The 132,378-nt window shown below is 62.4% G+C and overlaps 9 protein-coding genes and 1 long non-coding RNA gene across 23 annotated transcripts; 6 read left to right on the forward strand and 4 right to left on the reverse strand.

Moving 5' to 3' along the window:
- The first annotated feature begins 2,369 nt into the window (after nucleotides 1-2,369).
- On the forward strand, nucleotides 2,370-25,889 carry CDK16 (cyclin dependent kinase 16). 7 transcript variants are annotated; one of them, XM_075017462.1, is made up of 18 exons: nucleotides 2,370-2,590; nucleotides 10,817-10,956; nucleotides 12,278-12,403; nucleotides 13,376-13,542; nucleotides 13,664-13,789; nucleotides 14,200-14,256; nucleotides 14,599-14,713; nucleotides 15,860-15,954; nucleotides 16,098-16,160; nucleotides 16,231-16,354; nucleotides 16,733-16,853; nucleotides 17,198-17,295; nucleotides 17,521-17,626; nucleotides 17,935-17,977; nucleotides 18,317-18,407; nucleotides 18,588-18,665; nucleotides 21,985-22,034; nucleotides 22,303-25,889. In XM_075017462.1, the coding sequence occupies exons 2-17, from the start codon at nucleotides 10,839-10,841 to the stop codon at nucleotides 22,020-22,022; spliced, it is 1,566 nt and encodes a 521-aa protein (XP_074873563.1). In that variant the 5' UTR covers nucleotides 2,370-2,590; nucleotides 10,817-10,838; the 3' UTR covers nucleotides 22,023-22,034; nucleotides 22,303-25,889. The 7 variants fall into 7 exon arrangements, with proteins under 7 accessions (XP_074873563.1, XP_074873564.1, XP_074873565.1 ...); XM_075017464.1 differs by having other exon boundaries at nucleotides 2,371-2,590; nucleotides 13,409-13,542; nucleotides 22,303-25,888; XM_075017463.1 differs by lacking the exon at nucleotides 21,985-22,034.
- Nucleotides 25,890-28,951: 3,062 nt separating this feature from the next.
- On the forward strand, nucleotides 28,952-38,564 carry USP11 (ubiquitin specific peptidase 11). The gene is made up of 18 exons (XM_075017429.1): nucleotides 28,952-29,061; nucleotides 29,426-29,571; nucleotides 31,212-31,273; nucleotides 31,425-31,524; nucleotides 31,853-32,026; nucleotides 32,111-32,269; nucleotides 32,840-33,064; nucleotides 33,430-33,513; nucleotides 34,025-34,119; nucleotides 34,308-34,508; nucleotides 34,831-34,919; nucleotides 35,120-35,362; nucleotides 35,909-35,979; nucleotides 36,397-36,509; nucleotides 36,601-36,750; nucleotides 37,003-37,118; nucleotides 37,413-37,501; nucleotides 37,757-38,564. Exons 2-18 carry the CDS (start codon nucleotides 29,536-29,538, stop codon nucleotides 37,880-37,882), a joined length of 2,133 nt encoding a protein of 710 aa, XP_074873530.1. The 5' UTR covers nucleotides 28,952-29,061; nucleotides 29,426-29,535; the 3' UTR covers nucleotides 37,883-38,564.
- Nucleotides 38,565-38,926: 362 nt separating this feature from the next.
- Nucleotides 38,927-41,331, forward strand: UXT (ubiquitously expressed prefoldin like chaperone). Of its 2 annotated transcripts, none has more exons than XM_075017577.1 (6): nucleotides 38,927-39,123; nucleotides 39,325-39,406; nucleotides 39,503-39,570; nucleotides 40,169-40,276; nucleotides 40,648-40,728; nucleotides 40,997-41,331. In XM_075017577.1, exons 1-6 carry the CDS (start codon nucleotides 39,056-39,058, stop codon nucleotides 41,205-41,207), a joined length of 618 nt encoding a protein of 205 aa, XP_074873678.1. In that variant the 5' UTR covers nucleotides 38,927-39,055; the 3' UTR covers nucleotides 41,208-41,331. The 2 variants fall into 2 exon arrangements, with proteins under 2 accessions (XP_074873678.1, XP_074873681.1); XM_075017580.1 differs by having other exon boundaries at nucleotides 38,929-39,123; nucleotides 40,665-40,728; nucleotides 40,997-41,213.
- Nucleotides 41,332-41,798: 467 nt separating this feature from the next.
- ELK1 (ETS transcription factor ELK1) lies at nucleotides 41,799-45,588 on the forward strand. The gene is made up of 6 exons (XM_075017510.1): nucleotides 41,799-42,580; nucleotides 43,561-43,769; nucleotides 43,947-44,348; nucleotides 44,645-45,061; nucleotides 45,229-45,330; nucleotides 45,457-45,588. The coding sequence occupies exons 1-6, from the start codon at nucleotides 42,535-42,537 to the stop codon at nucleotides 45,553-45,555; spliced, it is 1,275 nt and encodes a 424-aa protein (XP_074873611.1). The 5' UTR covers nucleotides 41,799-42,534; the 3' UTR covers nucleotides 45,556-45,588.
- A 949-nt stretch (nucleotides 45,589-46,537) lies between these two features.
- On the reverse strand, nucleotides 46,538-52,637 carry LOC142025102 (uncharacterized). The gene is made up of 3 exons (XR_012648594.1): nucleotides 52,565-52,637; nucleotides 50,700-50,865; nucleotides 46,538-46,665 (listed from the first exon to the last, which is right to left on the reverse strand). It is a non-coding gene; the product is annotated as an uncharacterized LOC142025102 (long non-coding RNA).
- Nucleotides 52,638-53,201: 564 nt separating this feature from the next.
- CFP (complement factor properdin) lies at nucleotides 53,202-66,898 on the forward strand. Its single transcript, XM_075017885.1, has 12 exons — nucleotides 53,202-53,349; nucleotides 54,291-54,361; nucleotides 54,696-54,825; nucleotides 59,175-59,319; nucleotides 60,334-60,497; nucleotides 61,282-61,452; nucleotides 63,988-64,185; nucleotides 64,347-64,520; nucleotides 65,221-65,415; nucleotides 65,664-65,775; nucleotides 66,009-66,166; nucleotides 66,655-66,898. Exons 1-12 carry the CDS (start codon nucleotides 53,202-53,204, stop codon nucleotides 66,657-66,659), a joined length of 1,671 nt encoding a protein of 556 aa, XP_074873986.1. The 3' UTR covers nucleotides 66,660-66,898.
- A 2,293-nt stretch (nucleotides 66,899-69,191) lies between these two features.
- Nucleotides 69,192-84,480, forward strand: SYN1 (synapsin I). Its single transcript, XM_075017436.1, has 13 exons — nucleotides 69,192-69,532; nucleotides 71,624-71,681; nucleotides 71,911-72,002; nucleotides 72,424-72,580; nucleotides 72,872-72,961; nucleotides 79,423-79,485; nucleotides 80,168-80,310; nucleotides 81,514-81,588; nucleotides 81,981-82,083; nucleotides 82,283-82,423; nucleotides 82,689-82,752; nucleotides 83,137-83,701; nucleotides 84,351-84,480. Exons 1-13 carry the CDS (start codon nucleotides 69,192-69,194, stop codon nucleotides 84,478-84,480), a joined length of 2,022 nt encoding a protein of 673 aa, XP_074873537.1.
- Nucleotides 73,356-76,803, reverse strand: TIMP1 (TIMP metallopeptidase inhibitor 1). Of its 2 annotated transcripts, none has more exons than XM_075017565.1 (6): nucleotides 76,667-76,803; nucleotides 76,085-76,233; nucleotides 75,470-75,567; nucleotides 74,770-74,887; nucleotides 74,106-74,227; nucleotides 73,356-73,817 (listed from the first exon to the last, which is right to left on the reverse strand). In XM_075017565.1, exons 2-6 carry the CDS (start codon nucleotides 76,209-76,211, stop codon nucleotides 73,587-73,589), a joined length of 696 nt encoding a protein of 231 aa, XP_074873666.1. In that variant the 5' UTR covers nucleotides 76,212-76,233; nucleotides 76,667-76,803; the 3' UTR covers nucleotides 73,356-73,586. The 2 variants fall into 2 exon arrangements, with proteins under 2 accessions (XP_074873666.1, XP_074873667.1); XM_075017566.1 differs by having other exon boundaries at nucleotides 76,625-76,758.
- A 1,866-nt stretch (nucleotides 84,481-86,346) lies between the features above and the next one.
- On the reverse strand, nucleotides 86,347-97,346 carry ARAF (A-Raf proto-oncogene, serine/threonine kinase). 6 transcript variants are annotated; one of them, XM_075016463.1, is made up of 16 exons: nucleotides 97,311-97,346; nucleotides 95,985-96,205; nucleotides 95,212-95,315; nucleotides 94,828-94,930; nucleotides 93,028-93,182; nucleotides 92,628-92,720; nucleotides 92,004-92,151; nucleotides 91,757-91,784; nucleotides 91,237-91,382; nucleotides 90,528-90,730; nucleotides 89,954-90,130; nucleotides 89,810-89,856; nucleotides 89,231-89,349; nucleotides 88,430-88,561; nucleotides 87,912-88,046; nucleotides 86,347-87,589 (listed from the first exon to the last, which is right to left on the reverse strand). In XM_075016463.1, exons 2-16 carry the CDS (start codon nucleotides 96,180-96,182, stop codon nucleotides 87,452-87,454), a joined length of 1,926 nt encoding a protein of 641 aa, XP_074872564.1. In that variant the 5' UTR covers nucleotides 96,183-96,205; nucleotides 97,311-97,346; the 3' UTR covers nucleotides 86,347-87,451. The 6 variants fall into 6 exon arrangements, with proteins under 6 accessions (XP_074872564.1, XP_074872562.1, XP_074872560.1 ...); XM_075016461.1 differs by lacking the exon at nucleotides 97,311-97,346 and adding an exon at nucleotides 97,126-97,240 and having other exon boundaries at nucleotides 92,043-92,151; XM_075016459.1 differs by lacking the exon at nucleotides 97,311-97,346 and adding an exon at nucleotides 97,126-97,240.
- A 25,740-nt stretch (nucleotides 97,347-123,086) lies between these two features.
- On the reverse strand, nucleotides 123,087-131,215 carry LOC142024563 (RNA-binding protein 3-like). Its single transcript, XM_075016669.1, has 7 exons — nucleotides 131,068-131,215; nucleotides 129,131-129,245; nucleotides 126,343-126,449; nucleotides 124,873-124,963; nucleotides 124,705-124,789; nucleotides 124,242-124,306; nucleotides 123,087-123,768 (listed from the first exon to the last, which is right to left on the reverse strand). The coding sequence occupies exons 2-6, from the start codon at nucleotides 129,231-129,233 to the stop codon at nucleotides 124,243-124,245; spliced, it is 450 nt and encodes a 149-aa protein (XP_074872770.1). The 5' UTR covers nucleotides 129,234-129,245; nucleotides 131,068-131,215; the 3' UTR covers nucleotides 123,087-123,768; nucleotide 124,242.
- Nucleotides 131,216-132,378: the final 1,163 nt, after the last annotated feature.

Below are 132,378 nucleotides of genomic sequence, written 5' to 3' on the forward strand. Positions count from 1 at the left end.
CTGGAGGCGGATGAGATGAGACAGGAAGGTGTGGGAGTAATGGGGGGCTGGTGCTGGGAGACAGCTCTGAATTCCTGGGTTCATTCGCAGCTTTGTCACGGACTCCATAGGGCAGGCCATTGGATTGCATTAGTACCTACCAGCCACATCTGAGATCAGGGCTCCCAACGGTGCGGGCTGCTGTGCACACCCCAACCAAGATCAGAGACTGATAGCACCCAGAGTGACGGATGTGTGTGGGGCTGGCTGGAAGAGGGGAGGGTGTGTAGGGGAATGGAGGGAGGAGGGAGGGAGGATGTCAGGGGATGGAAAAGTCCATGAGGGGCTGGCTGGGTGACGGAGGGAGGTCTGGGGGAGGAGGGTTGTGGAGGATGGGGAGAAGAGGATGGAGAGGTGCACGACGGAGGGACGGCTGGAGAGGTGTGTGGGGTTGTCCGGAGGAGCATGAGGAGCTGGGTGTAGGACGGGTGAACAAAGGGCTGGATGGGGCTGGAGGCGGGAATAGCTCTTTGGTGAGGGGTGTATGATGGACAGGGCAACACATCGCCTTGTCCCAAATATGGGGGGTGGAGGGGCAGCTCCTCCCGGCTGCACCAAGCCCCAGGGAGCCGGCACCCCCCTGCCCTGGGGAAGCCCCATCCATGGGCACTCCTGGCCCAAGCCCCGGGGAAGTGGCGGCCACAGGTGCTCCCACCCCCACCTCGGAGGGCCTGAGTACGGGCCAGTCGGTCACCTTAATGGTGGGCGCATGGGGGTGGGTGCAGGGATGGGGGGCCATGGGGGCTGCTGAGATGGAGGTGGGGGGACTGGGGGAGGGAGGGGGGAGCAGAGGAGCGCCCTGTAGGGTGGGGAGGGCTGTTGGGGGCAGGCTGGGCGAAGGGTTTCCTGTGTAATGGGAGTGGGGGAGGTGTCTCCTGCAAGATGGGGGAGGGTGGAGCCTAGACAGGAACAGTCCATGTCTCTAATCCCCCTCGTCCTCGGTTTGCGGGAACCCCGCTATTGTGGTTAGTGGAGGGCTCCATCGGTCGCCCGTGGACTACACCATTATTAACCTCTATGGATCCGCCTCCCGCCATGTTCGTGGTGTTAAGTGGATTCCTCAAAATTTCCATAAATTCCATTTGACCACTTTTCACCCTATTTATTTGGGCAGAAACCTATTTTTTAAAAAAATCTGCTTCCCCCATTTTTGTTTATGGTAGTGGCCAACAATCGAACAGAGACGTCTGCGGATTAAACCATTATCAACCCTCAACGGGTGACTTTGTTTTACAATTCCCCACGCAAAACCTATTGTTTAAGTGGTAGTAGGGCTTAGAAAATGGTATCGATTGGCTACTATCGTTTATAAATGTTGGAGTCCAGAGATTATACATACCCCCCTCCCGGTTTGCTCTGTGGTAGCGCCCAACGGTTTTTGGCCCTCTCCGTCAAACCATTACCTTCTCTGTGTGAGCGAGGAGAATGGACAGTCTCCGCTTCTCATCAGTCCTTTTAATTTTCCACGTCTCCAACTTGTAATCACATCGTGTAGTTAATTGCGCTATACATCCTGATTCATATTTTATTTGTTTCTATGCTCGGTTCCATTCAATACGTGCACACCCCTATTTTGATAGTATCGCCCACCCTCTCGGCTAGGAGAGAGAATAGGTTGGGCGAACTCATTATGGATTAGAGGGTGGAAGGGAGTCTGAAAGTACCTGACTTAGTCTTATTTTCCGTGCTCCTCTTTGTATTTCCATAGTCTAGAGATACATGTAGAGAGCGAACAATTGCTCTTTTTGGCTTTCGGATAGATTAAATGGGAAAAGCTTGCCATTGCCTCCCCTGCGGCTGCTAATAATGGTACAGCCCGCATAAAGGCAGGAGGGGTGAGAGAAGGAGAAGGCGGATGGGGACCTTTTCATTGAGGAGAAAAAAAAGACAGTTAGGAAGATACTATTGTGAAAACGGGGGGGTTGTTCCATTTGGCTTCTTGGCTACCTTCAGCAGACTGATTCCTTACTTAATTAATGCGTCATAATATCTCTAATATATTATTAGTGTCTTTCCACTGTCTTTAAAAAGCAGAGGAATTGGAGCTGCTCTTTGAGGGTGATTGTCCTCTCAGTAATGGTAGCGGCCGACTTGTTCCAGCTCGGAATGCACCAAATCAAAAGAGGGGGGGTTTACCTCATTTCCTCACACTTTTGCTCCCTAATTTAATACCTGCCCTTAGTGGATATGGGGGTTCCAAGTCTCTAATGCTCGAATCCTCGGGGATGGGCTCTTCTTGCTTATGACTGCTCGCTATGGGTTACACAGCCCCAGTGCGCGAAGTGGTACGTGCCGGGGGGATGCTGGGTCGGGGTCGGGCGGTAGCCAGTCGCAGGGTGGGAGGTGGCCTAGCTGGAGGGGGAGGTGCTGCACGCTGGGAGGAGACTTGTGCGCACCCCCCCGCCCCTCTCTCGCCGGGCTCTGGGGGACCATGGGCGGCTGAGGGGAGCCGAGCCCCGGGCGGCCGAGCCGGCGGCCATGGCTGAGGATTACTGGGACCCGCAGCAGCAGCAGCAGCAGCAGCGCTGAGCTCCCTGCAGCGCCAGCCAGGGTAAGAGACACCCCGTTGGGCGGGGCCTGCGACCCGCGGGGACCCCGGGGTTCCACCCCCCGGCCCCATAGATCTGCTGTGTCACGTGAGACTTGTCCCCCTCCGGCCCCATAGATCTGCTGTGTCACGTGGGACCTGCGCTCCCCAGATCTCTCAGTTCTGCTGTGTCACCTGGGACCTGCACCTCCCCCCGGATCCCATAGATCTGCTGCCCTATTGCGTTGGGATCTGTGTCATATGGGATCCACCCCACTGGGCTGAGATCCACCCCTGTGGCCCTATGGAATTTGTACCCCCTGGATCTCATACATTTTCTGACCCATTGGGCTGGGATCCACTCTGCCCATGGGTTCCACCCACTTGATCCCCTGGGATATGCTGCACCCATTGGATCCTCCGTCCACCACGATCTGCTGTGACACATGTCCCTGGGGTATTAACTTGCTGCAGCCGTCTGGGGGTCTGTATCTATTGACTCCCATGGATCTCCTGTCCTGTTGTGCTGGGATCTGCTACGTCCCTGGCCAATGGGATCTACTACATGATCAACTCATAGTAGATCTCTGCTTCCTTACTGGAGTGGGGTCCATGGTGACCCCTGGGATCCCCTCATCCTGCCCTATGGGGTCTGCACCCCCTGGGTGCCCTAGTCTTTCCATCTTCAGTGGCTGGGATCTACTGTGATCTCTGATGGCCCATATCCTCCTGGGGTCAGCTCACACCAGATTGCTCTTCTCCTGCAGTGGGTGGGGGAATCCACTGTGATCCATGGGCTTTACCCCTCCAGGCTACACGAGATCATCTCTGCATCCACTGGAGCCTCTCTGCTCCCTCCCCATTCACTCTGACCCAATGGCATCCACTTGCACTGGATCCCTGCTGACTGGACATTCCACTCTCTACCGTCTGGCTGTTGTTGGAATCCATGAGCACTGGATTTCCCTGTCCCTTCTTCTGGGGATCTGCTGCAACCCCCAGGGATCTGCAACTCTTACAGGCCCTGACCTCCGGGAGCACCACACAGTTAAATCCCCCGTCACCTCACTGTGATCCACCCCCTTCTCCATGGCTCCTAGCACAGCCAGACCCAGTGTGTTGGGAAATACGAGCTCTTCTCCTCCTGTTGAGTCAGTTGCTGGAGTGTCTTCTCTGGATTGTCTCTCTGAGTATAACAAGAAGTCCTGTGGCATCTTATAGACTAATAGATATTTTGGGGCATAAGCTTCCGTGGGCAAAGCCCCGCTTTGTCAGATGCATGAGTTGGGGGGGGTGGCTTCAGAGGGGTGTTTAAAGAGAGGGGTCCCAGTAGAAGGGAGGGCCAGAGCTGACAAGGTCTATTCAGTCAGGGTGGAAAAGGCCCATTATCAGTAGTATGTATGAAGAGAGTCAAAACATGGGTCAGATAAGACGGGGGATATGGCCCATTGTCAGTCTCGTGGAGATGTTAACACTGAGGGCAGAGAAGCTCCTTTTGTAAGCTCCTGGGAGTCTTTGTCCTGAGCAGCTCTGTTCCTTCATTGGCTGTCCCAGCAGGGGTCCACCGAGGCTGTTTGCCTTTGGGCTCCAGGCCTGGTTTCTGCAGAGGGGGAGTAGTGTGGGGTGAGCCGCACTATATTCTCTGGCTGGTCTGGAGGCCCCCAGCTCTCCTGACACATTTAGTCACATCTGTGGATCCCAATGCACTTGCTTCTTGCTAATAGGGAGGATCCATCCTTCCTCTACCTGGGTTTGGGAGGGTCCAGGTGCTGTCTGGAATGGATCCAAGACAGTGGAATTGGCTTGGTGTGTCTTCCCCAACTGCGGTGGTGCGGGGAGACGGCTTGTTGACTCCATTCCGGGAAATGTCACTCCACTCACCAGGTAGCCTGAGTGCATGGGGAAAAGCTGGGGGAGGGGATTGCTCCCACTCCTGCCTGCGTTAGGGCAGGGAGGGGGTCACCCCCTGTGTGAGGGGCAGGGCAAGGGTGTGCAGGGTGGCTCTCTGCAGTGAGGGGGTGATATTCCCATCTCTGCGTGCGGGTGGATCTTGGCAGTGGAGAGGCGGATTTCTGGCCCTTTTCTTCAGGGGATGAGTGCAGGAAAGTGCCTGTGGAGAGACAGACACGTTGGGCCAGGATGTGGGGTCAGAGACACGTAGATGAGAAAAAGCCCCAAACATTGGGCCTCTCCCTATACACTCAGGACATCTGCACATCTTGCAAGTGGGGGGTCTTTTTCCTCTACCCTCCTGCTGTGGGGCTGACGGGGGGAGACGGACCTGGCCACACTGTGTGCGCCTGGCCCCAGGAATGCAGAGGGCCTGGCAGATGGGGGGGCCCTGGGTGGGATGAATTCCCTGCGAAGACCTCCTGGGTTCACTGTAAGGTGTGGGGGCTGAGCGGGGCTGAGAGTGGGGCTGTCTGTGGCTGATGGCAGGGGCGTAACCCAGGCTGGCTTGTGGTCTGTGCTGGCTGATGCTGCCTGGAGAGGGGAGGTTGGAGGAGCACAGCTGGAAGTTGCAATGGAATGGACTTTTCTCATGGTCAGTGCACCCCCTCAGTGTCAGGCCCTGCCCCTAGGGTCTGCAGCGTGTGATTACCTGGGGCCCCCCCTTTGCCTTGTCTGCAGGCAGATCCAGGGCCCCTCTTTGGCTGTGTCGGGCGGGGGGGGCCGCGCAGCAGTAGACCAGTGCCTTGAAGCAGGTGGGTCAGTCTGGGAATTGAGGGGGGCTCCTGTCTTACCCCACCCTGCCCTTTGCAGGGCTGGCTCTGGCCTGGCTGGCTCTGGGGATGCCGGGGGCCTGCTCAGCCTGCTGCCCACAGCTCCCCTCCAGGCTGGACCCTGTTGCCTGGGGCTGGTACCATCTCCCCCGTGTCTTGGCCACTGCCCATGGTCCCCGCTTGAGCCTTGGGCTGGCCCCTGCCCAGCAGAGAGCTGGTGGGGAGTGGGACCCAGTGCCAGCTGTTGTAATGGAGCCCCAGAGTCCTGGCACCCAGCCCCCCACACCAACCACTAGACCCGCTGCTGCCCAGAGCCAGGGAGAGAACCCAGGTGTCCTGGCTCTCACCCTCCCCCACCCACCACTAGACCCACTGCCATCCAGAGGCTCGCTGAGGGCGTGGGATGTGAGTGCGGAGTGCTGGGGGAGGGCTCCGGTGGAACTGCAGGGAAGGGGCAGGACAGGGCTCTTTGAAAAGCCAACTCACTCAAACTCTCCTTTCCCCTCCGGAGCTGCCCTCCCCTTTGGGTCTGGGCTAGGTGCTGGAGACATCCTGGTGTTGGTGCGAGCAGCTGGAGCCCCAAGCGGAAGGCTGGGGCCTGGCTCCCAGGACAGCCAGGGGTGCTGCTTGGTGGCCGAGGCACGGCTGGCGGGAGAGGGGAGCTTAGCTCTGGCTTTTCTCCTGCTCCTGTCTGGGGCTGAGCCCACGCAGCAACCCCCTGCCCCATTCCCGGCCCCCCGAGCCAGCCAGTCCTTGTCCCATGGTCGGATGGAGCTCGTGCCCCTAGAGGGGACAGGCCCCTGCCGTGTTCCTGGCCCCCCGAGCCAGCCAGTCCTTGTCCCAGGGCCAGACGGAGATCGTGCCCCTAGAGAGGACAGGCCCCTGCTGTGTTCCCGGCCCCCCGAGCCAGCCAGTCCTTGTCCCAGGGTCGGATGGAGCTGGCGCCCCTCTGTCCCCCACCCCCAAGCCCGCCAAATCCCGCCCCCACCTCTTGGTACTTGTTCAGATCCAGCTGAAAGAGCTGGGCTGGAGTCTGATCCTGGCTTCTTCAAGGCAAACGTGCAGGGAGAGTGGCACAGCTGCTGGGGGTCCCAGCCTGCAGAGCTGCCTCCAGCCTGGCCCCCATGCTCCAAAGGAGCTGGGCTTTGGCCCCCTGGAGCCAGGCTCTGAATGCACAGCAGGGGGAAGGGGAGTCTTGTGGGGGACAGGGACCGGGCAGGTTGGGAGGCGGAGGGGCTGGCAGTGTCCTGGTGGAGCACAGGGTCCCCAGGGGACAGGGTGGGGCAGCCATGAGAGGAGGGGGCTGCTGCTGGTTCAGCCCTACCCCCAGGGAGGGATGGGTAGATGACATGAAACTGCCAGATCCCACTGCTCTCCCAGAACCAGCGAAGGAACCCAGGAGTCCTGGCTCCCAGCCGCCTCCTCCCCCCACCAAGAGAACCTCCTCTCTTCCCAGAGCTGGGCAGAGAATGCCTGAGTCCCGGCTCCCAGCCACCTGACCTAACCACTAGACTCCACTGTCCTGCCAGCACAGGTGAGCTGCCTGGTGTTTCAGCAGCTGTGGGCTAGAACTGCCATGGCACAAGCCTGTGTGTGCCAGACCCCTGCTGCCTCCCAGTGCCCAGCCTGGGGAGTGTCCCCAGTCTCCCCCAGTGCCCACAGCCTGGGGAGAGCGCCCCTTGCCACTAGCTCAGTGCCCAAGTTATAGAGAGCACCCACTGCCCACAACCCAGGAAGAGTGTCCCAGTGTGGTGCCCCCCACTGCCCAGCCTGGTGAGAATGCTCCCAGTGTGCACCCCAGGGAGAGGCCCCCTGCTGAGTCCCCCCCTTCAGCCAGCGCCATTTGCCAGGCCCCAAGCTCAGCTCCTGCCATTCTGTGCTGCTCAGTGCTGCTCCCCTTTCCCCTAGCCCTGTCCTATGCCCCCCCCACCATCTGAATGGTGATTGGGGGGGATTCCTCCAAGCCTCAACTGATTGGAGAGGTGTGAACTGCCCCCAGTGTCAAATCTGACTATTACCCCTGGAGCCTACTGGTGGCAGCAAGTATGTTTGCTAAGTCCCCATCACCTTCAGCTGCTGGCATTGTCCTGGGGCCCCTCCCGCTAGTCTCCTGTAACTCCTCTGGAGCTGGCCCCCTGCCATCCTCCCAGTGAGGGCTCCTCTCACAACCTGCCCCCTCACAGGGGCTCCATCCACTCAATAGGCTTCACCCCCAGCCTGTCCCTTAGTCTCTGCCAACATGTCCGTCCCACTCTAAAGGCTCCTCCCACTCACCCAAGGCCTTGCCATTGGACAGAAACACTAAGCCACTCCCTCTTGCATAACCTCAGGCCACAAGCCCATCCCACTCATTCAGGCTCCTCCCACAAGGTTCCTGCCCCAGCACCTCCCTTAGGGTGTGTTCTACTGGGGCAGACTCCTTCCAGACTCCTAAGCTCCTCCCACTAGCCTTGGCTCCTCCCGCATGCTCCAAACCTCTTCCACAGTCAGTTCAGGTATCACTCTGGCCAGATCCTGTGGCCTGGGAGCCATCATTAGTCTTCAGAATGAACACCTTGTTGGCCTGAAGGCAGTGGTTCAGTCCCCCACATCAGCTCCTTTGTCCCCTTCCTGTTGTGGGCCCCACCCCGAGTCTCTCTGCAGCTGATCCTTTGGGGAGACATACGGGTCCCATCCCACCCTCAGGTGCTCCCTGTGGTTGGTAGCTCTGATGGGGAGGGCATCAGCCTGGCTGCCCTGTGGGTCTGATCTGGGGCATACCAGACTGGGCCTCTGATCTTGGGGACAGCCGCTGGCCCCCCTGTGGATCTGATCATGGGGACACCGGCTGGTCTGCTGATCTGGGGAACCTCGGCTGGCTGCCCTGTGGGTTTGATCTAAGGGACACCAACTGGACTCCCCCCCCCCCCAGATCTGATCTGGGGGACTCTGGCTGGCTGCCTTTGGGTTTGATCTGGGGGACACCAGCTGGCTCCCCTATAGATCTGATCTGGGGGGCACTGGGTGGCTCCGCTGTGGGTCTGATCTTGGGGGCACCTGGCTCGTCCTCTGATCTGGGAGGCAAGGTGGATTAATTTAAATCACCAAAACTTACCAGAAAAGTTAAGGCTGTGCCTAGAGCATACTTCTGTTTGGAATAAGCCCCATTGAACTCCTGGGCGCGCCTGTTTGTTGTTTTTTTTTAATAAATAAGTACAATACAGGGTTCCCGTGGAAAAGCTGAGTTCTGCTGAAGTAAAATAAGGACTAAACTTATGGCATCCCTGGTATGGTCTGTGGCCAGGATGTTCCCAGAAAAGGGATCTGTATTATCTCATTTGAAATAAGAAAATGACATCTCGATTTCTGAGTGGAGCTGTCTGTAGCATGTATTGAGTGATCAGTTCTAAACCTGGCTAACGAACTAAACAAGCCCTGAGGATGAGCCGAGCAAAACTTCATTTTTCTCTCAACATCCAGCCCAGCAAACAGCGTGGGAATTGGCTTGTCAAAGGGCAGTTCTGCTAAGAGGCAGCTAGAGAGGCTTGAATGACGCATTGCAAAGGGAATGAGTCCAGTTACCAACCAGTTGATCCACTCAGCCCTATCCACACCATTCTCTCCCAAGAAGGCTTTTTCTCTACGATGCTTCGTCCCTGCAGCCAGGCCCTGCATCATCTCCTCGCACTGCTCACACTTGACACATTTTCCTTTTTTACCCAAGGAACGAATTTCTTCAAAACAGCCCAGTCAGGGTCTCACCTACCCCCAGAGGCTGGGACAGGTTTTTCTGTGGTAAGACTGTGAAGAAGAACTCTGTGTGCTCTGAACAGGCTGCCTGCGAATTGTTTTTCATCTCTGAGTGGAATAAATTTTGTTCTGTGCATGACTGTGCACCACCAGCAGAAACACAGGTGGCTGGCTGTGCCTAGCTGGGCGCTCTCTGCTGATCAGCTGAGCAGCGCCTGACTCTCTCCTGGGCAGCCGTCTGAGTGCTCAGCTTACAGGGAGCACTGGGTCTGAATAATGCCTTTCCTTGTTCTTCCCAGTCCACTCCGCTGCTCCTTTCTATGCTGCTTCAACCCTTTCCTAGACATTGCATCTCTGTCTTTAAGACAGCGTGTTAACCAGGCCTCTGCTGCGCTTGGCCAAGGGCCACCACCACTGAAGCACAGAACAAAACCAACCCTCCTCAGCCTGTGTCTTTCTGTGCACGTGCTCCTTTTTGGTCGGCTGAGAAACAGCAAGTGAAAGCCCAGAACTTCCGAGAAGCAAGAGCCAGTAGTTTGGCTGGGCAGACTAGAGACAATAATTCGTTCTGGGGAGACTGGAGGTGTAGGTGCAGCATGAGGGCAATGGGCTTTACTTGTAATTGTTAGTTTTAAATGAGAAATTTAGTACTGATGATTTTTTAAAAAATCTGATTTAAATTAAAAAATCTTTTTTTTTTTTTTAATTTTTTTTTTTAAATCATTGATTTTTTTTTATCCACCTTGCCTGAGGGCAGCAGCTGGCTGGCTGGGTGGGGGTCTGATCTGGGGAACACCAGCTGGCTGGCTGGGGGAGAGGGGGTCTGATCTGGGGGACACCAGCTGGCTGGCCGGGGGAGGGGGGGCCTGATCTGGGGGACACCAGCTGGCTGGCCAGGTTATCTGATCTGGGGTTGTGGGGAAGCGGGCTGGCTGGGTTGTCTGGTCTGGGCACTGGATGGCTGTGCTACAGGGTGACTAATCCATTCAGGTTACCCGTTCCTGGGGGCATAACATGCAGACACATGCTGGGCCTAGCTCTGGTTGGCACAGCTCTTAGCCAGAGAACCGAGTTCTGCCTGGGGCGGGGGATGTGCTGCAGGGGACTCTTTGTTAGCACATTTCTTTGCATTCCTTCCTGTAGAGTTTTTCCCCAGCTGCCCCATGTCACAAAGTGTGTGGGAGTCACTGAGCCCTGCACCCCCACTCCTGCAACCAGAGGTGACTCCCAACCAGCAGGGGGGACAGAAGGGTAGGGACATGGTGCAGAACTGACTTGTTGGCCCAGGAACAGTCACTACCATTCATCTTGAGAACAGAGGAGACGAGAGCTAGGGCTGTGTTCTTTTCCTGCACCAGCCCAGACTGCCCCACTCCCAGCATCTCGGTCCCAGACCCCAGCCAAGTCCCACTTCTGGCCTTTGTCCTGCTTCCTGGGCAAACAGTGTCACCTGGTCACACTCTGGCATCTGGCCATTGTGTGTGTGGGGAAGCTTGTCACACACAAAAGTCCTCAGCTAGGTATTGCTTGCATGGCCAGGGAAACTGAGGCGCACACCTGGGTTCACTATAGGGCATTAGAACTCACATGCAGCATAGCTAGGTGAATAAAATCCTCACTTCATCACACCTCACCCCAGAGGTGGCTGCATCTCGGCACAGGGGGAGCGGGGATCCATCCCCTTGTGATGTTATGTGCAGTTGTTCCCCAGTTGCCCCACCCCAGAGCTGGCTGCGTCTCAGTACAGGGGAGCCACCCCAGTGTGTCTGAGCTATGGCATCCTCTCCCCTCCATGTAGTGGCCCCAGCCCTGGACCCACCATGGATCGGATGAAGAAGATCAAGAGGCAGCTCTCGATGACCCTGCGGGGGAGCCGGACGGCCGAGAAGAACCTCAATGAGCAGATCAACATTGAGGAGAACAACAGCAGCGACACTGGTGAGCCACTCTGCCAGCGTGGCCTGCCACAGACCTGGTGTCTGAAGGAGCTCAGCCCACCCGTGAGCGTCCCCCGTGCTGGGCATGGACGGGACCCAGACTGGGCCCTGTCCTGGGCGCTGGCTCTGGCAGGGTGTATGCCTTTCCAGCATTTGGGGGCGCCTGGCCAGCGGTCCTCTAAGGTGCTACGTGGGTGTAACCTCCCCTTTAAGGTGTTCTGCTGACAAGACAGTGCCAAAAAGGGATCTGTGCCCTAGGCCCCTGCCATGGCTGCCTTTTTAAGATGCTGTGTGGGTGTTGTGGGCCCTTTAAGATGTGTGCCTGTGTGGGTCTGTGGGTGTGACTGTCCCTTTAAAGGTGACCACCCATTTCTTCCTCACCCCACCCTCTCCATGCTGGTGGCCAATTGGGAACTAGTCTACGCACTAAGCTGGCCAGCAGTTGCCATGGCTCCCTAGGGGTGGCCAATGGCCAGGTGGAACATACTACCCCCTTTCAGCTGTGGGGGTGTGACAGCTGGGTTTCTCACCTCTGGACTGAACCAAAGCCATTATCCCCAAAAGAGGGTGTTTTGAGCTGGGTTGGTGTCTAGGGCTCCTGGGTTCTTTCCCCAGCTCTGCAAGGGGAGGAGAGTCTAGTGGTTAGAACAAAGGGTTATAGGGCTGGAGGCCTGGGTTCTATTCCTGGCTCCTGGAGGGGGACACAGTCTAGTGGTTGTGGGGGTCCATTGGGGGGCGGGACGGGTCTGAGAGTCAGGATGCTCGGGGCGTTACTGACGTGGTCAAGGGTTTGTTGGGGCTGGGGTGGGCGGGTGACGACAGGGGTGGGGAAGGCTGGACCCCAGTTCTCTGGCCTGTTGTGAGCCCTGTGGCCCTCTCCAGGCTGGTCCCCTGGCTGCTCTGCGCCCCCTACGCAGGGGTCCCGGGTTTATTTTCTGTTCTGTTCTAGTTTTGTTTCTTCATTTTCTTTTTCTTTTCTTTTTTGTCTGTGTTTAATTTCTGCTCCCCTCCCTGCTCTCTCCCCCATGGCTGTGTGACCTCTCACGCCCTCCATTCCCATTGGCTGTGTGATTGCCCTACACATACCCCCATCTGCCCCCCTTCCTCTGGGCTGCATGATCCCATCCCCTCTGGCTGTGTGATCCCCCTGGGTTGTGTGACCCCCACCGCCTACTCCCCTACCTGTGTGGTCCCCTGCAACCCTGTCCTCTTCCCTGGGTGTGTGACTGCCACCCAATCTCTCTCTCCTTCTGGGCTTCCCCCCACGTGTCTCTGCTCACCTCTGCTGGGCTCCCCTGCGCCTCGTGTCTCGTGCCCCCCAGGCCTGGCGGGGAAGAGCGGGCGTCCCTGGGGTGCCTCGCGCAGCGTCTATTCCTTCCTGCAGCGCCGGCCGCGCCCGGGCGTGACTCGCAGCCTGAGTGCCCACCTCGCCCGTGCCAGCCGACTAGGTGACTATGGGGGCAGCACAGGCCCCAGGGCCCCTGAGCCAACCCCCTGCTTTCACAGAGCCAATCACAGCTTGGAATGGGGAGTGGTCAGAGTGGCGGGGAGGGGCCAGCGTCAGGACTCCTGGGTTCTTTGCCTGCTCAGGGAGTGGAAGGGGCTCAGGGCTGTAGCAGGGATAAATAGCCCTCCCCTCTCGGCAGCTGTGGTTTGTGCTTTACTGTGTGGGCGGCTCAGCCGGGCTGGTTGGACGTCGGGGTTCCTGGGGGTCTCTCTGAATTCAGCTCCGGGCACTGGCCCATGGCCTCCTTGCCAGCCGCACTTGGGGTGTGCTGGTCACTGTGTGCGGAGCTGGGTTGGGTCGGCTGCCTGGCAGTGCTGGACAGGGGAGGGGGAGGCGACTCCAGCAGGGGGCGCTGTGGGGGAGGGAGTGCCGTGTGTGGCCATGCTGGCTGGGGCACTGGCTGTGGGGTGTCTCCAGCAGGGGGCGCTGTGTCTGTCCCTGGGGGGCTGCAGTGGGGTGGTCTTGGGGTGTGTGTGTGTATGTGTGTGTTGGTTTTGGTTGGGGGTCTCACTGTGGGGGCTGGCGGGTGTCTGGAAGGGAGAGTCGTCGGGGGGCTGGGTGAGGGTCTTTGGTGGGGGGCACTGGGGGTGGGGCTGGCTGAGGGTCTCCAGCACCATATCCTGGCTAGGTGGGGTTTCTGGCAGGGGGCACTGGGGGTGCTGGGTGAGGATCTCTGGTGGTGGTATTTGGGGGGTGGGGCTGGGTGAGGGTCTCTGGCAGGGGACACTGTGTGGGGGCTGGAGTAGGGGGCATATGGGGGCCGGGTGAGGGTTTCCAGCAGGGGGCACCATGTGGGAACCAGGTGAGGGGCTCCAGCAGGGGGTACTGTGTGGGGGCTGGGGTAGGGGGTATGGGGGGGTGCTGGGTGAGGGGCTCCAGCAGGGGTCACCATCTCTCCGTGCCCTGGTAACAGCGCTCTGCCCTGCCCTGCCCTGCCCCCCCCCAGAGATGGTGCAGGAGGACGGGAAGATGGGCTCGGATGGGGAGAGTGACCAGGCGTCCGGCACCTCATCCGACGAGGTCCAGTCCCCCGTGCGTGTCCGAATGCGCCACAGCTCGGCCCGCAAGATCTCCTCCGAGGTGTGCCGGGGCGGGGGCAGGGCGCTGGGGGGGAGGGGGCGGGGCACCCGAGGGGGCTGGGAGAGGGGAGGGCTCCAGGGGGTGAGCAGAACCACCAGCGTAACCCCTCTCCGCGCCCCAGGACATCAACAAGCGGCTCTCGCTGCCGGCTGACATCCGCCTGCCCGAGGGCTGCCTGGAGAAGCTGGCGCTCAACAGCCCCTTGTTCGACCAGCCCCTGAGCCGCCGCCTGCGCCGTGTGTCCCTGGTGAGTGCTGCGCCCCACGGCTGCCTGTGAACTGGCCCCCACCCTGAAGTGCCCCCTGGCTGCCCCCCTCCTGGTTCACGTGCTCCAGCCTGTCCTCTACTCCCCAGCGACTTGTTCCTGCTCTGCCCCATAACCTGCACCAGGGTGCCCCACAGGCTGCCTGCCCCCCTCCCTGCAGTGCCTTACATATGCTCCAGCCTGCTCATGGTCTGCCCCGTGGTGCCCCATGTATGCCCTGCCTGCCCCTCAGTGCACACTGGCTAACCCCTGGCTGTCCCATCTCCTGACACCCCCGGCCAATTCCATGGTACACCCCCGCCCCCCATCGCTTCCCACCTCCCCATGATGCCAGGCCAGCACCCCACAGATCCCCCCCCATTGGTGTCTCATGGCCGGCCTCTCGCCCACAGTCTGAGATCGGCTTCGGGAAGCTGGAGACCTACGTGAAGCTGGACAAGTTGGGCGAGGTGGGAGCTGGGCCCTGGGTGCCTGGGGGGCGTCTTCCTCTCCGATTGGAGCTGGGGGATGGGACTGGGGAGTGTGGTGGGAGTGGGAGAAAGCGCCGTGAGGAGGGAGGGGCCGGGGGATGGGGCACAGGTCTGTGGGGCAGGGCAAGGGAAGGGCCTAGAGGCCATGCAGGGAGGAGATGGGGCATGTGACCATGGAGCAGAGCTCTGGGGCTGGGCCAAGGTGTCCTGGGCTGGGGTCCTGGGAAAGGGAAGGCGGTTGAGGGGCTGGCTGAGGGATGGGAGCTGTGGGGCAGGACAGGCCCCCAGCTATGACCTCTGGCCTCCCCTCACTGCCCCCAGGGGACATACGCCACCGTTTACAAAGGGAAGAGCAAACTCACTGACAACCTGGTGGCGCTGAAGGAAATTCGCCTGGAGCACGAGGAGGGGGCGCCCTGCACGGCCATCCGCGAAGGTACCCAACGGGGGGGCAAAGGGGGGCCCTGCACGGCCATCCGCGAAGGTACCCAATGGGGGGGCAAAGGGGGGCCCTGCACGGCCATCCGCGAAGGTACCTAACGGGGGGGCAAAGGGGGCCCTGCACGGCCATCCGCGAAGGTACCTAACGGGGGGGCAAAGGGGGGGCCCTGCACGGCCATCCGCGAAGGTACCCAATGGGGGGGCAAAGGGGGCCCTGCACGGCCATCCGCGAAGGTACCTAACGGGGGGGCAAAGGGGGGGCCCTGCACGGCCATCCGCGAAGGTACCCAATGGGGGGGCAAAGGGGGCCCTGCACGGCCATCCGCGAAGGTACCTAACGGGGGGGCAAAGGGGGCCCTGCACGGCCATCCACGAAGGTACCCAAGGCAGGGAGAAAGGGGGGCCCTGCATGGCCATCTGCCCTCGGCAAGGAATGCAGGAGTGGGTTGGGGTGAGAGGGAGCGTATGTGTGATGGAGTGGGGGGGGTGCATGTGTGAGTCAGGCTGGATGTGTGAGACAAGCAGAGCAGCTCCCAGGGGCTAAGGATGACCCCTGGGGCTGTGGCCTAGGCTGGCAGGTAGCACCTCTGCCCTGAACAAAGAGCAGGGAGGAGCCGAGCGGGTTTGAATCGGAGGCTGCGGTTAGAAGCGGGGGGAGAGGGAGCTGGAAGGCAGCCAGCCGGGGGAGGGGGAAGCTACACCCCAGAGGGGCCCCCCTCGGGCTCCTCTCCCCAGGACTGGCTGGAATGACCGTCTCTGACTGCTGCACTGACTCATCTGTGAGAAACTGGGCCTCTGTCGCCTGATAAACTTCCTGTTCTACCTGCTGAGTGAGAGTCACTCCTGCCTGCGGACGGGGTGCAGAGCTTGGGGACCCCTGAACCCCATCACAGTATGTCCCCAGGCAGCACTTCCCTGCTGCCCGGCAGAGCCCGCCAGCCGGATGGGCCCTGGTTTGCCAGGTGGGTCTGTGAGCTTGGGGCACGTTCCCTTCGTGCAGCCAGGGCTGAGCCCTGAGCCTTGCCGGAGCAGGGTACACCATGGGGGCCCCGCCCCGGCTGGCTGGGTGGTGGGGGCACAGGCTGAGAGTTGCTGGGGTGCCAGGGGACAGGGCCTTGGATTCACTCACTGTGCCCCCCAGTGTCCCTGCTGAAGGACCTGAAACACGCCAACATCGTCACCCTGCACGACATCATCCATACTGAGAAGTCGCTGACCCTGGTCTTCGAGTACCTGGTGAGGGGGCAGGGTGGTAGGTCGGGGGGCCAGAGAAGGGGCCGTGGGGCAGGCTGGGGATGGTAGAGTGGGGCTCAGGGCCAGGTCAGGGGACCCGAAGGGGGGCTGGGGGCAGGCGGGCGCTCACGTCACTCTGCCTGCAGGACAAAGACCTGAAGCAGTACCTGGATGACTGCGGCAACGTCATCAACATGCACAACGTCAAGGTGAGCGCAGTGGGTGGGGAGCCCCCCAGGCTTCCTGGGCCAGGCTGACGGCATCTCCCTCCCCTGCCAGCTCTTCCTGTTCCAGCTGCTGCGAGGGCTGGCGTACTGCCACCGCCAGAAGGTGCTGCACCGCGACCTCAAGCCCCAGAACCTGCTCATCAACGAGCGGGGCGAGCTCAAGCTGGCCGACTTCGGTGAGCCCCCCCGGGTCTCTCGGCCCCCTGATCCCGCCCCCCTGCCCCAGCCCTTGATCATTAAGGAAAGTGGCGAGCTCAAGCTGGCTGACTTCGGTGAGCCACAGCCCCCAGAGCCCTGCTGGTCCATCCTGAGACAGCCCAGACCCTCCTGGTCCCCCAGGACCCCTGGAGTCCTCCCAGTCCTCGAATCCTCCTGGAACCTCCCTCAGCCCCCCCATTCCCCCAGAGCTCCCCTCCCAGCTCCCTGCACCTGGTCCCCAGCCCCTCCTCATCAATGAGCTGGGGAGGGGCACTCAAGCTGGCTGATTTCAGTGAGCCCCTCCCCCAGCTCCGACTGTCAACCCCCCCCGCCCGCAACCCCCATCTCTGTCCCAGGTCTGGCACGCGCCAAGTCCATCCCCACCAAGACGTACTCCAATGAGGTGGTGACGCTCTGGTACCGGCCTCCCGACATCCTGCTGGGCTCCACCGAGTACTCCACCCAGATCGACATGTGGTGAGCCGGGGGGCTGCTGCTGGGCTCTGGTCTGGGCCCCACCCTCTCACCAGGGCCCTGCCCCTTGATGGACCTGGGCCCTGCCCCTTCCTCCCACCCCTCCCCTCCCTCACCAGGGCTCTGCCCCACCCTCCCCTTGCTGGGCTTGGGTTCTCTCCCCTGCCAGGCCTGAGCTCCTCCCCCCCAGTGATCTGTCCCTCCCCCTTTCCCCACCCGGCCTGGAATCTGCCCCCTCCGGACCTTGGTTCCTTGCTCCCTCCCACTCCCACCAGGCCTGGGACCCCCCCACCTGCCCCCCCCAGCCCCCTGGACTGTGCCTGAGCCCACACGGCACCTCTCCCCAGGGGCGTGGGCTGCATTTTCTACGAGATGTCCACGGGCCGCCCGCTCTTCCCTGGCTCCACCGTGGAGGAGCAGCTGCACTTCATCTTCCGCATCCTGGGTGAGGGGCACTGCGGGGGGCGGGGGCTGCCCTGCAGTGGGGGGCCCAGAGCTCAGCAGGGTGGGGGCCTGGACCATGTGGCTGGAGTAGGGGGGAGGGGCTCAGCGGGGGGTGGGGCGCTATGCTGTGGGGGTTGGGGCTGAGCAGTGGGCACTGTGCTGCGGGGGTTGGGGACTCGGCAGTGTCTTATCACATCCTCACCCCCCCCCCCACTGCCACCCCCAGGGACCCCCAACGAGGAGACGTGGCCGGGGATCCTGTCCAACGAGGAGTTCCGATCCTACAACTACCCCAAGTACCGGCCCGAGGCCCTGCTCAACCACGCGCCCAGGTCAGCCCAGGGCTGCAAGGGATGGCTGGGGGGGCTGCTGTGAGGGGGCTGGGTCCCTGGGGGCTGCGAGGGATGGCTGGGGGGGCTGCTGTGAGGGGCCTGGGTCCCTGGGGGCTGCAAGGGACAGCGGGGGGGGGGGGCTGGGTCCCCTAGGGGCAGGGAGGGCTGGGGCTGTGGTGGCTGCAAGGGAAGGCTGGGGGGGCTGGGTCCCCAGGGGCTGCTGGGGGGGCTGGGGCTGCGGGGGCAGTGCCAGGAGGCTGCAGAGGGGGATCTGCCCCGTGGGCTGACATTCCCTGTCCCTTCTGCAGACTGGACAGTGATGGAGCCGACCTGCTGGGGAAGCTGCTGCAGGTGAGGAGAGGGGTGGGGTGGCTGGCAGAGGAGTGGGGGGGCTATGGGATTGGGGTGGTGGGTATGGGGGGCTGCAGGTGACCTGGAGGTGAGGGGAGGGCTGGTGTGTCAGGCCCCCTGGGGCCATAATGGACGTGTCCCACTTGGACCCCGCCCCCGGGAGCATTTCCCCCACCAGAGCCATGATGGGCATGTCCCACTCGGACCCCACCCCCTGGGAGCATTTCCTGCCCCCTGTCCCCGCCCCCCAGAGCAATGATGGGCGTGTCCCACTCAGAGCCTGCCCCCGGGAGCATTTCCTAGCCCCCTCTGACCCCGCCCCCGGGCATGTCTGCGCAGTTCGAGGGGCGGAAGCGGATGGCGGCAGCGGAGGCCATGGGACATCTCTTCTTCCACAGCCTGGGCGAGCGCATCACCAAGCTCCCCGACAGTGAGTGACCCGCCGGGCTGGGGGGGTGAGTCGGTGGGTTGCTGGGGCGGGACTGAGTCGGGAAGGCCCGAGGGCCGCTGTTGGGGTCAGGGACGGGAAACTGTGGGTGGGGGCTTATGGGGTAGCGGGCGCAGGGCTGTTGGGAGCTGTGACCCCCCAGTGACCCCCGTGTCTGCACAGCCACCTCGATATTTGCACTAAAGGAGATTCAGCTACAGAAGGAGACCAGCCTGCGCTCCGCCTCCCTGCCCGACTCAGGTGATACGCGCCCCGCCCCCGCCCACCCCCGGCCCGACTCAGGTGATACGCGCCCCGCCCCCGCCCACCCCCGGCCCGACTCAGGTGATACGCGCCCCGCCCCCGCCCACCCCTGCCCGACTCAGGTGATACGCGCCCCGCCCCCGGCCCCTCCCTTCCCGACTCAGGTGATACGCGCCCCACCCCCGCCCACCCCCGGCCCGACTCAGGTGATACGCGCCCCGCCCCCGCCCACCCCTGCCCGACTCAGGTGATACGCGCCCCACCCCCGGCCCCTCCCTTCCCGACTCAGGTGATACGCGCCCCGCCCCCGCCCACCCCCGGCCCGACTCAGGTGATACGCGCCCCGCCCCCGCCCACCCCTGCCCGACTCAGGTGATACGCGCCCCGCCCCCGCCCACCCCCGGCCCGACTCAGGTGATACGCGCCCCGCCCCCGCCCACCCCTGCCCGACTCAGGTGATACGCGCCCCGCCCCCGGCCCCTCCCTTCCCGACTCAGGTGATACGCGCCCCACCCCCGCCCACCCCCGGCCCGACTCAGGTGATACGCGCCCCGCCCCCGCCCACCCCTGCCCGACTCAGGTGATACGCGCCCCACCCCCGGCCCCTCCCTTCCCGACTCAGGTGATACGCGCCCCGCCCCCGCCCCCCCCCGGCCCGACTCAGGTGATACGCGCCCCGCCCCCGCCCACCCCTGCCCGACTCAGGTGATACGCGCCCCACCCCCGGCCCCTCCCTGCCCGACTCAGGTGATACGCGCCCCGCCCCCGCCCACCCCCGGCCCGACTCAGGTGATACGCGCCCCGCCCCCGCCCACCCCCGGCCCGACTCAGGTGATACGCGCCCCGCCCCCGCCCACCCCTGCCCGACTCAGGTGATACGCGCCCCGCCCCCGCCCACCCCTGCCCGACTCAGGTGATACGCGCCCCACCCCCGGCCCCTCCCTTCCCGACTCAGGTGATACGCGCCCCGCCCCCGCCCACCCCCGGCCCAACTCAGGTGATACGCACCCCGCCCCCGCCCGACTCAGGTGATACGCGCCCCACCCCCGGCCCCTCCCTTCCCGACTCAGGTGATACGCGCCCCGCCCCCGCCCCCACCCTGCCCGACTCAGGTGATACGCGCCCCGCCCCCGCCCCCACCCTGCCCGACTCAGGTGATACGCGCCCCGCCCCCGCCCACCCCCGGCCCAACTCAGGTGATACGCGCCCCACCCCCGCCCCCACCCTGCCCGACTCAGGTGATACGCGCCCCGCCCACCCCTTCCCGACTCAGGTGATACGCGCCCCGCCCCCGCCCACCCCTGCCCGACTCAGGTGATGCGCGCCCCGCCCCCGCCCACCCCTGCCCGACTCAGGTGATACGCGCCCCACCCCCGGCCCCTCCCTTACCGACTCAGGTGATACGCGCCCCGCCCCCGCCCACCCCCGGCCCAACTCAGGTGATACGCGCCCCACCCCCCGCCCCCACCCTGCCCGACTCAGGTGATACGCGCCCCGCCCACCCCTTCCCGACTCAGGTGATACGCGCCCCGCCCCCGCCCACCCCTGCCCGACTCAGGTGATACGCGCCCCACCCCCGGCCCCTCCCTTACCGACTCAGGTGATACGCGCCCCGCCCACCCCCGGCCCAACTCAGGTGATACGCGCCCCGCCCCCGCCCCCGCCCCCGCCCTGCCCGACTCAGGTGATACGCGCCCCGCCCCCGCCCACCCCCGGCCCAACTCAGGTGATACGCGCCCCACCCCCTCCCCCACCCTGCCCGACTCAGGTGATACGCGCCCCGCCCCCGCCCACCCCTTCCCGACTCAGGTGATACGCGCCCCGCCCCCGCCCACCCCCGGCCCCTCCCTGCCCGACTCAGGTGATACGCGCCCCACCCCCGCCCACCCCTGCCCGACTCAGGTGATACGCGCCCCGCCCCCGCCCACCCCTTCCCGACTCAGGTGATACGTGCCCCACCCCCGGCCCCTCCCTTCCCGACTCAGGTGATACGCGCCCCGCCCCCGCCCACCCCCGGCCCAACTCAGGTGATACGCGCCCCACCCCCGCCCCCACCCTGCCCGACTCAGGTGATACGCGCCCCGCCCCCGCCCACCCCTTCCTGACTCAGGTGATACGCGCCCCGCCCCCGCCCACCCCCGGCCCCTCCCTGCCCGACTCAGGTGATACGCGCCCCGCCCCCGCCCACCCCTGCCTGACTCAGGTGATACGCGCCCCGCCCCCGCCTACCCCTTCCCGACTCAGGTGATACGTGCCCCACCCCCGGCCCCTCCCTTCCCGACTCAGGTGATACGCGCCCCGCCCCCGCCCACCCCCGGCCCAACTCAGGTGATACGCGCCCCACCCCCGCCCCCACCCTGCCCGACTCAGGTGATACGCGCCCCGCCCCCGCCCACCCCTGCCCGACTCAGGTGATACGCGCCCCGCCCCCGCCCCCGCCCTGCCCGACTCAGGTGATACGCGCCCCGCCCCCGCCCACCCCTGCCCGACTCAGGTGATACGCGCCCCACCCCCGCCCACCCCCGGCCCCTCCCTGCCCGATTCAGGTGATACGCGCCCCGCCCCCGCCCACCCCCAGCCCCTCCCTGCCTGACTCAGGTGATACGCGCCCCACCCCCGCCCACCCCTGCCCGACTCAGGTGATACGCGCCCCACCCCTGCCCACCCCCGGCCCCTCCCTGCCCGACTCAGGTGATACGCGCCCCACCCCCGCCCACCCCCGGCCCCTCCCTGCCCGACTCAGGTGATATGTGCCCCACCCCCGGCCCCTCCCTCCCAACTCAGGTGATACGCGCCCCTGGCCCTGCCCCCACCCACCCAGCCCCTACCTGCATGACTCAGATGATATGCACCCGGCGCCTGACCACCCCAGCCCCTCTCTGCCCGACTCAGGTGGGACACCGCCAGGGTTCCCTTGAATGTTTTCCATTCATAAGCAGAATGAATTCTGTTCTGCGCACCAAGGCCTGTATGGGGGTGCACGGCCCATAGAGGTACCCGCGGCCGGCTGGGGGTGCTCAGCTCACCCATTGGGTATCCCCTGAACCTCTCGTGAGTGGCCGCCCCAGCGCCCCGCTGCCAGGGAACGCCGGACACGTCCCCCTGTGCCCCATTGGTCAGCTCCCTCCACGTGTGACCCAGGGGAGACCCCCCCCACCAATGCCCCCGGCTGACTTCTCAGCCCACACAGACAAGCTCCCCAGGCCCCTGCCAGGACCTCCCCAGGGAGGGGTGCACCTTCAGCAGCCCTGTCAGCCCCCCCGCAGGATGGAGGGAGCCCCCTGCTCCCCAGTGAACGCTCTCTCCTCTCCTGCAGGGGGCGCTGCCTTCCGGGTAGTGGACACTGAATTTTAGCCTGCGGGTCAGGTACTGCCTCCCATTCTCCCGCCCAGGGTCCCCCAGCTCTTAGCATGGCCGCTCCATCATCCCCCCCTCCCAGGCTTCCTCATCCAGCCCCCAGCTGGCAGCACACGGGCACCCTGCTCCGTGTCACCCCAGTCCATGCCCGCTCCATGGAGGGTGATGCATTGGCTGGGCCTCCCCCTGCCCCGGGGTGGGTGGTGGGGGCACAGCTGGGGTGGGGGGATCCAAGCAGCAAGCAGCAGCGTCTCTAACCCTGTGCTCCCCTCCGCAGTGAATGGGCAGAACCGCCGGCCCAGCCTGCTGCTGTGACCCTGCCAAGCCGCAGCGCTGGGGAGGGCAGGGTTGGACTGGACTGGACTGGACTGGACTAAGGCGCCTCCCCACCCCCGCTGGGACTCTGCCCTTTTGGGGCTGGAACTGCCGTGGGGCTCAGTCCCCAGGGGCGCCGGCTGGACGGCAGACCCCTCCCCTGTTGGTTAAGTTTTATTTTTTCAAGGCAATATTATAAATATAGAGAAATAATCTATAGTCCCCCCTCACTGGGAGGGAGGGGGGGACAGCCCCCCCCAGTGTTATGTTTCCATGGAGACGTGTTTGGTTGTGCCCTGCTGTGGGGAAGGGGGCCATGATCCCTCCTGTGCCCCCAGGTTCTAGGGGCAGGGGTTGTTCCAGGGGGTTATATTCTGTCACTTACCCCCACTCCAAAACCTTCTCCTGCCTCTGCCCCTCCTGAGTGGTGGGGACAGAAGTCTTCCAGCTGAGGGGGTGGGGGGAGCCTGCTGCTGCAGATGGCGGGGGGGTGCACCCCAGATAGGGTGGGTCCCTTTGCAGCAGTGCAGGGGGTCCCCCACACACTTTGCATTTGATGGATGTGTCCCCCTGCTCTCCCCGAGTCCCAGCATGCCCCCTCCCTGCAGGCCATAGCTTTGCCCCCATGTCCTGCTGGGTTGGCATGCGGGGTGAACGCTGGCTGGTGCCAGTGAGTTCAGTGGGGCAGCTGCCAGCTCCCCATCCCCACATAGTACTCAGGGCTCACTTCTGGCTAGCTGCACCTTTCTCCCTGCTACTCAGCCTTTTGCCTCTACTTCCATGTTACTTAGCTCCTACTCCTACATTACTCTGCCCCTACTCCTATGCTACTTAGACCCTACTCCAAAGTTGCTCAGCCCTTGTTACTGCATTACTCTGCCCTTGCCCCCTACTGCCATGTAGCTCTGCCCACTCCCGGGTTACTCAGTTCCTACTTAAATGACACTCTACTTGTTCAGCCCTTACTAGACCCCTACTCATGATACTTAACCCTGCACAGTTCTTGCTCAGCCCTTACTTGGCCCCTACTCACATCTTACTTGGCACTTACTTGCCCTCTACTTGACACTAATCAAATCAGTACTCTTATTCAGCTTCTACTCAGATGTTATCAACCCCACTGTCCTAACACAGCTGGTACTCCGTTCTCACTCAGTCTGTCCTCAGCTCTGATGGAAATGTTCACCTGAAGTCTGCTCCCAGCAGACTTCTGACTCAGCTATCTTCATGATATTCAGCCCCCTGACTCTGCTCAGTTCTTACTCAGCACTTTTCCCCATTACTGAGCCCTTACTCAGATGCTACTCTGCATCCTCTCAGTCCTAGCTCAGCCCTGCCATGGCTGTTACTCTCTGCTCAGTGCTTAGTGCTCAGGTGTTACTGAGCCTGTTCTGCCCTCACTCAAATGTTATTCTGGGGTTACTCAGTCGCTCCTCAGCTGTTACGTAGTCTGAGTCCAGTATTACTCTAGGCCCTGCTCAAACTGACAGTCTTTGTTCAGACGCTACTCCATCCTTACATGAACATTCCTTCGCTCCGTCCTGAGCTGCTAGTCACCCGTTGGCTGGCCCTTCCTCCAGCCACCCAGAGTATCCCAGTGCAATCTGCAGGCCGAGGGGAACAGAAATGAAATTCAGTGGGTGGCCGGGAGGTGGGGGAACAGGTGGAATTTTGGCTGTGTGCCAGACGCTCCCAGAGTGCACGAAGGGCATCTGCAAAGTGATGCTGAGCCAGCGGGCACAGAGCCGTGAGAAAGGCCAGTGTGACGCTAGGATGGGGCGGGGAGGGAACAAGGAGGTGTTGAGCGCCAGCGTCTGCCTTGCAGGGGGTAGGGAGCTCCAACTGAGCCGGGGCAGGTGTAACGGTAGGCACTGGGGCCCTCCAGCCAGACCTGGGCATGTCGTACGGCACTCAGGCTTCCCCAGCCCCTCCTCGCTCTGGGCTTAGTGGTTCCCTAGTCTTGAGTCAAAAGTTACCCAGTCATTGCACTGTTCTGACTCACCACCCCGGCTCAGCCTTGGCTTTGATGCTGTTCTGTTCTTGCCCAAACAGCACTCCAGGTTTACTCCAGGATGTTATTTAATTCTGACAATTATTGTTCAGTCCTTACTCAAAGAATAATTTGATCATACTAAAATGTTACTACCTCCTTACTCAAACGCTACTCAGTATTGAAACACTACTCCATTATTCCTCAAGTGTTAAGGGGTTACGACGCAGCCTTACCCTTCGATAGTACTTATCCTTACTCAAATTAACTCTACTGTTATTTAATCCTTAATCCCACATTCCTTGGTCAATATCTAGCCCATACTTTGGCACAGCTGAATTGTTAATTCTTCCTTACTCAAATTACTGTCCTTTTCAGCCCCCGCTCAGGCTTCCCTTGGTGGTTACTTAGTCCTTAATCAAACCCTAGTCAGCCATTCAACTGTTGTTACTCAGGCGAACCTCCCTCTGTCCTTGCTCTAGTCCAGCACTGCTCAGGATGGGACCCTGTGTCCCTTTCCAGCCCTAACTAACCTGTAGCCCCCCCTCCCAGATGGACCCCCACCCAGCTGTCCCATTCAGAGGGCTCTGTGTACTGGCTCCCCTTAGCCACTAGGAGGGATGAACTGCAGCAGGTGTGGCTAAGCCTTTAACTCAGGGGTAAAGGCCGGGGCTTTGAACCCTGCTGTGGGAGTGTCAATTTGAAGGCAGTCCCTATGTCCCCCCATGTTCCACCCAAACTCTCTCCCTGTGTGTGTGTGTGTGTGTGTGTGTGTGTGTGTGTACATATCTGGCCTTTTTTACATGCAGCATGTAGTGCTTGTGGAAGGGAGCACCTTTCCCTACAAGAGCCATAACCACAGTAATAAAAATGACAATGTCCCATAGCTGAGCTGCAGCCACTTTTGGGGTGGGGCGGCTGGGAATGGCTGCGCATAATGCTGCATGGGAGGGCTTGCCCAGCGCTGAGATGCAGCCAGCTCCCTGTATGGGTCAGACTGGTTCCTCCAGACTTTGCCCTGTTGCCCCCTCTGTGCTGACCCACAGAGCTCAAGGTGTACAGGTGGGAGCCCCAGGGAGGGCTTGGAGTCTGGGGAGTACAGCCAGGCTGCTATAGTAGGGGACCTGATTGAGGGGGGAAGGTGTCTGAATGGGATCCACTCCTGGCCAGTGGCAGGTTCTGCTGTTGGGAGCTGGCTCCATGTGCACAGAGGGGGGACCCTGAAGGACCCTTGCACATAGTTGGAATCCTAGCTCAGGCCCAGAGGAGAGCCCTGGCCTGGCTGCCAGGCCAGGAGGAGCTAGGGGCTGAGTGGTTCTCCAGCTGCGGAGCTGGGGGAACTGTGCAGGAGGGATCCCAGGGTAGTGGGGAGCATGTTGCCAGAGTAGATCCGTACATGAAGAGGAGGACCCTGAACTGCATTTCTCTGCTGGGGGGGGAGGGGTGTTGGTATGTGTGATGCCCCAGCCCCCTGTGCCCCCACCAGCGCTGTAGATAGGGGTGGGATGTGTGCGCTCAGCAGGCAAAGGGTTAACCTGCCTATACATATCAGTGGGGGGTGGGCGGGGGCAAGGCCTCCTTTCTGTTGGGGTGAGAAATTGTTCTGCCTTCAATGTATGAAAATTATTAAAGTCTCCATGGAACCCAGGTGTCCAAGTCTTCGTTCCCGGGGGACAGGTCTCCCCCTTCCCCCACTGAAAACAACCTACCACTGTCCCCGGGGATCTGACCCAGGGGCCCCGCACCCCAGTGTACCGCCCGCCCCCATCAGAGCCAGGGGCCCAGCAGCCCGGTGTGCCCCCCTCCACCGCGCTGCCCACCCCCCCCCCCGTCCGCATCAGACCCATGGGACCTGCACCCCAGTGTACCCTCCGCCCCCAGCAGAGCCAGGGGCCCTGCACCCCACTGTATATCCCTGCCCCTAGCTGAGCCAGGGGCCCTGCAGCCCGGTGTGCCCCCACAACCCATCAGACCCAGGGGACGCGCAGCGCGGTCCCCCCACGCATCCCACGAGCGTCGTGGTCTGTTTTATGCCACACTACAAATGGCGCTGCTGCTGCCATAAGCGGGACGGCGGCTGCGCAGGGACTGCCTCTGCCACACTCCGCATGGTGGCCGCGGCGCCCTCGCAGCTGGGCTCGCGCCACACTCCATATGGCGGGCGGCGCCACGCACGCTCTGCTGCCACACGTAATATGGCGGCTAATGTAACGGAGCCCCACCCCTTTTCCCTCTCCCAGGGCGCCGCACCCAAAGCAGGCGTGGCCGGAAGCTGGTGGGCGAGGCCTCAGGGGGTGGGGCCCGGCGCCGCCGCTTCCTGTTTCCGGTCGGGCCGGCGGGTGGGGGCGGGGCGGAGCGGAGTGGGGCGCGGGCCATGGCGGAGGCGGCGGGGGGGGTCCCGGGGCTGGAGGCCCAGCGGCGCCAGGTGGAGGCGGCGGAGCGCGGCCTGCGGGCGGGGGAGCGATGGTGAGCGGGGGAGGGGCTGGGGCAGGAGCCGGAAGCGGGAAGTGCGAAGGGTTCGGGTGTTGGGGCGGGCGGCTGGGGAGTCTGGAGCCCCTGGCGGGGAGGGGAGGCCAGAGGCCGGGTTGCGGTGGCGAAGCTGCCCTGGCACCCCCACCCCGGACACCTGGGAAGGCCGAGACGGCGCAGGTGGTGGAAGCGCCTCACTTGCTCAGGTGTTTGGGGCACCCTTCCCCCTCGGCCCGCCCGGCCCTCCTAACGCTGCGATCCCCCGTCCCACGTCCTCTTATGCCCCTGAGGAACCCGCCCCGCGCCACTGCCCCAGCCGGCAGCCCGGCCCCTTCTCTGACCTGCGGCCCCTTCCTCAGCGCTGGGTGTGAACCTTGGTGTCCTCGCCCTCCCCTACTAGCTCCACTCGCATCTGAGCTCCCCTTCCTGCCCCGTGAGACCCTGAGCTGGCCCCATGTGGTGTTCTGGGCAGTTGCTTCTCATGTGTAGGAGCCCTGCTAGGAAGGAGGCTGCAGCCAGGCAGAGCTGCTCTAGCTGGGGAGTGAAGTTGCTGACATGTGGCTTCATCAAAAGTAGCTGATGTCATCGCCGACCTGGGAAGTCTGGCCCCAGACTTATCAGGAAGTAAAGTCAGGACTTTCCCAGGCAGGGAGGCTTCATTGACTCATCTGCAAATGCCCCTGTCCTGGGCTGCAGCCACCTATGGAGAGGACAGAACCACATGACAAGGAACAGCAGCGTAGTGAAGGAAAACTGTCTTGAACTTAGCTGGGCTGGAGCAGGCTGGTTAGGGTCTGGCCAGGATGTCTGTGTTCCTTCTTTCCTGTTGGGAGCAATGTGACACGCACCCCTCCTCTCCATCTGTTCCCTTTGCTCCAGCTTTGGGACAGATTTTGGGGGTAGACAGGGCAGAGCTGGCCAGGCAGGTGGGGACAGGGGATGAGGGCAGAACAGAGATGGGCAGAGGAGATGGGGACAAGGGAACACGGGCAGAGGGGCTGGTGAGTGAGGGGAGGCAGGAATCTCGGGGGCAGGGAATGGGTACGGAGCCCATCCCCTCCCCTCCAGGGGTGTGTTTGTGAGGGGGTGCTGAGCTGTACTGGAGGATGCAAGAGTCTCTATCTGGGGCCATCTCCCCACAGGTACCTGCTGGAGAATCACTGGTACCAGCAGTGGAAGGAGTACGTGGACTCAGGTGATCAGAACTCCAGCTCCTTCCCAGGGCGCATCAACAACTCTGAGCTCTTTGAAGGTACCCAACTGCCAGGCTGGGAGCCGGGATTCCTGGGCCATCGCCTGGTTCTGGGAGGGGAGTGGGGGCTTGTGGTTAGAAAAGAGGGGATGGGGAGGACTGGGATGCTTGGCTTCTGTCCCTGGCTGTGGGAGTGGAGTGGGGCTTAGTGGTTAGAGCAACACGGGTGGGAGTTGATGACAGCATGCTTGGGTTCTTATCTAAGGCTGGCAGTGAGGCAAGGTTTCTTGTCCTGCAGCAGGGAGCTCCAGGGGTGAATTTTCCACGGAATTTAGAGAATAATTAGGCTGCAGTAACAAGTCAGTTATTTGCGCTGTCCTGGCTGTGGCTGGCTAATCTGTCCCTTGCCCCCAAGACCTGGAGTCGTTCCGGCTGAAGGAGCGGCTAGTGGAGTCCGAGGAGTACGTGCTGGTGCCCGAGGATGTGTGGAACAAACTGGTGAGCTGGTACGGGCTGGAGCAGGACCAGCCGCCCATCGAACGCAAGGTGAGGCCGGGTGCCTGCCCACCATGGGGGCAGGCTTCTCTATTCAGGGGCCAAGCACATGGGGCCTGGTTGCATACCAGGCCCCAGGACTAGGCATGGAGCTGATCAGGCTGGGCTGCTTGGGACTGGCACCAGGCCACAGAGAAACCTGGGTGGGTTCCAGCCCATGAACCCCCCACCAATGTCCCAGGCTGGGAGGCCGGGGCTCTGGCTGCTCCTATAGTGGGCAGCATAAGAAGCTTCCACCCAGACGCCTGGGCCCTGGGACTGTGAAGGGGGAAGCCCAGCCAACTCCCTGCCACTGCCGCCTCCTTTCGCTCATGTCTAGATTGTGAGCCTTGGGGGCTCCATAGGGCAGCGTGACCCTCTCTGCCCTGGCTCACGGCCCCCCCCCTCTCGCCGGCAGGTGGTGGAGCTGCCCAGCACGCACAAGGTGGAGGTTTACCCGGTAGAGCTGTACCTCTGCCAGCACAACGACCTGGACAGCCCTGTCACTGGCCAGTTCAGTCGCATCGACACCATCGGTAACCCACATTTGGGGAGCGGGGCTGAACTGCTGGGGGTAGATCGACACCCCATCTTCAGACCCGGGCAACCCATAGCCTAGCCAAAGCATTAGCTTGTAGCCCCATCAGACCCTGCAGCGGGGGGTCCTGTGGGTTAACGCCAGGCTGAGCTATTTACCCATCAGGCCCTGCAGTGGGGGGGTCCTGCAGGTTGATGCTTGGCTGAGCTATTTCCCATCAGGCCCTGCAGCGGGGGGGTCCCACGGGTTAACGCCCAGTTGAGCTATTTCCCATCAGGCCCTGCAGTGGCGGGGTTCGTGCCTGGCTGAGGTGACTCGCCTGTGGTAGGCAGCCCTGCAAGTTACTGTTTGGCTCCCGGCAGACATTGTTCTCCAGGAAGCTCGGCGCCAGTTTGAGGTGCCCCCCGAAGATGAGACCCGGCTCTGGGTGAAGAACTCGGATGGATCCTGTGAGCGGCTCCGCAACATCCACATGACAGTGCTGGATGCCTGTCTCAGTACAGGGCAGGTGGGTGCTAGGGTGCTGTGGGGCAGGGGGCTCTCCCTGCGGTCAGGGCCGGGGGTTTGGGGGGGCTGTCCCCTGCAGTCAGGGCTGAGGGCGCACGCTGCTGGGGGTTGGGGGGGCTGTCCCCTGCGGTCAGGGCCACGGGCTGGGGGCGCACGCTGCTGGGGGTTGGGGGGGGGGCTGTCCCCTGCAGTCAGGGCTGAGGGCGCACGCTGCTGGGGGTTGGGGGGGGCTGTCCCCTGCGGTCAGGGCCGGGGGCTGGGGGCGCACGCTGCTGGGGGTTGGGGGGGGCTGTCCCCTGCGGTCAGGGCTGCGGGCTGGGGGCGCACGCTGCTGGGGGTTGTGGGGGGCTGTCCCCTGCGGTCAGGGCCGGGGGCTGGGGGCGCACGCTGCTGGGGGTTGGGGGGGCTGTCCCCTGCGGTCAGGGCCGGGGGTTGGGGGCGCACGCTGCTGGGGGTTGGGGGGGCTGTCCCCTGCGGTCAGGGCCGGGGGCCGGGGGCGCACGCTGCTGGGGGTTGGGGGGGCTGTCCCCTGCGGTCAGGGCCAGGGGCCGGGGGCACACGCTGCTGGGGGTTGGGGGGGGCTGTCCCCTGCGGTCAGGGCCGGGGGCCGGGGGCGCACGCTGCTGGGGGTTGGGGGGGCTGTCCCCTGCGGTCAGGGCCGGGGGCGCACGCTGCTGGGGGTTGGGGGGGGGGGGGGCTGTCCCCTGCGGTCAGGGCCGGGGGCCGGGGGCGCACGCTGCTGGGGGTTGGGGGGGGGGGGCTGTCCCCTGCAGTCAGGGCTGAGGGCGCACGCTGCTGGGGGTTGGGGGGGGGCTGTCCCCTGCGGTCAGGGCCGGGGGCTGGGGGCGCACGCTGCTGGGGGTTGGGGGGGCTGTCCCCTGCGGTCAGGGCTGCGGGCTGGGGGCGCACGCTGCTGGGGGTTGGGGGGGGCTGTCCCCTGCGGTCAGGGCCGGGGGCTGGGGGCGCACGCTGCTGGGGGTTGGGGGGGCTGTCCCCTGCGGTCAGGGCCGGGGGCTGGGGGCGCACGCTGCTGGGGGTTGGGGGGGCTGTCCCCTGCGGTCAGGGCCGGGGGCCGGGGGCGCACGCTGCTGGGGGTTGGGGGGGCTGTCCCCTGCGGTCAGGGCCGGGGGCTGGGGGCACACGCTGCTGGGGGTTGGGGGGGGCTGTCCCCTGCGGTCAGGGCCGGGGGCGCACGCTGCTGGGGGTTGTGGGGGCTGTCCCCTGCGGTCAGGGCCGGGGGCCGGGGGCGCACGCTGCTGGGGGTTGGGGGGGGGGAGGGCTGTCCCCTGCGGTCGGGGCCGGGGGCGCACGCTGCTGGGGGTTGGGGGGGGGGGCTGTCCCCTGTGGTCAGGGCCGGGGGCCGGGGGCGCACGCTGCTGGGGGTTGGGGGGCGCTGTCCCCTGCGGTCAGGGCCGGGGGCGCACGCTGCTGGGGGTTGGGGGGGGCTGTCCCCTGCGGTCAGGGCCGGGGGCTGGGGGCGCACGCTGCTGGGGGTTGGGGGGGGGCTGTCCCCTGCGGTCAGGGCCGGGGGCCGGGGGCGCACGCTGCTGGGGGTTGGGGGGGGCTGTCCCCTGCGGTCAGGGCCGGGGGCTGGGGGCGCACGCTGTGGGAAGGGGCTCACCTGCCTGTTGTCTCCTCCAGGTGGTGATAATGGAGACGAGACACAAGGACGGAACCTGGCCCAGCTCTCGGCCCCACGTCATGTGAGTGTCACGTTCGCGTGCTCGGGGGCAGCACTGGCTGCATCTCAGCCCTGGCCGCGCCCTCCCTCGGTGGCGTTACGTGCGGCTGTCGGCCCCCAGCCGCCTGCAGTGCGCCACTGGCCCCTCACCGCCTGTGCCCTCGGCTCCGCAGGAGGAACTCGGTGGAGGATGAGGAGCTGTACAGGGGGCAGCCGGGAGTGTGTGGCCTGACAAACCTGGGGAACACCTGCTTCATGAACTCCGCCTTGCAGGTAGCTTCCGCCCCTGGGCTCAGGGAATCCCCCTAGGGTCTGCTGTATGGGGCTTCTGACACACAGTATGGCAGCTCTGCTTCCATCTCGAGAGGGCAGCAGCCGCCAGCCTGTGGATTGAAGGGCCCAGACGGGGTGCGGGGCGGGGGTGGTGCTGAAGGGTGTTGCTCTGTTCTGCCCCTGCCTCGTGGGAGGGGGGACGGGGGACGGGGGAGGACTCTCCCTAGCTGTGGGAGGGGAGGGGGTCTGATGAATGGAGTGGGGGTGCGCCTGGATTCCCGAGGGTGCAATTCGTGGGGCCATCCATCGCTGCCCCCTCCCCCCACAGTGCCTCAGCAACGTGCCCCCCCTCACGGAGTACTTCCTCAAGAACCACTACCTGGGCGAGCTCAACTTCGGCAACCCGCTGGGCATGAAGGGGGAGATCGCCGAGGCCTACGGCGACCTGGCCAAGCAGGCCTGGTCCGGCCACCACCGCGCCATCGCCCCGCGCGTCTTCAAGGTACTGCCGCCCGCCCTGGGCGCCCCCGCGTCGGCCCCCTGGCCAGGCCTGCCCCCCTCCCGGCTCAGCCCTGCTCTCCTGCAGGCCAAGGTGGGGCACTTCGCCTCCCAGTTCCTGGGCTACCAGCAGCACGACGCACAGGAGCTGCTCTCCTTCCTGCTGGACGGGCTCCACGAGGACCTCAACCGCGTCAAGCGCAAGGAGTACGTGGAGCTGCGGGACGCGGCCGGGCGGCCCGACGAGGTGAGGGTGGGGGTGTGGCAGGGCCCCCCGGTAGTTCAGGGCCCGACGAGGTGAGGGCGGGGGTGGGGCAGGGCCCAGTGCAGTGAGGGCGGCGGTGGGGCAGGGCCCGACAAGGTGAGGGCGGGGGTGGGGCAGGGCCCAGTGCTGTGAGGGCGGGGGTGGGGCAGGGCCCCCCGGCAGTTCAGGGCCCGATGAGGTGAGGGCGGGGGTGGGGCAGGGCCCCCCGGCAGTTCAGGGCCCAACGAGGTGAGGGCGGCGGTGGGGCAGGGCCCAGTGCAGTGAGGGCGGCGGTGGGGCAGGGCCCCCTGGCAGTTCAGGGCCCGAGGAGGTGAGGACGGGGTGGGGGGCAGGGGCAGCCCCCCCCACACCTCTGGCAGTCAGAGCCTGGTGTCCGGGATGGGATGCTGGGCATGGCAGGGCCTGAAAAACTGGCGGCAGGGCCTGACGAGGCGGGGGCGGGGGCAGGGGCAGGCCCCCCCTCCCGGCAGTCAGGGCCAGGTGTCTGGGCAGGGCAGTTCAGGGCCGTCAGCCACAGGCACTGCCCCAGCCCTCCGGCCCCTCGCCCTGCAGGAGGTGGCGGAGGAGGCCTGGCGCAACCACAAGCGTCGCAACGACTCCGTCATCGTGGACATCTTCCACGGCCTCTTCAAGTCCACGCTGGTGTGCCCCAAGTGCGGCAAGGTGTCCATCACCTTCGACCCCTTCTGCTACCTCAGCGTCCCGCTGCCCGCCAGCCAGGAGCGCACGCTCGAGCTCTTCTTCGTCCACATGGACCCCCGCCGCAAGCCCCAGCAGGTCTGCTGGAGGGGGGCCCGGACGCTGGGGTTTGTGGCTGGGAGAGGAGCGCCTGGATATTGCTGAGCGCTAGGAAGGGTGTGGGGGCTAGTGGTTAGAGCAGCAGGACCTGGAGCCAGGACACCTGGGTTCTCTTGCTGGCGCTGCTGGGAGGGGAGTGGGTTTAGTGGTTAGAGCTGGGGCTTGGGAGCCGGGAGGTGTGGCTTCTCTGCCCAGCACTGGGAAGGGAGTGGGGTGTAGCACTTAGATCAGTGGCACCTGGGAGCCAGGAAGCCGGGGTCTTGTGAGCTGGCAGGAAGCGTGGAGTCCGGAGGTGACAGGCTGGGGGTGAGGACCATCTCTGACACTGTCCGTCTTCCCCCCAGCACAGAGTGGTGGTGCCCAAGGCTGGCAAAGTACTGGATCTGTGCATCGCACTGGCCAAGCACACGGGGGTCCCGGCTGAGCAGGTTGGTCCCTGGGGGCGCTGGCTGGCTCGGGGGAGGGTGGGTGGACGGACGGACGGACAGACGGGTGTGCACCCTGACTCACTGGTTGCAGGGGCCATGCTGGGTCGGTCTGGAGTGCTACATGGATGTGGGGTCTGCCTCCAGCAGCTGGGTAATGCTCCCCGCACCTCCAAGGCAGCCTCAGACCTGGCACAAAGGGAAACTGAGGCACAGGCTAATGGCATGAGACTATTGCAGAAAAACTGCATTTTATTCTGGCGCACCAGCTCCTACCTGTCCCCAGGGCAGGACTGGATGGCTCGGGGCGGGGCGGGGCCTAGGGCAGGCCCTTCTAGTGGGTGCTGGCCTCACCCAGCCCCAGGCCAGGACTGGCGGTTCGGGGAATGGGGGCTGGGGCCTGTCTGTTCTAGGGGGCATTGGCTCCCCGGCCCCAGGGTGGGACTGGCAGCTCAGGGGTTTGGGGAATGGGGCTGGGGACCCGCCAACCAGACCAGGCCTGCTGTCCCTGCAGATGATGGTGGCCGATGTGTTCAGCCACCGGTTTTACAAGCTGTACCAGGCAGACGAGGCGCTGAGCTGCATCCTCGACAGAGACGACATCTTTGTGTGAGTGCCCAGGGGGTCGGGGTGCTGGCCCACAGGAGGGGGCACCATGGGGGGTGGGTCTGGGGAGCTGCCTCCTCCAGGTACAAGGATGGGGGGCAGCACCGTGTCTCTTAGCACCATCCCCCCCCCAGGTACGAGGTGGCGGGGGGGTTGGGGGTGGGGTCTGTCTCAGTGCCGTCTCCCCCCAGGTACGAGGTGGCGGGGGGGCTGTCGGAGCCGGGGGGGTCGCTGGTGCTCCCTGTGTACCTGCGAGAGCGAGCCCCTCCCCGCGACGGCGCCAGTGACCCGGGCTACGGCGTGGTTCTCTTTGGGCATCCGCTGCTGGTCTCGGTGCCCCGGGCGCAGCTCTCCTGGGACGCCCTCTACAGCCTGCTGCTGGAGCGGCTCTCGTGAGTCTCCGCTGGCCCCATTCGCCCCAGGACCCCGACCCCCACTCCCAGGACCCCACACCCTTCTTTGCGCTACCTTTCTCTGCCTGCTGGGCGAGCGTTGGCCCCTGAAATGGGGACTTCTCCCCCTCCCAGCTGGGGCGCCCTGTCCCCATTCCGGGGATTTCCCTCCCTCCCAGCTGGGGCGCCCTGTCTGCATTGCGGGGGCTCTCCCCTCCCCCGCTCAGCTGGGGTGCCCTCCCCCCATTCTGGGCGTTCCCCTCCTCGCTGCGGGCCCCACGTTCTCCATCCAGCCTGGCTCAGGCAGTGGCTCTGCTTGCAGGCGCTACGTGCGGCGGCCTGAGTCGGGCTCCGAGGAGGAGAGCGAGGAGGAAGATCTCTACGGTCCCCAGGCCAACGGGCTGAGCGAGGGTAACGGGGGGCGGGCGCTGAGGGGGGCTGGCAGAGGTTCCCCACCCCCCTGCTGGTGGCTAACAGCTCTGACCGGCTGCCAGCTCCTGTCCCCCCGCCCTCCCACAGAGCCCAGTGATGCCGGTGCGCTGGGGGGGCTCGGGCCACAGAGCTCTGGCGCTGCCGGGGGCTCAGTCTGTCGGCCCTGCCTCTGCCCTCAGGTGAGGAAGAGGAGGGGGCACCAGGCGCAGGCTGCCCCGGCCGGGGTGAGGAGGAGGAAGGGAGCAGCGGGAGTTCGGGATGCGCCCCCAGCCCCCTGGCGCCCCCACCGACGCCTGCCCCCACCACCAGCCGCCCCAAACGCAGGTGTCGGCGCCAGCGGCCGCTCTTCACCCTGCGCCCAGTGAACGCCAATGGCACCAGCGAGCGCCCGGCCCTGCCAGGCGAGGGCCTCACGCTGCACGGTGAGTGCGGAGGGACTGGTCCCGCGTGGGTGTCCTGCTGCCAGCCTAGGGTGGGCTTGGGGGCGCTGGGGCTGGAGGGGGGAGTGGAGGGGACTGGCTGGTGGGGTTGGCCTGGGGGTGCTGTGCTGCTGGGGGAGGGGAGGGGAGGGGACTGGCTGGCGGGGGGTTGGGGCTGGGGGTGCTGTACTGTTGGGGGGAGGGGACTGGCGGGGTGGGGCTGGGGGCGCTGTGCGGCTGGGGGAGGGGAGGGGACTGGCTGGCAGGGGGTTGGGGCTGGGGGTGCTGTGCGGTTGGGGGGAGGGGACTGGCGGGGTGGGGCTGGGGGCGATGTGTGGCGGGGGGAGGGGAGGGGACTGGCTAGTGGGGGGTTGGGGCTGGGGGTGCTGTGCAGTTGGGGGGAGGGGAGGGGACTGGCTGGTGGGGGGTTGGGGCTGGGGGTGCTGTGCAGTTGGGGGGGGGAGGGGCCTGTCTGTGCTTTCTGCTCCCCTCCCCCCACTGGCTGGGGTGTTGTGCGACAGGAATAATGCGACTTCTCCTCTTGCCCAGCCCAGCCATACATTGCCATTGACTGGGACTCCGACATGAAGAAGCGATACTATGACGAGGAGGAGGCCGAGGTAATGGTGCCAACCCGCAGGGCCCCGATGGGTAAATGGCTCAGCCGGGCGTTAACCCACAGGACCCCCCGCTGCAGGGCCTCATGGGTAAAGGGCTCAGCCGGGCGTTAACCTACGGGACTCCCCACTGCAGGGCCTGACAGACAGGAGAATGGTTCAGCCGGGGCATCAGACCCTGCACTGTGAAGCTCCATGAATTGATATGTGGGGCTGGAACAGTTCAGCCGGGCATTAACCTGGGGCACTCCCTGCTGCAGGTCTGATGGGGAGATAGCTCAGCTGGGCGTTCACCTGTGGAGCTCTGTGCCGCAGGGCCTCCTGCCGGGGGTGGAGAGCGCCATGGCCAGAGTTAACCTGTGAGGCTCCTTGCTGTGAGAGGGTGTCTGGGCCCCTCTGACAGCCCCATGTCCCCGGCAGGGCTACGTGAAGCACGAGTGCATGGGCTACACGCAGTGGAGGCAGCCGGTGAAGCTGTGGGAGTGTGTCGAGCTGTTCACCACGATGGAGACGCTGGAGGAGGAGAACCCCTGGTGAGAGCCGGGCCAGGAGAGGGATGGGGGCGGAGCGGGGCGGGGCAGGGCAGCAGCGTACCAGGGTCTGTCTCACCCCGCCCCACCGCAGGTACTGCCCCACCTGCAAGCAGCACCAGCTGGCCACCAAGAAGCTGGACCTGTGGGCGCTGCCAGAGGTTCTCATCATCCACCTCAAGCGCTTCTCCTACACCCGGCTCGCCCGTGAGAAGCTGGACACGCTTGTGGAGTTCCCCATCCGGTGAGTGCTGCGGCTGGCTCTGGGGCAGGGCTGTTGGCGGACAGCTGTTCAGAACACTCCACTGGGATGGCTCGCCTGGGGCTGACATGCAGCTGTCTGTGGGGTGGGACAGCTGGGAAACAGCTTTGCACAACAGTGGGCAGGAAGTGAAGAAAATAGGGCTTCATGGAGGCCTGAGGGACACTCTGTGCTGGGGGGTCAGGACGTGGTACCAGGGTTTCCGTCCCTGTAAATCCACTTCTCTCCGCGCAGCGACCTCGATTTCTCTGACTTCGTTATCAAGCCCCAGACAGAGGTGGCTCCAGTGCCCCACAAATACGACCTCATCGCCGTGTCCAACCACTACGGCAGCCTGCGTGACGGGCACTGTATGTACGGGGCGGGGTTGGGGGGTGCTGGCCAAGCTGTGGGGGGGGGCACCTTATGGCCTGCAAGTCATGGGTAGGGGGCAAAGCAGGGAGCCCTGGGAGTTTTGGCTCCTGAGGAGGGATGTGGGAGAGCTTGTGGGGGGGTGGGGGTCAGGAGGGAGAGGTGGTGGGGCCGGAGCAGGGGCACGGTGGGTGCCAGGGTGGGGGGTTGGGAGTGAGGTGCTGCTGGCGGGGCTATGCACAGGGCACAAGGGTGTGGCAGGTGCCAGGTCTCAGCTGCTGTCCATCTCCCAGACACGACCTTCGCCCGGAACAAGGACTCGGGCCAGTGGTTTTACTTTGACGACAGCAGTGTGTCGCCTGCAACTGAGGCGCAGATCGAGGTACGTCCAGTCTCTGGGTCAGCCAGGCCTGGGCCCCTGCTCCCTAGCCAGCAGGCCCTGCTGCTGCCACTGCCCTCAGATCCCCTAATCCTCTATGTCCGCTCCCCCGTGGGGCACGGTTCTCCCCCCACATTCTCCTTTCCCTGGGGGGCTGGTTCTCCCAACCTGGGGCCTGGTATTCCCAGCATGCCCTACTTCCCTGGTGGGCAGGTTTCTCCCAGCATGCCCTGTTCTGACACTGCCTCTCTTCCGCAGTCGAAAGCTGCCTACGTCCTATTCTATCAGCGCCAGGACCGGATCCGGCCCCCCGGCACCACCCCATGCCCCAGGCCCCCAGATGCTGGTGGGGGCTGCTGCAGTGACTCAATGGAGTTGGATTGACCATGGGGTGTGTGGGGGAGAGGAGTCGGGGTCTCCCTACCCCTGATCTCAGAGACTTGCCTCACGAAGAGATCTCAGGCTTGTGAAGGTGGAGGAGCAGCTCCCCCTGCCAGCTCAGGGGATCCCTTCTACCGATGGGGGGGCTGCCTCCCAGCAGCTTTCAGGGCGGGGGGCCAGAGGCTGAGTCCAGAGTTTGAGAACCAGCCTGTGCCCTGCCCACTGTCTTACTGCCAGCCTCTGTTTCCAGCAGGTGCACGGGTGGGGTGTGCCCCTTCCAGAGCTTTAACACCCAGGCACTAGGCCTGGCTGCCCCCTGCATTTTAATCCGGGGCTGGGGCCTTCCGGCCCTGTGGTGCTGGGTCAGGACGCAGCCCCTGGGGCAGGGGTGGGGCAGGTCCTGCTCTGTCAGTTCCCCTCCTGCACCTCTTTGGGCACTTGGAGCTGCCCCCCCCCAGTGTACGCAGGTGGCTCCTCCTGGCCTCTCTCGAGCAATACCCCCCAGCGGTGGGCTTCTTAACTTGCTCCATGTTCCTATGCACAAGTGCTCCCCGCAGGCAGCCCCCCCTGCACCTCCCCCTTAGCGCTGCCAACCGGGGGGAGGGGGGGGAGCGGCCTAACAGCCCAGCAGGGGGAAGGGTTCACCCCCGTTTTCAGGGGGGCGCGGGCAGGTGGGGGCGGGGTGCACAGCGGGTGGTACGGGGGGGATGGGGCGCGGGCTCCCCCCGCCCTGTGTGTGGCGATTTGTTTAGTTTTGGGAAAAGAAGAATATTTTGGGGACCTCCTCAAACGTGTGTGTAAAATCTTCCGCCGGCGGCTCCCTCCCTCCCCGCCCCCCGGCTGGGGCCCGCTGGGCCGGGCGGACAAGAGCACCACGGCCTGCGCCCAGCTCCGGCCTGGCCTGCTGCGGGGGGGAACCCAGGCGTCCGGGGGAGGGCGGGGGAAACTCCGGCGCGCCGCTGCCGCTCCAGCCCGTTACCGGGGCTACCGCGGGTACTTCCGGGGCGCGGGTCATTCCCCGGGGGGCGGGGCGCACCGCTTCCAGGGGGAAGCCCTTCTGCGCGCGCGGCGAGCTTCCGGTGCGGCCGCTAGCCGGAAGTGCTCCTGGACGCGTGGTCTGCCCGGGGCCGGGGCTCGGTGGCCTTTGACCGCGGGGCGGGACCCGTTGCGCCCGGGATGGGGGCGGAGGAGAAGGTGCCGCGCTACGAGGCTTTCGTCAGTGACGTGCTGCAGCGGGACCTGCGGTGAGCCCGGCCCCGAGCCCGCCCCCCTCCATCGCCCTCCCGCCACCCGGGGCCGGGGCCAACCCCGCCCCCACCGGACCCCTACTCCCGCTCCCCCCCGCGGGTCCGGGTCCGGCCCCGCCCCCCCCCCCGGCCCCTTGGCACTTCCCGCTGGGGCAGCCCAGGGATCCCGACCCCACTCACCCACCGTGTGTGCCGCAGGCGGGTGCAGGAGCAGCGGGAGCAGGTGCACGAGGAGATCACGCAGCACTTGCGGCTGAAAGCCCTCATCGAGCGCCTGCAGGTGACTGCGGGGCGGGGGCGGCGGCGGGTCTGGGGGCGGCGCTGAGCCAGCCCGGGGGGCGCTCCGCAGGGGCTGACATCGCCCTCTGCCCGGCAGGAGTCGGACGGACAGGCAGTGCAGACGCAGGTGGATCTGGGCTGTAACTTCTTCGTCACTGCAGACGTGTGAGTGTCAGGCCCCCTTCTGCCCCCCCCATCTTGCTCCCAGCCCCCCATCTCCTGTCTCCATGGCACCTGGAACCCTCTTTCATCCTCACCCCAAGTCTGGGCCCTCCCAGCTCCTCCCCGCCTCACCCTCCACCCGAGCTCCAGCATCGCTCCACCCCATGTGACGCTCCCCATATGTCCCCCACCCCAGTTCAGCACATCCCCAGTGGGCCCCTTTGTAACTCCTATATCTGCCAGTATGTGGAGCCATCCCTCCCCCCAGTTCCACTCTCCTGAGTGTTCTCTGCTCTGTCCCCCTGGGTGCCTCCGTTCACCCCCACCCTGATTCTGGCCCCACTCAGAAACTCCTTTATCTCTGCCCCCACAGACCCTGCCTATACCCTCCCACACACCCCTGGGCCTCCCCACAAATTCCACCCTTTCTCCCCCTCATCTTCTGATTTCAGCCCCTAGAACTGTACCCCAACACCCCAGCCTCTGATCCTGTCCCCCCACAGAATCCCCACCTGCTCAATTAAACCCCACCAGCGGCTCTGTTCAGCTCCCTGTGGCCCCCCAGTGCTGCTGACCCCCTCCCAATCTCCGCATCTCGCAGGCCTGACACCTCAAGGATCTTCGTGGCGCTTGGTTATGGCTTCTTCGCAGAGTTGACACTGCTGGAGGCACTGCGCTTTGTGGACAGGAAAACCAAGTTGCTGATGGAGTGAGTGAGGCAGACATATATCTTCCCCCTGCCCCCACGCACACTGGTCCCCAGATCTGGGCAAGCCATCCTGTGGTGTTAAAGGTAGCTGTTCCCCAGCTGACCCCACACCAGAGCCAGGCGAGCTGGCCCTCTGCAGCGTTGTGTGCACTTGTTCCTTGGCTGTGCCCCTGCAGCATTACATGTGGTTGTTTCCCATCACCCCTCCCCAGAGGCAGCTGCATTCTGACACTGGGAGCTCTCCAGGACATGGGCCGCCTCACTCTTTGGGTCTGGGCAGCACCCAGCACGTTGGAGGCCCCACCACAGTTGGAGTCTGTGCAAGGTGAAAGGCGCCCTCCTGCCCTCATCTCCCTTCACTGCCCTGTCAGGCCTTTCTCCTTTGCAGGCTCAGCAAATCCCTCACCAAGGACTCCGCCAAGATCAAGGCCAACATCCGGATGGTCTTGGAGGTAACATGGGGCAGGCTTGAAGAGACTGAGAGGCTGATAGGGGGCGCTCACCCGGGGTAGGCAGGGCTGGGGGATCTGGGCACCATGCTGTGGGTGGGAGCTGGGTAGTGGGAGCTCCCTCCTGGGGGGTGGGGCCTGGGCAGAGGGCCCATGGCAATGAATCCCAGGGTGCAGAGGAAGCTGGGAAGATCCAGAGGGGACCTGGGGAGGCTGCAGTTTTCTTTTCTCCCCCTCCCATACTCCTTGTCTCTCCCTCTCCCTCTCCCAGGCCCTGCGGGAACTCCAAGGCTTCCAGCACCAACCTGAAGACCCCAGAAGAGACCTTGGCTTCTAGGAGTCCCCTCCTCCCACCAAGGGGCTCTGCCCCCCCAGGAGCCCTGCCCAGGGCTGAGGATGCAGCTGCCCAATGGTCGGGGGGAGCAGGTCCCTCTGTATTGGCTTTGCCTGTCCCATGGGGCTACCAACAGGTGCTCTCCTAGCTGGAGCCGGGCCTGGGAGCCAGGACCTCCCCACACCCGCCAGTCCTGCCCTACCTGCTGCTTCAGTTTCCTTTGCTGTCCTGTCATCTCACTGGAGCTGTGAAAATAAAGATTCTGACTGGGGTGTGTGTGTCATTGTCTCTCTGTTGGCTGAGGGGAGGGAAATTGCCAGTGTTCCCCCCTCCCCGCCCGGAGGTCAGGCTGCAGGGGAGCTGAGCTTACTGTTACCTGGGCCAGGGAAGGCTGGAGGGAATAGAGCAGGGGAGGGGATGTCTTCTCCCAGCCCTGCTAAGGGTGTGGGGGCAGCTAGTCACCATAGTGGGGTAGGTCAGGCAGGGAACTCCACGGTCCTGGCCCAGCCACGGCAACTCCTTCCCCCGCCCGCAGGGCGAGAATTCAGGCGTCCTGGCCTCGCCACCCCCACCCCACGCGGGCCGCGAACCCAGGCGTCCTGGCCTCGCCACCCCCACCCCCAAGCGGGCCGCGAACCCAGGCGTCCTGGCCCAGCCCCCGCAGTCTCCTTTGCCCCTCCCCCGGCCCCGCTCTCTCCTCCCCCTTCCCTAGCGCATGTGACAGGCCCCGTCAGCAGCCGCCGCAGCCCCCCGCTCGCTGGAGCCGAGCCCCGGCCCCCTCCCGACCTGCCGCCTCCCACGGGGGCCCGGCCCGGCCCGGCGCCCACCCGCTCTCCGCGGGACCAGGGACTTTCCGCTCGGACGCGTGCGGCGCTGCTCGGCCGGCTGGGAGCGGAGCGGAGATCCTGATGGGGCCAGCTACTGGGACCAGTAACGGACCGGGAACCAGCCACTGGGGCCAGTAACGGACCGGGAACCAGCCACTGGGGCGCCAGTAACGGACTGGGAACCAGCTACTGGGACCAGTAACGGACCGGGAACCACCTACTGGGGCCAGCAACTGACCAGAAACCAGCCGCTGGGTGACCAGTAATGGGCCAGAGACCAGACACTGGGACCAGTAACCAGCCAGGCACAAACCATTGGGACCAGTAACTGACCAGAGACCAGACACTGGGTGACCAGTAATGGGTCAGAGACCAGACACTGGGACCAGTAACGGGCTAGAAACCAGCCAGTGGGACCAGTAACCGGTCAGACACAAGCCACGGGGACCAGTAACTGACCAGAGACCAGCCAGTGGCTGACAAGTAACAGGCTGGAAACTGGCCACTGGGACCAGTAACCAACTGGGAACTAGCCACTGGGGCACCAGTAAAAGCGCTAGGAACAGCCCTGGGGGAGCCAGGATGGGCCAGTGACCAGGTGCTTGGAGCCGGTGGACAGCCAACAGGGACCTGGGCTGTCGGGGTCCCATGGAGCCCACTACCCCGTCTGCTGGGCCAGCTGCTGTGCTGACAGGTGAGTGGGTGGCCCTGAGATGCAGCCACCTCTGGGGACCCAAAAGCTGCACATAACACCAATGTGCTGGGGCCAACCTGACTGCCAAGGGAGAGCCCCCTGCCCAGCCCCCCATGGCACGGTACCCCCCATTGCTGCACTAGGGCTCTGAGGTCAGCAAGAACTGTCGCCTCTGCTGGTGCCCCTCACTCCTGGCCTGCAGCCCCTGTCAGCCTGGCGCTGCCCCCGCTGCGTCCCCCAGGCCCAGGTTTGGTCCAGCTACAGAAAATCTTGTTTTAGGCCAAATCCTGAGTGTTATTGGCAGGAAGGAGCATAGAAATGTAGAGCCCTGCTCCCTTCCACAGCCCCCAGGGCAGGGACCCCAGGCTGGGCTGCGGGTGGGGTGCAGGGGGCTGCACATCGAGAATGTGGGACACTAGCAGGGCAGGGAGTGGGGCTGCGGGACGGGAATGGGGGGCACTGGCAGGGCAGGGAGTGGGGCTGCGGGACGGGAATGGGGGGCACCGGCAGGGCAGGGAGCGGGGCTGCGGGACGGGAATGGGGGGCACCGGCAGGGCAGGGAGAGGGGCTGCGGGACGGGAATGGGGGGCACCGGCAGGGCAGGGAGTGGGGCTGTGGGATGGGAATGGGGGACACTGGCAGGGCAGGGAGTGGGGCTGCGGGACGGGAATGGGGGGCACCGGCAGGGCAGGGAGTGGGGCTGCGGGACGGGAATGGGGGGCACCGGCAGGGCAGGGAGTGGGGCTGCGGGACGGGAATGGGGGGCACCGGCAGGGCAGGGAGTGGGGCTGCGGGACGGGAATGGGGGGCACTGGCAGGGCAGGGAGTGGGGCTGCGGGACGGGAATGGGGGGCACTGGCAGGGCAGGGAGAGGGGCTGCGGGACGGGAATGGGGGGCACCGGCAGGGCAGGGAGTGGGGCTGCGGGATGGGAATGGGGGGCACTGGCAGGACCCTACACTCTCTCCCCGCCCCCCACAGTCATGGACCCCTCGGTGACGCTCTGGCAGTTCCTGCTGCAGCTGCTGGAGCAGCAGAGCAACGGGCACCTGATCTCCTGGACGTCCAACGATGGTGAGTTCAAGCTGGTGGACGCCGAGGAGGTGGCCCGGCTCTGGGGGCTGCGCAAGAACAAAACCAACATGAACTACGACAAGCTGAGCCGCGCCCTGCGCTACTACTACGACAAGGTCAGCCCCCCCCGCCCGCCCCGCTCTGACCACTAGGCCCTACTGCCCTCCCTGAGCCGGGCAGGGAACCCAGGAGTCCTGGTTCCCAGTCCCCCCACCCCTCCCACTCTGAACACTGGGCCCCATGAGAACTCAGGTGTCCTGGCTCCCAGCCCCTCTCGTACCTTCTCTTTTCAGAACATCATCCGGAAGGTTAGCGGGCAGAAGTTTGTTTATAAATTCGTCTCATACCCAGAGCTGGCCAGCACGGAGGGGAGCCGGGAAGACGGGCCACTCCGGCGGGTGGAGCCAGCCCTGGCTGACCCCCAGCTGCCGGAGGGGAGCACCGGGCCCCCCAAGTCCCTGCGTGCTGGGGGCATCCCCCGGAGCAGCCGGAACGAGTACATGCGCTCTGGTCTCTACTCTACCTTCACCATCCAGTCGCTCCAGGCAGGCCCTCCTGGGCGAGCACCACGCCAGGACCCCACAGCCCACTGTAGTGAGCCCCTGGGGCCCCCCCAGCTGTCCCCCATGGAGATGGAGGAGATTCCCCAGCTGGAGATCAGCATTGAAGGAGCAGATGAGAGTGAGCCACTGCAGGTGAGATGGTCCAGTTGCCCCACCCTAGAGGTAGCTGCATATCACCGCTGGGCAAGCTCTCCCCATGTGATGTTATATGTGGTGATTCATCAGGTGTCCATCCCCAGAGATGGCTGCATCTTCCCACTGGATGAGCCATCACCATGTGGTGTTATGTATGGCTGTTTCTCAGCTGTCCTGCTTCAGAGGTGGTTACATCTCAGCACTGGACAAGCTCTCCCCATGCAGCGTTATGTGTGGCTGTTCTCCATATGCCCTGCCCCAGCCCTGGCTGCATTTCTCCACCTTGTCCCCAGGTTTTTGTGGCACCAGAGCCCCTGGGTGCTGAGCGGCCCCACCCTGCGGAGACACCACCGCGGGAACCTGGGCTGCGGCCGGTGGTGGTGAAAGTGGAGGGGCAGGACGATGCCGAGGGCTCCTCGCTCCTGGTGCTCATCGACTCAGGGGTCAAGCAGGAAACCACACCAGGCCAGGAGGCCCCAAAGGGGATAGAGGTGGAGCTTCCCATGGGAGTGGGGCCTCAGGAACAGAAGCAGGAGGGGGGGCCAGCAGGACCCACCAGTGAGGGGCACGGACCCAAGGGGCGGAAGCCTAAGGATCTAGCGTTGCCTGGACAGGAGAAACTCAGTGCAGCTGGTGGCTCCCTGCTGGCACCTGGCGGGGGAGCAGGCAGCGGGCTGACTCCCACCACAGTGATCACCTCACACGCGCTGGTGAGTGCACTACTGGGTGGAATCTGGGGACGGTGGAGGGGCCTGCAGAGGCTGGGCCCCAGAAATTGGAGGTGGGGAAGGGGTCCTTGGAGGAGGGGTTTAGGGGGGAGGTGGGGATAGATGGGGGTTGAGGTCTCTCTCACTCACCGCCTCCCTCTCCCATGCAGACCCCAGTCCTGCTGACCCCCAGCTCCCTGCCGCCCGCCATCCACTTCTGGAGCACCCTGAGCCCCATTGCCCCACACAGCCCGGCCAAGCTCTCCTTCCAGGTACGCAGGGGCTGCGGGTTGGGAGTGAGGGGCACCAGCAGGGGGAGGGGGAGGGCCTGGGCTGGGCTGTCAGGGGCTGCAGATCAGGGGATGCTCAGTGGCTCACTCCTCCTTCTCTCCCGACAGTTTCCCTCTAACTCAGGCGGGCAAGTCCACATTCCCTCGCTGAGCGTGGATGGGCTGTCCACTCCAGTCGTGCTGTCCCCTGGGCCCCAGAAGCCATGAGTCCAGATGTCTGTCTGTCTGTCATCCATCTCTCTCTGCTGCTGGGGCAGCGCCTGTTCCGCACCTGGATCCTTGTCCCAGCCCTGCTGGACTGTTTCCCGGGCGGCTGGTACGTCCATGTCCTGCTCGTGACAGAGAGCCTGTTTGGTGTCAGCGGTGGGATACAGCGGCTGGCTGATTTGAGGGGGAGCCGGTGCACACCACCACCCCACCGGGGGCACAACGTCCGATATCCCCCTTGGTGTGCACCCCTGGGGCCTTGCAGCTCTTACCCTATTTTCGGGGGTGGCTCAGGGTATATCCTCTGTGTGGAAAGATATGTTCCCCGAGAGGCTGGGGTGTGGGTCAGATACTAGTTGTGGGGCTCAGTTTATTTATTATCCAGGCCTCCTGGTTTGAACCCCCCCTACTGGTAGCCTAGGTTGGGCCTCCCCCATCCGGCCTTCCTTGGAGCCCCCCCCTTTGTGCAGGCTCAATGATGGCCATTTTGTTCCGGGGAGGGGTGGTCGCTGTGTCGGCCATCTTGGTTTGTGGACGTGACCCACATCGCTCGTGCCTGGGGGCCAGGTGGAGGAAGAAGTCCTGCTCTCTGCTGCTGCTTCCTTGATTTCCTCCCCAGAGGTCAAAGGTCACCTCCGTGTGTCGCCGAAGAAGCGACAGGTGAAAGAAGTCGCACCCCATTTTCCTCCTGAAGGTCAAAGGTTGCCTGTTCGTCACCGTGGAAACGGCCAAGAGGGTTGTCTCTGCCCACTGATTTCAGGGGCTGTTTCCCTCCTCGTTTCCTTGATTTATTTCCTGACGATCAAAGGTCACCGTGGAAATGGCCGAAGAGGAAGTCCCGCCCTTCACAGCCTTCCCGGGGCAGGGGAAGTCCTTTTTTCAGTTCTGATTTCTTGCCAAGGAAATGGCAGCAGAGGAAGTTCCGCCTTTGGAGGAAAATCACACTCTCGTTTCCTCCATCAACTTCCTGCTGGCCCATGAGCGCCTTTTGTGCGGCCAGGGAAATGGCAAAGGAGGAAGTTCTGCCCCATGTCCACTCTGCTGCTTCCTGTTTAAAGCTGGCTGTGTCTGCATTGCCAAGGAAGGCAGTCCCGCCTTATCATCAACTTCCTGAAAATCAAAGGCCACATATGACGTGGACTTGGCAAAGGAGGAAGTCCCGCCCTTTTCACCACTACTACTTCCTGCTAGTTGCACAGGGCCTGCACTGCATCGTTTGGGGCAGGGCTGCCTTGCCGTCTTATTTTGATACCAAAATTCTCTGGGGCTGCGAGCTGCTTGCTGGAGATATAGAGCTATATTTTTATGGGGCCGTCCCAAGGGGCTGAAATTTCCCAATGTCATTTCTTTAGCGCCCTGTGGGATTCCTGGCTCCTTTCTATTTTTCAGAGAGTATATTGATATTAGCGCGCTACGTGCATTGATTATATGCAGAGGTTCCAGGGCTCAGCGCTGGCTCAGTGCCAATTTCTTGCTGGGCGTACATTTTATAGCTACAAAGTGGTTCTATTTTTGAGCAGGGAAGGGGGCAGCTTTTAAACTGGAGGTGGGGGAATTGCAGGAGGGACGTGGGCTGCTGGGGATCTCCACAGCGCCAGACACTTGGGCCAACCTGGCGCAGCCGCCGGGAGCGGTGGGGTCAGGCTGAGCTGGGCCAAACATGTGCACAGGCTGTGGCTGAGCCGCAATCCAAGGCCAGGGAGGCCGGTGGGGTGGGGCGGGGGAGGCCAGTGGTGACGCCCCGGCTGAGACACGCAGGTGGTGAGTCATGACGTGGCGCTGGGAGGCCAACATGGGCGCGCGGTGATTCAAACAACACATCAGTAAGCCCTGAGCTGCACATGTGTTAACCGCAGGCAAGTCACGTGTGAACTAGGGGACGGTCGTGCGTAACCTGCATGACCTGTGAGCAGCGTGTGTGTAAAGCACGTGGGACCCATGAGCAGCCCCTGTGTGCACTCGCTGGCGTGCAGGCTTGCTGGCGTGCACGGCCTGTGAGCAGCGCGTGGGACCCATGAGCAGCCCCTGTGTGCGCTCGCTCGCGTTCAGGCTCCAGGCTGCAGGCCAGTCGCCAGATTCTTGGCGTTTTTCTGCAGAGTGGGAGAGGCCCTGGCTATGTTTTCTGCCTTGTGCGTCCCTCCCAGGGGTTGCCAAAGGTCGCACCCTCTGTCCCCAACCCCCGATGGGGCCGGGGGCTGGGGGGGGCTTGTTTAGCTTCCTGGGGGGGAAGGGAGTGCCACGTTAGCAGGAATGCTCAGGGCCTGGCCGTGCCACTTGGGGCTGCAGCCCTGTGACGTGGGTGTGCCACATGGGCACGGAGCCCTGGGACCTGGCCGTGCCATGTGAGCGCGGCTCTCCCAGGGCAGACCTAGGCGTGGTTCCTGCGATTCCTCCTTAGCAAACTGAGTGGACCCCAGACCCCTCCCATGCTGGGGCGGAGCCAAAGGCAGCAGCTCCCTGCTCTGGCCACGTCCCTGTCTTGTTAGGGCCCCCAGCCATGTCCCCAGGGCGGGCTGGGCCACACACTCAGGGTCGTTAAGAGATGACAACCCCACTCGCCCTGCCCTGTAAATAAATCTATTTTTAAAGGAGCTGATGGGCTTCCTCTGTCTCTCAGGCAGGGTGGGGGGGCAGTGCGTCTGGGCCCTGGGGGGCAGCAGGGGAGCAGCATGGCTTGGCGGAGCAGCAGGACAGTCCATGGGGCGGCATGGCGTGGCCGGGCTGGCAGCATCTGGGGCCCCCAGTTCCTTGGAATGGGCTCAGTGGGGCTGAGTTGGGGGGCTGGAGGTGTGACTGGAGGGGGCCAGGCCTGCTCACTGTTTGCTGTGGGCAGCAGGAGCCCCCAGGAGCCAAGCCCATGTGCAGGGGCGGCTGCAGGAATCCCCCACCTCCCATGCCTTAGGGCCAGGCTACAGCTGGCATGAGGGGCAGGTGCTGCAGGTTGGGCGTGAGGGACGCTGGGAGGCCACACAGCTCACCCAACTGCCAGTCACCCCCCACACCCCCGCTGGGGACAGATGGGCGCCAGCGCCCTCCAGCAGGGACAGCCTCTGGCTCCCTTTCTCCCCTGGAGGTGGCTAGGAGCCACCCCCTTTAGAGGGGGGGCCCCATGGCTCTGCTCAGGGGATGGGAAGGTTCTCCTCAGTCACACATCCTTTCCTCCAGCTCCAGGGCTTCAGCCTGCAGCTGCTTTCCAGAGGCTACAGCCCCTCAAAGCTTGGTCCGAAGGGGGGGCCCCATCCCACACTGGCTCGGACAGGCTGTGGCATGGCTGTCGCCAAGAAAGCCCTTGTGTGTACCGGGGGGCGGGGGGGGCAGTCAGAGCAGAGTGTGTATGTGGGGCAGAGCTGGGGAGAGGTATGCCCCCTTGACACCCCCAAATACAGGCTGGGGGGCCTGTGGAGGTGGAGTTTGGGACAGTGATGTCACAGTCAGGGCGCCCCCCCCCCAAACCCCTTCCAAATGTTGCCATGTGTCACCTGCTTAGGGGGTGCCCCAGGGATGTCCTAGAGGTGTTGTGTGATGGGGGGCGGGCGGGTGCGGGCTCCGCCTCCCCGTGGGTGATGATGTGGGTAGTTGTCACTGAGTGAGGGACCGGGAAGCAGCCCAGTTCCTGTAGCCATTGCCAGTGTACCAAGCCAGCAGCACCGCACACAGCCTCCAGCCTCCCCCCCCAGTTGGGTCACGTTTAGGCCAGCCTGCTGTGTGCCGGAGGATGGGGGCGCTGGGGCAGATGCTGTTGCCAAGACAAAGCCCTTGGTGGCTCGGGGGGGTGGGGCGTGGGGGATGCCATAGTTGCCATGGTGGATACAGTTGTTAAGGAGGATGCAGTGGTTGCCAGAGAGGATATAGTTGCTAGGGTGGATAGGGTGGGTGCTACGGATGAGGCGGTTGCTCAAGGGGATTCTCTGGTTGCCATAAAGAATATAGTTGCTAGGGCGTTGGTGGTTGCCATGGAGAAGGATGCGGTTGCTAGGACAGCCAGTGTTCTGGAGGATGCGGAAGGTGCTGTTGCCATGGAGGAGACAGTTTCCACAGGCCATGCCGTGGTTGCCGCGGTGGGCATCGCTGTGGCTGGCTGCAGGTGTGTCAAGGTGACGTGGCAGCTGTTGAGCAGCACCTGGGCTGTGTAGCTGATGGGGTGGCTGTGGGGGACTGAGGCCCTGGGGAAGGGGGGGCCTGGGGAGTCAGGGCCCCCCGAGACCATGCCCCCTCCCCCAGCCACGCCACCCCTGCAAAGTGAGACAGGGCCATCTTGGTGCACAAGGCTGGGCTCCCCATTCCACGGTTGGCCCCCTGGGCCACCCACCTCCCACTGCACCTCTCCTTCCTCTCACCCGCCCCCAGCTCCTCGAGCACCAGGGCCTGGTGGGCACAGCTGGCCTGGGTCTGTGCCACACAGGTTACACCTTCCCCAGCCGGCCTTGCCCCCCACCTGCTGTCTACCCTACCCCCCCTCCACACATTCTGGGTAGCCCCAGCTTGGAGATCTCCCAGGGGGAGGGACTCAGCACTGACGAGGCAGAACAGGGTAACAGAGCTGCCAGGTGCCACCGCCAGCCTCTGGGGCCTGCCCTTGTGGGGAGATGCTGGGGCAGCCCCGCCCCTACCAGCACAGAACCGCAGCACAGCAGGTTCCGTGGAGGCAGAGGGTGGATGGGCACCGCTGGCACCCAGCAGGGAGAGCAGGGCCAGTGCCCCCGCCAGGCTGCCAGGCACAGGTAGGCTGAGGTGATGGGAGGGGCTGTCGCGGAGGTCCAGCTTGGCCCCTGAGTCACCCCAAAGAGCTGCCCCAGGGTTGCCCGCCCATCTGCAGCCCCCGATGGGGGTCCCATCAGGTCCAGGCATGTGGCTCAGGGAAGGGGTGGGCACACGGCCCAGCCAGCTCTGCCCAAGGGAGGGATCCCCAGCTGTGCCATCCCCCGGTCGGCCTCGGCCAGCATGTCCCGCAGTCCCAGGCTGCCCAGTGCCGAGCTGTGCAGCCGCCCCAGGGCCGGAGATGGCCTGGCTGAGGCCCAGCGGCTGCAGGCAGGGCAGGGGGGACGGTGGCCAGGTGGTGGCAGAGCTCTGCTGAGGCCCCCGGCTGGTTCTCCCCCACGTAGAGCAGTGGTGGGCCGCCGCGCGTGGCCCCGAGATGTGCTTACCACGGCCCGTGCGTAGGCTGCCCATTCTGCTGCTCTTCAGCCACGCGGGTTTTACCGCCGGTGTGACGAAAGTGGCACCCAGGCACTGCGGCGGCTAGAGGGGCACACTCGCCTGGGTGAGGGGGGCCTGGGGGGGGCACAGCTGGGCAGCAGCTCCTGGGGACATCTGGGAAAGGGAGAGAGACACATTGCCACACGCTGGCACCGAGTTCCTGCCCCACGGCATCCCCCAGCGCCTGCCCCAGACTACAGGGCAGAGGCTGGGGAACCCCCCAGCCTCCCCCCCACCCCCGAGCCCAGCCCTGACTGTCGGGGAGAGCCCCGGGTTGTGCCAAGCCCTGGGTCGTGCCCCTCTGCCCCATGGTGCCCCCTCCGGGCATTGGACGGCAGCAGGGAATGATGGGTAATCGCTGACCTACTTAAATCACTGCAAAGCACCAGCCCCCCACCAGCTCCCGGCCCCTCCCTCCAGCCCCACAGAGCCATGGGGTGGGGTGGGGGCTCAGTGTTAACCTGCAACTCAAATGGAGTGAGGGGCACCGGCGGGGGTGGGGCCTGGCTGGAGGTGGGCCGGGTGGAGCATCACCAGGGGCCTAACGCCGGGATGGGGGAGGTAAAAGTGGAGCCTGTCAGAGGAGTGGGGGGAGGCGCATCAGCCCCCCAGCCGGTGCTCCTCACTCCCGACCTGCAGCGCCCACCCAGGCCCTGCCCCCCAGCCGCAGTCCCACACCGGCTCTGCTGGGGGGGGGGGGCAGTGGGGTGTAGTAGTCAGAGGAGGCAGGTCTGGGTTCCTTCCCCTGCTGTGGGGGGAGTGGGGTGTAGGGGTTAGATGGGAGAGGCCGGACTCCTGGGTTCTCTCCCTGGGGGGGGAGGGGTGGGAATCTCACGGCCGCACGTGCCTGGTTTCCCCTTCCCGGGTCTGACCCCCGGGAGCAGGAGGGTCATGAATATTGATGAGGCTTGTGAATAAGTGATCCAGTTCCCAGAAGCCCCTGCGCTGCGCTGGCCGCGGGCTGATGCTCCAGGGCAGTGTCTGTGCCTGCTGCAGGCCGGGTCTGTCCCCGCCAGGGGGCGCGGGCTCCCGCCCGGCTCCCAGCCTTGGGGAGCAGTGGGGCAGGGTGGGACAGACAGACAGACTGGAGTGGGCTTGGGTGTGTAGGGGTCGGTCGAGGGGGGACGGACGGACGGACAGACGGGGGGGCTCGAGTTGGGGGTGTTTGGGGGCGGAGGGGTCGGTCGAGGGGGGACGGACGGACACACAGGGGGTGTCGGGTTGGGGGTGTTTGGGGGCGGAGGGGTCGGTCGAGGGGGGACGGACGGACGGAGGGGGTGTCGGGTTGGGGGTCGGGGCTGCGGAAGGGGTTGGCGCGGAGGGGCGGTAAAGCCAAGGGAGTTGGTGGCTGCTCCTGTCCCAGTGCCGCACGTCACCCGGCCCGCTGGGTTCTAACTACTGGGCCCCACTCCCCTCCCAGAGCCAAGGAGAGAACCCAGGAGTCCGGGCGCTCGGCGCCCCCTGCCTCGCTGACCCCTTTGGGCTTTGTCCGGATCATGCAGCGCAGCCGTGACCAGGCCCCCCTCACCCCCACTGCAGGATATGGGGGGTGGGGCTTAGGTGCCAACTTTCACACCCAAGCCCCCGCCCCCTTCCCCGGGCCCCAGCGGAGCGCTCCCTGGGCAGACCGGGAGGGGTGCGGAGGAAGGGCGGACGGACCGACGGACAGACAGACAGAGGGCCAATGGGATGCATGCAGGGATGGATGGGCGGGGCATGGACAGACGGACGGGCGCCTCGTGGAGGCGGGGCAGACGGGCTGGGGAGGGGGAGGGGGAGGGGGAGGGGACGGGGAGGCCACGCCTCTACTCACCTGCGCTCGGGCCCCCCCCGCAGCGTCTCTCGGAAGCACCCGCTGCTGGGGGGGGCCGGTGGGGGTGGAGAACGAGCCTGGCCACGCCCCCCGCGTGACGAGAAGGAGGCTCTGGCCAATGGAGGGCAAGGGACCGCCCACGAGGGGGTCACATCGACATGGGAAGGTGAAGTCATGGGGCAGGGGTTTAGCCAGCTCGCGGCGGGTGACAAAACTGGCAGCCGGACTCCTGGGTTCTCTACGAGGAGGGGGGCTGGCAGCCGGACTCCTGGGTTCTCTGGGGGGGAACGAGGCTGTAATCCAGGGTCATTTGAGGGGGGCTGGGAGCTGGACTCCTGGGTTCCCTTTTATCCCCTTCCCCCGCAAGGCTGTAGAGGTTGGGGGTGCGGATCCCCCAGCACTGGGGACCTGTCCCGAGAGGTAATTGGAGGTGGCCAGAAAACTCCCAGCGAAGATCGGGGGGGCCAGCAGGGGGGCAGGGTGGGGTCTCCAGGAGGCCTTGCAGGGAGCTAACCCCGCTGGGGCCCCCCCACTCCCGAGCCGCAGCGCCCCACGGGCTTTGCAGGCAGAGGGTTTATGGCCGGCTGAGTTCTGTGGTCCGGGGCGCCCTCCCGTGGCCCTGTGTGGGACTATTCCGATGCTCCAGCTCGGGCCCGGGGCCTGCGGGGTCCGGCCCCCAGGGGAAAAGCCTTTATCCCCGGGACAGAGCGGAGTGGGGGACAGGATGGACAGGCGGGGACTGTGTGGGGCCAGACAGGTGGACGACGGGAATTGTGAGGATGGAGGTACAGGCGGACAGCAGGTGTACAGGGCAGATGGACAGAAGGGGGTGGTGCAGGACAGATGGACAGACACTGGTGCTCTCTGCTCAGTGGCGTTCCCAGGTGGTAGTGGTGAGGGTTGAGGGGGCAGTTCTGGCACCTGCAGCTCCCACTGCTAGCCACCCGGCTCCATGCTCCAGCTGGGGCCGCTGCCCTCTCCCCGTGGGCACTGCTGGGCAAGGCTGCCTGGGCTGGTTCCCAATGCCAGTGGGAGCCCCTGGGGAGGAGCTGGCAGAGGGGGGCATTGAGGGCCCCCTCCTCACGTTCCTGGACTCTGGGGTTTCTGCTGACTGTGTCCCCTTGACGCTACTGGTCTGAGATGCTGCTCAGCCCTTCCAGGGGGTGTCTCTGCAACCTGCGGGGAGAGGGTCTCGCACTGACACCCTGGGCTGCAGCTCCGCCAGCTCCGGTCCTGCACCCCCTTCCACAGTGCCCCAGGACACCCAGCCCCCGGCACCGACGTCCCCAAGCCGCTGCCCCCTAAGGGTAACCAGGAGCAGCCAGCACCAGCCTGGGCTGGGTCCTGTATCTAGGGCTTGTCTCCATCCTCCAAGAGACCTGGCTCCAGGCTGCACCCCGTAACCTGGAAAATACACACCCCTGCCCCAGGAGCCTCTGCGAGGCTCAGCTTCCCCCGGCCCCAAGCACAGGGAGAGGAGTAACTTGGAATTCATCTGGGCAACCCCCAGAGCAGAGGTCCTCAGCCAGCTCAGGTAGGTTGAGCCACGTCCATCTCCTCTCAGGGTCATAAGTCCAGCAGTCAGACCATGTCCATCTCTGCACCCCTTGCTCAGGGCCACCCCTGCGTTCACAGGCCCAGCCGCAGGGTTCGCCTTGCTACGCGGCCGGATTTTGGAAGGAATATGCAGAATGTTAGTGCAGCCACTGGCCGGGGGTACACCAAGCTGTGCGCCGAGGGGCCAGGGCGGGGGGCTGGGGACGGCTGGTGAATCACTGGAGCTGCGCCGCTGACCACGTGAGTTTGTCACTTTCGAATGTGGAGCTGTAAGCGTTGGCTCTGGGCCACAGCAGGAGTGTGGCAACCTGCCGGGAAAGGCCCCCGGGCAGGGGAAGCAGCACTCGACTCCTGTGGGCATCGGAGGAGGTTGGTTGTGGAGGTGCAGCCCTGGAGACTGACAATGACAGATGGCCCAAAGAGGCCATGGACTGAGGACTGGCTCAGGGGACAGGCTCCATCTCGGCCATGTTTCCATGCAGGGAGAACAATGGAATTCCCTCCACGGGGCAAGAGTAGAAAGGGGGCCCTGGGGTTCCTCTGTCTTTGTCTTCAGTCCAGCTTGTCTCTTCAGGAGCATCTCCGCCGTGAGCTGAGCTGGGGAGGATCGCTGACCTGCCCCACCAGAGGATGCTCTGCAGAGACTTTCATCAGAGCAGCTTATTCCATCTGCTGCAGCCTGAACCGAGAAGTTTGTGATGGACGTATGTAATTTGGTGGCTTTAAATTTTTATTCTTACCCTATTTGTTTGTTCTTCCTTTCTTTCTTTTAATAACACTTATGCTGTTAGATTCTGAAGGGCCAGCCCCATGTTCTCCTCTGGGGGATATCTGAGGTGCACATTGACCTGGGGATGTGGGTGGGCCTTTGAGAGGGGACAAACCTGTGTGGATCTGGTGTGAGTAGTTCTTTCTTCCTGTCTGTGTGTGGAGGGTGCTGGTGGTGGCACAAGGAAGCTGGAGGAAATTGCTGGTGTGAATTCTTGCTGGCCAGCGCGGCACCAGACATGCTCCGGGTGACGGGTTTGGTGCCTTAGAGTGAGGGACCCCCAGGCTGGGTAGCTCTGTTTTAAGCAGTTTGCCCTGGTTTGGCCTTCTCAGATCTGTCCAGAGAAACCTCTGTAGCAACCCTAGGTAGTATCCGTTAGTGGAAAGTTTGTATTACTGTGTATCTTTGTATCCCCCTGTATCACCCTGTATCTTTTTAATAGACCACAGACTTTTGTATTCCTCATGAGATTTGTTGTTTTATACTCCTCTGTACCTTCCTATTACCCTGTGTTGGTTATTTTACATTCATAGACACCTTGTACCAGATTCCATATTGTATTGAAAACTCCATTTTACTCTGTATTCGCCTGTAAACCTTGTGCTGTCTGTGCGCCAGTGGGGGTCTGGGAGCCCCCTGGCAGTGCGAGTGTGGACGCTTTGAGAGTTACCCTCTGGATCCAGCTTGTCTGGACAACAAAGACTTGGTGGCTGAAGCACAAAGAGAATTGGACGCTACAGCAGTGACCCATGCAGGCTACGTCTGCGCTAGCCCCTTCTTTTTGCAAGGGGCATGGTAATGGGCAAGGCTGGAAGATGCTAAGGAGGCGCTGACATGAATATGCAGCACCCCATTAGCATAATGGCAGCCGCAGTGATTCAAAAGTGCTGCTTTCGAATCGTGTGCCGCCCGTGCGGACGGGGCCTTTCTGAAGGAACCCCCAGTCTTTGAAATCCCCTTCTTCCTGCTTGGAAGGAAGGAAGGGAAGGGGCTGGGGCAGACGCAGCCCCAGAGAGGAAGGTGAAGTCCCAGCGGTAGGTGATGAGTCACACACAGATCTGGGCAGTGGGAAAGGGTCAACCGGAGGGAGTGGGTAGCTCAGTGGGTTGAGCGCTGACCTGCTGAACCCGGGTCCTGAGCTCAACCCTTGAGGTGGCTGTTTCGGGATCTTGGACAAATAGATTTTAAAAATGGGCGGGGGGTGCTTGATCCTGAGGGCAGGAGATGGGAGTCAATGGCCTCCCGAGGTCCCTTCCAGCTCCCTGGGATGTGTATCGGAACCCCTCTGCCATTGACTGGTGACTCATGGTGCCTGGGCAGAACCAGGACTATGGACGAAGAGCCATAAAAGACGTGTGCCACACTACAGGGTTGGGTTCCTCTTCTCATCTTGTCAACACCAGCGCAGGGACCCACGTCAACAGCACCTGGCCTCACACTCACCTCTCAGCCATCTGGCCAGCGGCTCCGAGTGAGCCACCTTTGGTGACTATAAATAACCACAAGACGGGGCGTGTGTGTGTGTTACTCTGGGTGGACTGCGTCTATCGCACGCGTCTAATGTAATGGTGCTGTATTCTCAATAAAAGCACCGTTCTTGCCTTGTGCCTCTGAAAAGGTCCCGTGTGCTTCTTAGCAGCACAACACACTTCCCACCCACAGTGGGGGAATGTAAAGAAGTTGCTGACCCCCGTCTGCCTGCTCCCACCGGGTTTGCCTGTGGACAGAGCGCTCAGCCGCTGCGGCTCAGGACCCGCACGCCGGTCCTGTCACATGCGATTCCTGCATCCGCTGGAGTCAGCTTACAGCTGGGAAAGAGACGCCTCCTGGAGCAGAACAAGAAGCCGTCCAGGAGCACTTTGAAGACTAGCAAAATAATTCATTAGGTGATGAGCTTTCGCGGGACAGACCCACTTCTTCAGCCCAGGGCCAGACCAGAACAGACTCAATATTTAAGGCACAGAGAAAATTAATAAATTAAATTAACTGCACCTTAAATATTGAGTCTGTTCTGGTCTGGCCCTGGGCTGAAGAAGTGGGTCTGTCCCGCGAAAGCTCATCACCTAATGAATTATTTTGCTAGTCTTCAGAGTGCTCCTGGACGGCTTTTTGTTTTGATCGGGTTTAGACCAGCACGGCTCCCTCTCGGTTTCTATTCCTCCTGGAGCAGCTGTGAGCTCTGCCGGTGAGCAGGGGGGAAACAGGCCAAACCAGTCCTCGCCTGCACACCTGGCTAACTCAGCACCCAGCCTTCTCCCTCCCCTGGCCTCTGTACCCGGCCGGTGTCTCTCTCCTTTCACAAGGGGCTCAACACAGCCTGTCTGTCCTGTGTCCCCAGCAGCCTCACAGGCCATTGTGGTCACTTCCTGCCTTTAGCGTGTGTACTTTGTGTGACCTTCACAATCAGCACGTTGGTTCCAGTGAGCCAAACCCAAGCGACTCCCTTGGCCAGGAGTCTGTCTGGGCCGGGGTCCCTCCCTCTTGTCCTGCCCAGCCCTAGTGGTGTCCATGCCTCCCAGTGTCCCTCCAGGAGCCCAGCTTGAGCCCCCCCCCGACTCCTGGTATGTGCCTGAGTTGGCCCTTCGCCCACTTCCTGCTGTGCAGAGCTCGGTGGCTGCCGCCCGTCCTGGCCATGCTGACTCAGGGGCTTCACTTCTCTGGAAGTCTCCTCCTTCCCCATTCCCAGGACCTGTGTGGCCGTGACCGTGGCCATGGCCATGGCTGTGGCCCCAGAGTGCTCTGGCCGGCCTGCTGCGAGGTGGAGGGCCAGGAAGCAGCTGGGGGCCCTGCCTTGCTCTGTTTCCTTGTCGGCTCCAGGGGGCTGCGCTAGAAGTTCTGCTCCGGCCTCACTCAGCTCTGCTGCTGCTGAACCTGCTCCCGCTTCCTGGGAACAGCTTCCCCTGTCTCTACCCATGGGCTGGATCCTGGCCATGATCCATGCGACCACATCCCAAGTGGGTGTCACTCAGCTAGAGCTTCTCTGGAGTCCCCCCCCACCCCCGTGCTCCTCACTCGCGACCCCCAGCCCCCACCCACCCAGCCCTGGGCTCCCCACCTCCTGAGCCCTCTCCAACCACCCCATTGGCCCAGCTGTGCACAACTACCCCTCATGCCTGGTCTTCGTGGCTGTGTGGAGACTGAGTGCAGCTCGAGGGGTTCACCCCTTGGGCTCTCCCCACACTGGGGGGCCCTGGCCCAGTTGGTTTTCTTGCTCCCAGACACCAGGGAGCACACAGCCACATAGCTCTTTGCTGCAGTGGGAGGGGCTGTGTCCCATCCCCCCATGGAGCTGGGTTGGGGTCCTGTGGAGGGAGACCCCATAGGCTGCACAGGGTGTAGGTGTCTGAATGGCTGGGGTCCTTCAGCCCCACAGAGTGGGCCCTCCCTGAGCTACGGGGCCTGAGCCTGGGTGGGATCTTACTGCAGGTTCCCAGGGGGCAGGGTGGCCCCTGCCTGCTCCAGCCTGGGGTCTTCCCGGTTGTCCAGGGCACCCCAACCCGGTCCCTGGCAGCAGGTTGCCTTGGGAGAGCACAGGGAGCTGATAATGGCTGGGGGGTCACTCTGAGGGGGGCCCAGCATGGTGCGGGGGGAGATGGATTTGGGGAGGGATAACAGCTGGGGGGTCCCTCAGGTGGGGGAACAGACCCAAGTGGAGAAGACAGGCAGTTATAGCAATGGGGTGGCAGTTTGGGGGGGGCTGGGGTTGGGGGTGATGGATATTTTGGGGGGCTTTTCTGTGTACTCAGAGCCACAGAGCACAAAGCCCCCCAGTGCAGTGAGCCCTGAGACCTCACTGTGGGGAGGTGGCTGTGGGTGCTGGACCCTGCCCCCCGCCATGGTGCCCCCAGCCCAGCAAGGAGCAAAGCTGCAAGTGGGGAGGAGCCCCTCCCAGGAGCTGAATTCCCAGCTCATCTCTGCAGCTGGCAGCAGAGGCCCAGGGTGGGGGCAGCTCCAACCCCCGCCTCTCCCCGCCCTCTTCCAAGATCATTGCTAGAGGGAAGTCCAGGGTGTGTGTGTGTAAGGGGAATTTCCTCCCCCGCCCCCAGCCCTGCAGCTCAGTCTCCTGCCAGGCGTCTGTGCAGCTGCCGGGTCCCCACTCCCGCCATCTGTCTGTCCCAGCCCCATGGTGGGGGACACGACCTCTGCCCTCTGGCTGGCCCTGTGCTGGGCGCTGGCCCCCTCTGCAGGTACTGGGCTGGGGGGTCCCTGTGGCTGAGCCGGGGTGGGGGTGGGGGCATCTGTCTGTCTGTCTGTTTGGTCTCACCCCACCCCTGCCTCGCACAGGTGCCCAGGGCGGGCTCTGCTATGAGCGATTCCAGGGTGGCACCTGCCAGGACCTGCTGGGGGCGGACGTGCCAGAGGAGGACTGTTGTATGAACCCTAAGTATGGGTACCAGGCGCATCCTGGCGCCCCCTGCCACCCCTGCCGGTGAGTGTCCCCACCACACCCTAGAGCTCCCCCCATCCCCAGCACCCCGCGAACCCCTGCTACCCCCAGAGGCCGCGGTACCCCCCAGAGCTTCCCCCATCCCCAGTACCCCCCCAGTACCCCCAGAGCCCCAAGTATCCCCTGATTCCCTCTTACCCCTGGTACCCCCAGAGCCCCCCAGCACCCCCCAGAGCTCCTCCCATCCCCAGTACCTCCCAGTACCGCCAGAGCACCCCAGTACCCCCAGAGCTCCTCCCATCCCCAGTACCTCCCAGTACCCCCCAGAGCTCCCCCATCCCCAGTACCTCCCAGTACCCCCAGAGCTCCCCAGTACCCCCCCATACCCCCGCACCCCCAGAGCTCCCCCATCCCCAGTATCTCCCAGTACCCCCACAGCCCCCGGTAACCCTCTGAGCTCCCCCATACCTCCCAGTACCCCCTGCGTTCCCTGGTACCCCCCAGAGTTCCCCCATGCCCCCAGTACATCCCAGTACCCCCAGAACCCCCGATACCCCTCAGTACCTCCCCCTTACCCCCAGTACCCCCAGAACCCCCAATACCCCCAGTATCTCCCAGTACCCCCAGAGCCCTGTGGTACCCCCCAGTGCTGCATGAACCCCAAGTGTGGGTGCCAGGTGCACCCCAGTCTCCCCTGCCAGCCCTGCTGGTGAGTGCCCCCCATATTTCTCAGAATTCCTCTGTTTCCCCCCTCAAGCCTCCAGTATCTCCAGAGCCCCCTGGTACCCCCCGGTGCTGCATGAACCCCGAGTATGGGTACCAGTCATGCTCCAGCACCCCCTACCAGTGAGTGCACCCCAGTGCCTGCCAACGTCCCTCGACTGCCTCCCAACCCTGCACTACCCCTGCCAGCCTTTGTCCCTGCAGGATTCCCACTGCAGCTGCTGGGTTGGCTGGTGAATGAGCCCCTGCCCCACAGCTCCGGGGCGTCCTGCCCCAACCCCCCCACCCCAGTCCCTGCCCAGCCCTCGGTGCTGAGCCTGTCCCTGCCCGCAGGCCGGCGGAGTGGAGCGCCTGGTCGCCCTGGGGCGCCTGCTCGGTGTCCTGCAGAGAGGGGGTGCAGCGGCGCAGCCAGACCTGCCTGGGGCTGGGCACCTGCCCCGGTGGCGAGCAGAAGCGGTGGGAGAGCCAGGCCTGCAGCATGCAGGAGTGCTGCCCTGGTGAGTCCCCCCGGCCAGGGCCCCGGCGCTCGGCGCCCCTCCTGGGCACCACCCTGCCCCATGGGCAGCATCTGGGCCCACTGCCCCAGCGCCCTGCCCAATAGCACCCTATGGCCAGAGCCGCCTGTGCTCCAGCGCCCCCTGCTGGAGCCACCCCACACCTGCAGCCAGCACCCTGTATGACTGTGCCCTTTAGCGCCCCTTTCCCCTCACCCTGCAGCTGGAGCCGCATGGCCCTGCCCCATAGCGCCCCCTGCTGGGGACTCCTGCCCCACATCCAGGGCTCCAGCCCTGCTGGGGGGTCCCCCCTGCCACAGCGGCCCAGGGGGGGTGAGGCCAGGGCTGGAGCAGCCGAGAGCGGCCTGGGCCCCTCGCTCACTCAGCACTTTCACTTCCCCCTGATGGATGATGGGGCCTCCCAGCTCCCAGCCAGCCGGAAATGGAAACGTCCTGTGCCAGCTGATCCCGGCTGGGGCGGGGAGCTGCAGAGAGGCCCATGGCAGTGGTGGGGGTGGAGGTCACAGGGGAGAGGGAGGAGGTGGGTGCCCCATCAGATGGGGACTGTGGGAGGGGAGTTGGGGGGGTGGCAGGAAGGGTCATGGGGAAGGGGTCCCCGTAAATGGGGGCCGGGGGTGTCCCTGGGAAGGACTGCATAGGGCCGGGGGTCTCATGAGAGGAGTGTGGGGGGGTCTCAGATTAGAAGGGAGGTGGCTGGAAAGGGCAGGGGTCTGTCTCAGGTCCCCCCTCCCCAAACTGGGGCTGACCCCCCACCCCTCCCCCACAGTGATGGGGGGTTGGTCAGCCTGGGGCCCATGGGGCTCCTGCTCCGTGACGTGTGCTGAGGGGTTGAAGAAACGCGAGCGGAGCTGCGCCATGCCAGCGCCAGCCTGTGGGGGGTCCTGCCCCGGTCAAGACACTGAGACCCAGCCCTGCGACACCTACAAGATCTGCCCCAGTGAGTACTGGCTGGGTGGGGGGCTGGGCTGGAGGGGGACAGGGGCAGGGTGGGTTTTATTCTAGCATTGGCTCCCCGACACCCTCAGCAGCTGGTTAGGACAGGTGGGCAGGGCTACCGGGGGGGGCACCCCCACATTCCACCAGGCACCCCTCTCCCACACAGCCGGCACTGGCCCTTCCCCGCTCAGCCCCCACCCTGAGCCCTGGTCCCCTCCCCACCCAGCCTGCCTGGGGATTACGGGGGGATTGTCTCCCCCCATCCCCCCCTGCACTCACCGTGCAGAGCTCAGCTCCACCCTCCATGGGCAGCTGGGCACAGAGGAGGGTGGCTCAGAGCCAGGCAGAGTCATGGGAGCCAGGAAGGCTGCCACTCGCTCCGTGGGGTGAGTGTGGGGTGGGGAGGGGGCAGGGGGAGGCAACCCCCTGCAGCTGCACCCATGCCTGCCCTAGATAATCCTCCCTCCCGTCCATAGGAAGGCGGGGGGACCCAGAAGTGCAGGGCTGGGGCGGCCACCCCACCTTGTCCTGTGGATGGGGCAGGAAGACAGTTGTATGAGTGGCTCAAAGACCCGACTCAGATTCGTGGTCAGACCAGGAGGGGGAACCTAGTGGGGTCTGGCAGCCTCACACCAAGGCTGGTCCCTAGCCAGCGTTCCCCTGTCCACTCACCCCCTCACCCCCCCTCCGAGTGCAGAGTGAGCGTATAAAACCGTGTGGCTGAGCCCAGGCAGGGAGGGGTGGCCAGGGGTCAGCCCTGGCTGGAAGGAAGGAAGGGTGCTCGGAAATCAACTGGGCGCCAGTTGAGATGGCCTTGTGCAGAGCCTGAAGCCAAGAAGGTGGCAAGAAAAGCAAAGTGGGGCCTGGCTGGCTGGGCGATGCCCCGGCTGAAAACTCTCAGTGGGTTCCCATCAACCCAGACTGGTGATGAGTAAACACTGGGAGGCCACTGGGAAAGAGGTCAAGGTTGGATGGAGATGGTGGTCCCTCTGGGTTGGGCCATGGTAGGGCCCACGTGCGAGGGCTGGAGCCAGGTCTGGGTGAGATGTGAACAGACAGGAGAGGCACCAGGGTGAGGAGTGGGTTGGGGACCCCGAGGGAAGGTTAAACAAAACGGGGTGTTTGGTGCACAGAGAAGAGAGCTGTAACCAGCCTGGGGGCACATCAAGCCCTCCCCTGCAGAGGCTGGGGATCAGGCCTTCTCCATGACTGCAGAAGGCAGGACAAGCAGCAAGGAGTTTAGCCAGGGGCCTGGAAGTCAGATATCGGGATAAACTTTCTAGCTGTCTGGGCTCTGCAGCTCTGGACCTGGGTCTCGAGGGGGGCAGTGGGATCCCCTTTTTGGGAGGGTCCAAACCCCTTCAGGGTTGGTCTAGTCTGACCTGGCCCTGTCTCAGGGCAGGCAGTGGACTTGGTGACCTCTTGAGGTCCCTTCTAGCTCCACACTCCTCTCTTCCAAAGCTAGGGGAGCGTGGAGTATCTAATGTGGGGGAGGGGATGGGTGGGGAAGGGATGGCTAGATGGGGAACTGCATCACTGGTTGGCTGGATTCATTGATAGGTGGCTGGGGTTGTGTGTGGGGGAATCGGGCTGGGTGGGTGAGTGAGCAGGATGAAGGGATGGGGTGGGGTGGGAAGGGTGTCTGGCTGGGAGAACAAGGGCAAGGATGGATGGGTTGGGTGGGTGGGTAGACAGCTGGCTGGCTGGGGGCAGGAATGCATGAGCAGGTGGCTGGATGGGTTGAAAGATGGGAGGACACAGTGATGGGCGTGTGGGGGTAGATGGGGCATTGGCTGTGGGATGGAAGCGAAGGGATGGGCGTGTGGGGGTAGATGGGGCATTGGCTGTGGGATGGAAGTGAAGGGATGGGCGTGTGGGGGTAGATGGGGCATTGGCTGTGGGATGGAAGCGAAAGGATGGGCGTGTGGGGGTAGATGGGGCATTGGCTGTGGGATGGAAGTGAAGGGATGGGCGTGTGGGGGTAGATGGGGCATTGGCTGTGGGGTGGACGTGAAGGGATGGGTGGTTGGGGGTAGATGGACGTTAGCTGTGGGATGTATGTGAAGGGATGGGCGTGTGAAGATAGGTGGGACGTTGGCTGTGGGATGGATGTGAAGGGATGGGCGTGTGGGGGTAGATGGGCCATTGGCTGTGGGACAGACGTGAAGGGATGGTGGGATGGGTTGGGCAGGGCAGTTGTGTGGGGTTGGAGGGATAGGAAGAGATGGTGGTGAGATAGGTGGGATGTTGGCTATTGAATGGATGTCAAAGGATGGTTGGTTGAGTTGGGAAGGGTAGGGAGGGACAGCTGGGTGGGAATGGATGAGGAGGGGTGGTTGGCTGGGGGTAGAAGTCGTGGTGGGGACGGGTGTGAAGGGATGGCTGGGAGGATTGGGGGATGGGTAGGAAGGGATGGTTGGATGGGTGGGGAGGGTGGTTGGCTGGGGGTAGAAGGAACGATGACTGGGAGAAGAGGGGACAGGTGAGAGTGAGTTGCCTCTCCTGGCACTGATGCCTGATTTCTCCTTCTCTGCAGTTCATGGTAACTGGGGCCACTGGGGGGAGTGGGGTCCCTGTTCTGCCACCTGTAGTCCAGAGGAAGCAGAGCAGAGACCCAAGCAGCGACGCTGGCGTGTTTGCAACAGCCCCGCACCTTCTGTCATTCCTCCCGGACTGCCCTGCTCTGGATCAAACAGTGAGGACCAGTTTTGCACTGGGCTGCCCCACTGCCCAGGTGAGAATGATCCCCGCACCAGCCAGTCCTCTGCCCAGGGGCCAGAGGGAAGCCAGCACCTCCCAAGAGGGGAAGGCGCCAGGTCCTGTTCCCCCGACCTTCAGGCTCAGTTTCCCAGGCTGACCTGTGTTTCTTTCCCTATGACACTATGCCCTGCCCAGTGGATGGTGGCTGGAGTGACTGGAAGCCATTCAGTCCCTGCTCTGTGACCTGTGGCATTGGCCGGATAATAAATAAGCGTACTTGTACCAACCCACCTCCACTGCATGGTGGGAAGGACTGTCCAGGCCTCGATACACAGTCACATTTCTGCAACACCAAAACCCCCTGCCCAGGTAAGGGGGCAGGGACAGACAGCGCTAGATGGGGTGGATGGGGCACCCTTTGTCCCTGGAGTGGAGGGCAGATAGAGGGATGGGGCCAGAGGTGGAAGGGTGGTGGTATGGAGCAAAAGAACAGCTGGGGAGTGGGGGTCAGTGAACGGATGGTTGGGTGGATGGGTCGGCAGATGGGTGGGTGGGTCAGTGGATGTATGATTGGTGTATACATGATTGGCTGAATGGGTGGGTGTATCAGCGAGTGGGTGGGTGGGTGGGTGAATGGATAGATGGTTGGGTGGATGGATCAATAGGTCGATGGATGGGTGCGTTGATAGATGAAAGGGTGAAAGAATAGTTGGGTCAGTAGGTGGATGGTTGGGTTGATGGATGAATGGTGAATGCGTGGGTGGGTCAATGGATGGATGGTTGGGTCAATGGGTGGGTGGGTCAATGGGTGGATGGTTGGGTGGATGGATGGTTGGGTCAATGGGTGGGTGGGTCAATGGATGGATGGTTGGGTGGATGGATAGTTGGGTCAGTGGGTGGGTGGGTCACTGGATGGATGGTCAAGTGGCTGGATGGTTGGTTCAATGGATGGCTGGGTCAGTGGGTGGGTGGATGGGTTGATGGATGAATGGTTGATGGGTGGATGTTGGTGGCAGTACTCACAGTCATCTTCTGCTGTCTCTGGGGTCTCCCCTTCCCTGCCCCCCAGTGGATGGGCACTGGTCAGAGTGGGGGGAGTGGTCCCTTTGCACCAGGCCAGGTTTCACTGGGGACATTCGCTGCCAGGAGATTGTGGGGCAGCAGAAGCGGACACGGACCTGTGAGGGACGCGCCCACAACGGGAAGCGCTGTGATGGCCCTTATATCCAGTTTCGCAGCTGCTACAACGTGCATCTGTGCCTACGTGAGTGTCCGAGCTGAGGCAGGAGGGGTACCAGCTGGAGGAGCCCCCGGTGTGACCAAGGGGGTACCAACCAGAGTGGTCCATTGCTCTAATGTTGGGGGGGGGAGGTGCCAGGTTGGAAGAGTCCATGGCTCTGATCCAGGGGGGCGCCATGTTCGAGGAGCTCATGGCTCTGAGCTGGGGGTGGGGAGGTGGGGTACCAGGCTCAGTGGGCTCCCCACCGACTGCTTTCTGTGCTGGATCTCCAGGGCAGGGCCAGTGGTCAGAGTGGAGTCCCTGGGGGCTCTGTGTCCCGGCCTGCGGAGAGAATCCTGTGAAGGTCCGGAAGCGGGTTTGTGAACCCACATACCCCAAATACACGTAAGTGTGAGCAGCCAAGTGCGGCATGGGGGAGACACCAGGGCCATGGGGCTGATCTAGGGGCAGGGATGCCCAGCTGGGGGAGACCATGGGGCTGATCCAGCAGGGTATATGGGTGGGAGGCGGGGGTCTGATCCGAGGGTGGGGATACCAGGGCTGGGGGCCCCATGGGTCTGATGCAGGAGCTGGGGGTGGGGGTCTGGGCCTGGTGCTAATCTCTCCCCTCCCACCAGGATGGAGACCCAGGGCGTGGGGATCACTGGGTCGGTGAACGTCAGCTTCTGGGGCAAACCCATAGCCAGGTGCCAGGCCATCGACAAGCAGGCCCGGGAGGTACAGGAGAAGGAGCCGTGTCTCAACGTGCCACCCTGCCCAGAGGAGGAGGAGGATGGTGAGCTGGGCTGGGAGTGGGGGCTGGGAGCCAGGATGCCTGGGTTCTCTCCCCAGCTCTGGCAGGGGGGTGGGGTCGGGGCCGGATCTCTCTGGAGGGGGAGTTGGGGGTTGTGCTGAGGTTTTGCAGTCCCAAGCTTGGTCTCTGCCACCCTAGCGCTGCCCCTCCTCATGGCGGCACCCCACTCGGCCAGCAGAGAGCCCTGGCCCATCACAGACCCCAGCTACAGCAGGCTCCCAGAACAGGAAGTCTGACAGACGAGAAATGCCAGGGAATGGGGCAGGACCTGTCTCCTCCGGGGGGCGTGGGCTCCCACCAGCCCCAGGGCAGGGCCTGGCTGGCTCGGGGGACAGGAATGGGGCAGGACCTGTCCCCTCTAGCAGTTGCTGGATCTGGGAGCAGGGCAAGTAGGCTGGGGGGAGGGGTGCATGCATGTCTGTCTGTTTGTCTGTCTCTCATTTAACCCTTTCACCACCTCTTTTTCCCAGGTTGATCTGGCAGAAATCATGCAAAGGGTTTCCCCCAGTAGACTCCCCCCACCCCCCATCTGCAACGGGAGGGGACTGAGAGGTCAGGATCTCTCCGACAGCAGCTCTACCCCTCCTTCCAGGGGCTCCCCATGGCACTGCAGTAGCCGCCCCCTGCAGCTGTGACCCTTTGATGTCCCAGCCCCCAGAGATCCCCTTTGCTATAGGGTGTGGGAATCCACTGCAATAAAGCAAGCTAATGGGACTCCTGGAATTGCATGTGTGTGTGTGTGTGTGGAGAGTGGGGGCTAGTGGTTAGAGCAGGGTGGGCTGGAAGCCAGGACCCCTGGGTTCTCTCACCAGTGCTGAAAGGAGAATGGGCTGCAGTGGTTTGAGCGGGGTGGGAGTGGGTCTGGGAACTCGGCCTCCTGGGTTCTGTGCCAGAAGAGGGAAGGACACATGAGAGGTGCTGCCAATCTGTTGTTCAGAGCTCAAGCTTCCCCTGCCCTGCATATGCCCCTCCCTGGACGCCTGGTCCCCCTGCACTGTCCCATCAGCTTCCCTCCTGGTCGCCCCCTCCACTTGTGGCTCCAGCGAAACCCATCTGGCTCCCGAGTGAGCAGAGCTGGTGATGGGGGTTCAAAGAGCCCGGCTGAGAACTGACCACTCGAGGCTGCAGCCCAGGCCAGCCACTGCTGGTCATGTCAGGCCTGGCCCAGCTGGCCAGGCCCTTTCCCAGCTAATAAGAGACTCCTTCCCGCCCCTGTCTCCCAGCAGCTGCCGGCCAGTGTGGCTGGCTCCTGCCCAGCTCGGAGCACTGGCAGTCATTTGCTGCTGGCCACATGGCAGTTCAGGCCATCCCCTGCTACAGCCAGGTCTGGGTGTGAACTGAAATCCACCTGTCCACGTCTGTCCTGGGGCGCCCTGGCTCCTCTGTGTGCTGGGAAGGCAGGATGGGCATTACTGGGGTGGCCGGGTTTAGACTCGTGCCTCAGTTTCCCTTGTGCTCAATCCCAGAGCCTGCTCTGCCGATCGTTTCCAGGGCCCGTGGCTTGGGCACAGGGCCAGCGGGAGCTGGGGTGGGGGCGCTGGCTCAGGGGCTGAGTCTGCCCAATGGAAGAGCGGGACCCCCAAGGTAGCCCAAGGGTTGTTTAGAAGCTGTGGAGTGCAGCACCCAGCTGGTGGCGCCCGGTCTCGTCCCACGTGGCTGGGGGAGGGTTGAGCCTCCCCATGGCTGGGGCTGAGCCACCCTGCAGGCCACCTGCCCTGAACCGCACTGTCCCATCAGCCCCCTCACTCAGCCCAGCAGAGACAGCGCCTGGTTTCTCCAGGGACATGGCTAGGCCCTGGGATGGGGCCGTGAGAGTGTGACCCCACCACAGGCTTCAGTCACACCTGTATCCCCCAGCTGTGAACCCCTCTCCTTCTGTCCCCCTCCTCCTCTCTCCACCTACCCCCTCCCTCCCCACCTTGCCCCTCCATCCCCTCTCCTCCTCCTCCCTCCCCCTCCCCTCCTCTCCCTACCTACCCTCTCCGCCCCTCCCCTCCCCGCGCCCAGCACCGCGGACAGCTCCTCCGCGCATCCCCCCTCCCCTCTTGGCCTGGGAGCGGGCCGCACCAGCATGCGCCGCAGAGGGGGGAGTGGAACACGTCATCACCTTATTTACCTCCCCCAGACGCCCGCAGATGGTGCGACCGCGCTGGGTTCGGCAAGGGGACCGGGACCAACCATCGAGGCAGAAGGGGGGGGGAAGGCGGGGCTGGGAGAGACCAATTCCCGGAGACGCGAGGCGGAGTCCGGGTATCTGGGCTGGTCCAGCTGCTACTGCGCTCATATGACTCCGGGACTCGGGAGCGTCCGGGTCTGCCCCAGAAAGCCTGGGGTGCAGGCCCCATAGATCTCCTATAGGGAGCCGGGAAGCCCCTATAGAAGGGGCCAGACTGGGAGAGAGAGCGACGCCCCCTATAGCCCCTTCCCTTATTGACCCCCTTTCCCCTGTAGGCACCCCTTCCCTTAGAACCCCTCCCCTATAGACTCCTCCTTCCCCTATAGGCATCCCTTGCCCTATAGGTACTCCCTGCATCTCCGGAGCCCCTATAGCTACCCTTCTTCTACGGACCCCCTTGTCCATAGACATCCCTTCTACAGAGACCCCCTTCCCCACAGAGACCCCCCCCGACACCCCAGCCCGTATAGAAGGTCCCTATAGAAAGAAACCTCCCATCTGGAAAGACCTTGACACAGAGAAGAGGTCCCCCCTAAGACATGCCACTGTAGAAAGCCAGCCCTTACAGCAAGGGATCACCTATAGAGAAAGGGAACAAATGCCCTTCTGGACCAACCTTTCCCTATAGTAGCATCCCACAGGGGAGCATTCGTGGTCTGGAGATATACCATCATAGAAGAGCAAGCATCCCTTCCAGGAAGACCTCTTCCACACAAGCCACCTCCTAGGAGAGCTCTCCTGGCCCAGAGAGAGAGCAGGCCGCCCCTGGCCCTATAGGACTTACGCACCCCCACTCGAGCCCCTAGGCACAGCCCCTAACAGCAGCCCAGGATGAATTACCTGCGGAGGCGTCTGTCGGACAGTAACTTCATGGCCAACCTGCCCAACGGCTACATGACGGATCTGCAGCGGCCTCAGCCTCCACCAGCGCCCCCGGGTGCCCCTTCACCCGCCCCCTCCCCGGGCAGCATCTCCCCAGCTGAGCGCCCCCCGGCTGCCCCCAGCCCAGGGGCTAGCGGGGGTGGCGGGTTCTTCTCGTCCCTCTCCAATGCCGTGAAGCAGACGACAGCGGCCGCGGCAGCCACCTTCAGCGAGCAGGTGGTGGGCAGCAGTGCAGGGGGCACCGGGCGCAGCAGGACACTCCTGGTTATTGATGAGCCAGGCACCGACTGGTGAGGAGCTGGGGAGGGGGCCAAACAGCTGCCCATCTATCTGGCTAGCTATTGGTTCATCCATTTGTCTGTCTGCCCAGCCACCCATCTGTCCAACCCGCCATCTGTCTTTCTGTCCATCCATCCCTCCATCCTTCCTTCTGTCTGTCCAGCTGTCCATCCATCAAGTCATCCAGTCAACCAGCCATCAGCCTGCCTGTCCATCCATGTGTCCGTCCATCCCTCCATCTCACCAGCTGTCCAGCTATCAGACCACCCATCCAGCCATTGGTCTATCCATCTACCCATTCAACTGCCCAGTCAGCCACCCAACCATCTGCCCATCCTTCTAGCCAACTGCCCAGCCATCCCTTTGTCCAGCAGCCGTCCGGCCATCTGTCCACCCATCTGTCCCTTTCCTTTTCTCCCTCCCATCCTATCCCCCTCATCCCACAAGTCATCCTGCAGCAATCCAGCTGGCTGTCCAGCTGTCTTTCTGTCCATCCGTCTGTCTCTCCTCCCTCCCACCTTGCCGCCCTCTGCTCAGCCCTGGCTACCATCACCCTGAACCTGCTGGTAGCTAGCCCTCTGCTTAGTCACTGCTGCAGTCCCCCCCATCCCCCATTATCCCTCCCCCATCCCCATTGCCCCATGCAGCCCCCCGCACCTGATGCCCCATCGCATGTCCCCTCCCCCACTGCTCCATCCCTCTGCCCCCCAATTCTCAGTGGCTTTGGGGAGGCCCCAGGGTCCCTAGGGTTATTAGGGGGAGGTTGTATATGGGGGGGTGCCCTTCAAAGAGGAGCTCCCTCTGGCTTGTTGGGACGGGGTGGGGGGGAAGCAGGGCAGGGAGTCATGTGACATAGCCCCCCCCCCCCCCGCTTGGCCTTGGGGCTGGAGCAGAAGGAATTAAAATGGGCTAATCCACCAAGCCTGGGCCCTATGGGGGCGGGAGGGGCTCTGCCCCCACCCCCTTCAGTACAGAGCAGGGGCTGGACACCTGGGTTCTCTCTCACTCTCGCCTGTGCCCGGCAGGGGAGTGGGGACTAGTGGTTAGAGCCAGGGGCCGGGAGGCCGGATGCCTGGGCTGGTTGGAGCCTGCCTGGCGCGGGGCTCAGCTTTGCCGTGTGCCGGGGCTGCTGGCGCTGACTCAGGCCTGAGATGAGCTGCAGACGCTCGCTCTTAACGCTTCACTTCGCTGGCTTTAATCACAGGGAGCGGTGCAGCCTCCCACCCCCGCCGCCCCCTCCCTCTCTGCTCCCTTATGGACTCTGCCCTCCCCCCCCACGGCTAGCGGGTGCCGTGCTACATGGAGTGGGGCAGGCGGCTGGCAGAGGGTGCTGTGCTGTGCTGTGGGGTGGGGGGGGCTGGGCAGGGGGCTGTGCTGTGGGGAGTGGGGTGGGGGGCTGGGCAGGGGGGCTGTGCTGTGGGGGGGCAGGAGCTGGGCAGGGGGCTGTGCTGTGGGGAATGGGGCAGGGGCTGCCGTGATGTGGGGAGAAGTGCAGGGGCTGGGCAGAGGGGCTCTCTCCTGGCAGGTAGGGCTGGGCACTGGCGGTCACCGAGGCTTAGGGGTCAGTCAGGGCAAGGGCCAGGGGTTCAGAGCAGAGGCCAGGTTGTGGCACGTTATGGCTCTGCTCTGTGGGTCCCATCTCTTCATCAGCCATGCCCCCCCCCCCATGGATGGGAGCTGTGCCCCACTCTGGCCCTGTTCCTTGGAGCCCTCCCACCTCTGCCCAGGCCCAGGTCAGGGCCCCTGCTGCCCTTTGGGTTTGCAGCACGGCCCACACCTCACAGCCATGGGGATCACCTAGGTCCTCCGCGAGCCAGCCAGCCCCCACCCCCGGACAGGCTGCGCCCGAGTGGGGCACCATGTGTCTCTAGCCCATAGGCCGTTCTCCTGTCACTGGTATGGGGAAACTGAGGCACAGGCCGCTCTCCTAGAAATAGGCCAGAAAATTGCCCTGGGCCACCCCCATGCCCACCTGGTCCCCTTTCCTGCCCTGAGGCTGAATTTAGCCTCCTACCCCCCTGCAGGGGCCATGCCACATATGGGGAAACTGAGACATCAGCAGGCCTGTTAAAAATCCGGCCCCCCCCATCTCTCTCTTCCAGGGCTAAATTATTCAAGGGCAAGAAGATCCATGGCGACGTGGAGGTGCGGGTGGAGCAGGTGGGTCTGGGCCCCATAGAATGTGGGGGGGGCAGGGCTGGGGAGTGCTGGCATAGGGCAGTGTGGGAGCAGGAGGGTCTGGGCCTCCCGGAACAGGGGGCAGGGTTGGAGGTGCTGTGGGACCAGGGGCTGGGGTGGGAGGAGTGCCACAGCATGGGGGGAGTCTGGGAGGTGTCAGAGGCTTTGGGGTGCCCTGTTCCATCCACAGCTCTGACCCGTCCCCCCCTAGGCCGAGTTCTCGGAGATGAATCTGGTGGCCCAGGCCAACGGGACCTTCTCAGTGGACCTGGAGGTGCTGCGGAATGGGGTCAAGGTGGTGAGGTGAGTCGGGGGGGGGTCAGCCTGGAGCAATGGGACAGGATGCCAGGGCCAGGTGGGGGGATGGATGGCAGGGCACCCTTCCCCCTGTGCTCCCCAGCTTGCCCCTCACACTGGTTTTGGGGGGGGGAGGCCACAAGGAAGCCCCCGGGGGCCTGGGGTAAGGTGGGGGTAGGGAGACCTGGGGGCACAGGGCACATCCCCTTGGGGGGAGGGGATGTGGGAGGACAGCAGCCCCTTGGGAGGTGGGGGGTCATACAGCAGGCAGGGCTCACCTGTGGGGGGCAGCAAGATCTTGGGGGAGGGGACACTGCAAGGGGCCATTGGTACATTGGGGCACAAAGGGGACAGGGAGTGTGTAGGGGCTCAGTTCTTTGGGGGGGAGGCTTTGTGGGGGGCCATGTCTAACCCCCCTGCCCCCCAGGACGGTGCACCCCGACTTTGTGCTGGTGCGGCAGCATGCCTACAGCATGGCGCCGGGGGGCGACCACCGGGGGCTGGTGATCGGCCTGCAGTACGCCGGGGTGCCCAGCCTCAACTCCCTGCACTCCGTCTACAACTTCTGTGACAAGCCCTGGGTGGTGAGTGCTGGGGGGTGGGGGCAGCGGGCAAACGGTAGGGAGGGGGGGCCTGGGAGTAGCTGTGGGGGGATAGGGGAGCCGATGTGTAGCCATGGGAGGATGTGGGGCCGACCCGTAGCTGTGGGGGGATGGAGGAGCCGGTGGGTAGCTGTTGGGGGGGCAGTGGGTAGCCATGGGGTGATGGGGTGGTAGCTAGCTGTGGGGGATGGGGGAACAGGACATCATCAGGCAGCCATGGGGAATTGGGGGGGAGGCTCTGCACCCCAATTACCTGTTTCCCTCCCCTCCCAGTTTGCCCAGTTGGTGCGGCTGCGCCGGAAGCTGGGGGCCGAGGAGTTTCCACTCATTGAGCAAACCTTCTACCCCAACCACCGCGAGATGGTGAGTGGGATGTGGGGGCCCAGCACAGGGGACCAGGGGTGCAGGAGGAGCTCCCCCCAGAGGGTGCAGGGGCTGGGTGGGGTGTGCAGGGACTCAGTGGAGAGGTGGGGACCTGGGGGCCTGCCTGAGGGCACAGAGGTGAAGGGAGGGTCTGCCTGGTCAGTCCATGGCTGCCCTTGAGCCCTGTGGCTTGGGGGTGTATGATGGAGGATCTCTGGACTTGGGGAAGGACAGCTAGGGATGGGGGCACAGGGGGTAGCCATGGGTGGGGTGTGAGGGGGGTTCTGGGGTCACCAGTGCCAGAGGAGCGGCAGTGAGATCCTCTGTGCAAGGGGCTGGTACGTCCCACCCCCAGCCCGGCCTGCTGCCCCACAGACTGCAGCACCTATCTGGCTCCCAGCAATTTCTTTATTGAAGACTCGAACTCAGCAAAGAGCAGAACGGAGCACGAGCTGGGGGCACAGAGATGGCAGAGGGGGAGATCCATCTGCCCCCTCCCCACTGTCATGCACTCCGGAAACCCCCGGTCCTGTCTCGGGAGGGGGTCACTCAGCCCAGTCCATGGTGGGGGTCAGAGCCCAGAGGGTCGGGGATCACAGTCCAGGGGGCCTGGCCTGGCTGGGGGTCACTGCTCCTGCAGCTCGGCTACATTGAGCAGCCCCCTGGACACACTGCCCTTGAGGGTCTCCCAGGTGCAGAAAGGGTCGGAGTTGGGGGGCACCCCCAGGCTGGGGCGGGGCAGGCACGCCAGGCGCTGGGCCTGGGGCCCCCGCCAGCTCCGGTCCATTAGCCCGTCGGTCCAGAGGCACTGCATGTCACCCGACACCACACAGGGCATGGAGTTACAGGGCACCACCTGGGGAGAGGGAGGGATTAGAGGGGACCATGCCCAGCCACAGGCCCCACCTACATTGATCTCAGACCCCGCCCACATCTGGCAGACCCCGCCCCCCTTCATACCCATAGCCCCAGCTCCGTGAGGTAATAGGCACCCGCTCAAGGCACACAGGCGGAGCTAGAGAGAGCCACGCCCACCCCTCTTAGGTCCCACCCCCAGGACATGCGTGTCACACATACAGCCCACCTCCCAAGCCCCACAGCTTCCCCCCCACCACCAGGCCCCCAGCTCCCAGGTGGGACTCACCTCACAGGTGCAGCCCCCGCCATAGGCCTGGCTGATCCCACGGCGCTGGCTGGGAGAGACGCGTCCCCAGGGGCGCACGAAGGAGCAGGCAGAGATCATCAGCCGCTGGTCCTGCCGCGTGGCTGGGGGGAGGACGGAGGCAGTGGGTGGCACAACCCCATAGCACCCCCCAGCCCCATAGTGACCCCAGGGTCCCCTAGCTCCATAGCACCCCCCAGGCCCCTAACAACCTACAGCCCCTCTAGCCCCATAGCACCCACAGCCCCCCCAGTGCCCTGGGCTCATAGCAACCCACTACCTCCTCATCGTACCCCCACAGTCTCAGAGTGACCTCAGGCCTGTCCCCTAGCTCCGTAGCACTCCCAGGGCCTCTCCAGTGCCCCCAGCCCCATAGGGACCCCCAGGCTTTGTCCACAGCCCCGTAGCAACCCTGCAAGCACCCAGTAGGCACACAGACTCACAGGGCTCCTATAGCTGTCCCAGCACCTCCCAGCCCCCACAACACCTCCAGTGACTCACAACCTGCAGAGCCTCAACAGCCCCCCAGAGCCCCACAAGCCTCCCAACCCCCCAAGACTCTAAGAGCCCCCAGGCCCCGACAGCCCAAACCCCAGCAGCTGCAAGGGGTTCACAAGCCAGAGTCGGGGTATCAGGGAGGCCTTACCCATGATGAGGTATTCCTCCCCCTTCAGGGGTGCCAGGTGCTGGTACCCACAGACGCTTTCCAGGGCTGGGGTGTCTATGAAACGAATGTCCCCCAGTGACTCAACCCCCTTGTAGGCCTGCAGGGAGACATGTGTCATAGCAGCAGGGGGGCGCCATGGAGAGCGGGGCTGGGGGCTGGCTGGTGGGGGAGCACCTGCCTATCCCAGCCTGCCCTTGGCCAGCAGGGGTGCCGTGGGGAGCGGAGCTGGGGGGCTGCCTACCTATCCCAGCCTGGACTGAGCCAGCAGGGGGCACCGTGGGGAGTGGGGCGGGGGGCTGGCTGATAGGGGAGCGCCTGCCCATCCCAGCCTGGACTGAGCCAGCAGGGGGCACCATGGGGAGCGGGGCGGGGGGGGGCTGGCTGGTGGGGGAGCACCTGCCTATCCCAGCCTGGACTGAGCCAGCAGGGGGCACCATGGGGAGCGGGGCTGGGGGCTGGCTGGTGGGGGAGCACCTGCCTATCCCAGCCTGGACTGAGCCAGCAGGGGGCACCGTGGGGAGCGGGGCGGGGGGCTGGTGTGGGCGGAATGCATGCAGCAGACACTGTGGGGCAGAGGGAGGCAGGCTATGGGGAGGGCTCTGTGGGGAGCAAGGGGGTGCAGGGGGCTGGCTGTGGGGCATGGGGGAAGGGATCTGTGGGGGTGGTGGGGGGCATGTACCTTGGTGGTTTTGATCTCATAGCGGACCCACGGTGCAGACTCCCCACTGCTGCTGTTGTGCTTCAGTGGAGTGACCTCCATGAACCTGCCCCGAACCACTGCATGGCACAAAGCGGCGAGGGTGTCAGGACTCCCCGAGACCCTCAGGACCTCTCTTGGTCTCCCCAGCCCACGGGCGTCTAGAACTCCTGGGTTCTGCCATGCTGCAGATTGCAGCTGGGGAGCGGTCTCCACGCACCCCCGGACTCCTGGGTTCTTCTGCATCTTGGGGGCATTAGGGGTCTTCCCTCCTCCCGGACTCCTGGGTTCTTCCACGCCTTGAAGGGAGGAGGATCCCACCCCCCATTCTTTGGGGACTGGAGTGGTGACCCCAGCATTTGCTGAAGGCCTCTCCAGAGCATAATAGCTATAGTGATGCTAAGGGCACCAGGTTGTGGGGAGTGCTCCTTGCTTGGCAGAGCACCATCCAGGTGCCCCGGGGGCATGGTGGTTGGCTCGGGGGGTGGGGGTGCCAGGGGTCAGGGTCACTCACTTACATCGGCCTGGCAGAACACCGTCTGGGGGTCCCAGGAGCCAGCTGGGGGAGTATGGAGGGGGGCATCAGGGGTCACTCACCTACATCGGCCTGGCAGAACGCCATCTGGGGGTGCTGGGGGGCACAGGTGCAGGCGGCCGTGGGGTCCCCCAGTGCCAGGATGAGGATGGCACTGGCCAGCAGCCGGCTGGAGGTGACTGGGCTCATGGTGATGCTGGGGTGGCTGGGTCTGGTGGCAATGGAGCCAGTTAGAGCCGGGAATGAGGGAGACACCCCCCAGTCCCCCCATCTCCCCAGCTTGGCCTCTCCCAGCAGGGGGCATGGGGGGGAGGGACCCCCGTACTCCAGCCCCGCCTCTGCCAGCTGTGTCTGCTCTGGCCCGGCCTGAGAAGGGGGAGCCCGGGGCTGGACGGGAGCGGGGCACTGCTGGGGAGTGCCTCGGTCACAGGAGAGGTGCGAGGCCGGAGCGGGGGTAGCAGAGCCCGCAGCGGAGCCGGGGGGGCAGCGGAAAGTGCGGAGAGGGGCGGGGGGCAGGGAGGCCCAGGGGGCGAGCAAAGGAGGGGGACAGCCGCAAGGGCGGGGTGGGGCGCCCCGGGGGGTCCAGCAGAGGGTTCGGGTACCTCAAGGGGGCGAGCAGAGGGTCGGGGGTTCTTCGCTCCTACCTGAGCCGTGGGGCAGGCGGGCTGGGGGTGCCGGAGTCCCAGTGCCTGGCTCAGCCCGCGGGCTTCTATATAACCCCACCTCCGCCCCCCTTTTCCTGTGCCGGCCGCGCTGGGCGGGGGGAGGGGTGATGTCAGACGGGGGAGGGTCTCTGACGTCTCTGGCGGGGGGGGGGGGCAGGACCCCGGCTCCCACCCCGAGCTCCCAGCGCCACCTAGGAGAGTTGTGATGAGTCAGCACGGGCGGCGGGTTCTCGGCAGCCCGGCCGGGGGGGAGGGGAGGGTGGAAATGGGGAGGGGAGGACCACCAGAAGCGGGGCTGTGGGGGGCAGGCAGGGGCCAGCAAGGGGCGCTGTGCTGCAGGAGGCCGGTCGGGGGCTGTGTGGGGGGGCAGGCAGGGGCCAGCATGGGGCGCTGTGCTGCAGGAGGCCGGTAGGGGTCTGTGGGGGGCAGGCAGGGGCCAGTAGGGGGCGCTGTGCTGCAGGAGGCCGGTAGGGGTCTGTGGGGGGCAGGCAGGGGCCAGTAGGGGGCGCTGTGCTGCAGGAGGCCGGTAGGGGTCTGTGGGGGGCAGGCAGGGGCCAGCAGGGGGCGCTGTGCTGCAGGAGGCCGGTCGGGGGCTGTGGGGGGGGGCAGGCAGGGGCCAGCGTGGGGAGCTGTGCTGCAGGAGGCCTGTAGGGGGCTGTGGGGGGCAGGCAGGGGCCAGCAGGGGGCGCTGTGCTGTAGAGGTACTCAGCTGCCCCTGAGATGGAGTAATACCCCCTGGAGGCTGTTGCCCTCTGCCTGCCCCCAGTGCTTAGCTCACCACTTGTGCTAGCTGCGTCAGTGGGGCCCCCGCTGAGGGGTGGGGCAGGACAGCCAGGGGGTGACTCACCCTGGGGACTCAGTGACCTTCCCACCTATGGGGGCAACCCCCCAGCCCAAGAGAGTTGAGGCAGTGGGTCAGTGTGGGGGCACTGGGATTCCAGATTCCTGGGTTCTCTCCCCTGCTCAGGGTGGGGAGTGATGCGTAGTGGTTAGAGCACAGAAGGGCTGGGACTGGGGGAAGAGCCATGTGGCTTGGGGGGCTGTTTTGGGTGTGATTTGTGATCCAAGGAGCCCAGGCTGGGCAGGCCCAGGAGACTTCTGGGAGCCGTGGGGGAGATCAGGCGCAGGCTGAGAGGAAGTTGGGGGCAAGGTGTATGGGGCTTGCGGTCAGGCTGGGGTAATGGGGAAGTGAATGTATGGGGTTGTGGGGAAGGCTGGGGGAATGGGGATGGGCTGCCTGACTGGGGAAGGCATGTGTGGGTCACGCAGAGAAAGTCTGGGTTTCCCAATGCCAGTGGCAGGAAGTGAGGCAGGCTTGTGGAGAGGAGAGTGACTCACCCTGGGCTGGTGGGGAAGTGGGGCAGGACCTATAGGTCACACCCGCCTCTGCCAGGATTCCCTCACAGCCTTGCTCCTTGCACAACCCCAGCTGTGCGCACACACACACACACACACACACACACTTGAGAGCCAGGAAAGGGGCCGAAGACAGACCGACCACCACAGCCCTTAAGCCAGGACTTGGCTGCAGCATCCTGCAAGGCATGCCTATAAGGTGTTACCTGTGGCTGTTTCCAGCTGCACCACACCAGAGATGGCTGCACCTCAGCAAGGGGCACGCTGTTCCCATGTGTTGCATCTGGCAAAGCGGGTCTTTGCCCACAAAAGCTTATGCCCCAAAATACCTCTTAGTCTATAAGGTGCCATAGGGCTTCTTGTTTTTGAAAATACAGACTAATACGTCTACCTGTCTGATACTTGTTCCCATGTGGTGGTATGTGCTACTGTTCTCAGCTGCTCTGCCCCAGAACTGGCTGTGTCTCCATGCTGGACAAGCCATACATGTGCATCATTATATGCAGCTGTTCCCAGCTGTCCCATGCCAGAGCTGGCTGCATCTCAGTGGTGGGAGGGATTGGAGGGGGGACTGGCTGCTGCTCTGACACATCTCAGTCTGTTATTTCTGGTACCATTTACCAAATTTCCTGAGAAATTTTCTTCTGTCTCTGAGCCGTGACAGCTGCAGCCCTGTGATGTCTGTATGTACAACTGGCTTCTGCATGGCCATGGATTGGGGCCTACTGGGTTAGAATTGGGAGGACAGGGAAGCCAGGACTCCTGGGTTCTTTTGTGGCTCTGGGAGGGGAGCAAGAACTAGTGGTTAGAGCTATGGCTGGGGCAGGACTGGGAGCCAGGACTCCTGCGTTCTCTCCTAGCTCTGGGAAGGGAGTGGGGACTTATGGGTTAGATCAGGGGGTGCTGGGAGTCAGGATTTGCTCCTGGCGGAGGGAGGGCAGCAGGGCCATGTGATTAGCACTGTGGTGGGGGAGAGGCTGGGAGCCACGACTCTTGGGTTCCATCCCAGCTCAGAGGGATGGCCGGGGCTGGAGCAGGGCTGGGGTGAACTGGCTGACCGGGGTGTGTGGACGGGAGCCTGGAGGGAGGGGTCATGAGTGGAGTGAGGTGGGTGGAGAATTCACATTTATGGACCATTTTTCCAAGAAGGTGGGCTTGGTGCCAGACCGCGGGCAGACAGGCAGGGAGCCAGGATGGGACTGGGAACAGATGGCCTGGCTGGAGGGCTGCCAAACGCATGGCCTGGTGGGTGGACTCAGCCAGAGGACTGCGGGGAAGTGGGGAGTGAGGGGCTGGGACTTTGATGGGAAGGGGCTGCAGGTCAGGAGTGAGGGGAACTACCTGTCCCACCTACCCTGCCCCTGTCTCTTTCCCCACAGCTGACTTCCCCCAAGTACCCTGTGGTGGTGAAGATGGGCCACGCCCACTCTGGAATGGGCAAGGTAAGGGCCCTGCCCCCTCTGTCATCTCCTCCCTCTGTTCTGCCCCCTGGGGGTGGGGTTGGGGTCCCCAGAGATCCCCCTGTGCTGGCCCACTAAGTAACTAGGGGAGGAATGGGGATCTGGGCAGGAGAGGGGCTGTGGGAAATACAGAATGGAAGGGGGGGAGGTGGAAGGTTCCCCTCTCTCCCCATTGGTTAATCTGAGTTGCCAAAGCAAGAAGTCCCTCCCTGGAGGGGTGGGGTTTGCTTTTTAAGGGTGTGGCCTGCTGGCAAAGAAGGACGTTCCTTCCCGGGGAGGTGGGGACTTTAGATATCCAGGGGCCTGGCCTGCCCCACAGGGCAAAACAGGAAGTTCTTCCTTTTGATGGGGGGGGGGGATTCTTGTCTTGGGGGGTGTGATGCTTTTGGGGGGCTGCTGGCCTGAGTAGCAGCTTCCTACTCTTGGCTGGAGGGAGCCTTGCTCGGGCCCATGGCGGGGTGCAGCCCAGGAGAGAATGCACCTGTCGAGCTCCCCTCCCAGCCCCACGGCGTACGCTGGGTGTGTGAGCCCAGCTTGAGCATGTCCGGTCGTGCTGCTGCCCCACGAGGTGACCCTGCCTGGGGCTGGAGTCCGGGGGGGGCTGGCAGTGACCATGCCTGGCCCTGGGGGGCTGCGCTGACCATCCCATCCTGGTGCTGCGCAGGTGAAGGTGGGGAACCAGTACGATTTCCAGGACATGGCCAGCGTGGTGGCCCTGGCGCGGACATACGCCACGGCCGAGCCCTTCATCGACGCCAAATACGACCTGCGTGTCCAGAAAATCGGCAACAACTACAAGGCTTATATGTGAGTGTCAGTTGTGCGCCCCACGGTGCTCTGGCCTGACCCCTGGGGCCTGCCCCAGCCCCTGCCCCACAGTGCCTGGCCACGCCTCACCTGCTGCTCCCTGTGCCTGTCCCACAGCACCTGGTCTTGCCCCAGTTGCTTACCCACGGGGCCTGGCCCTGACTGCCTGCAGAGAACACCCCTGCTGAGTTCCCTGCACCATTTCGTGCCCCATGGCACGTGGCCCTGACTGCCCAGGGATAGCGATCCTGCCCCATGGCCCCTGTCCTGCCACATGGCGCCTGGCCCTGACTGCCCAGGGATCGTGATACTTCCCATGGCCCCTGTCCTGCCTCACGGCGCCCGGCCCTAACTACCCTAGGTAAGTGCCCCCTACTGAGTGCCTTGCCCCACTCCCCCACAGTGCTGCCCAGCACCCAGACCTGACGGCTGGGGGAGAGTGCCCCTGCTGGTAGCCCCATGGCACCGCAGGGCTCAGCCCTGACTGCCAGGGGAGAGCGCCCTATGATGGGGCCCTGGGGTGCAGCCCAGACTGTAGGACAGCTGAGCCCCCCAACCCCACTCCCCGTGATGCTGCGCCCAGCCCCAAGGACACTCCCACCAGGCTCCCAGCTGCTCCGCTGTCCAGCTGGTGTAAGGTGCCCGGGGGTGAGGACGGGCCCCAGACTGTGCACCAGAGAGGGGTGTCCCAGGCCCTCGGCGAGGCAGGGGGCCAGGGTCCCAGGGCAGGGGATGGGTCAGTGGCTCTGCCAGTGAAGGCCCAGCCAGCGCCCCAGCTGATACGTAAAGCAGGAGCCCATCTGCTGGCTCCCCTCCCCGGCTGGGTGACAGGCAGGGCCTGGACCCTCTGCATGCCAGCCGCCAGGACAGTCCCGCCCGTGGGCTGCGGAGCCTCTGCTCCAGCCAAGGGATGACGTCCATGTCTCACGTCCATCCTTCCTCCCGTCTGCCGCGTGCTGCGGGGGCTGCCGTGCTGGGGGGGCCCTGCCATGCTGAGGGGCACAGTTGTGCTCAAGGGGGGCTGCTGCACCGAACTCCCCACCCTGCTCCCCACAGCACAGCGCCCCCTAGTGCCTGGCCCTTCCAAACAGGGGGTGCTTCCTGCCCAGCCCCCCACTTTCCCTCCCAGTGCCTGGCCCTGCCTTCCAGGGCATCTCCTGCCTAACCCTCACCCCTCACCCCCTGACACCTGTCTCGGCCCAGGAGAACCTCAGTGTCGGGGAATTGGAAGACGAACACGGGCTCAGCCATGCTGGAGCAGATCGCTGTGTCTGACAGGTGAGGGGGACCCCCCACCAAGGTGTCATGGGCCTGGAGGACCCTCAAGGCTGGGGAGACTTGGGGGTGGCTGGTGAAGACAGGGCTGGGAAGGGAGCTGGCTGATTTCTGGGGTCAGGAGTGGGGGACTCCCGTGAAGGGGCTGATGAAGGGGGTGGGCTTGGGGGCCTAGGGGGTCTCCGTGAAGGTGGGGGGCTCTGCCTGGGGGCACCCCATGGGGGCTGGGCAGCAAGGGGCAGTGTGTCTGTGGGGCAGAGGCAGTCTGTGTGAGGAATGGAGGGCTGTTGGGGGCTGGGATTAGGGGGTCTCTGTGTGTGGGCTGTGGGGGGGTCCCCAGGGTTTGGGGCACATCTCTGTTGGGGGAGCCACTCACCCCTGCCCTTGCCCCGCAGGTACCGGCTGTGGGTCAACGCCTGCTCAGAGATTTTTGGGGGGCTGGATATCTGCGCAGTGGAGGCCCTGCACGGCAAGGATGGGCGCGACCACATCATAGAGGTGAGGTGCTGGGGGCTGGGCTGGGGGGCAGGGGCAGGGAGCCAGGAGCTGAGGGGAGGGGCCCCTAAGCAGCCCTGTCAGACTTTGGCACCCAGACCCCCAGGGTCCCAGCAAGTGGGAGTGGCTGAGCTGCCCTGGATGCCTGGGTCCCACCGCTGGGGGCTGCCCCCCACCGCTAACACATCGTTTCCGCCCCCAGGTCGTTGGCTCCTCCATGCCCCTGATCGGGGACCAGCAGGATGAGGACAAGCAGCTCATTGTGGAGCTGGTTTTGGGGAGGATGGCGCAAGCCCTGCCCCGGACCTCCACCCCCTCCCCGGTGCGGGGGGCCCCAGCCCAGGTACCCCCATCCCCCACCACTTCCTCAGCCCAAATAGCACCCCCCAACTCCCCACACCCTCCCGTGAAGGGGGCAGGGTCTCTGTATCAGTGAATTGCCCTGTCCCACCATCGTGGTTCATCTCGCAGCAGCACGGGGAAACTGAGGCGCCCAGTGTAGTCCTGTCAATCATTATGAAGACTGCCCCGCCCCCCTTCCTGAGCTCAGCAGGTCCCCACATCACCCCTCCCGCGTGACCCCCAATGACAACCCTCTTCTCTTGCAGGCGCAGGGCCCCCCAGCTGGACAGAGACAAGGACCCACGGCGCAGCAGCGGCCCCCCCCACAGGGTGGGTCACCAGCAGCAACCCCAGTCCCTGCCCATTCCTGCCAGCTTGGCACTTTCCACTGAGTCCCCATCCCTGCCAGCTCAGCACCCCTCCCTGAGCCCCCGTCCCCCCGACTGCCCCACCCCACTGAGCCCCTGTCCCCACAGCTCGGCTTCCCCCACAGCTCCCCTGGCTCAGCACCCCATCCCCCCAGCACAGCACCCCCACTGAGCCCCCATCCCCCCCAGCTCAGCTCCCCCCCGTCCCCTGGCTCAACACCTCCATCCCCCAGCTCACCCCCCCCCCGAGCCCCAACCCCCCTGCACAGCCCCCTCCACTTAACCCCCCCCAAGCATGGTGCCCCCCTCCGGTTCCCCCCACTAATCATCTCTCTCTTTCTTACAGGGGGACCGCAGCCACCAGCCCCACACCCGCAGCGCCCCCCATCTCAACAACGCCCCCCCCCTCAGGGACAGCAGCTCTCTGGCTTGGCCCCCCAGCCCAGCGGCCCCCCGCCTCAACAGCGCCTGCCCAGCCCCACTGGCCCCCAGCAGCGCCCCATGGTGCCCCCCCAGCAGCGCCAGCCAGGTCCTGGCCTCCCACCAGGCCCCCGAGCTCCCCATCCCGGTGGGGGGACACCCCCTGGCCCCCAGCCCCAGCGGGGGCCCAGCCCTGGGGCAGGGGGTCAGTCCCCCCAGTTGCAAGCAAAGTCTGGGGGGAGCCCACCCCAGCAGCAGCAGCCCCCCCAGCAGCGCCCCCCAGGGGCCCAGCAGCGAGCACAGCCCCGGCAGAGCAGCCAGGGGGCGCCCTCGGGCCAGAGGGGACCCGCGCAGCCCCGCCCAGCCCCCCCCACTACCCAGCAGCCTCGGCCTAGCGCCCAGGGGGGCAGCCGTCCCCCCCCAGCACATGGGAAACCCCAAGTGGCTCAGAAGCCCACCCCGGAGCTGCCGGTGCCCCAGCCCCAGATGAAGTAAGGCCCCTCCCTGCCCCCGCCCCGGGCCCCAGGACACCTGGGTTCTCTTCTGGCTGGGGAAGGGAGTGGGGGGCAGGGGGGAGGGGCTGGTGGTTAGAACTGGTGTGCGAGGGGAGCCAGGACTTCAGGGTTCTCGCCCAGCTCTGGGAAGGCCGTGGGAGCTAGTGGGGGGGGGGGGCGTGGAGCCAGGACGCCTGGGGTCTCTTCCCACGGGAGTAGGTGGGGGGAGGGGCTGGGAGCCGGACTCCCGGGTTCTCTACCAGTTTTGGGAAGGCCGTGGGGCCTAGTGGTTAGGGAAGCGGGGGCGGGGAAGGGGACCCAAGTCGCCGAGGTTCTCTCCCACCTGTGAGGGCAGCGGGGGTAGTGGTTGGGGATGGGGAGGGAGCCAGGATGCCTGGGTTCTCTCCTAGCACTCGTAGGGGAGTAGGCTGCGGGGGGGGGAGGTGCGGGGCTGGGCGTCGGACGCCTGGGTTCTCCCCTGGCTCTGGGAGGGCGGTGGGAAGATGTGTTCCCTGCCCCCCCCCCCCCCATTGTGGCCCACGCCCCGGGGGCGGGGGGGGGGGTGTCTTCCCCCCCCATGCTGTGATGCCGTCTGGTCGGGATTAATCGTGTCTTTCTCTCCCCCTCCCCCCCGCCCCTCCCCCAGCAAGTCCCAGTCTCTGAGCAGCTCCTTCCCCCTGGCAGAGCCGGCGCGGGGCAGCGCCAGCCCGGAGGAGGCCCGGGCCGAGTCCGTCCGTTCGCTGCGCCAGAGCTTCGCCAGTTTCTTCGCTGAGTGACCGAGCCCCCCCACCCCCGGCGCCCCCCCCAACTGCGGCGGGCTCCCGAGCGCCCTCCCCGGACCCCCTCCCCATTGCACTGGGTCTCCGAGCGCCCCCTCCACGCGCCGAGCCCCCCCCACCCCGGAACCCGGTCACTGCGCTGGGCAGCCGAGCACCCCCCACCCCGAGACCCCCTCCCCATCCCTGCTATTGCGCTGGGCCGCCGAGGCGCCCCCGGACCCGAGCGGCCCCCCCCCCCCCAGCCCCTTCGGAACCGTGTAACTGCACTGGGCCTCCGACCCCGCCCCTCCACGCCGAGCCCCCCTGGAGTCCCCCCCCCATCCTTGTCACTGCGCTGGGCCGCCGAACCACCCCCCCCCCCACGGAGTCTCCACCCCCCCATCCCTGCCATTGCACTGGGCTGCAGGAAACCCCCCCGCCCTGGAGTCCCCCTCGGAACCCTGTCACTGCGCCGGGCCGCCGAGCCCCGCCCCCCCACCATGCCGAAACCTGGAGTGCCCCCCACCCCCGGCACCCGGTCACTCTGCTGGGCCTCTAAGCCCCTGGAGTCCCCCATAACTCTCCCCACTGCGCCAGGTCCCGAGCACCCCCCGCCCCCGGACGCAAGCCTCTACCCTGAGTAACTGAACACCCCCCCCCCCCCGGAACCCCCACAACCCCACATTGCGCTGAGCTCCTGAGCGCCCCCTAGAACCTCATCCCTGAGCCAGGCCCCCACCCCATGCGCCCTGCAAGCCTGTCCTCCAGTGACTGAATCTCCCTGGAGGTTCCCCCCACACCTGGAACCCCCCTGTGCACTGAGCCTCCCTGGACCTTCCCCACTGCCATAGTCCCTGAGCTTTGTCAGCCTCTTCACTGAGTGACTGAACCCTCCCTTGTGCCCCCCTGTAGTTCCCCCACTGCCCCCCAACCCCGAGCTTCCCCAGTCTCTGCCCTAAGTGACTTGAGACCCCAGAACTGCCCTACTGTCCAGGGCCCCCTCCCCCCCCCCGCAAGATTCACTAGTTTCTTTGGTGAGTGCGCCATCACTACCCTGGGTCCTCCAGAACTTCGTTGGGGAGTGACTGGAGCTCTCCTGCAGCCCCCCACCCCCAACTTTCCCCAGCATCCTCCACAGTCCCTCTACTTCAGCCCCCCAGAAACCCCCCCAGATCCCTCCCCCTGCACCTGAGCACTCCCCCCCCCCCCGTGACTCCCGTCAGCCCACCCACAATGTACCCTGCATGGGCAAGGGGGAGGGCAGAGCTGGCATTGTGGGTGGGCTAGATGCAGCCTGCTGTGAACTAAGTACCCCCCCAAAACTCTCACCCAAGCCCCCCATGACATTCCATGCCCCCAGCCTTCCTGTGCTCTTCCCATGAGACCCCACGTACCAGCAGCCCACCTCCCTTTCCACAGCTCCCCAGCCAGCATCCTTCCTACCCCCCGACCAGCTCCCCTGCCAGCACCCTCTGGGCTCCCCATTACCCCCAGCCCACCCCCTCCCCACCCCCAGCCAACACCCTCCCTGCCCCCGACACCAGCTCCCCCTGTACAGAGCTCAGAGTCTTGCCCCCTCTATTTTTGAGTGCCCCCAGCACAGTGTCATGACGCCCCCCTGCTCGTGATGTTTGCCTGTCGTTTCCGTGTCGTGCCATGGCGCTTCGACCCCCTGCCCCCAACTGGGTCCCGGGGGCACAGGAGGGAGCCCAGGATCGGGCCCTTCTGCCCCAGCCCAGTTGCTGCCCCCTCCCCTCACTTCCCCTTGTGATGGGAATTGAGTGTGAGGAGGCAGCTGAGCACAAGCTCCCCCCACCATTAGTGATTCTTGTGACACTGTTGTGGGTCCCAATTGTCTGTGATGTCAAAGAAACACAGTGTAAGTCTAAGAGACCAGAGACCAATCTATTAAAATAGAGATTTAACAGCCCTTGGGCACAGTTAATGCAGCCACCTCTGGGCATGGCCACTGGAAACAGCCGCACATAACACTGCACGGCGTATGCTTGCTGGGTGATGAGATGCAGCCTCTTCTGCGGTGGGGCCGCTGGGAAATAGCTGCACATTCCACCCTAGGGGGACGGCCCACCCGATCAAGAGATGCAGCCACCTCTGGGGCAACACAGCTGGGAACAGCTTTACACAATGCCGCAAGGAGAGAGCTGGGCAGGTGATGAGATGCAGCCATCTCTGGGATGGGGCCGCTGGCAAATAGCCACACAAGCCACGCTGGGGCCCAGGGACCATCTGTCCTGATTTTCCTGGGACCGACCCTTATATAAGTTGGCCAGCCGGCACCCTGACTTTTTTACAAAAATGGGAGAACTGTCCTGTACTTTGTGGGGCTCCTGTTCCCTGGCACCCGGTGTCATGGGGCAGCAGCCTCTGCTGCGGGCAGCTGCCCAGTTCCCCGGTGCCCTGGGCCTCAGGGCGGCAGCTCCTGCTGCAGGGGAGCTCATTGGATGGGTGGCTGCCCCATTCCCCAGCACCCTGTGCCATCCTGCTGCAGGGAAGATCTTCTGTGGGGCACCTTCCCCGTTCCCCAGCATGGCAGCCCCCGCTGCATTCCCTGGTGCCCTCTGCCTGGGGGCTGCAGAGCCCCGATTTTCAGCATCCCGCCCCCGCCCCAGGAGCTCACGGAGCCCCTTCCTCCGCTCCCTCTCATGGGAAGGCTGCAGAGCCCTATTGCCAGTGCCTCACCGTGGGGCAGCAGCCCCCACAGCACCAGCAGGCCACCCAGGTCATAGGGGGATGGCCCAGCGTGTGAAGAAATGCACCGAGCTGACACCTGCCTCCTATGGTCTCATTTTATCTCCCACCTTCCCCTGGCTAGAAACGCCCAGTGATCCGCACCCGGCCTCTGGAGCCGCTGGGTGCTGGGACCCCCCCGGCTGCCTGGCTCCTGTAGTGCCCCCCGGCGCAGGGGTTGGGGCAGAGTGAAGAGCAGCTCCTGGCACCGAGGAGGGGGGTGTCTGTCCGTCTGTCCAGGCTAGGCAAGGGGGCGCAGGGGCGACGGGGGAGAGGAGCCCAGGGGGTCGGGGTGGGAGGCACGGTGCAAGGTGGGCTCGGACACACTTCGCTCCAGCTTGGGCAGGAAGCGCTGCAGCTGCTCCACCGCGGCCAGGATCTGGGGGGGAGAAAGGGGGTGAGAAGGATCCCCAGAGCTCCCTCCCCCCGGAGCCAGGGAGAGAACCCAGGCGTCCGGGCTCCCTGCCCCCTCCGCATTCCCCTCCCGATCCAGGGAGAGAACCCAGGCGTCCGGGCTCCCTGCCCCCTCCGCATTCCCCTCCCGAGCCAGGGAGAGAACCCAGGCGTCCGGGCTCCCTGCCCCCTCCGCATTCCCCTCCCGAGCCAGGGAGAGAACCCAGGCGTCCGGGCTCCCTGCCCCCTCCGCACTCCCCTCCCAAGCCAGGGAGAGAACCCAGGCGTCCGGCCCCACCCCCACTCACCTGGGGGAAGAGGGGTCTCTCCTCCCGGTTGAACTTGAGGCAGTTCACCATGAGCCGCTTCAGGGCCTTGGGGCAGGTGCTGGGCACCCGGCTCATGTCAGGGGACAGGTAGCCCCGGCCCACCATGAACAGGATCTAGGGGCAGGCAGTGGGTCAGGGCCAGGCCCCCATGTAGTGCCCCTGGAGCTGTGTGATGGGGGGGAGGGAGGGGCCCAACGGGGCTGGCAGGGGCTGTGGGGTGGGAGGAGGGGCCCAAGGAGTGGGGGGGGGGTGCCGTGGGGCAGGAGAGGCACTGTGGGGTGGAGGCGGGGTGCTGAGGTGGCACTGTGGGGCAGGAGTGGCACCATGGGGCACAGGCAGGGTGCTGAGGCCACGCTGTGGGGCAGGGGTGGGGCACTGAGGTGGCGGCGTGGGGCAGGAGTGGCACTGCGGGGTGCTCAGGCTGCACCATGGGGCAGGAGCGGTGCTGTGGGGCAGAGGCAGGGTGCCGAGGCGGTGCCGTGGGGCGGGGCGCGTACCTGGTCGCGGCTGCGGACGTGGGCGTAGGGCAGGCTGCCGGTGCTGAGCTCGTACAGCACCACGCCGTAGGCGTAGACGTCGGACTGGAAGCTGTAGGGGCTGCCGTCCTGCATGCGGATCACCTCGGGTGCCTGCGGGGGGCACGACACAGGGCCCTGCAGCCACCACGCGCAGCCGTGGGGCACAGCTGGGGATGCAGGGGGCAGGGGCGCCATGGGGCACAGGCGGGGATGCGGGGGGCAGGGGCGGCATGGGGCACAGGCGGGGATGTGGGGGGCAGGGGCGGCGGGCACAGGCGGGGATGTGGGGGGCAGGGGCAGCGTGAGGCACAGATGGGGATGTGGGGGGTAGGGGTGCCAGGGGGCACAGGCGGGGATGTGGGGGGCAGGGGCACCGGGGGGCACAGGCAGGGATGAGGGGGCAGGGGCGCCAGGGGGCACAGGCGGGGATGTGGGGGGCAGGGGCACCGGGGGGCACAGGCAGGGATGAGGGGGCAGGGGCGCCAGGGGGCACAGGCAGGGATGAGGGGGCAGGGGCGCCAGGGGGCACAGGCGGGGATGTGGGGGGCAGGGGCACCGGGGGGCACAGGCAGGGATGAGGGGGCAGGGGCGCCGGGGGGCACAGGCAGGGATGAGGGGGCAGGGGCGCCAGGGGGCACAGGCGGGGATGTGGGGGGCAGGGGCACCGGGGGGCACAGGCAGGGATGAGGGGGCAGGGGCGCCGGGGGGCACAGGCAGGGATGAGGGGGCAGGGGCGCCAGGGGGCACAGGCGGGTGTTATGGGGCGCTGGGGGCCCTCACCATCCAGAGCACGGAGCCCCGAGGCTGCTCGACCTGGCGGGCCCCGCTCCAGCGCGTCTTCACGGTGGCCAGGCCGAAGTCCCCGATTTTCACCGTAAGCCCCTCGTGCAGGAAGATGTCTGGGGTGGGGTTAGGGGGCAACCAGCACCGGCGAGGCCCCAGCCGCCCCCATGGCAGCCACCACCCCGTGGTCCCCTCCTCCCAGCCCCCTACGGGGTAAGCAGTCAGTGCTACCGCCAGCCCTGTGTCCCCCGGCCCTGCCCCCACCTCCAAACAGCCCTGCCCCCACCCTGACCTTCCCATCCCCCAGCCCTGCCCCCACCTCCAACCCCCCATCCCCAGTCCTGCTGCCACCTCCGACCCCCTGTTCCCCATCCCATCCCCTGCCTCCAAGCCCCCATCCCCCGTCCCCACCTCCAATGCCCTGTCCCATCTCTGCCCCCACCTCTGACCCCCCCGTCCCCATCCCTGACCCCACCTAACCCCCATCCCCTGGCCCTGCCGCCACCTCAGACCCCACCCCCCCAATTTCCCAGCCTGACCGCATGGGGGGCCTGGTTTCGGGGGGCAGGCGGATACTATTGGATTTCAGGTCCCGGTGGATGATGTTCTTGGCATGAAGATAACTGGTGGGGAGAGAAATTGGGGGGAGCCCCGTTAATAGCACCCCAGCACGTCAGCCCCCCATGAACGCCGCCCCCTCCCACGCGGCCTGGCACTCACTCCATGCCCTGGGCGGTCTGGCGCGCCACCTCGGTGCGGGCGGGGGCGTCCAGCCGGGTCTCGCAGACGTGCAGGTGCCGGTACAGGCTGCTGCCCTCGCACCACTGCGTGATGATGGCGAAGCTGGGCCGTGTCATGAACCCCATGAACAGCAGCACATTCACGTGGCGGGTCCGCCTGCGGGGGAGGGGCGGGGACCTCACCTGAGCACCAGGTGCCCCCAACCCCACGCCTGGACACCTGGGTCCTCCCCCAACCGCCACCCCCTGGACACCTGGGTCCTCCCCCAACCGCCACCCCCCGGACACCTGGGTCCCCTTGACCACCAGACCCAATGACCACTGTCCTCTTCTGACCTTCCAGGGACCCCCTTAACCACCTGTGTCCCCCTAACACCCATTCCCGGATGCCTGGGTCCCCCCAAACTGCTCACACCCGAGAGGCTGCGGTCCCTCTTGCTCCATGAACTCCCGGGTGTGGGGTCCCTCCTGGCTTGCCCGTACTGTCACCGAGGCCCCCTCCCACTGGCCTTGTGCAGCAGATCCCTCCCACCCCCGGACGCCGGGGTTCCTACCTGAGTACTTGCATCTCGTTCTTGAAGGCCTGCACCTGCTGGGCCGTGGGCTGCGTCACCTTGAGGATCTTGACAGCTACGTGGCCGTGCCAGCGGCCCTGATAGACGGTGCCGAAGGAGCCGGCGCCCACCCGGCGCAGTAGTGTCACCTCGTGGGGGGGCACCTCCCACTGGTAGCCCGAGTCCCGGTAGCCCAGGGCCTTCTGCAAGGGGCGACAACACACAGAGGGCTGTGGGGGGGCTTGCCCCGGCCCCCCCGACCAACCCCAGCACAGGCCAGGCTCTGGCTAGCTTGGGGGGACGCCCCAGCCCGCCTGGTGCCCTGCCTCAGTTTCTCCAGTGCAAATCCGCAGAGCACACTCAATCCCAGCCTCCTCGGGCCCCTCAAGCCCCCAGGAGGGGAAGCTCCCCCCGGGAGCTGCCTCTTTTCCACCTGCCCCACGGTCTGACCCCCACCACACCGGCGGGGCCGTTCGCTCAACTCCCCAGCTTTGGCCCCATCTGCAGGATGCCGGGAGCAGGACTGGTGCCTTCCACAGCTAATGCCCCCGCAGCCCACCATCAGCCTTCCTCGCCATGGAGGTCGGGGTCACAGGCCCGGAGTGGGAAACTCAGGGTCAGGAGGTGAGGTGCTGATGTGGGAGGGGGGCTGGGGGAGCTGGGCACGGTGTCGGGGGGCAGGGACCCTGGGGTGGATCCCTCCACTCACCACCTTCTTCTTGTCCTCGGCCGACGATGCTGACCCCTTTCGCTCCTTGGGGGGCTGTGGGGGGGACTTGGGGGGTGGGCCGCGGCGTCCAGCAGGGTCCCGGGCAGAGGAGGAGCCTGGCGGGGAAACTTCCCCCCCGCCTGGCACTGGGCAGAGAGAGCAGAGTCGGCTGGGATCCCAAAGGTGTCCCCTGACCCAGAGATCCTGCTCAGCCCCACAACCTGCCTGGCCACTGCAGCATGCCCCAGCCCCCATTCCTTGCAGTGCCCCCTCGAGCCCCCATCCCCTGCAGTGGCCCAACCCCCTCAAGCCCCACACCCCCTGCAGCACCCCATGCCCATGGACAGTCCCATCCATTCCCTGAAGTGCCCCCCAGGCCCCCCCACCCTGCAGTGACTCCCCCTGTCCTCTGCAGCGCCCCCTTGAACCCCCATCCCCTGCAGCATCACACCCGCTTCACCCCCCGGCGCCCTCGTGTTGTGCCCCCTGCAGCCCCTGCCCCCAACCTCCGAGCACTCACCCTCCATCAGGAAGCTGGCGGCCGGGCTCTGCAAAAAGGGAGAGTTCAGAGTCTGGGAGAGAAAACGATCCCACCCAGGTCTATCCGTCTGCAGGTCCCCGACCCTGTGCACCCTGCTGCCAAGGCTGAGCCCTGGGCATGCCCCCCAAGTCCTTCGCCCTGGCTCGGCCCCACTGCCGGCACTCTCTTACTCCCCGCGTGGGGGCCAGGCCCTGTCCCCCACTGCTTGCCACGGCTGGGCTCTCACCTGGGGGCTGGCGCTGTCTGGGGGCTCGGCAGTGCTCACCATGTGCACGTTGGGGGTGGATGTGGAGCGGTGGCGCTGGAGGGGCGGCCCCCCACTGGGGGGCTCCGGGAAGCTGAAGGCATCTGGGCTGAGGTGCTGCCGGTGGGAGCTGGTGGAGGGGGAGGGTCAGTACCTGCCTTCTCCAGGCCGCGCCCCAAGCTCGGGACGGACCGTGCTCTGGGGCAGAGTCCGGGGCCCCATTCTCCTCCTGGGGGGGGCCACACAGCCCCCTCCTGCTAGTCCCCTTCTCCCCACACCGGTGATGGCTGGATCCAGCCCCAGGCCCATATCCGAGGGGAAATCCCGACTCCGGATTCCTGGCTACACCTCCTGCGAGCCCACCCACTGGTCGCAGCAGGGACCCGCCACCTCATTCGGAATTGGCTCCCCCCCTCTTGAGCAGGAGCCCTGCCCAGAAGAACACACCCCCCAGGCAGCCATGGAGCCATGTGACAGCAGGTCTCTCGCTGGCAGCTGCTCGCGCAGCCCTGGGGTCGCTCTGTGTTACCCCCCTGCAATCTTTCTCCCTCCGGGTGGTTTCCTGGTTTCCTCCAGCACCCTGCCCTGGGACTGGGGCTCCCGTACCTGGTGAGTTGTGGCGTTAGAGGGGCTGGGCTGGGCCAGGCCGAGGGGGAATCCTGCCCCTGCACGTCAGGGTATGGGCCGTGGCTGTAAACGCTGTGGGGGAGAGAGAGCATGTGGGGTGTGGATGCTCTGCAATCCCCACTAGCCCAGGCCTGAGCTCTCCCCCCAACTCTGCCGGTGCCCCTCACTCCCAACCCGCAGCCCCCCGCCCCCGATTTGCACTCAGCCGTGCTGATATCTCCTGCCTTCTCCTTCCCACGGGCGCCCGGACGCCTGGCTCCCTTTGTCCCCCAGCAGGCTGGGGAGGGCCCCTGGCTACGGCGCTGTGGAGGAGCAGGCCACCACCAGGGCTCAGGCAGTGGCATGGTGGAGGGCGATACCTGCCAGGGGGGCTACTCACTGCTGGTGGGCCACAGCCAGGTCGAAGCAGACACTGGGCACGCGGCTGCTGCAGTGCTGGTGGAATTTGTAGCCGCAGGTCTGGCAGCGGAACCCGTGGAAGAGGAACTTGAGGCAGAAGTCGCAGAAGGCCAGACTGAAGAAGGTCTTACGGACCTGGGGGGCAGGGGGTGGTGCAGGTGAATCAGGATGGACAGACACCCGACCTGGGAAGAGCTGCCCTGGAGAGTTGTGGGAGGGTCTCCTGGGGGTTGGTGAGTTGTGGGAGGGTCTCTGGGGGCCGGTGAGTTGTGGGAGGGTCTCTGGGGGTTGGTGAGTTGTGGAAGGGTCTCTGGGGCCGGTGAGTTGTGGGAAGGTCTCTGGGGGTTGGTGAGTTATCGGAGGGTCTCTGGGGGCTGGTGAATTATCGGAGGGTCTCTGGGGGTTGGTGAGTTGTGGGAGGGTCTCTGGGGGTTGGTGAGTTGTGGGAGGGTCTCTGGGGGCCAGTGAGTTGTGGGAGGGTCTCTGGGGCCGGTGAGTTATGGGGGGTCTCTGGGGCCGGTGAGTTATGGGGGGTCTCTGGGGGTTGGTGAGTTGTGGGAGGGTCTCTGGGGGTTGGTGAGTTGTGGGAAGGTTTCTGGGGCTGGTGAGTTGTGGGGGGTCTCTGGGGGTTGGTGAGTTGTGGGAGGGTCTCTGGGGGCCGGTGAGTTGTGGGAGGGTCTCTGGGGGTTGGTGAGTTGTGGGAGGGTCTCTGGGGCCGGTGAGTTATGGGGGGGTCTCTGGGGGCCGGTGAGTTGTGGGAGGGTCTCTGGGGGTTGGTGAGTTGTGGGAAGGTCGCTGGGGGCTGGTGAGTTATGGGGGGTCTCTGGGGGCCGGTGAGTTGTGGGAGGGTCTCTGGGGGTTGGTGAGTTGTGGGAGGGTCTCTGGGGGTTGGTGAGTTGTGGGAAGGTCGCTGGGGGCTGGTGAGTTATGGGGGGTCTCTGGGGGCCGGTGAGTTGTGGGAGGGTCTCTGGGGGCTGGTGAGTTGTGGGAGGGTTTCTGGGGCTGGTGAGTTGTGGGGGGTCTCTGGGGGTTGGTGAGTTGTGGGAGGGTCTCTGGGGGCCGGTGAGTTGTGGGCGGGTCTCTGGGGGCCAGTGAGTTGTGGGAGGGTCTCTGGGGGCCGGTGAGTTGTGGGAGGGTTTCTGGGGCTGGTGAGTTGTGGGGGGTCTCTGGGGGTTGGTGAGTTGTGGGAGGGTCTCTGGGGGCTGGTGAGTTGTGGGAGGGTCTCTGGGGCCGGTGAGTTATGGGGGGGTCTCTGGGGGCCGGTGAGTTGTGGGAGGGTCTCTGGGGGTTGGTGAGTTGTGGGAAGGTCGCTGGGGGCTGGTGAGTTATGGGGGGTCTCTGGGGGCCGGTGAGTTGTGGGAGGGTCTCTGGGGGCCGGTGAGTTGTGGGAGGGTTTCTGGGGCTGGTGAGTTGTGAGGGGTCTCTGGGGGTTGGTGAGTTGTGGGCGGGTCTCTGGGGGCCGGTGAGTTGTGGGCGGGTCTCTGGGGGCCGGTGAGTTGTGGGCGGGTCTCTGGGGGCCGGTGAGTTGTGGGAGGGTTTCTGGGGCTGGTGAGTTGTGGGAGGGTCTCTGGGGGCCGGTGAGTTGTGGGAGGGTCTCTGGGGGTTGGTGAGTTGTGGGAGGGTCTCTGGGGGCCGTTGAGTTGTGGGAGGGTTTCTGGGGCTGGTGAGTTGTGGGAGGGTCTCTGGGGGCCGGTGAGTTGTGGGAGGGTCTCTGGGGTTTGGTGAGTTGTGGGAGGGTCTCTGGGGGCCGGTGAGTTGTGGGAGGGTCTCTGGGACTCACGAAGTTGTGCATGGTGAGTGGCACCTCGTCCAGCACCTCGACATAGAGAACCTGCCCCTCCAGGGGGGTGATGTCCGTGTCCCAGTTGGTCACCAGTTTCGTCCTGGGCAAGAGAGATGGGTCAGGAATGGGACCAGGACAGGTCCCCACCCAAACCAGCGCTGCCCCTTCCTCCCACCCCCCAGCCCTGCCATTTCCTCTCCCTCCCAACCCACAGCCCCTCACAGCCCAGCCCTGCCGGTGCCCCTCACTCCTGCCATGCCGCCCCTTCCCCCCCAGCCCTGCCAGTGCCCCCCCAGCTGACCCATAGCCCCTGACAGCCGAGCCCTCTCAGTGCCCCTCCCTCCCAACCCCCAGCCCTTCCCTCCCCGCAGCCCCACTCACCCGCCCAGGCACCGGTACACCACACAGCAGTCCTGGTTCAGCCCTCGCACCTTCAGTGCTTTGTCCAGGGCGTCGTAGACAGTGGCTCCCGGCCGCACGTTGACCTGGCGAGGGAGGGGCTTTCACACAGCTCCTGCCCCCAACCCCTGCACTGGGGAGCTCACCTTCCCCCCGTGTGGAGAATGCCACGAACCTATGCTTGTGCAAGGGCCTGGCTGGAGAGGCAAGGAGGGGAGCCATGCAACGAGACACACCTGTGTGCAATTGCACAGCCTGTGCTCACGATCGACCGCACACCCAATGTGGTGTGCACACTTGCACACTTCGGGGGTTGTGCAAGGAGCCGTGTGTGTGTAATTGCACATGCGGTGCTCACACTCCCCTGCATGCCCAGGCAGCTGTGCCTCGAGCCATGAGGGAGTGCGATCACACAGACTGTGCTCACGCTCCCCTGTACATACCGTGTGCACCAAGGTAAGGGGGCGTGCAAACACACAGACCAGGGTCACACTTAGGGAGCTGTGCAACAAGACATGTGTGGCATTGCACGCTGGGTGCTTACACTCCTCTGCAAACCATAGGTACTCTCCAGCAGCCCTGCGCTGAGCCACACGCCTGTGCAGTCATACGAGCCACACTCACACTCCTTGCACAAGTAGGGAGTTGTGCACACGATTGGCAGCAGAGGGACAGAGACACACACTTGTGCCAGGGCCTGGTGGAGCTACCGCTCACTCCCAACACCAGCCCTGGGGACGCCCCCCCCCACCTACCCCAGCAGCAGTGCCGCTCACCACAGTCCGCTGCTGGTTGGGCAGATAGACCTTGACAGTACCGGCGCCAGCGCCTCCGCCTGGCTCAGCTGTGGGGCTCTCATCCGGCGCTGGCCCCCGGGGCATCTCCACAGGCACCGGGCAATCCACACGCAGGCCATTGGCGACGGCACAGGATGATTCCGGGCAGCGCCGCATGAGGGAGGTCACGGGGGTGCAGCCTGTGGGGAGGAGCAGAGTGAAGCACACATGACCACCTGCAGCAAGGAAGGACCCCCACACACAGCACAGCACCCCCCCACCTCCACCTGCAGCACAGCACCCCACTGCAAGCAGGGACACCCCGCAGCACAGCACAGCACCTCCCCACACACCTCCACCTGCCCCCTGCAGCATGGTGATGCCCCCTCACCCTGCAGCCCCCCACTGAACTTTCGCCCCCCACTGCGGCAAAGTGCCCTTTAGCCACTGGATCCACCAACACTTGGTTCCCCTCAACCCTGCTCTGCTAACTCAGTCTTAATCCTGGGTTTTCTCCCTAGCACTGAGAGGGAAGGAGGTTTAGTGGCTAGAGCAGGGTGTGGATGAGCCAGGACTCCTGGGTTCTCCCCAGCTCTGGGAGGGGACTGGGGAAACAGCAGGGGCTCTAGCTGACAGCAGCCCACTCTGCATGGGTTGTTGAGGGGGTGCGGGTTCATCAAAAGCTGAGAACTAGTGTCTTTGGGGCTAGTGAAGCCATGGGGTGAAAACCAGTCCCCAGCTACTCCCAGTGCGGAGCAGCATAAAAACATCCCCCCCAAGGATGGAGAGAGCCCATGGCACTGGCCGCTGCCGGGCGCAGAGGAACAGCTTGGCGCTGGGATGCAGCCAGTCCTAGCGCAGGGCACCTGGAAAAACAACCACACATAACGTGGGGAAGGGGGTGGGAAAGTCCATTTCACTTTGGGACCAGCGCAGCAGCCACCATCCCCCTCTGCTATGAGGGATAGAAGATTCCATGGGGGGGTGCGCCTCCCCCTCCCTCCTGGAATGGGGTGGGCAATGCCATTGTCGGGGGCGGGGGGAGCTATGTGCTGCAGCCCCACGCTACGGGAAGGAAGATTCCATTGCACGGGGGCGGGGGGGGCGCTGCAGCACCCACCGCAAAGGCTATGGAGGGAAGATTCCATTGCCGGGGGAGTAGCAGCCCCCACCTGCACCACTATGGGAGGAGGTTCCATTGTCCGGGGGGGCGCTGTAGCCCCCACTTCGCTGTGCCGGGGGTGGGGGTGGGAGATTCCATTGCTTTGGGCGGCGGGGGGGCGAGGTGGAGTAGGAAGTTCCTACCTGTCACAAGGAATCAGCCACCATCTTGAATGAAAGTACCAAAGGGGTGTGGCCTGGAGCCTGACGTAAGACGGGGCGGGGCCTGCGTGAGAAAGGAGGGGGTTTAACCCTTCCCCTGCTGCAGGAAGCCTGGGGTCTCTGCCGCGGCCTGGGAGGTTTGGTGGGTTAAGGGGGTGTGTATGGGAGCCCGGACGCCTGGGTGCCCCAGGCTTGGAGGGGCCTGTCCCCGGGACTCGTGGCCGCAGGACGGGGCCAGTTAGATGACGGCGGACAGGCCCTGGGCTGCTGAGAGACCCAACAATAACTGCAGGGCCGGCGGGGGGAGGCGGAGCTGCGCAGGGGCACGTTGGACGCTCCCTTTCAATCTAACGTGGTCACCCTGGTGTGCTAGTGCCGGCAGCCGGCTCTTCCGTTCGCAGCTGCTGTGCTGCACCCCAGAGGTGGGTGCAATTTTCCCGCGTCTCGAGCTTGGGCCCTGCTTTTGGTGGTGCTGGTGAATGATCCCGGTTGGGGGAAATGGGGAATTGACCTGAGGCCCTCCCACATCTCCCCTGCCCCAAGTCTGTTTGAAGGAAACTCTTCTCAGTTTTTCACTCTTGCAGCCAAGTGCTTTGGCTTCCTTTTATCCTGCTGGTACATATATTAAGAGTCGGGAAACTGAGGCACCACTTAGTGAGGTACAGTCCTCTAAGGTCCTGCAGGGAATCAGTACAGGGCAGGTGGGGAGGCAGAGGCCCGATCCCAGGCATCCTAACACCTGTGCCAGCCTGTGCGTAGTGGGCCACACTGTCTCCAGTCTGGCCCCTCACCCCAGCCAGGCTGTGGCAAAAGTGGCTTTGCTGCTCCTTCCTCCTGCCCATCTTCTTTGGGCTCCTTCCAGTGGCTGAGAATCGGGGAGGCAAGAGGTGGCCCCCATGGGAGCTGGGAGATGCTGGTGACCTGGCCGGGCAAAGAGCAGGTGACAACTGTGGTTCAGCCCCTTCTCTAGACCGCTGGGGGGGGCTTCTCCCCTGCCCTCCCACTGCCCCAGGAATAGCATGTGGCTTTCAAGGGGCACCTCAACTCTGTGCACTGGGGCCTGCAGGACCTGAGCCAGCCAAGATCCCACTGTGGGGAGTCACTCCTGCTGCTGATGGGGGCTAAGAGCTGCCACCCCCTGAGGGAGGGGTGTGACTGCTGCTGGGAGAGGTCTGGGGATCTGGGCCAATGCGGGAGGGGTTGGTGCTGGTGCTATAGAGGGACACCCCATAACAACACTCCCCACAACCACACCCCACTGCAACAACACCCAACACAGCAAAGTGCAGAGCTTGCAACATTCACTGTAAAAACACATACCACAACACTCACTGCAAGCACTCCCCCAACACCACAACATACAGGCTGCAACAAAACACACCCACACTGCAACATCTATTGCCACAACACCCCCTGCACAACACACTGAGTTCACAACACCACCCGCAATAACAACACCCAGCAGCCGTGACACCCTCATGATGACACAGTACACGGCAGCATCAGCCTCTCCTACTGCACTTACACAGCCCACAACACTGAATGCAAAACCACGCACACCCTGCAAGAACCCAATATCAGGGAACAACATGCACACCACAAGAGCGCCTGCTGGAGTGGCACCTCCAAACATCCCCACTAGAATAACACACAAGCAAGAACTGACACACAACACTCCACCCTGCACACGGCCCACAACAGTGCGACAACTACACACAGACACTGCAATGCTACACCTGCCCACCAACCCACAGCACCACACCACAATGTGCTGAAATTGTAGCTCAAATGCATATTGTAGTTAGCAGTGGGTAGAAGCCTGAGTATGATGCATGATTTCATGTATAATGCCTTGCTTACCCTGTCTGTAGCTACTATTTCTTGCTGTCTCTCTCCTGAGGACATAACAATCACAGAGAGGTAGCCGGGTTAGTCTGTATGGTCACACAACAAAAACAAAAAAGCTGTCCTGTAGCATGTTAAAGATAAACAAAGTCATTTATTAGTGAGGAGCTTCCAAGGGGCAGCCCCATTTCTTCAGATCTGGAAATAGACAGAAGCAGGGCTGCCCCACGAAAGCTCATCACCTATAAATGATTTTCTTAGTCTTTAACTTGCTACAGGGGATCAGAGAGACAGCCCTGTTAGTCTGTATCTTCACAAACAACAAAAAGTCCTGTGGCACCTTATAGCCTAACGTATTTCGGAGCATGAGCTTTGCCCACGAAAGATTAGATAATGTTTACTGGAAGGCTTTGCTCCCTGCTCGTGCTGCAAATTAAGCTGGATGCCTTGTCCGCATCCCAAATTTAAGCTGTGTCTTCTTGCAGTTACTGAGCTGGTCTTGAAAGGCTTTGCAGCTGCTTGGTGTGAGTGGAGCGGGGTGTTTGCAAAAGCCATCACAGATGCCCAGGTGGTCAAGAAGAAGTGGAAACTTTGAAGATAAGGAGGAAACCTGCATTGTGTCGTGAGGCTGAATTGAATGAGCAACACAGAGGAACCCTGGCGACTGGCTGAGACCCCCTACGTGTGAGAGGCGAGGATGGGCAGCCTGACAATCACCATCAAAGGAGAAATCTGACAACCACAGATGAACATCTACCTCCGGGATGGCTGGGAATTTTCTTGCTCATTATAGGGGCTCTTTTGCACACTTGGCTTTATCTAATTCTTGACTCCCCCCACCCCTCTGCTCTCTGATTTGCTCACCTTGATAATATTGTCTGATTTGTCAACCTTGATTACCGTTTTTGGTTCTCTGTGCCTTAAATATTGAGTCTGGTCTGGTCTGGCTCTGGGCTGAAGAAGTGGGTCTGTCCCACGAAAGCTCATCACCTAATCAATCATTTTGTTAGTCTTTAAAGTGCTACTGGACGGCTTTTTTGTTCGGATATTGTATAGACTGGCACGGCCAGCTCTGTCACCTCCTAAGGCTGGATGATTGTTGCATGACGCTGCAAAACCCACAGACTCCAACGGGAGCTTATGTGTATGGGAGGGAAGCTCTTGCCATGGGACTTCGGTCCTGCCAGCCACGCCTAGGAGGAGTCTCAGAGGAACCCCAACCCTGACTCCGCAGTCACTCAGCCTTGCCTGGACAGTCAGACTGACCTGAGCCGCCCTGGACTGGTAACTGTGCACCTTCTGCAGGACGTGTGCAGGTCTGTAGTCGCAGAGAGGAAGCCGGGTTAGTCTGTGTCATGGCGAAACGTAAAAGCTGTCCTGTAACATGTTAAACACTAACACAATCATTTATTAGGTGCTGAGCTTCCGTGGGGCAGAGCCACTTCTGTCTATTTCCACATCTGAAGAAGTGGGTCTGCCCCAGGGAAGCTCATCACCTAATAGATTATGACGGCTTCTTTGTTGGGTAGTAACGGAGCTAGCCGTGCTGGTCTATCTACTGTCAAAACAAAAAAGCCATCCAGGAGCACTTTAAAGAGTAACAAAATAACGTCGTATGAGGTGATGAGCTTTCGTGGGACAGACCCACTTCCTCAGCCCAGAGCCAGACCAGAACAGACTCAATATTTAAGGTGCAGAGAACCAAAAATAGTAATCAAGGTTGACAAATCAGACAACTATTATCAAGGTGAGCAAATCAGAGAGTGGAGAGGCGGGTGGGGAGTCTAGAATTAGATTAAGCCAAGTATGCAAAAGAGCCCCTATAATGACATAAAAAATTCCCATCCCAGTTCAAACCACGTGTTAATGTGTCGAATTTGAATATAAAAGAGAGTTCAGCAGCCTCTCCTTCCAAACTGTTGTGAAAATTCCTCTTCAGTAAAACACAGACTTTCAGGTCATTAATCGAGTGGCCCACTCCATTAAATGGTGACTGACCGGTTTGTGGATCAGGAGTGTTTCTCCGTCTGTTTTGTGCCCATTAATTCTTTGTCTGAGAGAGTTTGAAGTCTGTCCAATATACAAAGCATCTGGGCATTGCTGGCACACGATGGCCAACGTGTGTTTTCTTTGTTGTGTGTGTGTTTGTCTTTATAAAGCCTATGCTAACTGCTTCTCTCTGATGAAGCAGGTCTTTGCCCATGGAAGCTTATGCTCCAAAATATCTGTTAGTCTATAAGGTGTCACAGGACTCTTGTTTTTGAAGATACAGACCAACTCAGCCACCTCTCTGATGCTTCTCTACTGTATTCTCATTAACCGCCGTTTATTGCCTTTTCCCTGAAAACAATCCCGTGTGCTTCTCATAAGCATAACACAAGACCACGCTCATCGATCTGCCAGGAGAAGACACGGCAGTAACACACGTCTTAAGAACCCACCAGGAAAACTGCAAGTGAGAACAGACACAAACCACAACACAGCCGCCCATGTAGAACATCAGCCTTTCCGATGTGCGCGCCATGGACTTGTGGAGCAGGGGTCATCCCTCCAGCAGGGGGCAGCAGGGAAACACACCCACACCCACACCCACACACACACTTTCTCAGAGCCCACCCAATCTCTGTCTCTGTCACGTACACACACACACACCATCCACACACCCATTAAAATCCACACAGTAAGTCAGCAGCAGAATTGAAAACAGAAGAATGCAGGACTCCTGGCTCCCAGCTCCAACCACTGGGCACCACTCCCCTCCCAGAGACCAAACCCAGGACTCATGGGTCCCAGCTGCCTACTCTAACCACTAGACACTGCTCCCCTCCGAGAGCTAGAGCCTGGGACTCCAGACCCCCAGTCCTCTGTTAAAGGCAGCATCTCTCAGCCTGCCGTCCCCTACAGGGAGCACGCTGCCGGTGTCCCCCATTGCCTTTCCCCTGGCCAGAAGGTGCCTCATCTGGGGGTCCCCTGGAGTCCCAGGGTCCCACAAACCACCAGGTTCACCAGCACCTGCTCCCCAGCATGGGGAATGGGGGGGGGGTGTCACACAGGGCCAAGCTGCGTCCCCTGTTGGAGTCCCATGGTCTCCCTGCAGCAGGCAGCTGGTTACCAGGCTGAGCAGCTGTGCTCAGCCTGGAGGCCTGGTGGGAGCAGAGCAGGGCCAGGCCGGTTGGGGGGACACGGGGAAAGGGGAGAAGGTGTGAAATTCTGGGGTTGGAAGCAGTGTTTCCTCTATTCTTTCCAGCCTGGGGTAGAATACATTTTGTTTTGTGCACCCAGGCCTGTGCAATGTGCACCACGCATAGATATCCACCCTGTGGGCTCTCTGCCAATGAGCCTGGTGGCTCCTGAATCTCTCCTGGGTGCCCACCCAAGCACTCAACTTCCCGGGAACACTGGTAGGGAGGACAGCAGGGAGACAGTTACGCCCCAGTACTCCTCATCTCTCCAGCACCCCCACTCGGCTCCCAAGATCCCCTGCCCTCCTCTGGTGCGGAGAGATGAGAGACAGAATGGATGGGTGGCTGGACAGATGGCCAGTCAGAAGCAGGAGGCAGGAATGGCATGGCAGGAGGGACGGACTGGTGGAGGGGTGTGGAGGGACGGACAGAGAGGTGGGATGGGTGAATAGGATTGGTGGAGGGCTGTTAACGATGGACAGAGAGGAGGCCTGGTCCCCTGTGGGCATTTTCCTTAGCTGCCTCTTAGGACTGGCATTAGGCAGGTGCCAAGCAGGGTACCAGGGCCCCATGCCAAGGGGGGCCCAAGAAGCTACGTGACCTCCCGGTGCTGGAGTGCCTGGGGATGAGTGGCACACAAAGCTGACAGTCGTTTAACTTTCCTCGTGCGAAGAATCACACAACGGTCCACAGGCGAATGGCCCAACCTGCTGTGCAGAGCGGACGCCAAGCGCATAAGGTGCGCAAATGTGTAGCTCCAGTGCGGGCCTGGAGTTTGTTCCAGCCGGGCTGTGGTAGCACCAACCCCTGACAATCAACAGGTTGGTCTGTCGAGAGCGAGACCTTAGTAAAACGAGGGGTAATGGAGGCAGCCCAGGGCTTGGGCGTTTTCAAAGCAAACACTTTATTTTCTGGTCAGGTCAGAGGCAGGAGGGAGTTCAGCGCCGTGGCCTGTCTACTATACTTTTTAGAGCATTTGTGTGTCTGTCTGTCCATCGCGTCATCCTTCTGGGAGCCGGTTTGTTCAAGAACTCCTCCTAAACAGTCAGCGCTGGGACCGGCAAACGTGGTTGGCAGCTTCTCCCCGCTGTACCCTAAAGCCAGGCCAGGGGTTGGCTGCGCCCGGACAAGGGCATGTGCCTGGAGTGCATGGTCCTCTTTTTGAGTCTTCTTCAGTCATGGTCTTCTTGAGCAATCTGCTCTTGAGTCATCCCTCTTTTGAGCCTGTTCCGGGGGTCTCCCGTTTGAGTTTGGTTCCCTTTTCTGAGTAACCCTCTTGAGTTGTCTTCCTGAAACGTCTCAAGCCTTCCTGTGCCACCTTCTTGAGTCATCCTCAGGGGCCGCTGTCACGGATCCCTGGGATGAGAGCTACGGCCCCAGCTTTGCAAGAGTCTGTAGGACAATCTCTGTTCCATGTGCCTGATTCCCTAGGCCAGGCATGGGCCATCAGCAGCTCGCAGGGCAGACAGACGTGGTATGCCAGGCTGAGCCCCTGGTGAGCCACCGGCACGTCTTTCACCTGCACGTCCACAGGTACATCCGCTTGCGGCTCCTCCTGGGTCGTGGATCGCCGTTCCGGGCCGCTGGGAGCTGCTGGAAGTGGTATCTTGCTTAGTCTGTGCCGCTTTCCACGGCTCTCCTTGGCTCCGAGCTCTCACTGGCCCAGAACAGCAAGCCACCACCAACAGCTCCTTCAAGTGGCGGTACCTGTGGACGCACAGGTAAATGAAAGACACAGGCCTAGGCATCACACCTCTATATCAGCTCACCTCCACCCTCTAAGCAGTCCTGCAGCACCTTAAAGACCAACAGTATTATTTATTATCTGAGGAGCGTTCGTGGGACAGCTAGATGGGGGGAAAGAAGTGGGGGAGGGATGAGAAGTGTCTGTTACAGTACGTGGGACGCCTGCTATCATGGCAAGTATCAAAGCTGGGGGAATTGCCCTTGTAATGGGTAAGAGAATTGAGATCTTTGTTGAGTCCATGTGATAGGTATGAAACTTGAGCATAAGTTCCAGTTCAGATGTCTGCTGATGTCATTGGGTGTTAAAATCCCTTTTCTCCTCTGCCCCCCCTTCGAGCTGATTCCTTCGGGTTGGGGTTTCTTTTCCTTTCATTTTTTTTAAATCTTTTTTTAATTTTTTTTTCCTCTCAGTTATCAGTTATTCTCCAGATCTGAGGAAGTGGGTCTGCCCCACGAAAACTCATCACCTAAGAAATCATATTGTTACTCATTAAGGTGCTACCGGACGGCTTTTTTGGTTTTGTGAAGATACAGACTTGCACAGCTACCTCTGAGACTAGCCGTCCCTTCTTGCCTTTGAGAGTTTCCTAACATAGAAGAGGCCCCATGGTCTCAGAAAGTCCCCCCATTTCCTGGATCAGGGGTCAGCAACCATAATAGCAAGAAGAACCATTTTTTAAAATCCAGTAAAAAAATCAGTAATAGTTCTAGAGCTGCAATGCACGTAAATACGGAGATGGTCCTTAATAAATAACTTCAAACTATGTCATTAATTATTATTATTTTGTCAGTCTTTAAAGTGTTACAGGACTGGTTTTGTTTTGTTTTGTGGTGACGCGTGTGTGTGTGTGTGATAGAACACTAGAACTGGAAGGGATCTCAAGAGGTCAGTCCCTGGCCCTCATGGTAAGGACCAAGCACCCTCTGTAGCATCCCGGACAGATGTCTATCCAACCTGTTCTTAAATATCTCCAATGATGGAGATTCTACAGCCCTTGTAGGCATTTTTTTCCCATCTTTAACCACCCTGACAGCCAGGAAGCTTTTCCTAATGTCCAACCTAAACCTCCCCGACTGCAGTTTAAGCCCTTTGCTCCGTGTCCCACCCTTGGAGGCCAAGGAGAACAATTTAACTCCTTCCACGTTGTAACCTCTTTCAGGTACTTGAAAGCTGCTGTCATGTCCCCTCTAAGTCTTCTCTTTTCCAAACTAAGCAAGCCCAGTTCTTGTGTTCTTCCCTCACAGGTCATATTCTCTAGACCTTTAATCACTTGAATTGCTTTTCTCCGGACCTTCTCCAATTTCTCCACATCTTCCTTGAAATGTGGTGCCCAGACCTGGACACAACACTCCAACTGAGGCCTAATCAGCACAGAATAGAGTGGGAGACTGATGCCTCGTGTCTTTCTCACCACACTCGTGTTAATGCAGCCCAGAATCACATTAGCTTTGCTTGCAACACTGTTGGCTCATATTTAGCTTGTGGTTCACTCTGACCCTGATCCCTGTCTGCAGCGCTCCTTCCTCGGCAGTCGCTTCCCGTTCTGTGTGTGTGACACTGACTGCTCCTTCCTCAGTGCAGCACTTTGCATTGGTCCTCCTTCAACTTCATCCTCTTCACCTCAGCCCAGTTCTCCGGTTTGTCCAAATCGTGTTGAATTCTCACCCTGTCCCCCAAAGCAGCTGCCGCCCCTCCCAGCTCAGCAAACTTGGTAAGCATCCTCTCTGCACTGTTATCTATATCCGCGATGAAGATATTGAACAGAACCAGACCCAAAACAGACCCCTGCGGAGCCCCACTTGTCCTGCCCTTCCAGCACGACCGTACCCCCTTGATAACTGCTCTCCAAAAATGGTTATCCAACCAGTTATGAACCCACCCATGTGTATTATATACTATAAACACACCTACACTATACAAGCAGTCCAGTAGCACTTTAAAGACTAACAGAAGAATTTATTAGGCAATGAGCTTTCATGGGATAGACCCACTTCTTCAGACCATCGCCATAAGCAGTGGGTCTGTCCCACGAAAGCTCATCACCTATAAATTATTCTGTTAGTCTTTAAAGTGCTGCTTGACTGTGCTTTTTTGTTTTGATAGTGTATCGACTAGCGCGCCTTTCTCTCTGGTACTATTCAACATCTGGTGAAGTGGGTCTTTGCCCAGGAAATCTCATGCTCCAAAATAATCTTCTCGTCTACAAGGTGCCATGGGACTGCTCGTTGTTTTTGCAGATACAGACTAACACGGCTGCCTCTCTGATACTTCTCTAGACTTGAGGGACCTAGAACCTCGATCTGAGCTGGATCAGGAAATGCACAATGACTGAGGAGGGGCCCCTCATTTGGAGCTGGGGCCCGCTCATGGAGGGCAGGAATGGTTGTGTCTCTCCAGCTCAACATGTTGACTTACCCAGAGGATGCAGGAGCTTTAGGACCTGTACATGGGGCTACCCTCCAAGGCCTGGAGCCTTGAGCCCACAGCAGATGCTGATGTGGAGGAAGATTTGGAAGCTAAAGGCCCTGGCATCTTCTGCCAAGCTCGGCATTTCAGCGGCTGCTGAGTGGAGGTGGGCAGCCCATTGGGGCACATCCTAGGCCAGAGACTGTGGGCTGGCAGCGCCAGGGTCCCCACTAAACCAGAGCAGCTAGCTGCAGAGTCTGGCATCTAGGGATGTGGTGGATTCCAGCCCCAACCACAGACTTCATTAAGGCCCCTCGTCCCTGGGGGCTTCAGAGCTCCGCTGAGAAGCCATCTCCAAGCATCAGTTGTGAGTCACGCCCCATGACACTGAGTCCCAGCTGGTCCCCTGCTCTAACCACTAGATATCCCCACCCTCCCAGAGCTGGGAGTAGAGCTCAGGCATCGTGGCACCTAACCCCATCCCTGCTCTAACCACCGGACCCCTCTCTCCTCCTCAGAGCCCAGGCAGGCTGCAGAAGTCCAGCGCTGAGGTGAGGCTGGCATCTTCCAGACCTTCGCTTAGCTGCTGCCTGGACCTGTGGGCTCCTCTGTCCCACCATAGCCCAGCCAGCCTAAGCGCTGAGGCTGCCGGGCAGCACCCTGAGCCGCCTGCACCCAGGTGGGATAGTCCCACTCTGCAGCCTCTTGGGGAACCCCATCAATGTGGGGCTGAGGTGGGGGTTGGGAGGGGGTCCAGGATTGGGCTGGGGGGTGTGGGTGAGGAGGGTGCAGGAGAGGGTAAGAGATCGGGGGCCTTACCTGGCACACCTCTGTGTGGGGGGGGCGACACCTGGCTCTGCACGGCCCTGTGCTTGCGGTGCCCCCATTTCTCCCATTGGCTGCGATTCCCAGCCAATGGGAGCAGGAGGGGTGGAGCCTGCAGGCGGGTGCTGCTGGTAGCAATGCGGGGGAGGGGGGATTGCAGCACAGTGACCCCTCCCTCCAGCGAGCCGCCATGAGCCTCATCCCCAGCCCATGCCAAGTTAGTGCCCCGGGGCCCTGCTCCAGAAGCCAGCCTGGAGCCACCTGTGGGCACCCCAAGGAGCCTGCCTCAGCCAAGGAAGTGGGGACTCAGCCCCCCTCCCCTGACCATACCCCTCTCAGCCACTGCACATGGCCAGGCTGTGCTGCCACCCTGTGGGAGTCCCCCTCGTGCAGCCCCAGCCCAGGCCCAGGGAGGTGGGCTGGAGGGGGCAGAAATACCCAATGGGACAAAGAAACAGAGTCCAGGGGCTTCCACTCATGGGGAGTGGGATCTAATGGGGGGAGGGGCTGGGAGCCGGACTCCTGGGTTCTCTCCCCAGCTCAGTCCCTGACCAGCTGAGCAAATGCACTTCTGCTATTTCAGCCTCCCCTCCCCCAGCCCCCCAATACCGAATTGGGCAGGGAGTGCTCTGAGGGAGGGACTGTCTCTCTCTCGCTAGGTCTGCACTGATCTTGGCTGGGATCCGGGCAGCGCCTGGCACAACGGGGGCCCTGCTCTCTGTTGGGATCCGGGCAGCGCCTGGCACAACGGGGGCCCTGCTCTCTGTTGGGATCCGGGCAGCGCCTGGCACAACGGGGGCCCTGCTCTCTGCTGGGATCCGGGCAGCGCCTGGCACAACGGGGGCCCTGCTCTCTGTTGGGATCCGGGCAGCGCCTGGCACAACGGGGGCCCTGCTCTCTGTTGGGATCCGGGCAGCGCCTGGCACAACAGGGGGCCCTGCTCTCTGTTGGGATCTGGGCAGCGCCTGGCACAACAGGGGGCCCTGCTCTCTATTGGCGAAAGGGCTTTGGAAGCTGCAAAGAGTTTCCCAGTTCACCGCCTGGGACAGGCGTGGGTGTGTCTCTCTGGGATATGCTCCCGTACTAGCTACAGCCAAGAGACTCAGCTGTCCTTGGCCTGAGCCCCTGTCCTGGTGCCTCCCTATCCCGCAAGCCCACCAGCTGCCTGGGCTGCAGTGTGGCTCACTGTTACCCAGACAGGAGATGGCTCCCTAGCACGCAGCCCTGCCACCAGCCAGAGATGTCACATGCTGCCTGCGGAGCCCCCAGGGTACAGCTGGGCGCCAGCGCGTCTGGGTTCCATCCCTGGCTCTGGGGTGGGGGCAGTGGGGTCTAGTGGTTAGAGCAAAGGAGGGGCTGGGAGCCAGGACTCCTGGGTTCTCTCCCTGCTCGGGGAGGGGAGGGGGTCCAGCAAGGTTGTCTTGGGGGCGGGGAACAGGCCATGGTGCCTTTCCCTTCTGGTGGGGGCCGGGCCTGACCCGGCCCAGGAGAGCTGCGCGAGGGGCGGGAGCCAGCCGGGTGCAGGGAGGCCCTTGCAGGCGGAGGCGCGGGCCCCTCCGCACGCCAGCATCGCCCGGGTGTCACTGCCGCCCCTTCCCCGCCCACGCGGGGGCGCTGCTGAGCAGCGCGCTGGGGCCGCCTGGCAGACACCTGGCTGCGGGCCGAGCTTTTCCCCACCGGCCGCAGCTGCCACACGCCCAGGCCGGGGGTGGGGGGAGCGGAACAAGCTAGAGCTGGCAAGGTTAAAAATAAACCAGTGCAGACACTTTACCGGGCCAGCGTTGCAACCAGGCGTCCTGGCTCCCAGCACCCACTAGCCTCCGCTCTCCCCCAGGGAGAGGACCCAGGCGTCCTGGCTCCCAGCACCCGGTCTAACCACTAGCCTCCGCTCTCCCCCAGGGAGAGGACCCAGGCGTCCTGGCTCCCAGCACCCGGTCTAACCACTAGCCTCCGCTCTCCCCCAGGGAGAGGACCCAGGCGTCCTGGCTCCCAGCACCCGGTCTAACCACTAGCCTCCGCTCTCCCCCAGGGAGAGGACCCAGGCGTCCTGGCTCCCAGCCCCTGCTCTAACCACTAGCCTCCGCTCTCCCCCAGGGAGAGGACCCAGGCGTCCTGGCTCCCAGCCCCCGGTCTAACCACTACAACCCACTCCCCTTCGAGAGCTTTGGAGAGAATCCAGGAACTCCGGCCTCCTCCCCCCCCACTCCCCTTCAGGGAGAGAACCCAGGCGTCCTAGCTCCCAGCGCCCCCCGGCTCTAACCCCTCGTCCCCCACGGCTCTCCCAGGCTGGGGTGAGAGCCCAGGAGAGCCCCGCGTGTGGCACAGAGTTGGGGGGCAGGTTGGAGGGTCAGTGTCAGGAATGCGGGGGGGGGGCAGGGCACGGGAGCTGCAGGCCAAAGGTCTGAGGGCTCCGCCCGCCCCCCCCCCCGCCATCAGGGCTGGGCCCGGCGCATATCAAAGGGCAGGAGATGGCCCATTGTGCAGGGCCGGGCCCGGCTCCGGGCTATTGACATGCAGAGAGCGGCCGGCCAGCGGGAGCCAGAGGCAGCCAGGGCGGGACCCCTAGGCCCGACCCCCGCCCTGCCCCCCTCCCCTGGTGGGGCCCCACCAGCCGCGGCCTGTGGCGCCAGTTCGGATCCCCTCCCCCTCCTGGCTCGTCTCCCCACACGCAGCCTCTGGCCCCCAGTCCAGCCCCCATCTCCCCCAGGGAACCCCCATCTGAGCCTCCACCTCCCCACAACGCAGCCCCCAGCCCAGCCCAGCCCAGCCCAGCCCAGACCCCCAAACTCAGCCCCTTGTTCTTCATGGAAGCCCCAGCCCAGCCCCGCAAAATTCATCCCTTTGGTCGGCCTCCACCCCCAGCTCAGCTCCTGTCCTTCCCCCCCTCAAATTCCACCTCTGTCCCCACAGCTCAGCCCCCGGGCTGACCCCCAAGCTCATCCCCGGCTCCTGCCCCCAGAACTCAGATTGAGCCCCAGCCCTGACTTCAGCCTGTCTCTGAGCCCCCCCCCCAACTCCCCATATTCACACTGCAGGCCCCACATCCCCCCTCAATCTCCACACAGTCCTGGACTCCCACAGCGCCTGGCTCTCAGCCTGACCCTCAGAGCTTGGCCCCAGGGGGAACCCCCCTTTACCCAGCTCCGGGCCCTCAGAATAGGGCCCCCGTGCACCCCAAGGGGCCTGCAACATGCGCCCCGAACCTCAACTTCTCTATGCCCTGAGAACCCACTGCTCTCCCGGAGCCAGGAGAGAACCGAAGAGTCCTGGCTCCCACCGCCCCTCTTTCTAACCATTAGCCCCCACTCCTCTCCCCCCAGGAACCCCGGAGTCCTGGTTGCCAGCCTCCGGTCCCAAACAAGATGGGCTTTGAGCTGACATTAGCCACTCTCTAGGGCAGATTTCCCAGCCCTGCTGGGCCCCCCACCGATATGCAGGAATTTGTGCCCAGGGCTGAGCAGGCCAGTTTGCAAATGAGCTGGGGGTGGGGGTTGGGGTGGGGAGATGGCCAGAGACTAGGGCTCAGGAGAACAATAGAGACCTCCCCCTACACCAGCCTGTCTGTCCCCACACCGAGCCCCCACTCCTGCCGGTCTGCCCCACAACTGAGACCCCCCACTCCAACCTGTTTGCCTCCCGACTGAGCCCCCCCACCTGTGCCCCACAACTGAGCCCCCCCATGCCAGCATGTCTGCCCCCTAGTGAGCCCCCCACCCCTGCAGGCCTGCCCCACAACTGAGACCCCCATGGCAGCCTGTCTGCCCCCCACCGAGCCCCCCCATCCCAGATGGTCAGCCCCCATCCCGGCTCTGGGGCCCAGGCATAGAGCGGGGGCTGAGGGGGTTTTGTTGGCCCTGCACAGGGTTAGCGTGAGCCAGGTGCATTCTGGGATCTATCCCGTGGGGCCTGGCACCAAGGCCAGCGCCAGGCTCTTCGGAGTTTGGGGGGAAGGTGGATGAGGGGCACAGCTCAGAAAAGGCCCACAGGCCTTCCGGGGTAGGCCAGGGGCCGGGGTTCTTCTTTGGGAGGGGAGTGAGGGAGAGTGGTTAGGGGAGGGAGTTGTGAGCCCAGACTCCTGGGCTCTCCCCCAGCTGTGGGAGGAGAGTGGGGCTAGCGATGGGGGGCACCTGCTGAGGGGTATGTCCCCTTCTTGGATGGCGGGGTGGAGAGCCGCGGGTAGGGAAGGACGCCAGGACTCCTGGGTTCGCTCCCTGGCCACGTGGCCTTCACACATCTTCCTCCTGGCTGGGCTTGGCCTCATTTCTCCAGGGCAGCCCGGGGAGCGGGGGACCGGGGAGGCTGCATGGCCCTGGAGCTGGCGGCCCTTTCTGCAGGGAGCCCCAGGACCCCCACCCCCGCCGGCTGATTGAATCAGGGTGGGGCCCGTGAGTCACTCTTGGGTGGGGGTGGGGGTCCGGCAGCCCAGACCTCGGTCAACAACTTAATGAATGGCTCCTAGCGCCTGGGCCGGAGCCCCAGAGGGTCCAGCAGAGAGAGAGGGCGGGGAGCCGGGGAGGGCCAGATAGCTCCGCTGGTATCAATGGGGCCCGATCCCTGGCTGGGGAGTAGTCCCCTCCCCGTGGGGAAGGGCTGGGGGGTTTGTGTGGGGTATCCCCTGGGAGGGGCTGGAAGTCACTGAGGGAGAGATGTGAGGGTGTCTGAGGGGGGAGGGGGAGGGATGTGGGGGTATCTGAGGGAGTTTGTCTGGGAAGGCCTGGGGGTGTCTGCGGGGGGAGGGGAAGGGCTGCGGGAGGGAGAACTGGGGGATATGTGAGGGGAAGGAAGGCGGGGAGCACAGTCAGCTCATTGCTGGAGACGGGGAAGAGTCCCGGCTCTGGGGCTCATGGAGGGAGCTGAGCCCCACTCTCATAGGGGACCGGACCCCCAGGAATCCCTGCTCCCCAGCTCGGTGCAAATCCACATAGCTCAGGTCCCCCCACCCCGATTCAAAAGGGGGACGAGCCCCCATCAGGGCCCAGCCCCAGAGACCCACCCCACCAGGGCCTGCCCAGGCCTCTCTGGACTATTCTGTCCAGCCCGGCTGGGGAGGGGAGTGGGGGGCTGTAAGATGGGGTATTTCTCAGACACAGAACCTGTCATGCTGGGATGGAAAATATCCCCAAGGGAAAGGGCCCTGAACCATTTGCCCCGTTGCACCAGGGGCTGATATGCAGCCACCTCTGCGGGGGAACAGCTGCACATAATGCCACATGGGGACAGCTTGTCTCATGCTGAAATGCAGCCACCTCTGGGTGGGACAGGGGGGAACAGCTGCACATAACACCACAAGCGGACAGCTTGCCTGGGGCAGCCGCTGCTGGGTGGGGCAGGTGGGGAACAGCCAGGCAGGCTGGACAGGCGCTGAGATGTGGCCACCTCGGGGGCAAAGGAGCCCGGGGCTCCTAGCGAGGAAGGCTGAGAAAGGGGCTTCTACCCCAGCCCGGCTCCCCGCGCTGAGACTTGCTACCAGGGGAGATGGGTGCAGAGGGGGAGATCTCAGGAGCTCTGCCTCCTGCCTCCCGCGGGCCATGGGGCTGAGTGTGGGGGGGGGCGGTATGCAGAGCCCCCCCATTTTCCCAGGCTTATTGTCTCCGGTTGACGAGGGGCCAATGGCCCATTGAGCCCCCTATGTGACTCACCCCGGGAGGGGCCGGGAGGGGCTTTGTTCTCCGAGGGTTGGGGGGCGAGGGGGGCCCTTGAACTTGATTGGAGGACAGGCCGGGCGCGGGGGCCAATGGCAGGAAGGGGCAGCCCGCGGGCTGCAGACTTTATAAGGCCCCGAGGAGCAGGGGGGCAGGACTGGACCACGGCCCGGCTGGGTGACCCCTGGAGGCGGCAGGTATCGCGGGGCGGGGGGTAAACTCCGAGGCTGTTGGCCGGGCTGATCTGCTCAGCAAGCGGGGTGAAGAGGGGATTCGGGGGTTGGGAGCAACAGGGCCGGGTGGGGACCACGGGGCGGTGAGGATCAGGGATACTGGAGGGCTGATGGAGGGCTCTGGGAGGGGCCTCACCCAGGACACTGGGCTGAATGTGGGGGGTGTCCACGAGTGTCGGGGTGGGGCTGACCTGCGAGATAGCCGTCTGGATTCGCAGGAAGTTCAGTGGGGTCCCGTGCGGGGTGTGGGGCCAGATGGCGTTGAAGGGGGTCCCGTGCGGGGTGTGGGGCCGGGTGGGGTTGAAGGGGGCCTCGTGCGGGCCTGAGGGAACATGGGGGCTGGAAGTGAGGCAAGAAGATAGTTCCATGGGGTGTGGGGAGGTCAAGTGGGATCAAGACCTGGCGGGTTGGAGGGATTGGGGGCTGGCCGTGGTGTGGGTCCGAGGGGAATCCTTTGTGGGGGTGGCCAGGGGGCTGGAGGTGACCTGTGGGAGTCGACTTTGTGCCAGTTTGTGGGGTTTCGAGGAACTGGGGCTGGATTGGTGGGACCGCCGTTTGGGGGAGATCTGTGGGTCTGAGCGTGTGGGGTCTGACCTGTGGGTCTAGGTGGGGTAGGGTAACCGCGTCCCCGGGAGAGCTGCGGGGATGGTTGGCGGGGATACCAGGGTCTCGGGGCGATCTGTGGGGCTGCGTGTGGGCATAGCGGGGTCCCTGGGACACGTGGGGCCGAGCGTGGGGGTGGCGGAGTCCCTGGGACATGTGGTATCCGGTGTAGGAGTAGCGGGGTCTCTGGGACGTGTGGGGGGTAGCGGGTCCCTGGAAACTGGGGCTGGATGTGGGGTAACGGGGTCTCCTGAGCTGAGGGTTTCCATAGACCACGTGGTCCTTTGGCCTGGCTGGGATGCGGATCAGGGGGTGTAGAGCAGGGTTCAGGGAAGGGGCGGGCTGGGAAGTTCCCCTAGGGTGTGGGGAGCGGTGAGGTGGGACTGGGGGTGGGTGGGATGGGAGTTCTGGGGATCCCTGGGCCCCCCGATGTGGGGCGTGTGTGGAGCCGCTGCAGTTTGGAACTGGGGCGGCGGAGGGTGATTAGCGTGGGTGCCGGTGAGGTGTGGGGCTGAGGGCGGGTGTGGGGCTGGGCCGGGGGGCGGCGGGGAGGTGAGCAGGGGCTGGCGGTGAGGTGTGGGGCTGAGGGTGGGTGTGGGGCTGGGCCGGGGGGCGGCGGGGAGGTGAGCAGGGGCTGGCGGTGAGGTGTGGGGCTGAGGGCGGGTGTGGGGCTGGGCCGGGGGGCGGCGGGGAGGTGAGCAGGGGCTGGCGGTGAGGTGTGGGGCTGAGGGCGGGTGTGGGGCTGGGCCGAGGGGCGGGAGGTGAGCAGGGGCTGGCGGTGAGCTGTGGGACCGGGGCTCTCCAGGTGCGTTGGGGGGCGCGGGCCCGGCCGGCTGGAGACTACCGGTACGATGGCACTGTCTTGTGCTCAGCCTTGAGAAAGTGCTTCATTGTATTGGCAGCTTCTGGTGCGGCAGCTCCAGTGGGGCGGGGTCCCCAGGGCCCCCTGTGGGGCAGCGGGACCCCTCCCGCCCTTCCCGCAGAGCCACCTCCAGCTGCCGCTTGGCGCCCCCTAGCGGTGGTTCCACGCGAGGCGCAGCCCGGCTGGGGCATCCCGGGACACGCGCAGCGCACAGCCCAGAGCCGCACCGCACACCTTGTGTTGCACGGATCCCCGTGCGGGACCAACTCCACCGGGGGGCGGCGGGGCTGTCCCTCACTACGGCTCACTGTGCGCCCTGCTGCGAGGCGCGCGTGTGCGCGTGTTCCTCGTCTTGTTTTATGCATTTAAAAAAGGGACTTAGTTATGTTCATCTAATTTTTATTTATTTACCCTTTTTGCACAATAAGTTCCATGGCAAAATTTTACCGTCTGGGGGCCGTTTCTTCCAACCGGTTACAAGTAAGTCTGAAGAATTGTTACAAAGATAGAAAAACGTTTGTGCCTCAATGGTAGTTATCGGGGTACTCACCATTTTTGTAAACGGGGAGCTTAGTGAGTTGAGCTTGGACACCCCTGTACGTACAGGGCATGGGGTGCACCAGCCTAACTTGTGAAGTCTTTAAGACGCTAGGGGACTCCTTGTTATCTGAAGCTACCGGCTAACAAGACTCTGCCTGACACCAATTTACGTGCGTAGCTGTTAGTGAAACAAAAGTCCTGAAACACTTTAAAGACTAATTTACTAGGTCAGGAGCTTCCCTGGGGCAGACCCACTTCCTCAGATCTGGAAATTTCCCATTTTCCATATTGCCCCAGGAAAGCTCATCCCCCTAATAAATTATTTGGAGGATAATTTGTGTGCAGCTATTCACTGTTTGGCACACATGTCATACACTTGTCTTGCATAGTTCACATAAAGTCTAGTTATATAAACTAGCTTTATACTTGCTCTCTACATACACACCCTAGGAGTACAGCTTCTCACTGTATAATTTTATAGCATCTAGTACAATTATATGAAATATGTACACAACCAAACAGTCCTGTAGCACCTTAGGGACTTTTGTGGGTAAAAACCAAGCTCATGATCTAATTTCTAGGTTTCTCTGGTGCTACAGGACTTTTTTGAGCCTATATATAGATTAGCTAATGTGTATTATCTGTACATAATGTATAAATGAGAAGTCCTGTGACACCTTATAGACTTACAGATATTTTGGAGCGTAACCTTTCGTGTGCAAAGGCCCACTTCGTAACTGGCCACCGTTTGTGCAGTGCTTTCAGCTCCCTGGTGGGATTGCATGTGGGTGCATGTCCTGCAGGAGGATGTATGCTCAGCTGGAGATGGGGGTGGGGGGAAGGAACCAGCCCCTCTTGCCTACAAGTGGCCACTCAGACCCCACACAGACACTGGCACTTCTTTGTGACCTGAGATTCAACTAAGTGCTACATTGTTTGTGTGGGGTGTGGGCCAGGCTGTGCCCTGGAATGCCCCCAGCTCCACGCAGCACAGGATTCGCTTTTCCAGGTGGACTGGGCTGCTCATGGGGGTACAGGTGTGGGCAGGAATCCACCAGGGACAGGATCATGAGCTCAGTACCTCTCCAACCTGCTCCTGGCTCCTATGCGGGGTGTGTGTGTCCAGGAGGGCCATTTGCCTAGGCCTCAGGAGACGGAAGTGGCCTCATGCACCTTACACTGTATAAACAAGAGAATCTACACATACCTGAAGAACAAATTTGAGCTGATTGTGAAACCTCAGGCCTTTACTCCAAGGACCCTGGGCCTGTCATCCTGAGTGGGGCCTGCCCCGCCCGCCCCTGGCCCAGACGAGAGCGCTTTCTTTGCTTTGCTCCTCAGGAAAGTGCTCTATCGTTTGGGTGAGGTTCGGGTCAGACTTGCAGCAGGGCTGGAGGTGCAGCTGCAGCGCCAATGGATACCTGCCTGCCTCCCAGCTGGTCCCAGCCCAAACATTGGCACTGTCCTGCTCTGGCCCTGGGAAAGTGCTGCATTGTTTGGGTAGGGCCGGCTGGGTTCAGCACCAGACTTAGGGGGTGTGCTGTTCAAGGGATGCCTTGTGCTGTCTTCCCCTGCTGGAAGGGGCAAGCTCTGCTCTACCCCACAGCTCTCCTGCTGGACAGGATGGGCCCAGCTTGGCGGTAGGTCCCTGCTGCCCCCTGCTGAAGTGGACAGCACCCACGGGGGTGGTGTGTGTCTGAAACCAAGACAGTTGTTCTCTGCCAACGCCTGGATAAGCAGGCAGGCAGATGGAAGATAGGAGGGGTTTGTCTGCATGGTGGGACTTTTCTGACTTTACTCATTTTGATCTAAATTTGTGAAAACGCTCGCACAACCAGGGCATTTCTTAAAGGAGCAGTCACACTGAGAGCCCAGTTTTGGAATCGGCAGTGCTTTTGGGGCTCTGTCTACACAGCAGAGATTTGCACAAATTAACTTTGGTCTTTATCATGAATCTGCCCTGTCCAGGGAAACAAGTTCCTTGGTGAGAGACCTCATGTTCCCAGTACTGAGCCCTGCTTTTGGGAGCACTTCTCAGCAGCAACCCCCACCCTGCTACCCAGCCCTGTCCCTAGCAGCACCTGCACAAACCTGCTTGGTGCCCCCCCCCCACCCCGGGTGAAGTCTGCATTGGGCTTTCAATTCCAGGCTTGGCTGTGTGTTTTCATTCTAGGGGCTGAAGAGTTCCTGGCTGCTGGTGGGAGCTGCAGCAGTTTGTAACACTGCCTAGACTAGAGTGACTACCTACCTGTGCGTGATTGAAAACTATCCTAAAGCCTCCGTGGAGGCCAATGAAGTCAGAACTACCTCTACCTGCCACACACAAAGTGGGGTTGGTGAGAGGTGTTTGTTTGCACCCTGGGATATCCTGCAATGCTGTGGAAAGGCTGGTTTTTCTTTTTCAGAAGGGTTCTGAAAAATACCAGTGTAGAAAAGCCCTAGGACATGGATGTGCAAAGTGTGGGAGGTGGGATTGGGTTCACGCTGGGGGGGCATCAAGTGTAAGAGGTGCAGCACAATTAGCTGCTGCATTTCAGGCTCAAGGTAGTTTGTGTGTTCACTTTTATACAGCAATAAAATTTTTACACCCTACAACATTCCACTTGTCATGGCAGCCTGCTGTGTGCTCCATAACTTGACCACTAATAAGCAGCCAGATTCCAGAGCAATAAGGGACTAGGCCAATCAGGGATGCTTTGAAAAATAGCTCTATGAATGACCAGTCATGTCTGGTGCTCTTATGTAAATTCCCACTCACATGCAACAAGCAAACTATTTGAGAGCTTAATTGCTTTTTTTAAGGGGACAAAGGAGCAGACGGCAGAGCCTCTGGAGGTGGGTAAGGAAGGGGGAGAGGCATTTTACCATCACAGGTGGGGGAATGTCAGCCTTCCCTTCTGAGAAGCATCCCTGGGATGCAAGGCTGCCCTCGACTCCCCTCCCCCACATTCTGGGCTGCCACTGGGGGGAGGGTACAGAGCACAAGTAAGAGGGAATGTGTTTTGAGGGGGGCATTAGGGTACAAGGAGCACAGAACCAGGCACCTGAGAAGTGCTAAGTTGCCTCATCAGATGCAACAACTCCACTTCATGCTTTCTGGGCATTCCCATCCTCCCAGTTGGCCCATCTCTCCTGCTCCTGGGGTTTCCTTAAAGATCTGAGGCAGTAAAAGGAATATTGTGGCAGCAGCTCTGGATTTGTGAAAAGGGTAAAGATTTATGGGTGTGTGGGGCACAGCACCTATGACACCCATGCAATAAGTGGGAGGGGGCTGTCCAGTCTCCAGGACAGTCCGCAGTGGTGCTGGCTGGGCATGTTCTGGGCCTGCTCAACATGCAGAGCGCAGGTGCAAAGGGACAAAAGAGTCACTTCAGGATAACCTACCAGCTCTGCTCTCGGGGACCAGGGCCCAATACTAACGGGACACCCACTCCCGTCCCCACCCAGGGCTACAACTTGGAACAAAGTCCTGAAACCGGCTGGAGGCACAGCCCCACCTACATCCCACCACCAAGGGTGACTGGATTAAGAAACCAGCCCAAGCAACATCCACAGCCTTATTACTGCTTTCATCAGTTTCTGTCGTCACTCTAAAATACTCCTCTGAACTATCTGTTTACCTATAAACAAATCTAATCCTTGAACCATTGTTCTGATGCTGCATTTAATCTCTGCATCAGTTCTACTGAGACTTGCCCTCACTGATCCTGCTGGGGCTCTGCCTGCCCAGCCACCACCACCCACAGGGGACCCTGAGCACTTCAAGCTTGTCACAACCCTAAACTCCCTCCCCCCAGCATGTCCGGAGCACTAAGGAAAAAGGTGACTTATTGAAGACAAGCCTTCCCCCTTCCCCAAAGCTGAGCTCTTCCGGGGTTTGGTTGTGCAATAAAAGGTCATGGCCCAAGTCTGAAATACAGCATTGCCGTCGTGGGGGTGGAAGAGGATAGGGAAATGGATGCCATAGAAAGCACGTGCACAAATCGATTTCAAAGCTGGCTACAGCCCCAAAAGCTGCAACTGGGTTCTTATGGTCCAACTCTGGCTGCTCAAAATGAGGTAACCTGCCTCTGTTCATGGCTGTAGAAAACACCTTACATGGGTGTACAGCCGAACAGGGTCCATGGATCTCCAGCTGCAGCATATATAGTGGGGAAAACAGCCCAGTCACCCTTACAACAATGCAACCTCTGGTTAGTTGCACTGTGGAATAGCTACTGGTGCACTGAAGATCCTAGCAAAGGGTGCCTTCCATGCACACAATGGCACAGCCCTGCACAACCACCTCAATTGCTGTTACACAAAGGCCTCCACTACAGCTACAGCACAGGCCCTTGCGCTCCCAAGGCTGGCATCTGCTTAACCTTTGGTGTCACACTGAAGGTACAAGCTCCTGTTCTGGGAGTAACCACAGCACTGTGAGCCTTCGGGTGATGGAGACCAGTGAAAGCCAAGCCTGCCAGTCTGTCCTCCCTTACCAGATGGCCCTAACGAGCCACTGCAGACCACGGTTGGAGGCTTTTGTCCCCTGAAAGGCTGCGTTCACTAGCTGCTGAGAAAAAGGATTCCTGGCTGCCAGGCACCTGTAACAGTAGAACCAATATAGTTTCCCTTCAGCTCTTCTACAGACAGAATAAAGTGCAGTAGCCAGTAACTGTGAAGCTACAGGTCACATACTTCCATTCTGTCTACACTTCAGTACAACAGTGTCACATCAGGCTGTTAGGACCATCACATCCTGCTGCCACCCACTGTTACCAGAGAAAGAAATGATCTCAAGATGGCCAGACAACTTCGTTAGCAGCATTTTGTTTGGCAAGCAATGACTTACTGATAGCTGAGGTGGAATCACCATTCTATGATGACAGTTTTCACTTTTCTACTCTTTTCTGTATAATCTGGTTTGTAATTGCTCCCATCTGCTGTTTAATTGTGTTTGGTATAAATCAGTTAAGGTGGTGGGGTATATGATTGGTTAAGTAATTATGCTACAGTAGGTTACAGTTGGTTAGTAAATTTATACTAAAATAATTGTACAAGGTAAAGCTAAGCAGGACTCGAGTTTCACTACTTGAACTGGGGTCAAAGAAGAAATAAGCAGGAAGGAAAGAACATCAAGCAGGAAAGATAGAAGGAACACTAAGGACTCACCCCCGCCAAAGAGCAGCACTGCCAGACCCTGAGGTGCAGCAACCAGCATCCAGACAGTGACTTTGTCTGTCCCAACAGGGGAAGGCTGCTGCCTTATCAGGATTGGTGAGCATGAAAGCGGGTGCTCAGCATGTATTCTGCTTTCTTGGTAATTGTCCATGAAGAGAGAATAAGAATATTACTGTGTAAAGCTGCTTCAGTGACACACATCCTGAACACCCACAGGCAATTACACCCTGACCACTAGGAATTGGGTAAGGGAGAGTTTAAATTAGCAGGGTCATGCCTTGAGCCCTGTGGTTTGGCTAAACGAGTGTGTGTCCCTGAGTGTGGAAAAGAAATTCATGTGGGTAACAGCATCCACCATAATCTAACCCTCTAAGGCCGGGGGTGGGCAATAAATTTTGGTGGGGGTCAGGGTTGCACTGCCCCATGGTATTAATAGAGGGAGTGGAGGTTGGGCACCAGGACAGGTACAGCAAGGGGTTGCAGCTGGGGTCAGTGGTACAGGTCCCAGGAGAGATTTGTTGAGATAGGACAAGAGTGATGAAGGGCAGCAGAGGGGCATGGGAACCAGCAGGCTCCAGCACAGAGGCCCTTACCTAGACTTTTTAAACAAACACTTTCCTCACATTTTACTAAAGGTTCAGGAACAGAAGAGAGGCAAACTGATGGAGTCAGTAAGGGGAAAGTGATCATTCCCCTTTGGCTCCCATGGACCAGAATGATTAAAGGTCTACAGAATGTGACCTATGAAGAAAGGCTGAAAGAGTTGGGCTTGTTTAGTTTGGAAAAGAGAAGATTGAGGGGGGACATGATAGCAGTTTTCAGGTATCTAAAAGGGAGTCATGAGGAGGGAGAAAAACTTGTTCTTCTTGGCCTCTGAGGACAGAGCATGAGGCAACGCACTTAAACTGCAGCAAGGGAGGTTTAGGTTGGACATTAGGAAAAAGTTCCTAACCACCAGGGTGGTCAAACGGGAATAAATTGCTAAGGGAGGCTGTGGAATCTCCATCGCTGGAGATATTTAAGAGCAGGTTAGATAAATGTCTATCAGGGATGGTTGAGACAGTACTTGGTCCTGCCATTGGGGCAGGGGGCTGGACTCGATGGCCTCTCGAGGTCCCTTCCAGTCCTAGTGTTCTGATTCTATGAAGGGCCCTGCTGCCACAGGGGAGGATTAAAGGCACTTACCTGGGCCACTCCTGACTAGCAGCCCCTTGGTATCCTCAGGCAGGCTCACTGCCTTCTGTGCCCCTCAGAGCAGCCTGCTGATGGGGGAGGGGAAGCATTGGCTCTCTGTGCAGCAGGCACAGCCTGGGCAGCTCCCATTGGTCACAGGCACACCATAGCGCACTGCATGGAGCAAACCCACAGCCCCCACAGCAGGCCCACTTTGATTGGCTTGTGCGGCACAGTGAGTGGGGGAGCCTGGCCAAGGGTGCTGCTGGGCCAGGGCCCAGGCCCGGATGCACCAGCTTAGGCTGGATTTTGAGTCCCGAGTGTCGCTGAAGCGCAGGGGAGTCACAAGCATGGTGCCTCCAATCCATTGGGACCGGATCCTCAGCCAACAGCCAGTGCAGGTGTAGCAGGTGAGACACAGGGCGTACAACAAACTTGTGGGCACAGAAATCAGAAGCAACTGGTGCCCTCCGTCCCCAGGAGAGGAGGGAAGCCAGCATTAAGCACCCTGACAGGAAGTTTTTCCTAATGTTCAACCTAAACCTTCCCGCTGCAGTTCAAGCCCATTGCTCTGGGCTTACCCTCAGAGGCCCCAGAGCACAATTTTCTCCCTCCTCCTCCCCTCACTTTTAGGTACTTGAATACCACTCATGTTCCCTCACTCTTCTCTCTCCTAAGCTAAACAAGCCCAAGTCTTTCACTCTTAACTCATAGCTCACATTCTCTCGCCCTTTTGTCTTTCTTCTCTGGACCATCTCCCATTTCTCCACATCTTTCTTGAAAAGTGGTGCCCAGACCTGGACAAAATACTCAACCGAGGCCTAATGAGCACTGAGTAGAGCGGGAGAATGACGCCTCGTGTCTTGCTCAACACTCTTGTTAATGCCCTACAGAATCACGTTTGCTTTTTTTATTTCCCCACAACAGCATCACGCTGCTGACTCATATTTAGCTGATGCTGCACTATGACCACTAGATACCTCTCCACAGCACTCCTTCCTAGACAGTCACGTCCCTTTCTGTAGGTGGGAAACTGATTGCTCCTTCCTCAGTGCAGCACTTTGCGCTTGTCCTTATTCAACTTCATCCTCTTCACCTCAGACCATTTCTCCAGTTTGTCCAGATCATTCTGAATTCTGACCCTGTCCCTCCAAAGCAGCAGCAGCCCCACCCACCCCCCAGCTCGACATCATCGGCAAACTTGCTAAGCGCACTCTGTGTCGATATCTACATCGCTGATAAAGATATTGAACAGAATCGGTCCTGAAACAGACTCCTGCCGAACCTCACTTGTTATGCTCTGTCAGCAGGACCGCGCACCATTAATAACATTTAACAGCAGCGCAGCCAAGCCAGCTCCTTTGGGAGAGGCTTACTCTAGTTGTCTCTATAGGAGCCTCCAGAGTAGCATCCTAGGATCCAAATCCCATTCTCCCAACTCACTTCTCTGCCTGCCTTCAGCCCACCCCCTCTAGCAGCCTGGCCCCACCCAACTGATCTCTTCCCTATGGGCTGCACAGGCAAAATGTTCACAGCAGAGTTTGTTTTGGACTGTGTTTAATAGGCTCCGTAGAGCCAAAGAGCTGAACACAGGAATTCCTTCACCACTTCAAAACACAGTATCAATGGAATTATGAGCGTTTCTTCCAGTAAAAAATAAAAAAGAGGGACGATATAAACAAACATTTTTGAGAACCTCTCGTGGAAAGTTTTTGCAGATCTAAGCTCTGGCTTGGTTACATCTCACAGGAAAAATACACGTTGCATCTGAGTCATGAGACTCTGTTTGCTCTACCTGAGGGATTTGCCTCTCCCCTGGCTACAGTCTAAAGAAAATTTACAAAACTACACAAGTGTATTTAAAAAAAAATGTGACAACCCCTCTCCAGCTTGCACAGCCCCCAGGAACGGTGGGTTGGAGTCAGGCCATGCCTCCCATTTTGGCCAGTTAAAAGAAGCTGAATTGGGGAAAAACACAAAAAGCCCTCACAAAAAACCAGAACCCCCAAATGCTTAAGAACCTGATCTTTGTTTTGCTGGGGACTGGATGGGGGCCCCCGGAACGGGCCTCTCTACTCGGGGCTGCAAGGGCGGGCTACAAAACGGAAGATACAGGCGGATGTAACTAAACAGTAAGATTCAGCGAAGCTCCAAAAATCTTTATAAATACGGCCATTGGAAGGACGATCTCAGCTCAGGAAGGGCTGTAGTTCGGTGCCGGGCTGAGGATAAGAAGCAGGTACAATGGTAAAGGCACTGTGATGGACATGCTTGTGGCATTTTGCGTCCTGCCTCCCTCCCCGGGGTGGGCAGACAGGAGGGTGAAGTTCTTAATAGGACCTGGACAATAATGGCACTTGAGAGAAGGTCGGCTTCCAGGTGCCGCTTCCTCATTTGGGCATCGTCTGCAGCCCCCGCTGGTTTGGAGCACGTCTTATGGGGAAGGCGGTGAGTTAAACCCCCCAGCAAACTTACAGTTTGGCGGGCGTTCCCCAGGCGGGTTAAATGGCAGCTCGGGATTTTATAAGACGGCCCAACAGTGCCCCTTTAAGAGAGAAGTCTGATGGATTAAAAGTCCCTGGTGGGTTAAAGTCTCCACATGCACATAAGCTAGACGGCGGGCAGGACGCACAGACGGACAGACAGACAGAGACCTGGCAACTCAGCCAGGCCGGCTCCTCTGGGACAGACTCACCCTAGTTGTCGTAGTTGTCTCTATAGGAGCCTCCAGAGTAGCGGTCCCCGTAGCCTCCCTGACTCCTGCGGAGAGAGCAGGACATGAAGCCTGCGGGGAAGAGTGGGGCAGGGGGAAGCAGGACTGGAGGGGCCCCCAGTGTCTTGAGAGCTGGCTTCCTTTATCCTCCCCTACCCCAGGCTGGGAATCTCAGCCGGGGTGGGAAGACTACAGGGGGCCTCGTTCGATCAGAGGACTTCAGCCATACCAAAACCACCTCTGGGAACATGGGTAGAAGAGTCACAGCTGCTCTTTGCCCACCTCTTGGGGCTCCAGGATTGCTTGTGCCAGTATCACACACACAAGTGGATTCCCTACCTGCGTGCTGCCCCACCAGCTGGGCGGAGAGCACAGCAGAAGCTCCAAAGACCCCTCCCCTCCCCCCGAGGGGTGCCCACCTTCGGCAGCCTCCCATGTTGCTCACCTGCCCCCGTAGTAATCTCTGGACCCGCCATAGCCACCACTTCGGTTGTCGTAGCGGCCACCGCCATAGCCTCGGTCCCCGCCTCCTGCAGCAGACACAAAGGGGCATTTGGCACTGGCTGCACCCGGCGGAAAGTGCTGACAGGCGCTGCGAGGGCCAGACACTCACCTCTCGAGAAGCCGCCACGGCCTCTGCCACCAGAAGAGCCACGGGATGATTTCCCAGCCTGGTCAACTCGGATCTGGCGTCCATCCACAGACTGGGGATGGGAAAGGGTGTGGTTAGAAGCGAGGCAGCCAGCTACACTTGCCTGGCAGGGAAGGGCGAACACACAGCCGGGGATGCACACAGGGGCTGATCCCAGAAACGAGCACCCAAACCAGCCCCGAGGAGCGTCCTTTTGGCCATTTGCTGGCAGCTCTGCATTGAGACGATGCTTAAGACAGCCTCAAGCTTCAGGGTTGCAACAGGTCAGCTGTAGAGTCAGGCCAGATGGATTTGTTGTGTTCCACCCACCGCCCACCCTGCATGAAGAATCAAAACTCAGTCACAGCTGGAGCCGGGACTAGGGACGTTAACGTTGAACTGGCCTCACTCGAAATGGATGAGAACTGCTGGTTACAGTTAACTGGGAGGGGCTGGAGCAGCCCCCTGCCGCCTGTGCCCTAGGGCTGCTCTGACTGGGCTGGAGAGCTCCTGCCCATGCCACTCCCCAGCCAGGCTGCCGTGGACAGGGCCTGTTCTTGCCACACCGGAGCGCCCCTCACCCGCATCACTGTTGCGGACAGGGACATTCCAGCTCAGCTGAAGCAGACCTGGTTAGCAGCATGCTGAGTCTGGGCTGGAGTCCCCCCCTGCCCCAATTAATTGGTTAACCAGTTAAACCTACCATTTAACCAATTAAACACACATTTTATACCCCCCAGCTGGATCCCCAGTGGGACAGTGCTCTGGGAGGACAATCCTTGCCAGGTCAGAGCGCCAGGGAGCTACTGCCATCCTCTGTGGTGTGGGACGTCTGCTGGGACAGTCAAGGAACTTCCCCCTTGCTAAATCCCTGCCCCTGGAGTCACCTCAGTTTCTCTTTTGATCCACAGCTCAGCCTCCCGCAGGCTGGAGCACTTTGGTCTAACTGAAGTTTTGGGCACCTGGCAGCAGCCCAACTGCCAATGCTACCCAAGAGGTCTGAGGCATCTAAGAGCCACACAATCATGTCTGCTGCCTGGGGAGTGAGACTCACAACCAGGAGTCCTGCCTCCAGGGCCACAGTCCCGTGAGGGTGTCCTGGGGCAGGGATTAGGCTTGGCAAAGGTTTTTATCCAGGAACAGGGGCAGCGGCTTTCCCTAGCTCCTGGCCCCTCCTATTGCTGTCACTGGCTCTCCTGTCTCGGAGCTGCTGCCTGTGGGGACCCCCCACTTACAGCACTGTCAGGAGGTGGCTGGGTGACAGAACAGCCTGGCTTTGGGGAGATGGGCAGAGGCAGCTGCTGGGCATGTACGGACAGAGCTCTCTGCCCGAGGATGCTCTGGCATGGCTGGAAGAGAGTCGGGTGGGTGCCAAGCACCAACGGATGGGATCTGTGGGGGGATGCATGACAGCAAGTCCAATCACCTCCTCTCCAGGTTGGTCCCACTCACCTCCCCATTCATAGCTCTCATAGCATCCTTGGCATCCTCTGGACGGCGGTACGTGATGAAGCCGAAGCCTCTGGATCTCTGGGTCTCGCGGTCCTTCACTACCACCACTGGAAGAGCGACGGGCAGGGCATGAGCACCCCCAGGGTATACCACATGACCGCGCTGGCCTCCTGTTAAGCCAGTGACCTGCCCAATACTCACCTAACCTATGAGACAGGCGCCCTACCTCTCACCCAACTTGGAGGGGAGTTCCTGACTCTCCTGGCAGGCAGAGCGGAGGATGAAAGTGCAGCCTGGGTTTGGTGCACACACAGCTGGGCTGCTGCTGACCTCTGCCCACTATTCCTACTTTCTCCCAGGTGGAGCCCTCAAGATCTTTGGTTGCATGGTGCTTCAACCCAGATCCGGTCCTGCCACGGGAAGGGCAGAGGTATTCTCCCACAGTGCAAGGCTGCCGAACCACTGCAGCACTCAGAGCCATGAGATTCCCCACCAGGGATCGAGCCCAGCACAAATGCTGGTCCCAGGCTAGCCACAGCGAGGACGGACCCTAGAAGCCCACTGAGAGCACCCCACAGCCATGCCCATCAGACGGGCTTTATGTACACACCTCGCTTCAGCTTATATTTTTATTTCAAGCCTCTATTAAGCCACTGGTTTCTGTGCACGCAGACGGGGCTAGTATCTGTGGGCGGGGGGGGAGTGGTGTATGCACATACTCCCCCTCCCCATATATGAGACGACCCTCCAAGCAGGAGTCGCCCATTACCACAGTTTCTGTGCAAAACCACCAGCCAGGGGTCTGAGGCACTGGGGAGACAGCTTGGGGAAGTAACCAGTGACTTGCAGCCAGGACTCCTCCGTTCCACAGCACAGCCCCCAGAATCAGGTGTATGAGGAGCATGAAACTCCCCTCCCTTCACACAGAGCTTTGTCAGCCTGACATGCTGCTGCCTCCAGCTGGCCACAGCAGAAACAGCCAAAGCAGAGACAGAACAGTGGGGTGATGGGGTAAAATGGAGCCCAGCTGCAGCCACCACTCCACACTGGCCCTTGGATCAGTGCAGGGGAGAACCCCGTTACAGCCCCTACAGGGAAAGGGTAGACTGCAGAGAGGAGCCAGAGCTAACAATTATTTGGTCCAACCCTGCCTCCCCCACTTTTTGCCTGCTTCATTCCCCGTGCCCTACCTCTTCCCCCCTCCAGTTCAACATCCCCTCTCCCTTTAACTTCCCTGATCCCATCCAAGTTACTTCCTTGTTTGCTGCCACCGCAGCGATCGCTCTCTGCTCATGGGTTTGTCCCTTTCTCCCACCCTGCACAGTACAGGACATTCTGGTCCCCTGTGTGAGGTGCTGGTCCTGTGCCACAAGAGTGACCAGTGGGAGCACAGCAATGCCCGGCAGAGAAAAGCAGCTTTCCAGCCACACAGGACAGCTGCAACTCAAGCTCATCTCTTTGCCCAACAGAAGGCAGTCCTATAAAAGACACTACCTTACCCAGCTTGCCTCACCTGGGACTGCCATGACTAACGCCACTGTGGGAAAAGCTCACCTGAAAGTGAGTTGGGGTTAGAGCTGTGGTGTATGTGACAAGGGGCCTGCATGGCCGGTCCAAGCCCAAGCCATGGCTGGAAGACACAAGGTGAATTCCCACAACTCTCTCTTCTTGCTGGTCAGGAAACAATTTGCTATAGGGGAAGAACCCAATCTCCCCTCTGGCAAAACCTCCAAACCCAAGTATTATGAACCAAAGCGGCTTTGCAGCACAGCCCCCAGAATCGGGTGCATGAAACTCCCCTCCCCCACTTTGCACAGAGCTTAGTCTCCTGCCCAATGAGACCACTTTTCCCACAAAGCCCCGTGGCCTCCCCTCCCGGTGCACTACAAAAATTCTAGCCAGAGAAGCTGAGACATGACAGGAAGTAGGTGCAATGAGGCGGCACCCCACTGCATGAGCCCAAGAGGCCCTGTTTTCAGCCCAACCTTAAAAGCTCTCTGGGCTTTTCCACCCAAGTATTAACACTCTGCCTCCAGGAAGCAGGTGTGTCCCAGTTTCCTAACTTCGCCTTTAACACAGAACCATGAAAATATTTAAGCCACGTTCACCCCTCTTCTCCCAGGACTTCTCAAACACCTGCAGACCTCAGGCTTACAGACAGGGAGTGTACTTTTTCCATGCCCAAGTGACCAGGCCAGCATTGTGGATGTCTCTGTGGTCCTAGCAAGGGGAAAGGAAGTTGGTCATCTTCAGTGGTGTTCCTACTGGAAACTGCGTGGGTGGGCCACGGCTAAAAGGCCCCTCTCAGGACAAGGGGTGACCCACTAAAAAAAACTACGGCCCCAAGCGAGTGCAGGGGACAACAAAAGAAAAAACAGGGACAGGAGTGAAGCTCAAAGGTTTAAAATGAGGGGACTGGAGGGGGACATCGAGCAGAGACCCCCCCCGGACAGCACCCACTGCTCCCCGAAGGCATTGAGGGAGTCAGTGGATGCCACCCAGAGGAACTCTGCCCAGATTTGTGATCTGAGGGTGGAACGGAAATAGGCCCCACAGTCGCAGGTTTCTCCCTCCGCCAGCCTCCTCTCCCTAGCCTTGTAAACGGCTACTTTGACCATGGCCAGATGACAAGGAGGCCCCGCGACTTAGCGGGGGCACGGATGGGATGTGCCAAGATGAGGAGGTGCGGGGAAAAGTGCAGCCAGAACCTCAACAGGAGGTTCTGGAGGAGCCGGAAGAGGGGCTGCAACCTGGCTCTTCAGTGGTGTTGGAAGACAGGCAGACTTACCTTCTGCTATGTCACCATAGGGGGAGAACAGCTGCTCCAGGTTCTGCTCATTGGTGTCGAAGCTGAGCCCTCCAATGAAGAGCTTGCCTTCGTCAGATGACATGACTGAAGTCACCTGCAGAGGAAGTGAACACGTGGTTAACTAGAACAAGGGTTGGGCATGTGGTTGGGGAAGGCATCAGGGCTGCAGTCTGTTAGCAAAGGGGCTCTGAGATTAACTTTTGGCTGAGTAAAAAGTTAGTTTAACAGCCCTGGTGGCACACGTGGTTCCTGTGTCAGGTGAAGGAAATGATCTATCTAGCCCAGCATTCCTGCCCTGTACCCCAACAGGTCAGTTGTCCCATCCAGGCCAGCATCAGAACAGCTGCCCCACCCAGGTCAGCTTCACTGCCATGCAGAAATACCAAAGGTAGGTCAGGCCGGTGAGCCTGGTTTGCCTGGCACATCACCTCCAGTGGCAGGCACTACTGAAACCCAGGGCAAGTAACATCGTAAATGAGATGAGAATTTTCTGCATCTACCAGATCTCAGAGCTGCTATAGGCCAGGTTGTCTCCCCTTTAGCTATCACACACACACACAACTTCAGCCCCCTTTCTATTGACTCATCTCCCTTGCTCCAGATCTGCATTTCCCACTTTTTACATTTTCAAATGACCCCCCCTCCCTCCTCCTTTCTTTCATTTCCTGCAACCCCCATCAAACTCAGCAGCATTCCCTACATGTATCTGCATGGCTGTTGGACAACACATCTATCATTAAATCCTTCCTTGGGACTATCCTTAACCTTTACTGCTGCCACCCCCCACCCACCAGTCAGGCTGTTGGAATGCTAAAAATACTGCTAATCAATACCATCACATTGCTTTTTTGTAGACCCTACCTGCTTGTCTTTATCTGTTATCATGTCTTACACAGATAGTGAGATCCTTGGGGCAAGAATTATCTTTTTGTTCTACATTTGTACAAAGCCTTGCACAAGGGCATCAGTGTTATTGCACCACAAAGATTAGATCTGAATTTTACTGGTTTTAAACACTGATTTCAACAGATCTGCACATAAAATCAGAAAAAAACTGCCACCACTTATAGATATTCACAAACAGTAAAACGGGTGCTCCTTGAGAAATGATTGGCGCTACTTTTAAGGGCCTTCTGCCATACATTTAGACATGTGGCAGTGCCAATTCAGGTGCTAGCAGCTCAGCTCTGACCTTCCATTTTGATGGGGAAGGAGAATTACAAGCTTTATGAACTAAATTCCTACCCAGACCAGGGATTAGAGTGGCTGCTCCCTGCGGCGGCCCTGCTGAGGGTGGGAGAGATGTGCACCCTCTCGGCCCCAGACACCACACCAAGCCGGGACAGGCACTTTACAAAGCACAGGAAGAGCCGTAAGGGGAGGGACCTGCGGCTGCCTAGGCCCCTACCGGGGACAGCGAGGCTCCGTAAAGGAAGGAGAGGTCCCATAACGATGGGCAAAAGTGGGGGGGGGGGGTGTTCTCCGCCAGGCTGCAGAGGAGCGGGTCGGATGTTGCACCATTACCCACTTTAAAATGGCAGCGAGCACGTGAGGCCCGGCGGCTGCACGTGGTGGCCATGCAGGGGCCCACGGGGACGCACACGTACGCCCGGCACCTCGCGCATGCGTGGCAGATCCAAACGCCCGCTGCCTAGTCTTCCACCAGCTCCCGCCGAGCCCCACCTCGCGGCGCGAGACGCAACCCACACACGCACGCGCGGCGCCACCTCAGATCCCGCGGCGCATGCGCAGCCCTGCGCGGCGCAACTCCCCCCCCCCCCTCTCCACCCAGGCCCTACCGATTCGACGACGAACGGCGCCATTTTAAGCCCCCACGCCGCGCCAGACCGGTCCCACTACCCATGGCCGCCCCTCCCCCCACCAGGCCCCGCAAGCGGGCGGGCAGGAGCTCTCACCAGCTAACCAGGAACGGACCGCGGAAGAGCTGCTGCTGCTGCCTCGGTGTCTGCGGGAGAAGCGAGGATGAGCTCGACGCTGCTCAGGCCACACCCCTTCCCGCTACCGAGCGCTGATTGGGCGCCGGAAGCTGGGAAGGGGTGGAGCTCATAACCTTCAACGGTCGCCCCCCTGTAGTGTATCGCCTATTGGCCCGGGAAACAACATCCCACGCCCCTTTCGCCGACGCGAGCTCTGATTGGCTATCGTGGTCTCCTCCCCTCCCCCTCCATAACCCAGAGACAGTTGATTGGTCGATTGGGAAACCCCCTGGGAGATGATGACCCCTCGCCCTCTGGGTCTCTGATTGGCTAGCTTTGAGAGAGACGGTGGCAGGGCCCCGCCTTCCGAGCTTCAAACCGTGAGCGGCTAGAGAAGCCGCCTTGCTGGTGACAGCGGCGCTGATTGGCTGGAACGGCCAGGGCCGGACGTGACAGCGACGTTGATTTGGCTGCCACCGACTTACAGACTGAACCAAGTCCACGCCCCTTTCCTCGGAGCCTGCTCGGCTGGCACGAAACGATACCCCGCTGGGTACCGAACTCCGGACTGGTTCGAGGGCCGGGCACATAGAAATAAACCCTCTTCCACTTAACGTTAACCCCGCCCCAGACACGGGGGCTGAAAGAGGCGCTAGGCACTGAAATACGGGTGTGCGGGAACCAAGTTCCCGTGGCTACAGGCGCTAGACACCGGGAGCTGGGGGGTGTACAGGTGCCAGGCGCTGGGAGCTAGGTGTGTGAGAACTGGGGAGGGTACAGGTGCTAAGCACTGTGACCTGGGTCCATGGGGACTAGCTCCCTGGGGGTACAGGCACTAGTCACCCAAGAGCTGGGGGGAAAGGGGTGAAGGGTCAGAAACACCACTCCACACCCACAGGAGGGTCTCATGCACTTCTCCTTCAGCTTTTTTCCATCCCTGGGAAGAATATGTACAGATGTTCCCCACCAGCAGAAAAAACACACTGCCAGCTGTGGATGGCAAGGAGTGTTCTGCTACTCAGAGCCAAACTCACAACCGTCATGGTCTCCAACTGAAAAAAACACTTCCCTCATTCCCCTCACACACCAACCTGAGTCTAGGCAGCCCAGGATTATTAACACTTTCTAGGCTTGTTGGCTCTGGGGTGGGGCCAGACCAGAAAAGGGTGGGTGTCTGTGTGTGGTGGGGGCATGTCTGGCTGGAAGGATCAGAAGCAGGGTGGGGACTGGGGTGAGAGTGGAGGTGTGGGCACAAGGTGTGTAGGGGGGTCAGAATTACAGCCAGAGTGG

This window comes from Carettochelys insculpta, chromosome 22 (assembly GCF_033958435.1).
Source record: "Carettochelys insculpta isolate YL-2023 chromosome 22, ASM3395843v1, whole genome shotgun sequence".
NCBI classification, from domain to species: domain Eukaryota; kingdom Metazoa; phylum Chordata; order Testudines; family Carettochelyidae; genus Carettochelys; species Carettochelys insculpta.

Bases quoted from the DNA above. Each gene is read 5' to 3' on its own strand.
- LOC142024563 (XM_075016669.1), bottom strand. From the start codon at position 129,233: ATGTCATCTGACGAAGGCAAGCTCTTCATTGGAGGGCTCAGCTTCGAC. The intron at 124,964-126,342 runs GTGAGTGGGACC...TCCCATCCCCAG, and splicing joins TGAGAGCTATGAATGGGGAG to TCTGTGGATGGACGCCAGAT. The intron at 124,307-124,704 runs GTGAGCAACATG...CTCTCTCCGCAG, and splicing joins AGAGATTACTACGGGGGCAG to GAGTCAGGGAGGCTACGGGG.
- ELK1 (XM_075017510.1), top strand. From the start codon at position 42,535: ATGGAGCCCACTACCCCGTCTGCTGGGCCAGCTGCTGTGCTGACAG. The intron at 42,581-43,560 runs GTGAGTGGGTGG...CGCCCCCCACAG, and splicing joins GCCAGCTGCTGTGCTGACAG to TCATGGACCCCTCGGTGACG. The intron at 43,770-43,946 runs GTCAGCCCCCCC...TTCTCTTTTCAG, and splicing joins TGCGCTACTACTACGACAAG to AACATCATCCGGAAGGTTAG.
- UXT (XM_075017577.1), top strand. From the start codon at position 39,056: ATGGGGGCGGAGGAGAAGGTGCCGCGCTACGAGGCTTTCGTCAGTGAC. The intron at 39,571-40,168 runs GTGAGTGTCAGG...CGCATCTCGCAG, and splicing joins TTCTTCGTCACTGCAGACGT to GCCTGACACCTCAAGGATCT. The intron at 40,277-40,647 runs GTGAGTGAGGCA...CTGCCCTGTCAG, and splicing joins AAAACCAAGTTGCTGATGGA to GCCTTTCTCCTTTGCAGGCT.
- CFP (XM_075017885.1), top strand. From the start codon at position 53,202: ATGCTCCAGCTCGGGCCCGGGGCCTGCGGGGTCCGGCCCCCAGGGGAA. The intron at 59,320-60,333 runs GTGAGTGTCCCC...CCCTGCCCGCAG, and splicing joins GCCCCCTGCCACCCCTGCCG to GCCGGCGGAGTGGAGCGCCT. The intron at 64,521-65,220 runs GTAAGGGGGCAG...CCTGCCCCCCAG, and splicing joins CACCAAAACCCCCTGCCCAG to TGGATGGGCACTGGTCAGAG.
- USP11 (XM_075017429.1), top strand. From the start codon at position 29,536: ATGACAGTGCTGGATGCCTGTCTCAGTACAGGGCAG. The intron at 33,514-34,024 runs GTTGGTCCCTGG...CTGTCCCTGCAG, and splicing joins CGGGGGTCCCGGCTGAGCAG to ATGATGGTGGCCGATGTGTT. The intron at 37,119-37,412 runs GTATGTACGGGG...TCCATCTCCCAG, and splicing joins CAGCCTGCGTGACGGGCACT to ACACGACCTTCGCCCGGAAC.
- SYN1 (XM_075017436.1), top strand. From the start codon at position 69,192: ATGAATTACCTGCGGAGGCGTCTGTCGGACAGTAACTTCATGGCCAAC. The intron at 72,581-72,871 runs GTGAGTGCTGGG...CTCCCCTCCCAG, and splicing joins TCTGTGACAAGCCCTGGGTG to TTTGCCCAGTTGGTGCGGCT. The intron at 79,486-80,167 runs GTAAGGGCCCTG...GGTGCTGCGCAG, and splicing joins CCCACTCTGGAATGGGCAAG to GTGAAGGTGGGGAACCAGTA.
- ARAF (XM_075016459.1), bottom strand. From the start codon at position 97,204: ATGGAACCTCCTCCCATAGTGGTGCAGGTGGGGGCTGCTACTCCCCCG. The intron at 91,785-92,003 runs GTGAGAGCCCAG...CCCTTTTTGCAG, and splicing joins CAGACAGCGCCAGCCCCCAG to AGCCCGGCCGCCAGCTTCCT. The intron at 89,857-89,953 runs GTGAGTGCCAGG...TCTCCCCACCAG, and splicing joins CAGACCGCCCAGGGCATGGA to TTATCTTCATGCCAAGAACA.
- TIMP1 (XM_075017565.1), bottom strand. From the start codon at position 76,211: ATGAGCCCAGTCACCTCCAGCCGGCTGCTGGCCAGTGCCATCCTCATC. The intron at 75,568-76,084 runs GTGAGTGACCCC...TGTGCCATGCAG, and splicing joins GTTCTGCCAGGCCGATGTAG to TGGTTCGGGGCAGGTTCATG. The intron at 73,818-74,105 runs GTGAGTCCCACC...CCCTCTCCCCAG, and splicing joins GCGGGGGCTGCACCTGTGAG to GTGGTGCCCTGTAACTCCAT.
- CDK16 (XM_075017462.1), top strand. From the start codon at position 10,839: ATGGATCGGATGAAGAAGATCAAGAGGCAGCTCTCGATGACCCTGCGG. The intron at 13,543-13,663 runs GTGTGCCGGGGC...TCCGCGCCCCAG, and splicing joins CCCGCAAGATCTCCTCCGAG to GACATCAACAAGCGGCTCTC. The intron at 13,790-14,199 runs GTGAGTGCTGCG...TCTCGCCCACAG, and splicing joins GCCTGCGCCGTGTGTCCCTG to TCTGAGATCGGCTTCGGGAA.